This window comes from Schistocerca serialis, chromosome 3, assembly GCF_023864345.2.
Source record: "Schistocerca serialis cubense isolate TAMUIC-IGC-003099 chromosome 3, iqSchSeri2.2, whole genome shotgun sequence".
NCBI classification, from domain to species: Eukaryota; Metazoa; Arthropoda; class Insecta; order Orthoptera; family Acrididae; genus Schistocerca; species Schistocerca serialis.
Window position 1 is genome coordinate 2,542,227 of NC_064640.1, and position 144,179 is coordinate 2,686,405.

The window sequence follows — 144,179 nt, forward strand, 5'->3', positions numbered from 1 at the left end:
TGCAGAACGACCTGCAGAGAACTGATGAATGGTGCAGCCTCTGGCAGTTGACCCTGAACGTAAATAAATGTAACGTATTGCGTATGCATAGGAAAATAAATCCACTACCGTACAGCTACATTATCGATAACAAACAGCTGGAGACAGCATCTGCCGTAAAATATCTAGGTGTAACTATCCAGAGTGACCTTAAGTGGAATGACCATCTAAAAGATACTGGAAAAAGCAGACACAAGACTCAGCTTCATAGGAAGAATATTAAGGAAACGTAACTCATCCACGAAAGAAGTGTCTTATAAGGCGCTCTTTCGCCCGATTCTTGAGTATTGTTCATCTACGTGGTATCCCTATCAGGTAGGGCTGATGGAGGAGACAGAGAAGCTACAACGAAGAGCTGCGCGTTTCGTCACGGAATCGTTTAGCTGCTGAGAGAGCGTTACGGAGATGCTAATCAAACACCACTGGCAGACGTTACAAGAGACGCGTTGTGCATAACGGAGAGATTTACTATTGAAATTTCTGGACAGCACTTTTCAAGAGGAGTCACACAACATATTTATTCCCCCACATACATCTCGTGTACTGACCACTAGGAGAAAATTAGAGAAATTAGAGCCAATACAGAGGCTTACCGACAATCATTCTTCCCACGCACTATTCGCGAGTGGAACAGGGTTGGAGGTACCGAAAGTACCCTCCACCACACACCATTAGGTGGCCTGAGGAGTATTATGTAGATTAGGTGCTGCCGCCTCACCTTTCCATAGGCTTGACAGTGACTGAGGTAGTACCCATCCCTGTTGCCACACGTACTGCTGTCATGCTGCTAGTACTGCTACCAACACCCACAAGAAGAAGGTTGGCTGCTCTGACCACAGGCAGACTTGAAAGCCTACCACCAGCCCACAACCAGTTCAGTGTGTGACATTACATCAGTGGCCATTACCCCACCCTCCACCAGCCAGTAGCTGCCACTTTCCCACATCCTGCTCACCACACCTTGCTCCACTACATACAGACTGCCCTGAACTACAGGGTGCCTCAGCGTATAGTATGACTGTGCATGTGAGAGATTACTATCTAGACCTGTTGTATTCTGTTCATAGCTGAGTTGTGTTAGTACCTGAATGGATTGTTGTTCACAGCTAGAACAAAAGAAGTTTGTTTCCCCTTACTGGTTGCAACCTGCCTGTTAGACAAACATGTTTTTACCCTGTCAGTATAGGCTTGTGGTTTTCTCCATACCTGTGCTACATTTCAACACGAAAGTACACTTAGAATGGTTGCTATTTATAGATATAACAATGAATGTTCATTCTCATTGCCTGCTGCATTTTTCCAGGATATGTAAATATATTTTTGACCCTACCAGTCCACACACTCCGAGATATAAAGAACGATGCACCACGAAAGAATTATCCGAATGGGACGGAAATAGGCAGACATGATGTACATGTACAGACAAACAAATGATTACTATTTCAGAAAAAATGGATGATCTATTCAAGAAAAAGAGCCTTATAGTCTGAGCAAGTTAATAATGCACTGGTCCACCTCTGGCCCTTATGCAAGCACTCATTCGGCTTAGCACTGGCTGTTAGAGTTGTTGGGTGTCCACCTGAGGGATATCGTGCCAAATTCTGTCCAATTGAAGCGCTAGATCGCCAAATTCCGAGCTAGTTGGAGGACCCTGCCCATAATGTTCCAAACTTTCTCACCTAGAGGAGAGATCTGGCGACTTCGCTGGCCAAGGCAGGATTTGGCAAGCACGAAGACAAGCAGTGGAAACTTTTGCCATATGCACATGATGGGCATTATCTTGCTGGAATATAAGCCCCAGAAGGGTAACAAAATAGGGTGTAGAATATTGTCACTTACTGGAGTGCTATAACAGTGCAGCAGATGACAACAAAAGTGATTCTTCTATGAAAAGAAATGGCACCCAGTCCATCACTCCTGGTTTTTGGGCTATATGGCGAGCGACAGACGGGTTGATATCACATCGCTGTCCAAGATATCTCTAGACACGTCTTTGGTCTGGGATCTCATTGACCACAGTTGAATTGTCTTTAGAGCATCGTCCCTCTTCGAACCAAGCCCTGATGACTAGTGGAGACATGTCTGGAGACGCCCCAGACAGTAGTAGGATACCAACCTTACTGTCGCCCACCATATGGCTTGACAGCTAGTGGTGATGGTCTGGGATGCCATTTCTTTTCATAAGAAGACCCATTTGGTTGTCATCTGTGGCACCCTTACAGCACATCGGTACGTCGATGATATTCTACGCTCCTTTTGTTCCTGGGCTTACATTTCAGCGAGATAATGCCCACCTAAACACTGTGAGAATTTCTACTGCTTGTCTTCGTGTTTGTCAAACCCTACCTTGGCCAGCATGGTTGCCAGATTTCTCCCAAACTGACAATGATCGGAGAATTATAGGCAGGGCCCTCTAACCAGCTCGAGATTTTGACTATCTAACGGGCCAGTTGTGCAGAATTTGGCACGATATCCGTCAGGAGCACATCCAACAACTCTATTAGTCAATGCCAAGTCGAAAAACTGCTTGCATGAGGGCCGGAGGTGGACAGTGCGTTACTTCAAATGACTCTGAGCACTATGGGACTTAACATCTGAGGTCATCAGTCCCCTAGAACTTAGAACTACTTAAATCTAACTAACCTAAGGACATCACACACATCCATGCCCAAGGCAGGATTCGAACCTGCGACCGTAGCAATCGTGCGGTTCCTAGAACCGTCGGCCACCGCGGGCGGCAATGCGTTACTGACTTGCTAAATTTGTGAAGCTCTTTCTCCTGAATAGATCATCCATTTTTTCTAAATTTGTAATCATTTGTTTGTCAGTATATGTACATGACATCTACCAGTTTCCGTCCCATTTGCATAATTCTTTTGTGGCGTGTCGTTTTTCTGTTCTTAGAGTACATACTTTCACCGAACATGAAAAACCACTTAAATGTGTTTTTCTACTTCCTATTATTCATACACAAAGAAAACCACTTAGTCATGCAGGGTCCTCCAGGGCTACTTAAAGCAGACTCACGAAATTTCGCTTTTCATGACTAAGAAGAAATACGTCCAGGTTACCCCACACAATAGACAAATTTGGCATCATCAGAGAAAGACAATTTGTCAGATAATAAAAAATGAACCTTCCAACGCGATAGTAAAAAAATACAGTGATTCAAAGATGGTAGAGCTCAAACAGCTAACAAAGAAGATTGAAGATAGTAATCGTACATTAATAGCCTTTCTGATAGACCATCTTTCTCTGAAAGTGAATAAAGGTGTGTGGTCAGTGTAGCGCAGTTGGATTAGTCGCTGTTGCAGTAGGTTCCATTTAGAGTAGTGATAGCAGGTCCATACCATAGGTTTAACATGATCTTCTATCCCGGCAAAGATTCTAACATTAGGTTCTCCTTCACATACAATTACAACACATCGATTACAGACTTTTTCACGAAATTATTCACACTACATTGTGAAACTAATATGTATACCACCAACAAGTAGCAATTTCGCTTACCCCTGTCCGATCGGCGAGGTGACATCACCATCACGAAACGTCAGGCCCCATCTAATCAATCAACATCATGTAAGCATTCTCAGTGTTCTTTCGTATTTGAGTGAGAGTAGGGCACTGTGGGTGTAAGGTTTAACTCATTTTATTTTCTTATTTACAGTTGATACTGTGGAGCACCCCCTAACGAAGACGCCTCAAAAGGAGTTCATTTCCATTTTCAGTACATCTTTCACCTTAAATTCTACATCTACATCATATTCAAAGAGCCACCTAACGGTGTGTAACGAACGGTACTTGAGGTATCACTAAGTGACACCTGATACCCTGTTCCACTCGCGAATGGTAGGGGGGAAGAATAACTGTCGGGAAGTCTCTTTTTTTTTGTATCCCGCCTGGAAGGCGGCGCGTGGCTCTGCTCCTGTAAACGGAGTGGGTAGGCCGAATGTGGGAAGTGAGTAGGAGCAGGTGAGGTAAGATTCTCGGTACAGATTTTTACGTGAAAGTACATATAATTATTAGTCAATGAGATGCGTAACTTTACACTGAAGAGCCCATAGGTGCGAAACCGTATTCCCGTCGTAAGTAGGTACATAGTCTCAATAGCAAGCTGAGGTTGAAGCGATGTTTCCTGGATGTCTGCACTTGATGAAATGGGCAGAATCTGGAGCGGAGCTCGTAGAGCTCTCCCGCCCCGGCTAGAGTGCGCTGTCGTCGGTGTCTGCCGTAGTGCCAACTAGCAGAGCGCACCTACGTTGTGGCATCGTAGCTGTCGATACCACATCTTTATTGCCTCTAATTTCTCGAATTTTCTGGTTGTGGTAATTACGCGAAATGTATGTGACAGGACGTAATATGTTGTCCGAATCTTCCCGAAAGGTGCTCTCTCGAAATTTCTGTAGTAAACCTCTGCGTGATGCGCAAGGCTTGTCTTGTAAGGTCTGCCAATGGAGTTTGTTGGGCATCTCGGTAACACTCTCGCGTCGACTAAACGATCTCGTGACGAAACGTGCCACTCTTCATTGGATCAATCCTACCTGGTAAGAATCACATATTGATGAACAATACTCAACAATCGCTCGAAGAAGTACTTTATAACCCAATTTCTTCGGGGATGAGTTACATTTCCTTAAGATTGTTCCTGTGAATCTCAATCTGGCATCTGCTTTTCCTACTATTTGTTTTAAGTGTTCATTCCACTTAAGGTCGCTCTGCATAGTTACATCTAAATATTTTATAGTTGATAATAATTTCCAGCAGTTTATCGTCAATAGTGTAGTTGTACAGTAGTGGCATTCTTTTCCTACGCATGCGCAATATGCTACAATTACGTCCAGAGTCAACTGCCAGAGCTTGCATCACTCGTCAATGCTCTGCGGGTCATTCTGCAAATCGATACTGTCTTCTGGCCTTGCTGCTTTGTTATAGGTAACCACATCATCTGTGAACAGTCTTAAAAGAGCATCGGACGCTTTGTACCGGATCGTTTACATACATTGTAAACAGTAACGGTCCTGTCACAATTCCTCGATGTACTCCCGAGATTAACTTTACATCTGTCGTTCTATCCGCAACGAAGCCTCGAATGCAGTGGCAAATTTGGTCCGATACTGGACAAGCTCGTCCGGCAGTGCGGCACGGTGTCAAATGCCTTGCTGAGGGCAAGGAACACGGCGTTGACACGCGCGCTCTTGTCTACAGCACCTTATGGATCTATGGAGGAATCCATGAACATTTTTGTACAGGATATTTTCGTTCTCCAAAAAAGGCATAATTCTTGAGTATAAAACATGTTCCATAATTCTACAAAGGATTAACGTCAACGATATAGGTCTATAGTTGGTGCATCTGTCGCACGTCCCTTCTTGCAAACGGGAATAAGTTGTGCATTTTTCTGTCGCTGGGGTCCCTACTTTGCTCCAGCGATATACGATAAACTGCTGCTAGAATGTTAGCAAGTTATTTCACACAATCTTTGTAGAATCTTACAGGTATCTCATTTGATCCTGATGCCTTTCCAATACTGAGCGATAGTAGTCACTTTTCTATTCCACTATTGGCTATCTCAACGTCTGTCATTTCGACGTTCGCACGATGATTGAAAATAGGGACCGAGTTACGATCTTCTGTGGTGAAACGATTTCGGAAGACCGAATTCAATATTTCGGCCTTCTCTCCGTTATCTTCCGTTTTGGTGTCAGTAGGGTCTCCGAGTGAATGAATAGATGATTTCGAAATGCTTACTGATTTTGCATAAAACCAAAACCTCGTAGGGTTTTTACTCAGATCGACTGACAAATTTTTACTTTCAGAGTCACTGAAGGATGCAAATGGCAGTAAACATGTTTGTTTTGGACTGTTCTCTGACTGTGATTTCAACCTGGCAGTGAAGTTGAAAATCCACTTTACTGTGATACGAAAGTAATATAACGTCTGTGGAGTGGGATTAGCAGTGTATGATATTCAGACAGCACCTACAGTGATAGTGGATGTTCATAAGGACATTAGTGGTGAATTCCCAACATTTCTTAGGAAGTGGTCTCGACTGACATCCACAAACAGACTTACAAGAATATAATGTATGGCAGATTCGCCATACAACACGCGGTTGACAAGGGCTTGAGCTGGCCACCTTGTGTTTGTTTCTTCTATGGAACACTGTGGATCAATTTACAGAATCTTTCATACCAAACTCCGAATCGAGGGTAAAAATATGTAATTCAATATTTCGATGCGTGTTGCACATCAATAGCGGAACTATGTATGACTTTACAACACTTGATGTAGGTACAGAATTGCGATCTCATTTGAATATGTGTACACACACGGTTATCTGTAGAAATAAATGAAGCATGTTTGTGACATCTATGTTTTTCTTTTCCCTATAGAAACCCCTGTATACTAGTGTAGTCACATAGTATTCAACGTGAGTGGATGGACGGAACATTCTTTTCATAAGGACTTTGTTGTAATTGAGTGGTCTGAGAATACTTCGGATAAACAGAATGACAAGATTGGGTCACTGTTTCTGGACAGTTTCAGGTCGATTATCATAGGTCCATCTGACTGCAGGAAGACAAATTTCTCATTTCTCTGCTAATGCAACCAGTTGGTTTTCGCTTCGAGAATGTGTACGTATTTTCAAAAATACTTCCATAACTAGTGTGTGGTGACAAGGAAATCAGTCTTTTTGATGAGGCCTGGAGACATCACGACATCGCATACGCAGCAAATAAAGATCTCCCTAGACTTCACGCTGCAAACGGAATACTATCTAACTGAGGCAATGAATATGTTCAAGAAAGTATATCATTGTTGATCAGCGTATTACTGCACTGTAAGTAGATAAAGCAATGTATGCAAAACTTAAATTGTGTATGGGGTTAAATTTTAGTCGAGTTATGAATGCAGCTTCGTCCATGAAAGAATAAAATGGAGAAAGGCATATAGGGGTGTTTAAAAATATGCATTCAGTTATTATTGATGACAGCTAAAAGAGCCTCAAAAGGAAAACTGATTAAAATGCTGAGAGTCCTAGCACTGCCAAGCACATCAGGTGGAATCCTTTCGTTCTTAATTCAAACTTTGGTAGGGCTTTCAGCGGTTGGTTCTTCAGCTGACAATGTGGCACATTTGTTTCTGTGTATAGGCCTACACTGATAAGCCAAAACATTATGACCACCTGTTTAATAGCGTGTTGTTCCACTTTTCAGTCACAGTACAGCAGAGATGCTGCTTGGCATAGATTCTAGAAGTCCTTGACAGTATTCGAGAAGTATGTGGCATCAGATGGCTACGCACACGTCAAGCAATTCCCGCAAATTACGGGATGGTGGTTTACAGGCACGCAGCTGGCGTCCGATATTTATTCCAATAGATACGGTTCAGGCAGATTTTCAGGCCAAGACATCAATGTGAGTTTACTATAATGCCCCTTAAACTACTGTAGTACGATTCTGACCTCACAACACAGAGAGTTATCCTGCTGGAAGACGTCGTCGCTATAGGGGGATACTTCAAGCATGAAGCGGTACAGGTGGTCTGCAACGATATTCACGTAGTTCACTGTTGTCATGATCCCTTTGATTACCACCACACATCCAACGGAAGGCCAACTCAATTACCCCATACCATAATTCTGACCTCAGAGACCTGCAATGTATGTTCGCCTGGATGACGTGGTGTAAGGGCCCAACCATCGACCTGGTGTAATAAGAACAGGCGACACATTTATATTGATCCACGGTGAAAACTCAGTGACGCTGCGTCAGTTGCATTCATCATTGACAATGTCTTTGGGTCAACACAGGAACACGTATGCGTCGCGTGATGTGGAACTCCATGTTTAACTACGGCCTTTGAATGGTGTGCTCCGAAACATTTTTGCCCTCACCAGCATTGTACTCTCTCGTCAGATCTGCCACAAATCGCTGCCTATCCGGGATTGCACAATGAGGGATACTCCGACTTCTACGTTTTGCGATAAGAGGTGGTTATCTAATACCATACTGCCTACTCCTGGTTTCACCGTCCCCCAACCACCTCCCTTAGGTGCTCACGACAGTAATACGCTAACAGACGGCCAGTTTCGCCGTTTCAGAGATTCTCGTTTCCAACTGCAGCGCCACATCAATGCGCCCTTTGTCAAAAGCGCTTATATTAGTGGTTTCCAGATTCGCGGTCCGTATCTTCGCTATAATGACTGCCCATTCGCCTTACATTCTCTCCTTACTGCGTCACGTGCCTGCAACACCACCAGGAGGCATTCAACCTCGCGGTGGGTAGTGGTAATAATATCCTGGCTCATCAGTGTTTATGGCTTAACATGTATTCACTGTTAACCTGTTTAGGTTGTCACTAATTTCCTTCTAAAGAAGACGCTGTTACATATCAATAACGAGTTACTGTCGTTTCTGTAATTGTATATAGCTTAACATGTATTCACTGCTAAAGTCTTTAGGTTGTAATTAATTTCCTTCTGAAAAGGCGTTTTTATAAACATTGAAACCATGGTCAAGGGTTTAAATAAACGTTGCATTCTGCATCTGATTGGCTGATTATTATTTCTTGATGAAGCTTTCATCTTATGGTTGTTGTTCCAGCCAAGTACAAAGTTATAACATTCAAATATGTTGTTAACCTCCGAGGGTGAGAAACAACACTACCGCTGGATCAAAGACATGTCCCGTCTTTTCTTCTTCCAATATCTAAACATGTTGGTAAACGAAATTTTTGTCTTACATGCCAGAACTCATTTCAAACAAGTGAGCGAATAACACAGCACCTGGTGGATTTCTCTACCAAGGACATGGTACGTGTAGAGATGCCTACTGAGGACCATAAAATCTTGGCGTTTGAGATTCTCCGAAAGGAGCAAGTAGTGTGTGCTGTATATGCTCACTTTGAATGTTTCCTCGTTCCTATTGTGGGGCGTGAGTTCGATCCTATTGCCTCACGTACCACTCTCACAGAATGGCATGTGCCTTTTACAGCAGCATATCAAGGTATATGCACGAATGAGTCAAGTCATAATCATTTAGATTCATGCATTCTAAATAATCCTGCAGACTGGTTGCTCTCTGAGGTTCAAAACCTTCTAATGAATGTTGATGATATTTGTAACAATATCGTTCCTATGACTGAAACACAGGAGGATACATTACTGTACAAGAAAGCAGTTGAGTGTTATATTTGTGGGCAGTCATTAGATAAAGAAGCGGAAATATTGCACACGGATGATTGCCACCTAACCAGCAAATTCTATTTAAGCAGGTATGATGCTCACTTCCTAATAAAGCACTTGGCTGATTACGGTTTGAGCGAAGATTGGGTTAGTGTCCTGCCCAACAACAGTGAGAGACACATTTCGTTTTCGAATAGAATCACCAACGAAGTTACGCTGTGGTTCCTCGACTCACTGAGATCCAAACAAGCAGCACAACAGAAACTTGCTGAAACCATGCGTCAGGAGGATTTACATCTCACTCGAGCTTCGAGCTGCATTTCAGCTTGTAACGAAGAAGAGGGCTTTCCCACACGAACACATGGATTCGCTGGAGAAACTGCTCAACGTAACCATATTCTCAAGCAAACTTTCACACTCTGCCATATTGAATGTAGAGTGTGGGCATGTGATGAGTGTATGGTAGGAGTTTGACACGGCCAATTTAAGGGAATATGCAAATCTTTTGTACAAATACTGATGTGTGTTACTTGCAGACATTTTTGAACGATTCTGGAGTGTAAGCATGGAGATACACGATCTGGACCCTCCCTACTAAACCGTGCCAGGGCTTTCGTGGGAACCTGTACTGAAAAAGACATGTGTGAACATTGAACTCTTGACCGATATTGACATGCTGTTGTTTTTTGAACAAGGGGTTCGCAGGGGACTTTACAATGTGTTCATAGGTACGCCAAGGCAAATTAACCATCAAATGTGTGAACAGTTCATACCATGTGATTATTTAAGTTACATCACGAACCCAGCTCTAAACAAATTATACGGACATGACATGCGACAACGTCTACCTGTTGAATGGGTTCGATGGCTGTCTGATAAGGAAATCACCAGACAGGGTAAAAAGTCAAACCTGTGCCGGCAGATTTTGCAATGGGGTACGTCTTAGAGGTAGATTTAATTTTCGTGATGTGGACAGCAATTTACCGTTGCATTCAGAGTGCCGAGTTCCAGAAAACGGTTTGCACCCCAAGATGATGACAAAGCTGGGGGAAGAAAGATTTAAACATCGAAAGGAAGGCTCTCGCGATGTGTACATTTGAGAAAGATTTTACAAACTTATGAATAACGCAGTATTCCGGAATACTATGTAAAATGCCAGAAAAATCGCAAAAGTCACTTAGTTACCATTTGCAAGGGGCGTTATGGCTCTGCAGTTAATATCACCAGACCAAATTTTAAATAGGCCACAATCTTCAACAAATATTTCATCATTTTTGAGATGGCTAAGGTTCGATAGAGTTCATAAAACTTGTTTATGTGGGTATGTGTATATTAGATTTATCTTAACTCCATATGTGCCAGTTCCATTATGAGTTCGTGAAAAATCATTTTACAGATTCAAACATACTTTATTTTGGCATAGGCAACTTTATCTATTGAGTGATGCACTGAATTACATACGAATTAATAATGCGACACCCCGACGCTTTCGTCAAATCTGCAAATGTGGCCAAAAATCCTTATGGTATAAAGCCAGCAAACAGTAAGGTTATTGGCCTGATGAAAGACAATGTCACCGATTGCGGAGTTTGTAGGTCTCTGCTAGAAAATTTGCACATACAATACAGATACAGGTGGTACCCTTAGGTGTGCAGCATATAGCATCAGTGGCTCTATATACACCATATATATAGGGCATCCCATTTATCTTGACCACCCTAAATAAATGTTTGTCCAGATGCAAATTACAAAATGTTTCAAGCAAATGTTCTTTAGCCCTCAGGGGGACATCAACCAGCATGATTGCCTTATTTGTAGCTTTGTTTTTTAAAAGATGTGACCTTTTTAAATGGTACCCCGTATTTTTTATTCGGTAGACCTATTCAGAAATGTATCACAGTGCACCATTCACTGAATCACAACGTTATTAATTACATAACACAACACTGACGTAGACACTCCCAGCGCTTAGCGCAGATACTCGGGGTAATGGAACACATCCGTGTGCTGACGTTGACAGAGGACAAATGTAAAAATGGCTCTGAGCACTATGGGACTTAACTTCTGAGGTCATCAGTCCCCTAGAACTTAGAACTACTTAAACCTAACTAACCTAAGGACAACACACACATCCATGTCCGAGGCAGGATTCGAGCCTGCGACCGTAGCGGTTGAGCGGTTCCAGACCGTAGAACCTAGAACCGCTTGGCCACCCCGGCCGGCGACAAATGTAAAAATGTAAACATAAGTAGAATGCACACCCGTCATTCCATTACCATCGTCAGTTGAAGAGTTGTGTGAGTAGAATGTATACCAACGACGAGAAGGTAGAAATGTTACTCATCTATGGGGAATGTAAGTTAGCAGAACAGTAATTGCAACACTGTTTTATTACGTACGGGTACATTTAGGACAGTAGTTTAATCCTTTTAAATACTGTTGTGTGGAGTAGGCATATAGTAAAGGCTGTCCTTCCTGCAAACTACATCGACACAATGTTTCTTTTATTGTTGTTGTTGTTGTTGTTGTTGACAGTAGGCGAAATTCAACGCAGACACCGGAACTGCACAGAGAGCGATATCCTGACAAGAACCCACCTTCCCGACAAAAGTTTTACCGTCTTGTTGCGACGTTTCAGGAAACGAGAAGTTCTAACCCATGACAAGGCAATCGTGGTAGTACTCGCACAGACGAAGCTGCCAAAGTTACTGTTCTCGCTGCCGTTGCTATGAATCCACATGTGAGCACACGACAGCTTGAACACGAGATTGGCATTCCTAGAACCAGTGTACATCGTATTCTTACACGTCACCAGTTCCATCCTTACCATGTACACCTACACCAAGAATTGCATGGGAATGATTTTCAGAACCGTGTACAGTTCCGTCAGTGGGCACAGCAGCAAATCCTCGCCAACCCGAACTTCTTCTCCAATGTTATATTTACCGATGAATGTTCCTTCTGAAACAAAGGACAGGTTAATACAAGGAACATGCATTATTGGTCCTTCGACAACCCACGTTGGCTTAGACAGGTGGAATATCAGTGTCAATGGAGAGTTAACGTCTGGTGTGGGATGCTTGGTACTACGATTATTGGCCCTTATTTCATCAATGGTAGTCTAAGCGGCACAGCGTATGCCAACTTCCTCAGACGAATTCTTCCTCCTCTTCTGGATGAAGTGCCTCTAAGAATCAGAATGTTTATGTCGTATCAACACTATGGATGTCCAGCACATAATGCCTTCCGTACACGTCGTGTTCTGAACCGAAGGTATCCTGCCAGATGGATTGGTCGAGGAGGATCAGTCACTTGGCCTGCTAGATCTCCTGATTTAAATCCTCTGGACTTTTTCCTTTGGGGACAAATTAAAGACGTTGTCTATCGCGATATTCCAACAACTCCAGAGGACATGCAAGAACGTATCGTGCTTGCTTGTAATTCTCTTCAGCAGGAAACACTGGAAGCAGTAAATAATTCTTTCGTTCAGCGAGTGCACCAGTGTATCGGTGTCGAGGGTCACCATTTTGAGCACCTTTGAATACTCTACTCCTGGGCAATGGTACAGGAGAGTCAAAGTCAAGTTTTGGTTATGTTTTTACTTAGTTTTCATTTGTTTTCTGACAACTCCAGCAAGTGGACGAGTTTGTGATCCTGGGCTCAAAGTCATTTTTGTGTTATGTAATTAATAACGTTGTGTTTCAGTGAATGGTACGCAGTGTAACATTTTTGAATAGGTCTTTAGGAGAGGAAATGAATTACCGAAAAAAATACAGGGTGCCATTTAAAAAAGTCATATCAATGTTCATATCTTTGTAAAAAACAAAGGTACAACGAAGGCAGTCATGCTGATTGATGTCCCCCTGATGGCTAAAGAACATTTACTTGAAACGTTTTGTAATTTGCATCTGGACAAACAGTTATTTAGGGTGGTCAAGATAAATGGTACACACTGTATATATATGGTGTTTGTGAGCTGCATTGTTTTCCACACAGCATTTGTATGAGTGAATTATGATGGAGGTTCATAAATACTGAGAGTTTGTTTTGCACACTATGTGTGAGTTATGTTTTTTCATACCATGTGTATATGAGTTTTCTGTTTCACTACTGGTGGCTATTCCAAAAGAGATCACATTTAGTTTAGTGTCATATCTTACACGAGAACTGTAAATAAATATTCCATGTGAAGTGTAGTTAAAGTGCATAACTTGTATGTCTACATCAACTGTTTGTAAACTATGCTACGACTATTTTAACCTGTTAAAAATGTTTAAGTCCTTCAGCTATTTGAAAAATGTGCTACGACAATTCCAAGCTGTTGAAAGAATGAAAGTGCATCAGTTGTAGTGGAAAATATAATCAGCAAGACATAATTAGTATATAAATTTCTGTACATTGTTATTTATTTTTTGTAAGTACTGTACATATATCAAGTTTTCGTAGCTTCTTTTTCTGTTTTGAAAATAAATATATTATGAAAAATCCAAAATGTATGGGATTTTTATTCTGTGTTGAAACATGTATAATATGTGAAAATGAACTTGTTTGATATGTAGGACATATTTTTTGTAAGAAAACTTATTATTAAAATTCCATTTTGACAATCAAATAAATCCAGTTTGTTAAACTCTAGCCATTTGCTTTTTTTCTACTTCAGCCATGTCATATACACAGAGTGAAAAGTCCGCAGCTCGTGGTCGTGCTGTAGCGTTCTCGCTTCCCGCGCCCGGGTTCCCGGGTTCGATTCCCGGCGGGGTCAGGGATTTTCTATGCCTCGTGATGACTGGGTGTTGTGTGATGTCCTTATGTTAGTTAGGTTTAAGTAGTTCTAAGTTCTAGCTGTTAAGTCCAATAGTGCTCAGAGCCATTTGAACCATTTTTGAACAGAGTGAAAAAAAGGCACATTTGGAGGTCGGCATGCGATTTCTCATCCAGACTCGAGACAAAAGTTTATCTAGCAAAGTCAGATTGGGTTCATTTTGCAAACACATGTATGAAAACAAGGAGCTGGCAACTCTGTCACATCTTGCAGCACATCAGAATGTACAGAGCAACATGTATCAGCCCACACTACCACATCTTCCATCATAGCTCATTGAGTAGACTGTTGGGACGTCAAGCCCACGTCTACCACGGAGCTAAGGTTCGAATCCTCATCAGGTTCCCTATTTATTTATACATGTCTGTTCCCTAGTTTTCGTCGTTTATAAGCGGGACATCATTTTGTCACATGACAATAAGCTACCACATGGCAATGGGCTCCATTAACCTGTATGCATGTGTCTTCTAACTGTGCACAACCATAACTGGTCATGTCAAAATGTAATAGGGGACTTCCTGATGGAGTACACAAACGATGAATACATCAATATGCTTTTGGTGCTGGGTGCACCGGAAAATCGAGCTGCTGCTGCTGCTCCTGTCTGTGCTGCACAGTACCCTTAAAAGCGTCATCCTGATAAGAATGTTTTTCGTCACCTGGAGTAATGACATCGGGAAACTGGTAATCTTCATCCACAAGTAATGGATTGAGGTCGCCTGAGAACTACAGATACTCCACAGAAAGAGGATGCAGTTCTTGAAACTGTTCACCAATCACCACGATAAAGTACTGGTGATATTGCAAGGCACTTCCAGATCCTCAAAGACTGGTTTTTGAAGTGTTGCATGATGAAGAACTGCATTTATATAATTACACATTAACTCAGCACCAGCGTTCAGAAGAGCACATTTGACGACTGCAATTTTGCGAATGGCTTTTGCGCCAAGTGGAAGATAACGAACATTTTATAAACAACGTGATATGGACTTATGAATCTAACTTCACTAGTGAAGGTATTTTTAACCTCCACAACAGCCATTATTGGCTTTCAGGCACAATGTGGCGTAAAGCTAGGGTGACCATATCTCCTGTATTTTCCGGGATCTCCCGTATTATACCAGTATGTTCTTAATTTTTCTGACTCCCTTACTGTCTGTTTCTCCCATGTATTTCTTTAGTGATCACTGTTGTAAATATCAATGCCGCTAAGTGGTATCGATAGTTATAGTTCCCTGACCGACAGATCTGGAAAAGGTTTCCCATAATAATTGATACTGTTGTTGACATATAGTCTTGTTTCGGTTTTTGCTTCTACGGAAGGAAGACGGTTTGGCTCAAGGGAACGCATGGAGCAGAGAAAGTCTGACATAGCCTACGTGTCTCTCTAGACAGGATAGGACAGGAAGAATGTTTACTTGTTTCTCGGACATTAGCGGCAACTCAAGGGATGCGCTTGCTTCGTGCCGATAAGCAGCTGTGGTACAAATAACACACGGAAGTAACAAGGAGTCGCAAAAGATGATTGTAGAAACGTTCATTTTTAAATACGCTCCCTATATTATTTATTTCTCAATTGCCTCTCATAATATATTTCACGATGCTTTCAAAGAGTCCTTTCTCTTATGAACATTAAGTGGTCTGTTCACAGAAACAGCAGCGGACTGATTAAGTCAGAGCTCATGACTGAAATCAGTTTTGATCATTACTGCAAAGAGTATTTTAAATTTGCACAGGAAGGTAAAAGATTGCAGCTTCTGTAAATAAGTAATTCTAGGGGACACATATGTGCAAATTTGTTAAATTTTATTGTGATTATATCTGTGTATTATATGAGCTGAATAAATAAATTTTTTGTTTAGATTAAGCTAGATTAATTTTTGTTCCATGGAACCAAAACTGATGGGACACTTTTAGCTGTGGAACATGTCAGAAAACATAATATAACAGACATATTTAGAACAGTTGAGTGTTATACTCATTTCTGAATTTACATCACAGATGAGTCTTGTTACACGCTTTTGCATACTAAAAACTTTACTCGGTTTTGGGAGATATCCCAAAATATGATACCGTATGAATAACAGAGTAGTAGTAAGCAAAATACGCCAACTTTTTTTATATTTGTATCTCTATTGTAACCCGTTCTTAGAAAATTTGATGTAGTTTTTCAGTTGAAATTTATTGCAACTAAATCTCCCTTAACATGATGATCAGATGTTGCTCATCTCCCTTAAAACCATGATCAAATGTTGCTCGCCCTTATAAACCTACAGGCTTGAATCGTAGGAGGAATGCTTTTGGGCACTTACCAGTTGCCGGACAAGTTGAATGCGCCCCAGTATCTTTATTTCTTTGCAATACTTTCCCTAATGTAGTAGGAAAAGTTCCACTTGGTGTTTGGCGACAGTTATGGTTTCGGCATGATAGTGCACAGCCACACTCTAGAATGAATGTGCATAACTATTTAAATGAAACCTTTCCAGGGAAATGGATTGGTTGTGGAGGTCCAATGTTATGGCCTCCATGTTTCACAAACCTTAATCCACTTATTTGTGGGGACATTTAATGGAATAAGTTTATAGTACTTATAACGTCCCCCTGGTTTAATATTATGAAAATACAATTTTATGTTAGAAAATAAAATGTCACATGCTTTAGGAGAATATAACTTCTCATCAAAACATTTCAAAGATGTTCGCAAGGTGGTCGTCACATCGCTGAATAATACTGTTTCAAAGATAAAGTTTATGGCTCTTCACTTTTGTTGTCTAGGGTATTATATATTTATAAGAGGTCCGGATTTTTAAAAAAGGTAAGGCTGGAGACATCTAATAGTTTTTATAAAAGCCGTCAAACGTTTTTTTCCTCTTTAAAAAACGCACATAAAGTTTACATGGCGTCTCTGACAAAACAGTTACATCTTGTGCATCAACCTCTTTGGTTCTGCGATCCACACATGTTTACATACAATGGAATTAGCCAGCACTAAAAACACTGACTGACGTGACTTTCGCAACTACACTGAGCCAACTGCTTCTCAATCTTTGACAGTGCTCATATTTATAAGCTTCCAAAGACATCAACAAATTATCTCTTTTTTGAGTCAATTATATTGTTATTAAATGAATTATTTACATGAAATAGTTACAAATGATTCTGGTGCTCAGGTTTTTAGATTAAAAACATAAATGGTGCATTTTACAAATAATTACAAGTGTTAACCAAGTGAAATAGCTGGATTACAAAGTGTTGAACATAACCTTTCTCATTTGCATAATACTGGGGTTAAAATGTGCAAATCTGTAAATTACTTGAGTATACAGTACAAAAGTATTATTAAACTCATTTGTTTTTCATACTAAGTGTAGTGAATAATCAGGTTTTCCTGGCCAAATTTTATAACTAGTAATTTCGTAGTCACATATGTTGACACTTTGAATAAGCCTATGTGAGCAAAACATAACAGTTCCTAATGAAATATTCGTGTTAAAACAGTTTAAATAAATGTACCTTGCTTTTGCAATCTCTTTTGGATCGAAATATTATATATTAATGACACTGTAAAACATTGCATCATAATTGCACCCATACGAAATTTAACTAATTTGAGATTAATTTACTGAAAAATCGTAATTTATGCTCAGTATCGTATACTTCCATACTTCTTTTCCGTCCTATTTGAATCATTACAATACCCCCCTCGAGCAATATCATTCACTGAAGGTGTATGATATTGGTCGACTAATTCAAAGTTGGTAAGTAATTCTGAGAAATCATAAAGGATTTATTAACTTAGAAAATTTCGTGGTATCGTGTAGTACAATACACCTTATTTGCTCTGCAAGTAGTCAGCGTATGAATGCAACTGTGTTCAATCAATGCCCATATTATTATGATGAATGTGAGTAAGCACAAAAATGCTAGATGATCTTTCTTACATGTTTACTAAAAATATTCTCTGCATAAAGACACACAAAAAAGATGCACAGTAATACTGTCTCAAAATTATAACATAGTTAGCTGAAATGTAATTTTAAATCTAAGTCACGTGTAATTGCTCTCTTGATTTTGATAATATTTCTTTTATCGAGATTTGTTAAGAAGTACTATTATCAATAAGTGTCAATTTGCAATATAAAGGACAGATACATGTTACCACACAAAATTCAAAGTATTTAGAGATATTAAATAATCATGATAAAAATAATTTTTGTTTTCTGTGGAATCTTGTGTATATTATGTTTTTCCTAATGTTTGAATGGGATCTAACTGCATTGGTTGACATCTATGTTTAAAACTAGGAACAAGGTAACTTAAACATATATTAAATAAGTATTTGCTTTTTACAAGAAACACTTAGGTTCATTAAGTAAAATATTTTTCAAAACATATTTAAATTAAGGTATGGCCACTTTCCAGCCTTTTTACTTAACAGTCATGAACATAACGAAAATTATTTATAAAATAAAAAATGTATATTGTGTCTTAGTGTAGGTCTATTTCTAATATTTTGCCTTTTTGGCGTTTCACCTGCCCTTCATGGGTTACCAATGTTACATTATTCCAGCACAGAATCTCTGTGGAGAAAAAATTCCTTAGAGTTTTAAAGGTTAACTTGAACAAACGTTTGCTTTAGTCACTTTTGTAGGGTTTAAGCTCTGTAATGTTCTGAAGTCCATATGATTTTCTTGATCTAGGGAATATCAATCTATAAGCATTTGGATGTGGGTTTTCTAATACTTCAAAAGGACCAATGTGTATGTCAAAAAATTTTCTTAGATCTGCTGTCATTAATTTAGATTTTTCCTGTGTTTTTACTAAAACCAGATCCCCAATATCTCTTTTTTTATTAATTCCCCTTGTCTTTTCATTGTTTCCCTGACTCACTCATCTCTCTCTTGTCTGGACATTACTTTACAAACAGGATATTCAATGTAGTTGCTAAAGAAACTATCTGACAATTTTTCAAACATCACCTCGAAAGGTGAGAATCCTGTGGATGAATGTTGTAAACTATTCATAATGTTTTCAAAATCAGAAGTGTGTTGGATCCAGTTGATATTGTTTTGGCTACAATATGTCCTGCACAGTCTCCCTATTTCCCCCATATATCTTCAGCAGGATTACTGCTTGGGTGGTAAGCTGATATGAGTGTATGTCGGATGTTAGTGTCCTCAATAAATACTTTCCATGTTTTTGATGTAAATTGAGATCCGTTATCTGAGAGTATAGCTTTTGGTTTCCCAGCTGTATTGAAGTAGTTCCGAGTGATTTTGTTCATAATCTGTTTACTGGTTGCTTTCTTTAAAGGATATAATTTTATGAACTTTGACAATATATCAACCATGACAACAATATAAGCGTATCCCCCTCGAGACTTCTGTAATGGCCCAAAAACATCAGTCGCAACTAGATCGAGCTTATTGGCTGGTAGAATATTTTGCATAATACCCCGACTGGTCTGATTGGTTACTTTCACTCTCTGACACCTGTCACATGTAGACAACTTTTTTCTGACCCTCCTACCTATATTGTAGAAATAAACTTGTATCTTTTGGATACATTTAGTGGTACCACAGTGTCCAAACAGTGTGATAAGTTTATCTATTTGCTCTTCTGGCCAACATAACTTCCAATAATCTAAGTCAGGTCTAGGTCTTCTAAACAGTATACATTTATGCACTTTATAATATGCTTCTATTTTCTCTCCCCCTGTTTTTCTTATAAAACTTTTTACTAGTCTCCAGTTCTCATCACGGTTTTGGTATCTCTGGATGTCTTTGCAAATTTTTTCAATCTCCTTTTCTTCTTCTACCCCTTCATATACATAATTTTGAAAATTTTTTCATCATCTTCTTCATCATCTTCAATATTACCCCCCAGAGGTAATCGGGATAGACTATCAGCTACTACATTAGATTTGCCTGAGACATACTTAACTTCATAGTGAAACTGCTGTAAGAACATGGCCCATCTAGTTATTCTATGGTGGTACAGCCTTCACTCTTGTACATAACTTAAAGCCTTATGATCAGTAAAAACAATGATTTTATGTCCTAAGAGACAACTTCTAAATTTGGTAAATGCCCTATGTATGATTAATAATTCCTTTTCTGTGACGGTATAAACCCTTTCATGCTACTGTGAGATTCGGCTAGCAGTTGACTTCTTTCTCTTGAAATAAATATGCCCTTAGTCCACAGTTATTATGGTCTGTTGCAAGACAGAATGGTAGAGACATGTCTGGTCTATGTAATATCTGACTATTACTAAGTTGTGACTTTATATTATCAAAGGCTTGTTGACATTCTGGAGTCCAGTCCCACACAACACTTTTCTTGAGTAAATTACGTAAAGATATGGTACTGAGATCTTGATTGTTGACAAATTTTCTATAAAATCCTGTGAGTCCAAAGAATGACTTCAACTGTTTTCTGTTCTTGGGAGTTGGAAAGTTTTCCACTGCTTTAATTTTATCTTTATCAGGTGAAATTCCTTGTTCTGTTATTATACGTCCCAAAAATTTCAACTCTTCTACCCCAAACGTGCATTTTTCTAATTTTAAAGTCATTCCCCCTTTTCTTAGTTTTAAGCTTACGTCTCTTAGTAGATTTAAGTGTTCATCCCAAGTTTTTCCTGTTATTAAGTTGTCATCAACATAAAGAGAGTTAGTTTCATGACCTAGAACTGAGTCTAATGCTCCAATGAATTCTGCAACAGACACATTTAATCCAAAAGGTACTACACAATATTGGTAGCATTAGCCATTGTACAAAAAGGCTGTGTATTTCCTTGACCCCGAGCTTAATGCTATTTGATGGAATCCTGCTGTTAAATCTAGGCTAGTCATGTATTTTACACATTCAAACTTTTTTAATAACTCGTCAATGCTTTCTGGATGGTCATTTTCTTAATTAGATATTTATTTAGACGTCTAGAATCTAATACTAATCTAACACCATTATCTCGTTTGCCTACAGTGACAAGTGGGATGTTATATCCACTTCGACTTCTTTCTATGACTTCCCCATTCTCCATCTTTTGTATTTCCTTTTATACAGCCTCTCTTTTTGAAAAAGGAATCCTATGTGGTTTTATGAAAAAAGGTTCATGTGGCTTTAAATGTAACTTACACTGGTAATTTTTCACTCTCCCTGGTACATCGCTAAAAACATCCTGAAACTCCCATAGTAAACTTTTGAGGTCTTCTTTTTGAGAATTGCTTAAACTACTACCACTTTCCATTTTCTTAGTTACTAGTTCCTCAAAATCTTGGGCGTTTATTTCCTCATCTAAGTTTTCTTCCTGAAAATAATACTTTTCGTCTTCAACAGTGGTAGCCCTTGTATGGTTACACGACTTTGCACAATTTAATATAAATAACTTAACTAAATGATTTTGTTTCGTGATTGGCTCAGTTATGTGCATTTGTCTAGCATCCCAATTAAAAGTTCCATTCACTTTCAACATCCAATCCATACCCAACATAATGTTTTCATTGAGTTCCTCTATTACTAGGCATCCATGTTCAAATGTGCAATTATTAATTGTAAAAGTAAGTAAAACCTGATTTCTTATTATCTTACTACTTTTCCCTGTAGCTCCTTTTACTTTCAGCACAATTACTGGCATTTCTACAAAATATTTTCCAACTTTTAACTTATCTCTAAGCTTAGCAGTAGTTCCTGAAACTGGACTGCCTGTGTCCACCAATGCTTTCCCTTCCCATTTATCGATCTCAACTTCTATAAAAGGAACGCCTACAAAAAAATTTCCATTTTCATCCTGTAGATTTTCACACATTAAATCATTTTCTATTTCCTTAAAACTAGAGTCAGCAACATTCTTTTTCTTATTTACTATATCAGTTTCGGTACTTACAGCATTAAGCCCCACACATATTCATTTACCTTCGTCTGCTTCACATAGTTTCGTCTTTGTGCTGAAAAAGCTGTTCTTGTCACCCAATTTTTCCTTTAATCCACTTCTCATCTTTACCCATCAAGTTGGATATAAGGTTTCACTTAACTTGGCTAGTGATTCCCAAAAGTCTTTCTTATCTACAGTATTTTCATAGTTATTCCATAGTACCTTTGAAAGCTTTTCCCCTTTATCATCAAACTTAACATTAGCATGTAAAACACTTACATCTTTATCATCACTTTGTAAAACATCATTTATGAGTGCTTCATAATTCCCTACAGACAACAGCTTTTCATCAGATACACTTTCCCTAACATCATTATTACCACATATATCAATAATATCCCCTACTTCGTTACATATACCAACCTCTTTACCTTCTCACAGCTCAATAAACACATTAACTTCGTCAACATCATTATCAATAACGTTAGCTCCACATTCTTCAACTGTATCAACTTCTTCTGTTACCCCCTATGTATCTGACTAGCCGCACATTGGTCCTTAGTGTCACTTAGCACAACATAATTATTATGTTCTTCTCTAAATAAACTCCCCAAACCTGATTCTAGATCTTGTATCTCCATTATAGTATTAGGTACTACCTCCTTTTCTGCCCAACTATGAAATTCACTAATCACATTTTTCTCAGTCTCTAAATAATCATTGTCTTTTTGACTTTCACAGCTGTTCTCTACCTTGGAATCTCTAACTCTCATATTATCCCAAAATTTCTTAACAAATTCTACTGCATTTATTTTCACTTGTTCAACCTTTCTTTGCCATTTTCTATGAGTATCGTCATATTGTCTCTGGTCATTATTAGAATACTGGTTTGTCCTATAATTATGTCTTCTCACCCCAAAACTATGGACACCTACTGAGGTGACTTCCCGTTTTCTGGCTGTCTGTTCTCATTACCATTTCTGTGTTTGTCAGTCTGTCCCCTCTGGTCTCCCCAATAATGGTCATTCTGTCTCCTCTGGTTTCCCCAGTATTGATCAGTCTGTCTCTGCAAACACCTATCCCTAGAGTCTCTGCAATTATTTTCCCATCTTCTCCTATCTTCATATTGAGGATTGTTCCTGTATTGTCCATAATCCCTTCTACCCCATATATTGTCATTTCTATAGTCTCTTCCATCATAGTTGTCACTTTGATAGTTTTTATTCCACCCCCTGTCTGATTTTTGTCTTTACTGTCTCTTTCTAGAACCCTATCCATTTTTCCAACAAATTTTAGAAAATCTTCTGCTGAGTCATCAAAACCATGAACCAACTCCCACTGGATCCTTTCAGTTAACCTTCATTTAAAGCATCAATTTGGGTCATGGTGTCAAAAGTGTTTCTTAAATGGGAAAGTTTCTTTAATTGTTGTTTGCAGAACTTCTGCATACTCCCAAATTTACTTCTATAAATTGGCCCATTTAAAAATGCAGACTTTAATCTGCCCTGTTCGGACTGTGACCAGAATTTACTCATAAATCCCCTTTCAAAATCATCAAAAGTTCCTCATTTGCGACAATTTTCATTGGTCCATGACAGAGCTTCACCCTCCAAAAATCTCTTAACAAAGTTCACTTTCATTTCATCAGGCAACCCAGCTACAAAATAATCTTTGCACTGATGAATAAAATCAAGAGGGTGAAAGCTATTTCCAGGGAAGCTCTTCACTGGAACATTTCCTATTAAAGGACTAAACCCATTGTGTACATGTGTAGCTAAATAAGTTTCATTACTTTGACCTAATTTTTTTCCAAAGTTTTCACATTAGTATTACAAACATTAATATCACTTTCTATACCTGAAATTTCTGTTGTTGTTGTTTGTGATAGTGTGGTTAAATTATCATTAAGTGTTGTATATTTCTGACGTGTGTCTGTGACATCTTTGCTGAGATTACTTGTACGACTAGTGAATTCACTTTCTAATTAATCAATTTTATTTGTCATTGTGGTCAAGTGTTCTTGGTTGTGTTTGTTTTCATCATTAATTTTACTATTTGAATTCTATAATTTTAATTCGTTCTCTTTAATGTTGTCTTTAGCAAGTGTGAGCTGTTTCTGAAAAAGTCTTTTATTTCTACTAATTGTTTGTCCAAATTTTCATTTTGTGTTTCAAAACTTTCGTTTAGCTTGTTTATTTGTTCCCCAAAATTCCCACTTTGCATGTTAATAGTATATAAAATTTTTCTAACTAACTCTAAACATCTTTGCAAATCGAAGTAATGTTCTTCTGGATCTACAATTTATTTTTTCACTTCCACCTCATCAACTATTTCACCTCCTACAGCACCTTCCTCATTAAGTTTTTCCATGCTGCTGTTTAAAAAACATTGAAGTTCTTTGGTACCTCTAAAACTTCGATCTGGTGAGGTTGTGTGTTGCTGCTGTTGTCCTCTTCTCTTCCATGTGGTGAATTATCCATTTATTCCTGTCGTTGCTAGTCGTAGTTGCATCTTGTCCTCTTCATGCAGGTGTAGGCAGTTTGGCAACTGCGACCCACACATGTTTACATACAATGGAATTAGCCGGCACTAAAAACACTGACTGACATGACTTTCACAACTACACTGAGCCAACTGCTTCCCAATCTTTGACAGTGCTCATATTTATAAGCTTCCAAAGACATCAACAAATTATCTCTTTTTTGAGTCAATTATATTGTTATTAAATGAATTATTTACATGAAATAGTTACGAATGATTCTGGTGCTCAGGTGTTTAGATTAAAAACATAAATGGTGCATTTTACGAATAATTACAAGTGTTAACCAAGTGAAATAGCTGGATTACAAAATGTTGAATATGACCTTTCTCATTTGCATAATATTGGGGTTAAAAAGTGCAAATCTGTAAATTAATTCAGTATACAGTACAAAAGTATTATTAAACTTACTTGTTTTTCATACTAAGTGTGGTGAATAATCAGGTTTTCCTGGCCAAATTTTGTAACGAGCAATTTCGTAGTCACATATGTTGACACTTTGAATAAGCCTATGTGAGCAAAACATAACAGTTCCTAATGAAATATTCGTGTTAAAACAGTTTGAATAAATGTACCTTGCTTTTGCAATCTCTTTTGAATCAAAATATTATATATAATGACATTGAAAAACACTGCATCATAATTGCACCCATACGAAATTTAACTAATTTGAGTTTAATTTACTGAAAAATCGTAATTTATGCTCAGTATCGTGCACTTGCATACTTCTTTTCCCTCCTATCGGGATCATTACATACTCCACCCATGGATGTACACAACCTAACATTGTGCATGGATGCCGCTTTGGCAGTGGTTGGTGCAGGTGTGTTGTGTAGTGTACAGCAAAGTATGAACCACCAAGTGGTGAAATGTTTGCAAATGCAAGGTGGTCAGTTTGAAGATGTTCCCCAAAGTGAACATTGCTCGTATATGTATGCACTGGCACTGTGAAAATAAGCATGGACATCAAACATAAAGAATGGAACTATTGTTCGTAACATAATGTACAAATTGGTGTAGCCTACCTACTATGTTTCTTGTGCCTCACTGAATACAGACCATGTTATTGTACTCACTATTATTTTATGTTGGTTTTATTTGTGTCATGAACGAAACAAAGTGGTCATTTACATCTGTAAGAAGTTCATGTTATGTCTTACTGTTTAAATAAAGCTAGCAGTAACGGAAAGAAATGCACAAGATACCGTGTTGTGGAGGTGTAAATTGCTATAAGGAGGGATGCATTTACACTTCATTAAAAGTGTATTGAAATATTAACATCTGCACCTAAACGTCAGATGCACTTAGCACTAGGTCTGAACCCAATCCAGCAATGGAGTGGTGTGGCATGCTGGTGTGGCCTTGCATGCATAGCCGATAAGCTGTGGGGTCATTTTTATGGCGAAGTGCAATGGCAGGGGCATAAACACACTTGTCTGCTATTGCAGATGGTGGTGTGGGGTGCTGGGGTAGGGGACCCTTTCCCCTGGTGTGGTGTTTGTTTCAAAATAAAGAAATCAATATTGCTAGTCTTTCTTTACATATAACAAGTGCACAGATCCAGACTTAGGGAAACTCCAAACTTGATTTTAACCTAGAAGAAGCAGTATATATGTGTTAGGTCAGTGACAACCCTGAATTTTATGAGTGATCTGACTGCTATAAAATAAGATATACCCATTTGAATAATAGCTTGGGGAAAACATGTTAAGCAGGTTAGCAGGCAAGTTCAAACTAGGTACTATCTGTAGGGTGAAAAACATGTTTACCTATCAACGAGCTCAGACTAGCATCTTTTGTCTAACAGACAGGCTTGGACATGCCGCAGAGGAAACAAATACCTTCCGTGCTCCCTGTGAATAGCAGACAGGCTTGGATGTGTATGAGCTGAAAAACACTCTTTGTCTTAAGTTAGATAATGTCCTTTGTTCTAGGACTGGTACATGGGGAGGGAGGGCGACATTGGGAGAAAATATCCTTTGTCCTAGATCCACAGGCTCAGATTGGCATCTTTTGTCTAACAGGCTGGCCTGGACCTGCAGGGGAAACAAACATCCTTTTCCTCAGGTGAGTTACATCAGGTGAAAATCTAGGAATTCTGGCAACAATGCAAGTTGTCCTCATATCCCACGTCAACCACTTTGAATTCTAGCAGAATGATGCACCATCTTGTATTTCTGAATTCGCTAGCAATTTAAACTTAGGACAACAGCCTTACTTCCACTGTGCTGTTATTATTTTTGGATTCCACACCAAATTTTCTGTTTTCCATCACTTTTTGATTTTCCCCCAATTTTTTGAATTTCCTACGATTTTATACAGAGGGCAGTTGGTCTAATTTAGAATGGGAAGTGGGACAGGGAAATCTTATAATAGTGCATGATGTCATATGGGGAAGGCAGGGAGGAATCTGGCAACAATACACACTAGACCAGAACTGCTCTTGTGTACCTACCACTGAGAGATGTGTGTGGACTGCCCAGTTTAATTTTTTCACAAAACATGAAAAGTATCACTCCAGAAATACATGTAATCTAATTGAACCTGTTGCATAATTGGGCTAATTTTGAATTCCCAATCAAATTAGTTATTCCCATCAATTTTGGGATGTACCACCATTTTTTTAATTTTCTGCCATTTTATACATATCAATTGATCTGCATCCGATGATGAGGGGGAGGGGAAAGGGAGGAAGAGGGAGAAATTTGGTAACAGTGCATGACATCATAAGCGAAGTGTGAGGGGGAAATCTAGCAACAGTACGCTATGGTGCATAACAGTTTTTGTGTACATACTATCGAGAGACGAGTATGGACCTTCCAATTTAATTTTTTCACAAAAAATAATAATATATCATGCCAGAATATATGAAATATAATTGACATTACTAGTAAATGACTTAAGTTACAGGCTACTTTACATTAGTGACTGAGAAGCAGATCATTCTGGAGGATTGCGGTGTTGGAAACATCCTCTACTTGATACTACAGATGGTACATGATATTGTCACGTAGAAGAAGGTGTAATTCGATGAACGACGAACACTAACTTCACATAACGAAGGTTTATTCAGCACTTGCACATACAAGAGCGCGGAGCGAACTGCCTCCGGCCAGAACACATACAGTATATATATATAGCCACAGAACATTCCACTACAATGATCTTGACATTTGTGGATACTTCTATTAATGTACTCGAACCGAATATAGAAACTAAAATCGTACAGTTCCGGTGAGTTTTGAACTGACGAACCTGCATGTGATAGTTTAGTATGATAACAATTACACCACAGTGCTACGCACCTTCTTCTGCGACATTGCTCCCTCCTTAAGAGAAGAGCGTCTCGGTGTTAGGTCGTCCTAGTCCGGGAATGAGTCATCGGTCCTGCATACGCCGACTTCCGATGACTGATGCTCTCCCTGGCACCTGAGCAATTCCTCTCGGAATACGCGTTCACCTAGACACAGCTGTTGACACGACCAGACGGAGTGCAGACGCTCCAGGGGCGCACGTGCCGTCACAGTCGCGAGCCGCCGCCGGACGCAGGCTTGTTACCTGTCGCTGGAGCTTCGAATTTACCCTGGGTGGCAAGATCATTGTAGGGCTTCATTCAAAGGACGTGGACCGTATCTCTGGTCTTTCGTCGTCTTGCGTCGGGGTCGAAAACTTCAACTTCATAAGTAACGCCAGACAACTGTCTTACAACCTTATAAGGTCCAAAGTAGCGGCTGAGGAGCTTCTCAGAGAGACCAACCTTCCGAACAGGAGTGAAGATCCAGACGAGATCACCAGGCTGGTAGACAACAGGGCGGTGGCTCGCGTCATACCTTCGGCGATCGTTTTCTTGAGCCTGCAGCATGCGGAATCGAGCTAACTGCCGAGCTTCCTCAGCTCTGGTTAACACCCGGCCGATGTAGTCGCCGTCCACATCAGGATGTAACAGAAACACAGTGTCCATCGTCGTAGTCGCCTCACACCCATGCACCAGGAAAAATGGCGTAAATCCTGTGGTATCTTGTTTGGTGGTGTTGTAGGCAAACGTCACGAAAGGTAGCACCTCATCCCAGCTGCTCTGCTCAACACTGACGAACATTGATAGCATGTCGGCCAAGGTCTTATTAAGGCGTTCAGTAAGCCCGTTAGCTTGCGTATGGTGGGCAGTCATCATGTGATGAGTAATGTTGCACCGACGGTTTATCTCTGTCACAAGATACGATTGAAAAACTTTCCCTCGATACGTAATTAACGACCTTGGGGCACCGTGTTTTAATACAATGTCTTCCACAATGAATTTGGCTACCTCGGATGCTTCGGCTGTTTTCACGGCTTTTGTAATGACATATCGTGTCAGATAATCAGTGCAAACAATATATCATCTATTGATACCAGCAGACGTTGGAAATCGCCCGAGGAGGTCAATCCCAACACGTTGGAAAGGCGTTTCGGCTGGCGGCATTGGTATGAGTCGGCCAGATGGTTTCTGAGGAAATGCCTTTCTCCTCTGGCACTCTCTACAGAGCGACACATAGTGACGGACAGTCCTAAATAAAGCTGGCCAGAAAAATCTTTTGCGGATTCTATCGTAGGTCTTAATAAATCCTAGATGTCCGGCCTCAGGTATGTCATGGAATTTCTGTAGAACGTCTAAGCGCATGACTTTAGGAATCACTTTTAGCCACCTCTTTCCAAACGGATAAAACTTTTTCTTGCTAATTAATCCATTAACTACCTTAAATTGTCCTTTCACATCCTCTGACCGATTTAAGGCAAGCATAATTTGAGATATCTTGGCGTCTTTCTTCTGCTCAGCAGAGAGATCATGGAGGCAGCGAGGCGGTCACTATCTTCATTAAAGTCTTGACGGTCTTGCACAGGGTTTCTTCAGAGACAGTCGGCATCTTGGTGTTTTCTTCCACTTTTGTACACTATGGTAATGTCATACTCTTGAAGATGTAGTGCCCACCTGGCGAGTCGTCCTGTTGGATCCTTGAGACCTGTCAGCCCACAAAGTGAATGATAGTCTGCAACAACTGTGAATGGCCTTCCATAGAGATACTGTCGAAATTTACACATGGCCCAGATCACAGCAAGACATTCTCTTTCTGTAGTTGAGTAGTTTCTCTCGGCTTTTGTAAGTGTCCTAGAAAAATAGGCTATAACCATCCCTTTTCCATTTGAAATGTGCACCACAACAGCACCGATCCCATACACACTGGCATCTGTGTGTAGATCTGTAGGTGCTCTCTCATCATACAGACCAAGGACAGGGTCAGCCGTCAGAGCTTTTCGCAGTACATCAAAAGAATCTTGTTGAGCACCATCCCAGATAAATTTAGCATCAGCTTTTAACAACTCTTGGAGTGGCATAGCTTCGATACAAAAGTCTTTGATAAAACGACAGTAAGAAGAGCATAATCCGAGGAAGCTTCTCACATCTCTAATACTTTTAGGAATAGGAAATTCCGTTATAGATCTCACCTTTCCTGGGTCTGCCCGCACACCTTCGTTTGACACAAGGTGTCAAAGTATTTTGATTTATTTTGCTCCAAAGAGGCACTTTATTGGACTAAGTTTCAGTCCGCCTTGCTGGAGATACTTAAGAACGGCCCTCAGTCTTTTTATATGTTCATCAAATGTCTCTGAGAACACTATAATGTCATCTAAATAACAAAGACCCATCGTCCACTTCAGGTGCCTTAGAAGATTATCCCTCATCCGTTCAAAAGTTGCTGGTGCATTACACAAACCAAACGGCATTACCTTAAACTCGTACAGACCCTCAGGGGTGATGAATGCAGTTTTTTCACGATCAGCCTCCACTACTTCGATTTGCCAGTACCCCGAGTACATGTCCATGGTTGAGAAAAGCGTATCCCCCCTCAGACAATCTAGTGTATCGTCCATTGGGGGAAGAGGGGTAACATCCTTTTTAGTTACCTTATTAAGCTTCCTGTAATCAACACAAAAGCGCCAACTGCCATCCTTCTTCCTGACTAGGACCACTAGTGACGACCATGGGCTCTGCGAAGGCTGAATGATGTCATTCTTCATCATTTTCTTTACGTCGTCGCGAATTATTCGACGTTCCGTTGCTGACACACGGTATGCTCTCTGGCTTATTGGTTGATGGTCTCCAGTGCTAATCCGGTGCTTCACCGTCGGTTTGTCTAATTTGCTCTTCACCTGTGGATTGAAGCATTCAGAGAACTCTTGAAGAATGGCAAGTACCTTCTTCTGTTGTTCCTTAGTGAGATAGTCGAGCTAGAAGATCTTGTCTCGTAGTGGTAGCGCCAATTTCACCCACAGACTCGGCATGGGAGCTTTCTATGATGCTCAGCTGTTTGGCACTCAGCGTTTGCTACGCACATGCATCTTGGAAAGATTTACTGTTCTCAGCAACAGTTAACTAATCACAATTCACGGAATCCGTTAGAAAAGCAACTGGAATCACTCAATAGAGGAAAGTCCACTGGACCTGACGGGATACCAATTCGATTCTACACAGAGTACTCGAAAGAACTTGCCCCCCTTCTAACAGCCGTGTACCGCAAGTCTCTAGAGGAACGGAGGGTTCCAAATGATTGGAAAAGAGCACAGATAGTCCCAGTCTTCAAGAAGGGTCGTCGAGCAGATGCGCAAAACTATAGACCTATATCTCTTACGTCGATCTCTTGTAGAATTTTAGAACATGTTTTTTGCTCGCGTATCATGTCATTTCTGGAAACCCAGAATCTACTATGTAGGAATCAACATGGATTCCGGAAACAGCGATCGTGTGAGACCCAACTCGCCTTATTTGTTCATGACACCCAGAAAATATTAGATACAGGCTCCCAGGTAGATGCTATTTTTCTTGACTTCCGGAAGGCGTTCGATACAGTTCCGCACTGTCGCCTGATAAACAAAGTAAGAGCCTACGGAATATCAGACCAGCTGTGTGGCTGGATTGAAGAGTTTTTAGCAAACAGAACACAGCATGTTGTTATCAGCGGAGAGACGTCTACAGACGTTAAAGTAACCTCTGGCGTGCCACAGGGGAGTGTTATGGGACCATTGCTTTTCACAATATATATAAATGACTTAGTAGATAGTGTCGGAAGTTCCATGCGGCTTTTCGCGGATGATGCTGTAGTATACAGAGAAGTTGCTGCATTAGAAAATTGTAGCGAAATACAGGAAGATCTGCAGCGGATAGGCACTTGGTGCAGGGAGTGGCAACTGACCCTTAACATAGACAAATGTAATGTATTGCGAATACATAGAAAGAAGGATCCTTTATTGTATGATTATATGATAGCGGAACAAACACTGGTAGCAGTTACTTCTGTAAAATATCTGGGAGTATGCGTACGGAACGATTTGAAGTGGAATGATCATATAAAATTAATTGTTGGTAAGGCGGGTACCAGGTTGAGATTCATTGGGAGAGTGCTTAGAAAATGTAGTCCATCAACAAAGGAGGTGGCTTACAAAACACTCGTTCGACCTATACTTGAGTATTGCTCATCAGTGTGGGATCCGTACCAGGTCGGGTTGACGGAGGAGATAGAGAAGATCCAAAGAAGAGCGGCGCGTTTCGTCACCGGGTTATTTGGTAACCGTGATAGCGTTACGGAGATGTTTAATAAACTCAAGTGGCAGACTCTGCAAGAGAGGCGCTCTGCATCGCGGTGTAGCTTGCTCGCCAGGTTTCGAGAGGGTGCGTTTCTGGATGAGGTATCGAATATATTGCTTCCCCCTACTTATACTTCCCGAGGAGATCACGCATGTAAAATTAGAGAGATTAGAGCGCGCACGGAGGCTTTCAGGCAGTCGTTCTTCCCGCGAACCATATGCGACTGGAACAGGAAAGGGAGGTAATGACAGTGGCACGTAAAGTGCCCTCCGCCACACACCGTTGGGTGGCTTGCGGAGTATCAATGTAGATGTAGATGTAGATGTAGAAACGAGACGGCAGAGGCTGGAATGACCAAGTTATTCTTCAGTGGCATGCTTCTCTTACATTCCACTACAAGATCCATGGGTTGATGCATGGCATGACACGTGACAGTCACCCTTCTAGTGCCGCCTGCAGGAATCATCATTTCATCCAGCACACATAGTCTCCACAAACTCGGATGCGCATCTTCTTGTCCACCGTATCTCATCTTGTTTAGCATACTCTTCGAGCGGCCACAACCTATAATTGCCTGAGAAGCTATCAAGAAGTCCCATCCGCGATGACGTCATGACTACACTCTTTGTAAGACGATGAATTCTAAGAGCTGTGTATGGCCACTTATACCCACACGAATGGTACATCTTCCTGTAGGTTTTACATATTTCCCATTAGCCACCTTCAGCAGAGATGTTTTGTTGTCGACGAATATGGTTTTCTGCAAATGGCGACGGTACTTCTCCGATATGACTGAACATGATGCTCCAGAGTCCACAAGAGCTTCGGCTGGCTGGCCATCCATGAGGATATCGGCGTAGTTACCTATCATTTTTGTAGTGATCGACGGCGGAGGATTTTTCTCTTCGGCGGCCTCACCTCCAAGGAAGGTCTCACCCTTTAGTTTTCCAGGTTGCGGCGGCTAGGTGATCGGATGGAGCTTCGAAATGGCGATGGAGACCTTGATCGGCGTGTTGGGGAGCGTCCTCTCCAGCGGCTAGCTTGTAGCGATGGTGACCTACGTCGTCCTGCACCCACATCTTCTTGTTCATCTTCGTCGTCCCGGAGTTGGCGTCGGCTAAGATCGGGCTGCTGTCTTCTGGCGCGGGTGTCATCAAATATCCGCCGTCTTTCTCGACAATAGCGCACCACATGTCCCGGTCGTCCGCAGTGGAAACATACTGGTTGGTTATTCTGGGTCCTCCAGACGTCAGTCTTCCTTGGTGCCCAAACAGGTTCCTCATGCAGCATTGTAGGAACTTAAATCCGCCTGGGTCTCGACTTCTTCACCGTTTTAAAGGGAAATGAAGGACGAGAGACTGGGTTCAATGGCTGTTCCACTTCCTCCCTTATGACCTCGTGAAGCGTGTAGGTTTTCTGCTCGCCGTGCAATCCAAGTGCCTTCTGAACTTCCTCTCTCACTATCTGATGAAGCACACTTGTGACAGCAGTTGCTTCCTCCATAACAGACATCGATACGACGTTTGGAAGCCGTTCAAACTCCTTGTGTGTAATTATTTTTTGATTCATTGTCTCGATAACTGGAATCATTTTATGCAGTCGTCTGCTGTCGAAACCTCCTTCAGTAGTAGGGCTTGATACATGTCCGAAGCAACACCCTGCATGAGATGACTTTATCTTTCTCCTTCATTCTAGGATCCGCTATTTTACACAGCTCCAAGACGTCTTGAATGCAGGATGCTGTAGTTTCTCTGGGATGCTGTGCGCTGCACTTCAATTTATCTTCAGCCTTGCTCTTCTGTCGTTGTGTGTCGCCAAAATACTTGCTCAGTTCTGCCTGGAATACTTCCCAGCATGTGAGTTTCTACTCGTTGTTTTTATACCATTGCTTGGCAGTGCCCTCCAAGTAGAAAAATACGTTAGCCAAACACATGGTGTCATCCCATTTGTTAAATTTGACTATACACTCGTATACCTTCAGCCACTTGTTTGGATCTTGGCCATCGTCACCAGAGAACCCAGAAGGATGTCTCATGTGGTGGCACACAGTTGCTCTCATCGTAACGTCCTCTTCTTCTTCTGTTTCCGGTAGATTGCGATCTGTTGAACATGGCTCGATCTGAGATTTCTCGCCACGTTAACGGTGGCTCTGTCGTGGCCTAATGGGAGCCACTGTGTCGTCAATAATGTACACTATACCAATACCCAGCGCCTCCACCAGAATAATGTCACGTAGAAGAAGGTGTAAATCGATAAAATGACGAACACGAACTTCACTTAACGAAGGTTTATTCAGCACTTGCACATACAAGAGCGCGGAGCGAACTGCCTCCGGCCAGAACACATACAGTATATATACAGCTACAGAACATTCCAGTACAATGATTCTTGACATTTGTGGATACTTCTAGAATATACTCGAACCGAACATAGAAACTAAAATCGTACAGAATATTATCAACAATTATAAGTATTATATTTTGAGGTTTGTCCACAGGAGATTATTCGAGGTGCAATGTTAATGACATGATTTTCATACTGTGAGGAGCAGGATTCCCGTCAGTCCATCCTAATTTAGGTTTTCAATTGTTTCTCTATCAGTTGAGGCAAATACCGGAATGGTATCGGGGTGACGCAGTGGTTAACACGCTGGACTCGCATTTGGGAGGACGACATTTCAAACCCGCGTCCGGCCATCCTGATTTAGGTTTTCCGTAACTTCCCTGATGATGCTGAATTATCGGCTATCTATACACTGTTAGAATGTGCAGCAGACAAAAAGGACCATTGTGATTAAGATGTTCGTGCTGCAGTAGTTAACACTGGGAAGGCTTTCTCCCAAATCTAAGTACTCGCGATGGATCCTTGATACAGCAGCACGTGGATCCTCTACAGTTATGAATGTTTAGCGTCCCATGGATTGGGCATTCACTATCTGACCACCATGATATGCACTAATATCGAGCTTCTTGTACATCCTGCTCATAACTGATATTCAATGTCTGACGACATGGCTGTCATGTGAGTCCTTGAACTACTCCATTCGCCTTGGCTACAGGAGTGCTGTCTCTCAAACAAAACAGCTACAGCATCTTTCATTGAACTGCTCAGCAACTAATCCATTACTGTCCCTCAGTCTTAAGTACCAAAAATATATGAGCTTTGCTACACCACCTCGGTCTTCTGATGAGTAGTAGCCTATTAAACAGCATCCCACACCTGCAAACCAGTTGCGATTTTACTTGGCGTTGCTCACACCCTAGGCATTTGGGCTATGCACGGCTCTCTTAAAAAAGGAATGGTTCAGTGTAGTCATAGCGTCAAGCTGTGCATGTCTGCTTTCATGCACACCAGCTAACTCATTGCAAATAATAATCTGTAACTGTGAACCTGCAGTCACATTGTCTGAAAACTGGCTAGAATACAAATTAATAAAATCCATAGAAACATAAAATGAAAGATAAATGCATAATTTAATAAAAGGGTGCTATTGTAATGTCTGTAATTAATGTAGATGACAGAGTATTATGTCGAATAATGTTTTGACAGAGAATTATCTCGAATAATGTTTACTGAATAAAGGACATCTAAGATAAAATTAACACATGTGAGATGAGTTGAAACTCATACTCTGTATTTTCTGAGTTCTGTAATGCAAGCAGAGTCCTACACTGGACCACATTCAGACCTCTTGAAATATATAATCCCTTCAGAAGTTAAAGTATGGTAGTGGCTATTCATCACCCACAATCAATAATTTACATGGGCAAATAACACCAGTTACCATGGGAAGGTTTACTTTCTTCCAGAACTCGCGTAAAACTGTCTTCTCCAAGGTCTGAATGAAATGTGTCCAGAATCGCTCCCTTGAGCTCTTCACTCGAAACAGTGTTTCTCTCCATTTGACTGAAGTGGTATTCCACCACTGCCTACTTTTCCATTGGCTGAAGACCATCCCCACTAAAATTACATCATTCTTAAGTTCCACATACATGATTTGACTCAACTTCATCACTTTCTGGGCTAAAATATTACATTGTAACAATATTTAAATAAATAGAAGTTATAAATATTAGGTCACTCTCAGACCATGCATAATAAATATATATTAAGGTTTGTTCACAAATAAATATGCCAGCTTTCTCGTGCATGTGCATCCACATTAAATGACAACAGATTGTCATTAAATATTATTTAAACAATTATTTATACCTGACTGATAGAAGAGTCTTTATGTTCTCTTTTTCAATATTGGTTTAAGCTAACTCATGCGATTGATCACTTCTTGAATTAGCATGATTTTGTATTAGCAATTGTAATCAATAGTTAAATAAATATTGGCTAAATAGTAGCATAGTCATTAATTAAATACGCAAATATGGCAAAATATGGAGTATTCATACTACATTCAGTTGTTGTGCTATTGTGGAGAATATGATGCTCTGACAAGAATTTGCATAATGAAGAGAAATGAAAAAAGTGATAAGCCAAGAAATAAAACACACACAGAGATGTAGCTTTCAAGGACGATAGCTACAGTGCAATGCCATCATCTAAGATGTCGTTCATTAAAGTCGCATTATGCATTTAGAAGGTGCTAATTCTGTGGTCCAATGTGAAAGCTTTTAGTCACTGTAAATTATTAACTTTTATTGTTGTAAAGATATTGAAAATTTCGTTGTGGCATTGGATGTGCCTCATTTTTCTGAGATCGAAGATGTATTCAGGTTTGCTTTAATATTTGTCTGTCAATTATCGTCGAAATTCAAAGAACTGTAACAAGCCATCTTTCAGCTTGTCTGAGAGTTCACCATTAATGTTAATTACGCATTCTGCTAAGCAAGTGACCATTATCCAGCTCCTCCTCCTGGGAATTTCCAAATATCTGGCCACGCTGCTCGTCTTCGTAGCTAGCTGGCTGGTACCGGTAACCTAGCTGGGCTAGCTGCGGCGCCCCCTGAGCCTTGGAGCTGCTTGAGTAGTGGGAGAAAGTTTGTATGACCCCACATTGCATTATTGTCAAATTTATTCAATATGGCAGATCCAGGATGGCAATGTAGCAATGATGTCATGGCAGAAACATCAAATTTTGGCGGAAAATAGGTCACTTGGGCTACCTTCACTAGCCTAAGTCATCCAACTGTCTCATCTTCCTTGGAATTGGCAGGAAAAGGACAGCCTGTGCTGGGCTGTTAGATAGGATGGGCGTAAGTCTTTATTTTGCAGACAGTCTATTTGAGTTTCATACGCAGTAGCTCCATCCAGTGTGTTCACCACGAGGTGCGGAGCCCAACTGACCTAGTACACAGTATTGACACCAGAGGGCGCTGTCATCCCACGATTGTCTGGAGGGAAATGTCGGGAAAAGGACTGTCTCTATCCAGTTGCTGGTTAGAGGAAGAAGTGTACTTTGTTTATTTTGGCACAATTTATTTAGGGACGGATTTAACGTAGTTTGTTCATTACACTGATACAACATTCACCCTGGCGTGCTTGGGGTCACACTACATTGCCTACAGACCTGCAAACTACTTGTAAATCACCGAAATAATGCAGTGCACTGTTGTACAGGCATGCAAACAACTCGTAAATTACTGAAATAATGCATAGCACAGTCTACAGACCTGTTCAAAAAGTAATTCAACAGACAACTCCACGACACGTAAAATTGCCAAAATAATGCATATAACTCTCTGCCAACATGCTCACAGTGCTTAAACAGCCGAAAATAATGTAGTGCACAAACACCCACTGCACATAAAATCACTGTCGAACTATCGTTAAGAAATTTGACCGCGACATATCAGCAAACTGTTTCCTAGAAAGGCGCACGCCCCGACACCGCTGACTCTGGATGCGAGCCACTGGTGGAGAGACGAACGCAGGGGCTCAAGCCATAGTTCTCAGGCCACTGCCGCTTACAGCCAGCATGTGAAATTCACCACTATTTTCGGGTATACAGTTAGAATTCTTGGAGCTATACTGACATCACATGTATATGTAAATAACAGCCCTATGAACGCGCTATAGAAATCTATTGAAATGCTTCCTAGAATAATACAGAGTGCATTCTCCCTAGTGAAACACCCCAAATATGGAACTCAAAATGAAAGCCCTTTGGTAGTAAAAGAAATAGCAAAATTAGTTATCTGGACACTGACAGGAGCTACTGACAACAAGATTTACACTATTGCAAGTTTGACTAACAGGAATACTATGTAGCTAATAACGTTTATTGTAAAGAAAGGACTAAATGAAAGACTATCAGATGATACGAAGCCTGAAACTTTAAATAAATAATTCAAAATATATTCTATACGGAGGTTAAAGCCCAGTCCATAAATAGATCAAAGATAACATTTATCCAAGCAGAGAGTTGTAGCCGCATCGAGCTGTAAGTTCGCTGCTACTACAATGTAACACTGCAATGAAGATGTTAATTCAGTCTCTCTTGTAGACGTTGCAATAGTAGTAAGCCTATTGAACGCTACTAGATTGTTTCAAAACGGTCTGAAATTTTTAAAATTTTTCCAACATCGACTTGACGTACTAGTCAGAATTTCGAACTGAGGTAAAATAACATTTACGGTTTAGTCAGACAATGGAGCAGTTGTCATATGTGAAAGAAAAGTAAATCGTGTGATACCTGATTAACGCTGGGACTTAGCGTTCGTGATCTGTGATTGTCACGAACATCGAAGGACAGAGCAATATACCAACCGTCGACATAAACTCTATTATTAGCCTCGAGTAGGAAACAGTTACGCCGTGTTGTCAGAAGTTGTAGTCAATGTCAGAATCCCTGATGCAAATAGATTCAAGACCCTGAATGACAGATGGGTGTGTTTTCAGTGCAGGTTTAAATAATTACAAAGTTCAATAAACTCAAATATAACCATAATGCCTCGTGTTGGCTATGTCATTTAATGGAAATTTACTATTTAATTGCGCAATTAACTATTTATTGAGGGAATGCAGAAGTTAAAGGTGATTTAGTGATTTTATTAACAGTGAATAGCAAGTTTACACCGAAATACGACGTTTTCTGTACGTTGTCAGAAGAGTATTTTATCGCTGGAATTACTTCGTATTAGTTGTTGAATTAACACAGTAGCGACGCCTTGACGACACTATAATAATTAATAAATCAACATCCTTGCAAAACTATGATGTGGCATCGGCTTGAGTGATGATCTTCATAATTCAAGATGTCCTATTATCTGCATCTGAACAATTATTTGCAAACCGGGCATAAGAACTACAGTTATCAAGTTCGCGTAAGCTCATCAGCCTGTCGCCAACGCAAAGCATATTTGGTTTATTGTTTCAGATCAAGGGAGTTGTTGCGGTACCGAGTGGTGCTTTGGGTTCGAAGTAAAGAAAACCGACAGTCTTCGAACACCAGTGCTTCAATTTTAAGCAAGGGCTGCTTACACATTCCGCCGTGCTGCTACATCGATACGCTGATATCAGTCTAAGGGAGATAGTGTCTGAAACTAATCAATCAAGCGAGGAGTTTGTTTTTAACAGTTACAGATCGGAGACGTCGTGATCGACGGACACTGTTCCATGTCAACTAGACTGGGACAACCATCACCATCGAGCCGACACAAATAAAATGCTACACTAGCGAACCTAACGGGACATCCCGTCCCACATGAAAGATGCGTTGGCCGAGCGCAAGTGTTTTCCTTCCCGGTATGGCTGATGCATAGGCGCGAGATGTGGGCATACCGTGACTGGAATTTTCGGTGTCCTACAGCTACTAGTCTGGAGACGTCCTAATGCCACAATGTCAGATGAGGTACAGCATCACGCCAGAGATGGATCGTTCGCTTCAACTTGTCTTTGAACACCTGAACAAAGAACACATCACCTTATACTCAAAACTTTCTATCACCCCAACATGTTATCATCATGCAGCAGTAACAACATGATTTACACAGTGTGACGTCTAGTTTTCTGTGAGAAGCAGTGAAACAGAACGTGTTAATGTCAGTTTAGAACCTGACACAGACCTCGAAGTCGTGGCGGAGAAAAACAAAATGTATGGCAGTGTACAAAGCATGTTACAGCAGAATAAAACCAATGTTTCAAACAATGACACAGGCTCACAGGAAGCATCTCTGGTGACTTATAGTATAGTTTGTGGAATACGGTCATCCTGCTACAGTGTAGGTGATCCAACTTTACACTGGTCTGTGCAATGGATCAATAGCTGCATATTTAATAGGATCATAACATGTGCTCGCTGCCGGCATGCACACAGTGTTTGTTTTTGATATATGGGAGGAGAGAGATGTGGTAAAAATCTTACCGAGTTCTCAATAGGATGAAGTTAGTGGAGCTTTCATGGTTCGTAATTTTTCTCTGTTCGATGGTACACACCACTGACGATAGCATATTATTGTGATAGATGTGAATCTATCCTGCAGTACCTCTAAGTAGTTTGGGGACACACCACAATAGAGTAGCAAAATCCTAGTCCTTCTCTCAGTTCCCGTACTTTTATATTACCTCATAGTGCAGAAGCAGGCTTTGTTTGGCGCTGACCTTACACATCGTACACCGTCGGTGGAGGTACGACAATATGTTCGCATTTCCACTTAATCATCAAAACATGGTCCTCTCGCTCTAACTCAGGACACTGTTTCTACACGGGGCGCAGAAGGTGGTAGATATTGTTCTCTCTGACTTCTGCTCAGTTCCGACTTGAATTTGAACGATCACATGCGCAAAGCTGCAGTAATGGCAGCAGCTGCAGGAGACATAGGTACTGCCTAAAAAGCCACGATGGAATTTTACTATAACAGACTGGTTCGAAAATGGTGAGAGTGCCAGAAATATGATTCACTAGTGGCTACAAACATTAAAGGACTTCTCCATATGATACAACATAGGTGTGTGGTTGAATAGAAAGAATTGATTCCAAATCATAGACATTATTTCTACCGGAAAGTATGGCACTAGAGATCTTAAAAGCTAGTGTACATTTCTTACAGCCTCAATCAGCACACCATCCACTGTTTGTAATCCCTCTCAATCATCCATCGCCTATAAGCCAGTGGACACATCACCAAACTTCTGACGTGGCATCGAGACAGAATTCGTTACAAATACTTGAGAATTATCTAGCTGCGGCATGAGGGAGTTGCAAGTACCACTTTCATCCCACATTCCTTAGCGAAATCACTTTCTAAATTCCGTAATTTTATTACGAGGTTGCACTGTCGGCGAGGTGTAACAGCACTGTTGGTCTGATAATGTACACTCCAGTGATCTTCGTCTATATTCAGTGTGGCGGTATTTGTCTGGAGAAACCACTTCATTTGGAGGTAATGCCATACCTCGATTTATAAAGCCGGTATAGCTTTCAACATGGGTACTTGTGTGCACCTGTAGAACCAAGACCGCTTGTGACAGTAACACACAGAAGTTGTTGTGGTCGTGTTTTCTAACATCTGGCGGTTTGTAAGACGATTAAACCTCTCTTTCTAAGACACGGTGGTACCACTCACAAAAATAATTTATGAGACATCTCCACCTATCGCTGATTTTGTCTCAGCATTGTTTCGTATCGCCAGCAATCAGTTATTGGCGAAGTATTATACTTAGTAGTAGGGGATGCGTGATAGGTTCGCATTGAATAGCAGGCTTATAAAGTACGTGTGTGTGTTCCGACATGTACAAAGGAAATGACTATGTCCAGTCTTAAGGAAGATATGGATTTGAAGTAGAATACTGTACAGCTAAGAGAAAAATATGTCAAGTCATAAGAATGGTACAGATATTTCTATTTACAGAGCCACAGACGTCAGCAGGGTGTATTTCCGATAGTTTGCTCATTGTCGAATGTCGTCCAATAGAGACCACGATCTTAATATTTAATTGTAAGTATAGTGATCAAATGTGGCCGGTTTCTGAGGACGAATCTGTCTAGGGGTACGTAGCGCGCGGGGCTGGTGGCCTGTGGCGGGAATGATTCACATTTCCCGCTAACAGCAGCAGCCATCTGAATGGAAAGGCCTGTTGGGATGCAGGAATGTAGCTGACTTAACCATGTCGTCCTCTAGATGGCCGAATAGCGAACTAATACTCAGTATGTGTTGGATAGTCTTCTTGATCACGTGGAAATTTGAGAAGATTCAATATGGGCGTGTCTTTGCGCTGGACTGTTATTCCCTCCCAGGGAAATTGTCTGGTTAACTGCCTCTGCACATTCCCCATCTTTATTTGTTAAGAGAACATCGGCTGTGGCGTGCGCATCTAGCAGGTGAAACACAGGTGGAAAATACGTTTGCTGATTCTATAGACAAGATAAACACCTAGTTGACTTTGTAAAATATAGGGATGATTTGGAATCTGTTATATCACCGACATCGTTATTTGCTAGTGGAAATATCAGTTTCCTCTAATTTTTTCGACGTTTCACATAAAGGTCTTCGCAGACGAGATCAGTTTCTAGTTACTCAGTGGTTTACAATACGCTCCACCTCGCTGAAGTTTCGAGTTTCTAGAGAAATAATTTCTGTTCTATATCTTCGAAATTATAGCACGCAAGCGATACTGCTAAGCAATCGGTATTGCTGTATGCATGATATCGAGAAGTATCACAGAAAATGGTATGATATTCTGACAATCCATGTGAAATTACGTATGTTCTTGTAATCCAAGAGTCTGGAAATGGGTGTAGAAATCAGTTAAGTAAGCAAACAGGTCGAGGCGAGAAACAGTGACGCACTTGTGCCTACGGGAACCGACCCAGCCTTTGTACAACAGTCTTCGCAGTATATGTACGACTGTCTGGTGGTCGCTACTGTGTGTCCTATCCTGAGGGAGGAATAATTCAGCACATCGATAGCTGTAAGGGGAATGAAGGATGTTATTACGTGAAAAATTATGTATGCTATGGATACTGAAATTCGTTCCAGAATCACAGTCGTCAAGAGGAGACACTTCTAGTCCGTTGCTTGTAGTCATACTGTAGCAGCAATCCTAATATTTAATTGTAGTTACACTGATAACCATGTGCCAGTTTCCCAATTCTTCGAGCGGCCACGGTCTATAATTGCCTGAGAAGCTTTCAAGAAGTCCCATCCGCGATGTCATGACTACACTCTTTGTAAGACGATAAATTCTAAGAGCTGTGTATGGCCACTTATACCCACACGAATGGTACATCTTCCTGTAGGTTTTACATATTTCCCATTAGCCACCTTCAGCAGAGATGTTTTGTTGTCGACGAATATGGTTTTCTGCAAATGGCGACGGTACTTCTCCGATATGACTGAACATGATGCTCCAGAGTCCACAAGAGCTTCGGCTGGCTGGCCATCCATGAGGATATCGGCGTAGTTACCTATTTTTTTTGTAGTGATCGACGGCGGAGGATTTTTCTCTTCGGCGGCCTCACCTCCAAGGAAGGTCTCACCCTTTAGTTTTCCAGGTTGCGGCGGCTAGGTGATCGGATGGAGCTTCGAAATGGCGATGGAGACCTTGATCGGCGTGTTGGGGAGCGTCCTCTCCAGCGGCTAGCTTGTAGGATGGTGACCTACGTCGTCCTGCACCCACATCTTCTTGTTCATCTTCGTCGTCCCGGAGTTGGCGTCGGCTAAGATCGGGCTGCTGTCTTCTGGCGCGGGTGTCATCAAATATCCGCCGTCTTTCTCGACAATAGCGCACCACATGTCCCGGTCGTCCGCAGTGGAAACATACTGGTTGGTTATTCTGGGTCCTCCAGACGTCAGTCTTCCTTGGTGCCCAAACAGGTTCCTCATGCAGCATTGTAGGAACTTAAATCCGCCTGGGTCTCGACTTCTTCACCGTTTTAAAGGGAAATGAAGGACGAGAGACTGGGTTCAATGGCTGTTCCACTTCCTCCCTTATGACCTCGTGAAGCGTGTAGGTTTTCTGCTCGCCGTGCAATCCAAGTGCCTTCTGAACTTCCTCTCTCACTATCTGATGAAGCACACTTGTGACATAAGTTGCTTGCTCCATCACACTCCTTGTGTGTAGTTGGACTCTGCAACCTCAAAACAGATTGGGAACCTAAAGTGAGAATTCCAGAAAATAAGTTAAAAAACAAATTTGGTGATCTATTACCAAATTCTATTAGATGTGCAATAATTGGACCAAGTGGTTGCGGAAAAACAACATTAATGGTTGATAATTATATTTTAGCTCCAGGTTGGTTAAATTGGAGTAAAATTAAACATTTATATATTTATTCAAAAAGTTTACAACAATCAAAATATCAAGAATTTATAAAACAATGTAAAAAAATTGAAGATAAAATTAATGAAAATAATGTTAGTTTTATTGAAAATAATAAATAAATTATTCCATTACATGAATGCGAAAATAATTCAGTTATGGTATTCAACGATTTCATTTAGAGAATCAAGATATTGTAAGAGAATATTTTACTAGAGGAAGCACAAAGGTATAGATTGCTTTTATTTAGCTCAAACATATTCAAAAATACCAAAGCAGTTAGTTAGAGACAATTTAAATTTCTTAAATATATTTTGACAAGATGATACAAATTTAAATCATATTTATCATGAATTCGTTGGTGGAGATTTAAAGTTTGACAATTTTAGAGAAATGTGTAGTAAACGTTGGAATGATGAATTTGGATTTTTCACAATAGACATGACTAGAAAACCAAATGAAGGTAAATTAAAAATAAAATACAACATTTCTTAACAACATAAACATTAAATAAAAATATAAACATTAACATTAAACATATATGTTAAACATAAACTTTAAACAAATGTTAAACATAATTAATGTTTTTCTTCCTTAATAAATGTTTGCTAGTATGATGAAGAAGCTGTTAAACAAGTTAAACAAAATAGAAAGAAAGCTGAAGAGTTAAAAGAACGATTTAAGCTTTGGAAAAAGCAACCAAGAACAGAATATAAAAAATATAAAAAGGAAGATCAACCTGTTATTGATGCTATTGAAAAAGCAAAACAAGGTTTTGAAGGTTTAGGTGATAATGTTTTAAAAGCTGTTGAAGAGAATAGAGAAGTTGAGAAACAAATGAGTCCATATCGTCATCATATAGAAGATTCTAGAGATTTATCACCAATTAAACCATTAAAAGATTGGTCTGATGCTATTCCTGGAAAATATGATTATGCGTTAAGTGAATCAGAAATTCAAGGTGTATTAAATAAATATCAAGAAGAAAATGAAAATAAAAATATGAATGAAAGTAAAGAGATAAATGAAACTAAAAAGATAAATGTTAGTGAAAGAATGTTACAGTATATTAATCATAATGAAGATAAAGTATTTGGTTTAAAACCAGTTGGTATGTGTAAATATGTTGGTACATTATCTGTTGAATTGAAAGGTGATAAACTAAAGATTGGTGATAAAACGTATGAAGGTACAGATGGATTAATGAAACTCATAACTGAAAAACAAATTACTATGGAAGATTTAAATAAAAAGGTTGATGCTGTAGATTTATCAAATTATGCAGATCTACTATATAATTCAGGACATTATATTCTGATAATAACCCAAATAAAATAAGGTAAAGTAAAGGTAATAAATATAATTACTTAAGAAAAGAAATTGTTGATGTTTATTTTCCAAATTTAAGAAGACAAAATACAGATTCTTCAGAACCAAATTCTCATGAAAAAATAGGTGAAGGTTTAATTTAAAATATTCAGAAAAACCAATTGCATATGTTTGGTTAAATGATGTTAGACTATTAATTGATAGATTAGCGGTAATTCATGGTGAAGAACTAACTGGAAATAAGAATTATCATAATGTAAAAGTTAAAATAGTACAAATGTTAGCAAATAAATTTAGTGATTTTATAATTGATAATCCAAAAGGAATTCCATATTTAATTAGATTTTTGAATAATCTTTCACATACATTTTGGAAAAGTGATAAATATGGAAAAGGATTGGTAAATTGGGTTTTAATAATGTTCCAATGCCTGAGATCCATCTACCAGGATATATTTACTGTGGACTGTTCACTAAACTTGAAGTAAGATTAGCTAAAGGTGATACAGGTATAAATCCATTAGATGAAACTTGTAAAAAACATGATATTGCTTATAGAGAATCAAGATTTAGAAAAAGACATAGCTGGTAAAGAACTTCAATCAGCTGCAAAAGAAAGAATGTAGGCAAATGATGCTTCATTTGGTGAAAAAGTCGCAGCAACAGCAGTTAGAGGAATAATGTATGGAAAACTAAAATTAGGTATGGGAATTAATGTTGATTAAAATGGTTGGGGATTATAAATTTAAAAATCTTTATTAATTTGTTTACTATACAAATAAATAACTTTACAATTGATTATACATTGCTACCTAGTGGCAAAACTAAACAAAAAGCAATTAAATTAAAGTTAAATAATGAACAATTAAATGCAATTGAACCATTTTTAGCAGATGTTCAAAAAAGAAAGATAGAAAAGAAAGGTCGTGGAAATTTTCTTATTACAATAGGTATTCCTGTTGTTATAAAAATTATTAAATATTTAACAAAAGAGAAATATGGTAAAGGACTAACACAACATGAATGCGGATTTTTACCATTATTATTAGGCGCATTACTTTATTTAGATACAATTGGTTCTTTAGCTGGTGGATCTGTAGCAGTTGAAAATGTAGTTGTAAATAAGAAGACAGCTGATAAATTAGAAGAACAAAAAAGACATAATTTAGCAATGGAAATAAAATTGGTAATGGAATAAACAAAACAAAATTACCAAAAAGTAATTGATAAACACCCTAATGCATTAAGTAATTTTGGTATAGAAGAACTTGCTAAACAATTAAAAATTAAAAACTTTCGCGGTGTATATATGATTGATGAATTAGTAAATAAGCCATTAAAAATTGAATGTGGAATAGTAAATTTAGATACATCTGATAATCCTGTTACACACTGGAATTGTTACTATAAAAATCAAAAAGTTGTTTTTGATTCATTTTGTGGTAATACACCAAAGCAATTAGTTAATTATTTAGGAAAAGGTGAATTATATTACAATACAGACAGAATTCAAAATTTTGATGAAGTAATGTAAGTTTATTTATGTTTATTGCTTTTAAAATTGCTGTGTGAAAATTAGAATTTTAATGACATTTTAGATTTAATAAATAGACATTTTTGAAAATAAGATATATCTAATTAAACAAAATGAACAAATAGTTAATACATCTACATTAAATTTACAAAATATTGAAAATAGTTTTAAACAACTGGAATCATCAATAGCTCCCAAGATAACTACTGTAATTAAACATTTTCAAAAAGAAACTTCCTGGCAGATTAAAACTGTGTGCCCTACCGAGACTCGAACTCGGGACCTTTGCCTTTCATGGGCAAGTGCTCTACCATCTGAGCAACCGAAGCACAACTCACGCCCGGTACTCACAGCTTTACGTCTGCCAGTATCTCGTCTCCTACCATCCAAACTTTACAGAAGCTTTGAGTCTCAGTTGGGCACACAGTTTTAATCTGCCAGGAAGTTTCATATCAGTGCACACTACACTGAAGAGTGAAAATCTCATTCTGGAATTTCAAAAAGAATTTAATGCTATTTTTAAATTAAGTAAAGGTTACATTAGTTTTAAAAATAGAAGACTTGTTAATGTAAATGATCTAATTGATTTAAAAGATGTAGTTAACAAAATTGTTTTGTAAATGAGCTATTAAATTTTGTAACAAACTCAGAATACACAATTATTTAAAACTAATTTAATAACTATGTTAATAAAGAATATAACAAGTTTCTTTTACACTTAAAGGAAAGAAATGGTATCATGGCACATAATAATAACGAAATAAGGGATATGAAAAGAATTCTTATTAATGCATTAAAGAAAATTGATTCAGTTTAATATAGCTTAGTCAAAAAAGTAGGTAAAGATCTAGAAATATTGGAAAAATCAGATTTTAACTTTATTAAATTTTTGATCTATATAAATGGAAAATCATACTTCACATGATTCTCACATTTATTTTATAAAGTGTAAAAAGTTTACTGACACACATAATCCAAATAGAGTATTAACTAAAACTAAAAGACAAAGAATTAAAGGTCTTTGTACAATTTGTAAATCTAAAAATAGTAAATTAGTTAAATTTTGTAAGTGCTGTGTGAAGATTAGAATAATATTCATGTAGAAATAATTAATGAATTACATAAACCAATCAGAAAGAATTTTAAAAGAAGAAATGTGTTTCTTTTAGGACAGATGATTTATGGCAATCTGATCTAGTTGAAATGGTAATTTAAAAGGTATTTCTAAGATACATAAAGGATATAAATATTTATTGACTGTTATTGATGTCTCTTCGAAATTTGCTTGGGGTGTTCCTATTAAAGATAAAAAAGCTAAAAATATAGTTTATGCATTCGAAAAAATTTTTAAAGATAGAATGCCAAACAATTTACAAACAGATATTGGTAAAGAATTCTATAACAAATAATTTAAGAAATTACTGAAAAAATATAACATCAATCGTTATTCAACTTTTTCAGAATTAAAAGCGTCTGTTGTTGAACGTCTTAACAGAATACTTTAAGAAAAAATGTAGAAGAAATTTTCTTTAAAAGGAAATTATAGATGTATAAAGTTAGTTAAAGATGTAATTGATGAATATTATAATACAAAACATTCTACAATAAGAATGAAAGCAATAGAAGTAAATGAAAAAAATTTAAAAATAATTAAAATTATATCTAGTCGCAGACTAAAGTCTGCTTTAGCTGACGCTAATGAGAAAGCAAAAATTTAAAAAAGGTGGTAAAGCTAGAATTAGTAAACTTAAGGGTATTTTTGAAAAAGGATGTACAGCTAATTGGTCAACAGAAATATTTAAAATAGAAGATATTATTCATTCTAATTACAAATAAATTATAAGATATAAAAGGAAATTTTTATAAACGAGAACTACAAAAAACGAAATATCCAGATGTGTTCTTAGTTGAAAAATTTTAAAAAAAGAAAGATAATAAAGTTTATGTTAAATGGTTAGGTTTTGATAATTCACATAACAGTAGGGTAAATAAAGATAAAGTTATTTTATAGTAGTTCAGTTTGATAAAGCATTTTAATGTCATTAAGCAATTGTTCTTATGTATAATTATCCAAAATACTGAAATAGTTCATATCACAGACAATCTTTAAATTTCGTTTCATTAATGATGCAGATTTATTGAATTAGGATTAGAATTCAATCTTAACATTTCATCACAATTTTGATGTCAATCTTCGATTTTACATAGTTGATTCTGTAAATTTTTCGTTGCGTACTAATGACATAATATTCACATTGATTATCAATTAATTTCTAAAGATTGAATATTTGTCTTCAATTGTCATCATTTGTTTTAGGAACTGCATGTGGTAATAAACTATTTCGTTATTTTTTTACCATTTATTTCAGATGCAATATTAACCATTAAATTTTGAATATGATCATCTTTCATTTTAATTCTATCATCTTTTAATTGAATTATTTCTGTGTTTAATGTATTCAATTATTGTAGTAGTTGTATATAATTATCTTTGTGTTTTATTTGATATTTATAGGCATCAATCATCTGTTTTCTAATCTTATATTCTCCATGTTTTCTAACTGAAGGTAAAATTACTTCATAAACCCAATCTTGAAAATCTTCTGTAAAAGACATTTTGGATTTCGTAACTAGAGAATAGAGACCAGGTTTATTGACAAATTTTGTTGAATTTTGTATATATTTAGGTAGCACTGAAATAGTGCTACCAAACTTCTTGTATGTTTTACAGTATTTTTGTTTAACATTCTCCTTAATAGCATTCCTTGGTCTAACGTATTCTAACATATCGGCAACTTGATTTGCATAAAACCATGGTTTCTTTTCTTCATCAATAATCATGAAAACTTGCTGATTGTTGCAAGTAAGCTTATTGTTGATGATATCTACAATCGATTCCATTTAAGAAAAATATTTTTATGAATTTTGGAAAAATTAAATGAGTACCTCTATTTTATTTATACATCTTCACTCTTTCCAAAATGTTTGTATGTATTCTATTGATGACATCATAAATATTAAAGTTTTCTCCATCAGGGTTAAATCGAATAAACTTACACTTCAATTGATCTTCTACGAATTCCTGTGTTTCGATTTCTTCTGTTATATTTCGATCATTATGACAATTCTCATCACACTCAACAGCAATTTCGTATTCTGTAAAATATGAATCAATCCTGCACTTTCCAGTAGAGAATTGTGTTTCAAATCTTTCATTCTTGAAGCAATTGATGATACCAACAAATACTTGTTCCTTTGATCGTGTAACTAAATTTAGTTTAAAATCAAAACCATTTACAAATTTCTATATTCCATTTTTTGAAATAATTGTTCTATGTTTTTGTATTAATGAAGCTATTCTTTTTTTTACTGCATATCGTGCGATTTTGTATGTTTTTTATGTCTGAAAAGTCTTTCAATTTACTATACATTTGAACCTTCCTGGCAGATAAAAAACTGTGTGCCCGACGGAGACTAACTCAGGACCTTTTTGCCTTTTGCGGGCAAGTGCTCTACCATCTGAGCTACCGAAGCACAACTCACACCCGGTCCTCACAGCTTCACTTCTGCCAGTATCTCATCTCCTACCTTCCAAACTTTACAGAAACTCTCCTGCGAAACTTGCAGAACTAGCACTCCTGAGAGAAAGGATACTGCAGAGACATCTCTTAGCCACAGCCTGGGGGATGTTTCCAGGATGAGATTTTCACTCTGCAGTGGAGTGTGCTTGTCGAGCACACAGTTTTAAGCTGCCAGGAAGTTTCATATCAGCGCACACTCCGCTGCAGAGTGAAAATCTCATTCTGGAAACATCCCCCAGGCTGTGGCTAAGCCATGTCTCCGCAATATCCTTTCTTTCAGGAGTGCTAGTTCTGCAAGGTTCGCAGGAGAGCTTCTGTAAAGTTTGGAAGGTAGGAGACGAAATAGTGGCAGAAGTGAAGCTGTGAGTTGTGCTTCGATAGCTCAGATGGTAGAGCACTTGCCTGCGAAAGGCAAAAAGATCCTGAGTTCGAGTCTCGGTCGGACACACAGTTTTAATCTGCCAGGAAGTTTCATATCAGCGCACACACTGCTGCAGAGTGAAAATCTCACTATACATTTTTTTATCATCATTATCTACATGTTTTCTAATTGCATCGTCAGTATCTTTATACTCTAGTATCTGTGCAACATCTTTTGCTTTAAACCAAGGATTATTGTTATTATCAATAATCAGTAAAACTTGTTAAATGTTGTAAGTAAGCTTTTTGTTGATAAGATCTACAATCGATTCCATTTAAGAGAAATATAAATAGTAGAGATACGGTACAAAAATTAGACAATTTGACTTATTTATAAATTTATAAAAAATAATTTCTTGTAAATGGAGAACCAAAACGAAATGTGAACGAAACTAAAAGAAATTTATGTGCTAATTGAGGTATGGGAAAAAGATATTGATTGTTTTATTTGTTTTAGTGCTGAAAATAATAATTTGTCAAAACAAGTTGCAAGCATATTTTTCATAAAGAATGTATTGATGAATGTTTAAAGGAAAAAGAAAATTGTCCACTTTGTAGAATTATTATTAAAAATAAAATGCCAGAAAAATCTGAAATAACTGATATTAATCATATGTTTGATGCTCAAGATGAAGTAGCTTATTATGTTCATTATGATGATGATTATTTTTAAAATAATTTATATGAATACCTTAAAATAAAAAATTACTCTTACGATTCTAATAATTTTTTTCTATATAAATGCAGCAAGTACCACTTGAAGCAGGCTTAAGAATGCGACAAGTTCAACAAGATTGTTCTGTGAAAACAATTTTGCAAATATTGTAATACAGAGAAATCAATTGATAATTTTACTTTACAAAAATAAGCAAAAGATGGTTATAGAACTATATGTTCACCATGTTTAAATAAATATCATGTAGAAAATTACAATAAAAATCGAATTCCTTGTGTATGTGGAAAAAGAGTTGCTAAATATTATTTCAAGGAACATGTGAGACGAAATCCAAGTGAAGAACATACGAAAAATGGAAAATGAATATACAATGAATAATGAAGAAGTCATAAGTGAAGAAAAAAAAGAAATGTAAAATTTGTCAAGAAATTAAAGATTTGAATAGTTTTTATATAAATCCATCACATAAAGATAAAAATAATAAAAGTAACAAATGTACTTTAGAGTATGTTAGAATAACAAAACTTACACTTTAAATAATATCACTTTATGATTTATTATCTATTATATAATACTACTTAGCCATCTATTCCATAATTATCATTTTATTAATAAAAATAATTTTTACAAATCTAATGAATTTTTTGTAATGAATAGAAGAACAAACTAATTGATTGTTGAACTAATTATTTTAAAAACTAATTGATAGTTAAGGTGATTCTCTTGTTGATTAATTATTTATTAAATAATAATCCTCATTAATCTATTAAATAATTATGATTTTTATTATTAAAAACATTTTTCTAAGATTTAATAATTTTTTGTAATAAATAGAACAATCTAATTATGGAGAAAAAAATTGAATTATGTTATCAAGATATAGATAGTTATATTTACATTATTAAAACTCAAGATTTCTATGAAGATAAATAAATCAATGATTGATTATTTTGATATAAGTGACTATCCAACAGATAATATATGTAATACTCCATAAGTAAACAAAAAAGGTGTTGGTAAAATGAAAGATGAATGTAATGGAAAATTAATGGAAGAATTTTGTGGTTTTAGACAAAGATGTATGCTTATAAAGTTGGTAACAAAATAGAAATCGAAAGGAATTAAAAAATGTGTTGTTAGAATCTAAATAAGTTTAGAAGATTATGAAGATTGTTTAACAATCTAGAACAATATAGAAAATTTAATATAATTAAAAGTGAAAAACATGAGATATATACTAAGTCCTCATGATAATAAAAGATATGTTTTAGAAAATAGAATAGATACATTACCAGATTGTCATTACTCATTATTTAAAATCTAATAAATAATTATTATATATAAATCTAATAAAATTTTTTCTATATAAATGGAGACTAGAATCAAACTCAACGATGATAGTGTCTTGAAAGAGATTAGAAAAATAACTCAACTAGTGATTAACGTTTTATATAATGATACTGACTGAATAATTAAATGCTAGATATGGTGTAAAAATTTGTATGGAACTTAATAATGATTTTAAAGTTATTTTACCAAACAGATATTACAAGTTAATTGATCATTGGGAACTTGAAGTAATGAAAAAGGGACAAATCAAACTGAAATATAAAGGAATGAAGAAACTTTAAAATAGAAATAATGAATTTCATGATATAGAGTTCATGAAGTGAAATTTTTAAAAATAATTATAATGAATTTTATTTTATTTAAATGGGCAACACTAAGCTACAGCTAAAGCAGTCTTTAGGCTGCACCAAGCCACAATTAAGACAGTGTAGTGAATGTATAATTAAAAGAAGTATTGACAAATTTTATAAAGAAATATCGAACAGGTGGACATTGTTATGTATGTAAAGAATGCTGGAGAGAATGTAGTAAAATTAAAGTTACTTGTGAATGTGGTAGAACTGTAAATAAGTGTTGTCTCAAAAAACATTTACAAACAACTCATAATAATCTTTTGGCTGCTAAAGCAGAAAGTAACTAACTTTATATACTTATTCATTAGTATAATTTTAAAATACGTTTTTTCATAGGAGTCAAAAATAGAACAGTTTTTGGGGCTAAGAAAAGGTCAAAAATGCTTTTTTTAAAAGAAAATTTTAAAAATAATTTTAAAAAACACGTTTTTCACAGAAGTAAAAAATAAGATAATTTTTGGGGCTAAGATAATGATGTAAAAATGTCTAAAAACCTTTTTTAAAATAATAATAGAGGGTACTGTGATTTAATTACATTACATTCACCTATGGGAAATGTATATAAGTAAATGATTATTATATCTATTATTATATTATTATTATTATTATGTAAAAGGGATAGTAGATTGATTTTGTATGTTCTGGATCATTAGATCAATCTTATGGAAAATAAAAAATTGCGAGTGTTAGCGAGTAATTTTTTAGTTTTTATAAGATTGGTCTAGTGGTCCAGAACATACAAAAACAATCTACTAGCGTGCTTAATTGGTGTAAAAATACTTCAAACTCCATCCGTCAGGAGCTTCAAGATGCACAAAACCAGCTGTTTCTTGTTCTTCTGAACTGTTTGCTATTACATCACAACACTTTCAAATCTGTTACTATATACCGATCAGGGGTGCTAACCTCCTCGACATGGGCGCATCTGGAGATATCTTGTGTACTTGGATGGGCGACGATGCGGCTAGCTACATTCATTCACAAGATTTGGAATGTAGCAGTCTACTTCTGGCCAGCTGCAGATTAAATCGGTAACAGTGCTGCAGGGCGTGTTGATCAAGGGAAATGCGAGGGTGTCTTTCAGTCTCTAATTTTTTCCTAAGACTGCGAGAATGCTCTGTGACTCCCACGAACATAGAGCACTATACTTGATGTGCTAGAAATATGTAGAGTGCTACCTATTATACTTTGATGATGTATGTTCAAGAATTAACAGTGAATGCATGTACTGCACAGTCATTTATCTACATTCGCAATGATACTCTTAAAGTAGAGAAGGGGCGGTTTAGCTATGATACTGAAATTGGGAAACATGCTGTCTCATCATTGGTCGGTGTTGATATTACTGTGAAATTGCTAAAATTGTTTGCAAGATTATCTGTGGTGCTTATTATTACAGTACATCGACAGTGCCTTTTCCATCACATTCGTCCACTGGTACACTGTTGGTTGCATGTTAATGATTGATTGACTTCGCTTGTTTGAGATTGAGAAAGAGTTTTGGTGGAGGAGCAACACCTTCTGGGATGGCTAACACCGAAACAGTGATTGCGTACATGACTGCAATATGAGGAATCAGTCTAAACAGAACGCACAGCCATCAGCTATTCCGTCACTGTGACAGATGAGTTTGAATGTCGAGGACGACCATCACCTTCAGACAGCAGTTTGAAAACTCTCCATAACGCCGCCAAACTCTTCCAGTTTCCTTGTGTTGTAACCAACTTTTATTCAAAATCATCCAGTGTGTGTGGTATGTTATGTTAGCAGCTGTAATAACATGACTTACACGGTGCGACACCTAGTTTTCTGCGAGAGGCAATGGATCAGAACGTGTTAATGTCAGTTTTGAGCCTGACACAGATGTCGAAGTCGTGGTGGAAAAAGAAAATTTATGGCAGTGTACGAAGTATGTCACAGCAGAAAAAAAAAACAATGTTTCAAACAATGACACAGGGTGACAGGGAGGGTCTCTGACTTATAGCACAGTTTGTTTGATATGGTCATCCTCCTACAGCAGAGGTGAAGCAACTTTACGCTGGTCTGTGCAATGGATCAATAGCTGTATATTCAATAGGATCGTCACATGTGCTTGATGCCGGCACACAGACGCTATTTTTTTTCGATATATGGGAGGAGAGAGATGTAAAAATCTCATCGAGTTCTCTATCGGATGAAGTTAGTGGAGCTTTTATAATTCGTAATTTTCCTCTTTTGCCTGGCACAGAATAACGATGATAGAATGTTGGAGTGATTGGACCCCACGTGACACGGAACTGCTTCGGACAGCAGTACTTGTATGTAGTTTAGGGGTGCACCACAATGCTGTAGCAAAATCCTGGTCCTCACCCAGTTCCCGTACTGTCTTTTATACTACCTTGTGTTTCAGTAGTAGGCTTAGTTTGGCGCTGACCTTACACATTGTACACTGTTGGCACAGCTGCGACATGTTCTCATTTCCACCGAATGGTCAAAACATCGTCCTGTCGTATTAACTCAGGTCACTGTTTCTGCATGGGTTGCAGAAGGTGGTAGATACAACTCTCTCGAACTTCTGCTGAGTTCCTACTCAAATTGGAACGATCACGTGCGCAAAGCTGCGGAAATGGCAGCAGTTGCAGGAGGCATAGAGACTATGTAAAATTTTACTGTAACTAATAGGCTTGAAAAAGGTGGCTCGTTTCAGAATATGAGAGTACGAGAAATATGATTCACTAGTGGCGGTAATCATTAAAGGACTTCTCCATAGGATCCAACGCAGGTATGTTGTTGAATGGAAAGACTTTACTTTCTACCAGAAACCGTAGCATTGGAGATCTGGAAAGCTACTGAACATTTCTTACGACCTCAATCAGCACACCATCTACTGTTTGTGATCCTTCTCAATCATCCATCGTCTATAGCGCAGTCGATATATCCGAACTTCTGATGTGGCATCGAGGCAGAATGCGTTACAAGTGCTGGAGAAATATCTAGCGGCGGCGTGACGGAGTTGCAAATAGTGGTTTCATACCACATTCCTTAGCCGAATCATTTTCTAAAATCGGTAATTTTATTACGAAGTTAGACCATCACGTCTATATTCAGTGTCGCGGTATTTGTCTGGAGGAACCACTTCATTCGGGGGTGATGCCTTAACGTGATTTATAAAGCCAGTTTAGCTTTTAACATGGATACTTGTATGAACTTGTAGAAGCGAGATCGCTTGTGGCAGTAACAGACAGTAGTTGCTGCGATCGTGTTTTTTTATTTTTAACATTTGGCGGTTTGTAAGACGATTACGCCTCTCTAAGACAGTGGTACTTCTTCCAAGAAAAACTTACGAGACATGTCAAACATCGCTGATTTTCGGTCAGTATTATTCCGTATTGTCAGCAATCAGTTATTGGCGAAGTATTGTACTTAGAAACAAGGGATGCGTGACAGGTTCGCCTTGAGCATCAGGCTTATAAAGTGTTTGTGCTCCGACATGTGCAAAAGGAATGGCTATGTCCAGTCGTAGTGAAGGTATGGATTTGACGTTGAATACTGTGAGAGCAAAGGGAAGATCATGACAGGTCTTAAGAATGGTACATGTAATTCTATTTCCAGAGCCGTGACCATCGTCAGTGTGTATTTCCGGGACTTCACTTATTGTCGAATGTAGTTCAAGTGAGACCGTGATCGTAGTACTTAATTGTAAGTATATATATATATATATATATATATATATGTGTGTGTGTGTGTGTGTGTGTGTGTGTGTGTGTGTGTGTGTGTGTCTGACTTCGTATTACGATTCTGTCTCTGCTCAGCGCGGCGGCGGCGGCAATGATTCACCTTTCCCGCTAATGGCAGGAGCCGTCCGAAGGAAGAAGCCTGTTGGCATGCAGGAATGTGTGTCACTTGGCCAATTCGTCCTCTAGACGGCTGACTAGCGGACTAATGCTTAGTATGTGTTTGACAGCTTTCGCGATCGCGTGGAAATTTGAGAAGATTCAATATGGACATTTGTTTGCGCTAGACCATTATTCCCCCCCATGTAAATTGTCCGATTGACTGCTTCACATTTCCCGTCTTTATTTGATTGAGAAAAGATCGGTTGTGGCGTGTGTTGAGTGCATCTAGCAGGTGAAAGGCCGGTGGAGGACACGTTTGCTGGTTCTCTAGGCAAGAGAAACACCTTAGTTGACTTTGTAAATTATAAGGATGATTTGGAATCTGTTTTATCATCGACATCGGTATTCGTGAGTGGAAGTATCAGTTTCCTATATTTTTTCGAGTTTTCACGTAAAGGTCATCACACACGGGATAAGTTTCTTGTTACTCAATGGCTTACCATGATTTCTTAACAAGGGGGAGAATTGTGTGATCTGGGTGGTGGAAGCCATGCATGGAATGCACTCTAACAAACCCCGACTTGGGGCTCTGAAATATATATATATACCCCTCTGTGTGTTGGCTGCATTTACAAGTATCAAAAATACCAAAAGGTTTCGTGGAAGTAGTGAAATCGATAAACTGAAATTGTAATTACATCCTATACTCATCGGCAAATACATATTGGTGGGAGGCTTTTTTGCAGGGCGAAAACGAAACCCAGCTGGTGCAAGTATGGTATTATTATAATTTTTAATACATCTGTAATTGATAGGAATGTTATGCTGCTGCTCAAACGTAAAGGTACTGGGGCTTATGTTTGGACATACGTTTGTGGGAAGTAATGAAACAACGTATGTCTAGTCGTAATGGAAGGATAGATTGGATATGGTGAATTGTGGTTTCAATACACTGAGGAGTATATCTGAACGTAAGTGGTAATAGAGTCATTTCGTAAACAGCTGCACAATATAGCAATGCAAGTTTTCAGCTGGACCTGCTGTAGTTAGGCAATACGGCTGTAACAATACGTCCCCTCATTGGCACCCCTAAGTGTACTGTCGCATATTTCTTGTTCTATCGATAGTGATGTTGATTTCAGTACACCAACTCTCGTTGGTGATGTCTTTCCAAGCATTACATCCGAAGGTGCAGTATTCATTATCACATAGCGCTGGACGCCTATCATTCATAAGACTTGTTTGAGAGAATCTTGGCAGGATGCAGCATCTTCCAGGAGCACCAATTCGAAGACTGTCAGATAATTTCCTAGGACTGAGGAGGATCGAGACATGGCCGGTGTGAGTATAGGCATACCATAATTTTTTTGGGCGCTGTACAGTTGTAAAAGATAACTGCACAGTTTGTGTAAAATGTGTACATATTGCAGTATAATGTTACTGTGGCTTAAGTTGTGGCATGGCCAGATAAAGTGAGTGTGTGTCCTATCATGAGGGATGTATAGATTCAGTACATTGATAACCACAAGGGTATGAGAGAGTTTTATGTGGAAAATTATGTGCGCTATAGATACTGAGGTTCGTTCTAGAACCACAGCCGTCAAGAGGATACATTACCTGTACACTGATCGGGTTCACACTCCAGCAGCAATCTTAATATTTAGCTGTAGTTACACTGGTAAATATGTTCCTGGTACCCAATATTCTTGTGAGTCTTGTATGTATTTGATGAGCTGTAGACAAACTTTGTGGGGTTTAACTTTCAGTGCAATGTGGCGATCTGCACAAAATAGTTTTGCCGCTGAAGGTATTGTCTGCAGAAAATGGCGGACGGTGCTCCCACACCGGCAGCAGCAGCAGCAGCAGCAGCAGTTTGATGGGTAAACTCGGCGACGAACGAGCTGTCCTGTTAGGATCGCTAGGAAGTATGGAACCTGTGTTATTTGGGTAGCATTGTAACAGATCTCTATAGCACTTCCAGAGGGGGGACTTTGCAATTATTTACATGGACATGTGACATCGGTTTACCACTGAACCTTTTAGTTGCTATGCAAACATATCTCAGCACTGGGCCCGTGCTGCAGTTATGTGTCAGCGCGCCATCAACGGTTCCTAGATGAATACGTATTTTGACAGGAATTTCTCAGGTGTCAAGTATAAGAGGGATGCCGCCGCCTCATGTTTGCGGGACCCACCTGTGCATGGCTCGGCAGCTGACGGCTGTATCGTGCACCCGATGCCTGGGGGTGCGTGCGGAGCTGGCGGCGTTGACGTCGTTTGTCAGGTGGCGGAATGTGTTTCTTTTTAGCGATCTTTTTTTTAAACTATATTCAATCGATTTCACTGACGAGTAGGATGCTGCGAATAAAAGAAACTACCCCATACATGTGAAGAATATCGATTTAATTAATTTGCATAATTTTTTTATATAAGCATGGTGTTAGCAGTACAATAGTTAATAGTTAAGGGGGTGCGGGTGTGCTTGAGTGACATGGAGCAGAACAGCAGGTTAAGTGCAGAACACCTGGTTAATTTGCGTAAGTCTTATGGGAAAACGCAATACAGTAATTTAAGGGGGTGGGTGACGAAGAAGAATGCGTCAGAATTGGTGTTAAAAAGCGTGTGAAACTCGAAAAGTGTACAAGAAAATGGATACAGACATCACTAATTACTTAATTTCGTATCAAAGGCGGTACAATAGTTTAAGGAAATGGGGGGTGACATGGAAAACCACTTAACAGAACGGTGGGTGAAGTGCCAACAAAGGGCCGAACATTAGGTTAAGACACACAGAGTATAGTGCCGAACATGAGGATATGGAACATGTTTGCTCCATTTAATTACTTCTTACAAGACCTACATGTTTCCCAACAGCAGAGAATGATAAGCAAGAGAAATCCAAACGACACAAACTGAATTTTTTATAAATAAACAATATACCCTTGAATTTCCGTTATGAGATCCTTCCTCTCCACAAAAGAGCCACCAATTTCCAAATATGCCATACACTGCTTGAATCCCCTAAATTGTTTAAATATTCCACATGTTGTCTAAATTGTTTAAACAATATTCCATACACTACAATCTATTTCCCTCGAAATGACCGATCAACTGAGCCTTTATCCCGCCAATTTCTGGGAGGGAGGGTGGGAGGAGGGGGGTTTACCAGAGGGGGAGAGGTTAATTAATTGATCAATTTCATTAAGTAGTCAATCAAATTGATAAGAGTGAGAGGGGCTATTCCAATAACTCAGACCCGAAAGTGTACCTGTAGCAGCGAGGGGGGGGGGGGGGGGAGGTTTCCTGAGGTGGGACAGGAGTGGGACAGGAGTGGGACAGGAGTGGGAGAGCAACAGGTTAAGGACTTGTCAATCAAAAGGAAGGATCCTTTTAGCAGAACAATAAGTTAAGATAGGTTAAGTACCTGTCAATCAAATTAGAACAATAGGCTTGCCTCTGAGTGCATACCTGCCCCTGATGTAGGTAACCTGCACTAACAAAATATGCTAGAATGTAGTTTGTTCCACTAATGCCGGCCTTCACATGGCATCACGACCTTGTTGTAATGTTGACAGATGCCTCACCTGAGAACTCACCACGCTTTTGTTCACTGCCAGGTCTCCGTAGACATTCCTTAACCGCATATGAATATCTGTGATGCTATGGTTTCCCGCCAAAACAGACTCAATGAAAGCGCTCTGCTTGGAGCGCACTTCGGTAACAGACGCCAATTTGAAGGATACATTATGAAACTACAGCAGAGTCCTACTAATCCGAACCCTGATAATCCGAACGTTCGGTTAATCCAAACATTAAAAATGTTTGTCGAAGTATGGAAAACGATGCGGTAAACTGATGTAAATAACAAACTATTTTAATTTAAACAATACAGTAAACATGTATTAGAAAAACTGGCAAGAAAACATTAGATTTAACCAATGCATAACAATGAAAGAAAAGCTGTCAAACTTACTAAAACACAGCAGACGTTTTATCCCTACTTTTTAGATGACAAAAACTCAGTCATTGTTTTCTGGCATAATGAAGACAGTCTGTTATATGACGCATAGTTGCGCCATCGTCTCAAACAACAAATCAACAGGTGTAGCAGTGGGCTGTTGCTCCAAATAACACAGCGTGAGGTGAAAGGCTTCTGGTGTGTCACTGCGTGGCACCAGCTCTCCTTTGTCGCTTTCAGGCTCATTGTCACTTCCATCACAGCAGTCCACTTCTTCCTGGTCTTGAGTCACAGCAGCAACTAAATCAGCGTCAGTAAGGTTCTCCGCACATGCCCCATCCGCTGCCATCCACTCATATACATCTCCTTCACTAGCTTCGTCACATCCGAGGATTGTATGTATCGTTTGTAGTAGATTTTCCTCTTCATTTTCAACTAGGTTGTCCTGAAATTCAAGAGATGTCCACAGTTTTCTCCACGATTTTCTCAGAGTATCTTCTGGATTATTCTGCCATACCTCAGCGGCCGGCCGATGTGGCTGAGTGGTTCTAGGCGCTTTTTGAACGACCCTCGTACAGTGTGTAGAGGAACGATATGCATCTACCACATAGGCTCAGTCGTCGTAAAGCAAATGGAAGGCTACTCTTCTTTGGTATTGCAAATGTGCTCAAGTGCATGAGACTCATATTAGGCCCAACAGAGGAGACAGAGAATATTTAAAGGAGGAGGAGCGGTTGGTCACATACTTGTTTGACTGGCGAGATAACGCAAAAGAAATGTTGGAAAATCTTAATCGAAGGATACCCGAGGAAATACACACTTCACCGTGTAAGGAATTGGTTAGAAAATGTCAAGAGTCGTCTTTCAGAGTAGGAAATGCGAGAATCCTTCAGTCCTTAACGTATCTCTCTGGTAAAGATCGTGCGGTAAAATCAGGTAAATTTGTTTCTCATGCAGAAACGTTGAAGCACTCACTCACAAGCTCCATATGTGAATGGAGGTGGAATAAGCCTTAATACACGGTACGACACAAAGTACCTCACTGGCGCGGTCAGAGGCGCCATGTCACCGATTGCGCGCGCTGCCCATCCCACGGGAGCTTCGAGTCGTCCCTCGGGCATGGGTGTGTGTGTGTGTGTGTGTGTGTGTTTGCGTAAGTTCGCTTAAGTTAGTTTAAATAGTGTGTAAGTCTAGAGACCGATGCCCTCAGCAGTTTGGTCCCTCAGGAATTCACACAAATTTTGAACATGTCCCGCACTTTTCAGGATTGGAAAAGTATAATTGCAGATGAAGAAGAGAACCGAAAGGGGAATGAGTGTGGTGTTTCACAGGTCAATCCGCTGGAGAGACTTGAAATAAATTGTATGTAATAACTATATTGTCGCTCAACGGAAATACCATCGAAGCATGTAACCCAATAGCTGCTTTAGTAAGCCTAGGAAATTAACTTACAAGGTTAGAGGTAGGAACATCCGATAGAGGCACTCAAAGTACCCTCCGCCACACACCGTCAGGTGGCTTGTGGAGTATGGATGTGGATGTAGATGTAGCTGAATCCTGCAGTGAACAGTTCGAATCAATCGTCACATATCCGTGTTATCCAAGTAGCTGCCTTCTGACGCCTCGCAGATACAGAAGTTAATGTCAGTGAGCAGACCTACCCGAATTATTCCTCTCAAAAATCCACCTGTCACAAGAATGAAAGAAGGAAAGGAAGGTTGTGGATCAACGGCCCGTCGACGACGATGTCGTCAGACATGAAGCTCAGGCTCGGAGAAGTGATGAATAGGGAAGGAAGCGGTCATGCCACTCCAGAGGAACAACTCTGGCATTCGCCTCAAGGAATTTAAGGAAGTCACGGAAAACCTATATCTGTATGGCTGGGCAGAGATTTGAACCGCCGTCCACCCGAAACTAGTACAATGACGTGGTACCGCGCTACATGAACGAAACAATGCCATCGTATGTGGAGCTGTGGGCGAAGGTTTTGTAAGACTGCGGCGTGATCGCCCGTTAATAGATGTCTGGTAAGGCCTTAATACTGCCTCACTGAAAATCTGCAAGAGCTGCAATGATAGCTTTAATAGTTGTCGACGCCTCTCCCAGACTACTTCTCTTGACTCGCAGAACCCGGTAGAAGATCGTAATAGCGCTCGCATCTCCGAATACTTGAAGTAAGCGAATGGGGCTATTAAAAAAGGAAATATCGTAGAAGTCAGTATATTATGTAAACACTAAGTTATGTGACACGACAAATTTTGCCTAAAAATGAAGTTCCTGCTGCCTCCTTGTTTGTCCTATGAATGGCAAGCCACCGGAGAGAAATAGGTTCTCAGTTATCAGTACAAACGATTTTATAAGAGTGCTCTCGTCACGAAGGTACTAAAAGAGAGAGTTCTTACTCCTTCATCGACATATTCTCTCACTGAATTGCTGCCACGCGGATTTAGATGAAGTGCAACCAGTTATACACGCAATTCAGGATCCTCTGTCCTCGGCTCTCGGCTATCAGTGTTACAGGAATCATGATTTGCAACGAAGACGACGGCAAAAGCAGTTTCTCTTCCGGTAACAGCGAAGTCAGCAGACTCCAGCTATGTTCTGCTCTCGTCCCATCTGAAGATACAGACACTGGAGCAGGAAGATGTGACACGGGCGTCTTCATTCACTCTTCCTGGTCGAATATCGTTTACTTCCCTTCGGTATTGAAATTTATATGGTTTAGTAATTTGGGATTAATTAGAATAGAACCTGCTATACACAATACTTTTGGATCAAGAGAAATAACCGGCGAAAAACTCACTTCTACAGCGTAATACCGAACAGCCTGTCAGGGACAGTAAGCGGTGGCCAAACACGGATGCGTGACTCACTAACAGTACCGACCTACCTTCTGATGCTGAGTGCCTGCAGTCCAGCCGCACATCCTCCACCTGTTAACCTACTTGCAGTTGTTCTTGCATTGCGTTCTCATATTTAAACATGAGTGAACTTTGCGTGAATACAACAATACTCCAGAATGGATTGGTACACCACTAAAGAAAAAGCAAACTAATCTGCTAAAATGAAATATATTATTGAGGCCCTTTATCTTCCAGTTCAGTTGCTGCGCATACGTTACAACATTTAAGCAAAGTTGACAACAGCACTCATCAGAATTCGAGGAGCTTGCGAGACAAACTAATTCCAGATGACAAGACGACTCCGCCTACCGAATTAGCTACTTACTCAGACATTACAATCACTTTCTGCCCTGCTACGCGCGACTTAAACACGATCCGCCAGGATAATTTTGGGATCTGCCGGCAGCAAGTCCCACGATTTCTCCACATAAGAACTACGCTAACTCCACAATCGTGGCCATACGGCGATCAGTGAGAATCTATCACAATACTGTGAGTATGAGGCGTAGCGCCTTCGCAACGCTCCTGTCACTTGTTAGGACGATGTCGTTATAGGCATGAGTCATCGACAGATGTCACCAGCTGACATTGACCTGAGTTGCAGAGCTGTACGTAGTTGTACTAGTAGGCGGCAGAGGTCAGCAGTTGACGGACAGTGCTAGCAATCTTAGTCAAAACAATGTTGTAAAGTTATGTTTGATTAATATTTTATGTATTTGCATAATCATAATTGTTTTATATGTGTAGTAATTAGCAGTGTGAGTGTTGTATGAGAGAAGAACAGAAGTAAATGAAAATTGTTTTGTTTATTCACGAAGTACCGGTTAAACTATACAGGGGATTTACTATAAGTGTGCAGTCAGTTTATGGTACCAATAAATCGTGAATAGAACACAAATTAGTCGGTAATTTTCAGAAGGAGTAATTTTATATATGATACTTTTCTAAATTTATTTATTTAGCAATTGCCATAGAAAGAAATGTTTTGCTATGCTTGGTCGAAGTAAAGCGCGGGTTAGCGCGGGATAATACTGCAACATGATTTGCTGTTTGTGATATCAGTCAATCAGAAAAATGCGGGCTCGCGCCAATCTATGCTGGGAACAAAGCCTTTGGTGTGATCTAGGGGGGTCGGAGCTGAGGGTTCGAACTAGTAACGTCTCATTGAAAGCAGCTCCGACGAAAGTACTGTAAAATCGCGGAAAAATGCTAATTACGAGTTCGTGAAGTAGTACAAAGTGTATTTAAGTGAACGGTATAGTGGAAGTGGCGTGGAATTTCGGATGGAATATCTAAATTATTGCTTTTGACTGCTAGTTAAAAGCGCGTGGCGTGTTGTGCGATCTCAGACTGGAACATGTATTACATGTAGAGCAGAGTGCACAACATTTGAACGAGTATTTTCATAACTAAACGATCCGGTGAACTCTACTAACTTCGGTAACGGGTGTAAATACCATAAACTGGCTACGTGTGCGATTGTGGTGTGCCTGTGAACTTTACATTGTGTTGCCACTTTGTACAGACTTGGCAGTATTAACTGTGATCTTTGTCGTAAAAATACACCTGAAAATTTACATTACCAAGTTAAAACTTATTTCAGTAGCTAGCCACATCCCGTTTACCGGACAATTCTATGTATGTTGCGACCTGCAATAGAAAGTAGTGGTCTAGTATTTTCTACTACAGCTTTTAGCTAGATAAATTAACATTGCTGGACACTGACAGGGCGGTAAAAAAGTAACGTGCCGCGCCGCAAGTACACAACTAGTTAATCAGAATCGTCCACCTTACCAACGTTTGGTTGAGTGATTACTTACTACGTACCATATGCTTTGTCCAGTTAATCTATCTTCATCTAAGCATGTAGAATATTTTCATCATCAAAAATATACTTGGAAACACCAATTAAAAGCACTGTCTGCACGACTGTACATATTCAGACTTAGTCAACGTCTGCCATCTGACATCGGAACAACCTCAGTCAAGCCCCGACACGTTCTCCTCCACACAATAGTCTTTCACTCCTACATACAACCTTTTGGGCTTGTGTGTTTTCAGATAAGCCACGTTACTAAAACTTTCCCTATCTAAATTATACTGTCCTCCATCAGTTGCTCAAGTGCTCTTCTGGCACACTACAAATAATTTTCCCTTTAGTCTTATTCCTATGACTTGCGTTTTTCGGATGGGCTATTTTTCTTTCCATAGTCATTCATTCATTGGACTCAACCACCTGCTTTACGCCAAAAGTTGTCTGCCATCGAAAATGACTTACAATTTTTAGTTTTTGTCCTTAGTATTTTTACGCCGGCCTCCCGAAAATTTCCCGTCGCCATACCATAAATCAGCCCATGATGACTTGGTGTCCTTCGACCCACTGTCGCCTCAAATCGTGGCACTCGCTGCCTCCAGCCTCTGCGCACTACCACGAATTCTGATTTCAGTACTGAATTAAAACTGAAATATCTCGTGATTAGTAACTCTAATCACAATGTGGTTTTCTTGAAAGCTCTTAAACAAACGACCAGGTCCATGCAACTTCTCTTAAAACTTCTTTCTCCTGTTGCTTAGTTCTTGTAATGCCAGAAACAGATACATTGCAATGAGTGAGGTCAGTGGTTGTACCTATCATTGCCAAGACTCACTGGTGCAAGGACGTAAAACTGTTGTGTACAAAATTGCAGGGTGTTTAGAGGAGATAAAAAGAAAGACTTTATGTGACAAAAATGTCGCAAGTGCACCGTTTCTGTGCTGGTGGCCCATGAGGATTTTAATGCTAGTGATTTTCAGATGGTGTCAACATTGCTGTGTGATGAATACTGTTTTTGAGATGTTGCTGAAAATGTCTATTTACATTAATGCACAACTGGTTCAAATGGCTCTGAGCACTATGGGACTCAACTGCTGAGGTCATTAGTCCCCTAGAACTTAGAAATAGTTAAACCTAACTAACCTAAGGACATCACAAACATCCATGCCCGGGGCAGGATTCGAACCTGCGACCATAGTGGTCTTGCGGTTCCAGACTGCAGCGCCTTTAACCGCACGGCCACTTCGGCCGGCTGCACAACTGGCAGCTGTGTGCTAATGACTGTTTAATACACTCAAAACAACCAGCTATTTCACTAACAATGGCTGCAGCTTCAGCCAAATTGGCAACTAGCTCTTCAGGAGTGTGTTGATGTCCCATACACAATACGCTTCATCTCACCCCACAAAAAGAAATCCATAAGACTAAGGTCGAGAGGATATTGTAACAACGGTACTGGCCCACCTTTCCCTACCCAAAAATTGGGGAAAACAATGTTTAATTGTGGTGGACATCTCGTCATGCTGAACCATTATCGTTGCCTGACTGCTAGCGGGAAGTTCTCAAACATTTACGGTAGTACTTCACGGAGAAAGATATGGTAATTTCCTCCATCGAGCGCGTTAGGCAAAAGATACGACGCAGTACGATGGTCATGAACGATACCGGCCCATACACACATGGTAGATTACTGCTCATGTTGAAAAACGCGAGTTGTCTTAGGACTTTCCATCTCCCAAGCATGGCTATTGTCGCCATCGAATATTCCATCCCTTATGGAAGCGGGATCATCAGTGAACAAAATACACGTTTGGAAGACAGGGGTGTTAATTTGGTGCACGTGTCATTGGCAGAATTCCAAGCTGTTAATGCATGCTCGTTTTGTGCACACATTGGCCTTGGAGGAATTTAGTTCCTTGGTTATGGACCGTATCCTGGTGCTGGGCTCATCCTCAGGTCCTTTTAACAGTTTCTCAAACTGAACAATTCGCACACTGCGAGGTCTACCACGTATCGATTCATGAGTCAAAAGATGGGGACGTTTGCAAGACAACAACCATCTGCACGAACAGTTCGACGACATTTGCAGCAGCATGGACTATCAGCTTTGAGACCATGGCTGCAGTTACCCTTGACACGCTGCATCACAGACAGGAGCGCCTGCGATGGTGTACTCCACGACGAACCTGGGTGCACGAATGTCAAAATGTTATTTTTTCGGATGAATCCAGGTTCATTTTACAGCATCATGATGGTCGCATCCGTGTTTGGCGACATCACAGTGAATGCACATTAGAAGCGTGTATTCGTCATCACCATACTGGCGTATTACCTGGCGTGATGGTATGGGGTGCCATTGGTTACACGTCTCGGTCACCTCTTGTTCGCATTGACGGCACTTTGAACAGTGGACGTTACATTTCAGATGTGTTACGACACGTGACTACCCTTCATTCGATCCCTGGGAAACCCTACATTTAAGCAGGATAACGCACGACCGCTTGTTGCAGGTCCTGTACGGGTCTTTCTGGATACAGAAAATGTTCGACTGCTGCCCTGGCCAGCACATTCTCCAGATCTCTCACCAATTGAAAACGTCTGGTCAATGGTGGCCGAGCAACTGGCTCGTCACCATACGTCCGTCACTACTCTTGATGAACTGTGATATCATGTTGAAGCTGCATGGGCAGCTGTACCTGCACACTCCATCCAAGCTCTGACTCAATGCCAAGGCGTATCAAGGCCATTATTACGGCCAGAGATGGTTGTTCTGGGTACTGATTTCACAGGATCTATGCACCCAAATTGCGCGAAAATGTAATCATATGTCACTTCTAGTATAATATATTTGTCCAATGAATACCTGTTTATCATCCCTCCTGTGATGAAATCTAAGATGACGGTCTTGAGGGGGAAAAATGGCGGGAAAAAAGACAGCCTTTTCTGGGCTGCTGTAGAGAGGAAGGAGTGTACTTTATTTTGCAGGCAGTCTTTATTTAAACAGTTAGAGACAATAACTCCATCCAGTTACTCCACCATGAAGTCTGGAGTCCAACTAACCGATTACACAGCACTGCCACCAGAGGGTGCTGTCGTCTCTTTCGCGATGTTATCGAAGTTCTGCATTTCTTCTTTGCGTAGCAATTTTAATGGCCAGTAGTGTATGTTTTTATCCAAATTCCAATCTAGTCTGTTAATGTCTGGGTGTTAGAGCAGGTTTCTGCAGTCTTTTATGAAAAAATGTTTGTCAAGTGACAAAATGTGTCGTAGATGTATGGCAATTTTAAATCACCAAGAATTTGAGAAGATTAATGGCTTGCGGCCTTTTCTTTGCGCAAAAGTAGCTATTTTGATGCTTCAGAAAATATTCTGCTTCGCCCTTTTTTACCGTTCTGTCCATATCGTGCACCCATTCTAATTAAACTGTCAGTCACTGTACTTTAACGTTTCAACTTCTTGGTGATTTGACGATTAGACAGTCCCTTTTGCCTATACGTACTGATTTTTGTTTTTTCATCATGTAACTGCTTTCGGCATGACATTGTCAAAATCGTGGTTTATATACAAAAAACGCACTGTCGCTAATGGTATCTGTTTCCTATCTGCAATAAAGGCACGTACGCACGCAAGAGCACCGCATGGAGCCGACTGCCCTTATACCGATTACCACGCTCCACCACCAGATAGTTGCTTTCTTGCTATGTATATTGTACTACTGACATCAGATACGATACCATTTGACTGCATTTGACAGCATACTGGGTCTCATACTACTGCATATACGCTGTGAACAACTATTCCGACTGAATCTTAATTTTTCTACAATTATCCGTATCTTTATACTGATTTCAACTATTTTACTTCTTCAGAGCGCGATTCACAATCTGTATAAACTTTGTCCATAATTCTTCTACATTCATTATATTGGGACTTAATGATGTCCATTCAATGTCTAAGTAGGATACTAACAACTTCTCATCTGCTATATCTAGCATGAATAATCTTTTAGCCTGCTTGATGGATTTATCAGCTTCAGTAACCACCGTTGCTGTGATGACATCATGGTCTCTGATCCCTCTCTCTAAACTGACTGCCGATAAGGTCAGGTGTGTTTATGGCTTCCAAGTCTAACATGTTTCCATTGCGTGTGGGTTGTTTAACTAGCTGCTCAAACCACTTTTTAAGAAACATGTTCAGAATTACTTCACACGACCTGTCTGTACCACATGCGATGAGTTCATAGACATTCCAGTGCATCCTTAGTAGTTTCAAGTCACCTCAAACTAATATTGAACTTTTGAGGTATTTCCGCTCTACTCAACACAGACTTTCTTTGAATGATTTTACAACTTATGGTGAGATAGAATGGGCAGTAAAAACATGTAATGATTAGCTTGAGTTCACCCAGGCCGCTTACGTCTTCAGAGTGCAATTCACAATCTGTATAAACTTTACCTGCCCACTCTGTCTTCTCTATACACATTCCACACCTCAAATATTTTGGAGCTTACTCCTTTGGGTTTCATCCACCTCTTGGTTCCTAGAATAATTTGAGTGCGACAACTTTCCTGGAGGGCAGTACATTCAGGAAGTTAGTTGTGAATGTTTCGGAAATTTACTGTTAAATTTTTTTTTTTTGTTTTTTTTTTGTTTGTGGTTTTAGGGCGCAAACCGTCTATGGTCATTAGCGCCCAGCCCGTGACGTAGGAAACAGGAAAAAACGAAATTTAAAACCAGCAGCAATGGGAACAAAGTCATAAAATTTGAGAAACTAAAGGCAGAAGGAATGCTTAAAAATCCACTATAGAAAGGGGTTGGTTGTCCCCAAAAAAGCTTCAAATGACTGACGTCATTTCACTGTCACTAATAAACTGGAGAACGCGGTCGGCTGAGCGCGTGTCATCTGCTAAAATCGACGATAGATCAGGTGATAGCTGTAGACGGGAGCGTAACGGATTAAAATAGGGGCATTCAATTAAAAGGTGTCTGACCGTCCACAGCTGAGAGCAGTGGGGACAGAGTGGGGGAGGATCACCGCTTAAAAGATGTCGATGGCTAAAAAGACAGTGCCCTATCCGGAGTCTAGCTAAAATTACCTGCTCCCGACGACGCGTTCGGGAGGAAGAGGTCCAAGCGCAAGGAAGGGCTTTCACTTCCCGCAATTTATTATGGGGAAGTGTTGACCAATGCGCATGCCATAAATGAGCAACTTGGTGACATAAACCGCTCCGTAGATCGGTAATGGGAAGCGACTGAATAGCTGGCCGAGGAAGAGAGACTGCAGCCTTGGCCGCTATATCGGCCGCCTCATTCCCACAGATACCAGCGTGTCCCGGGAGCCAGAGGAACGCCACCGAGACGCCCCCCAGGTGGAGCAAGCGCAGACAGTCCTGAATCCGGTGGACCAGAGGGTGCACAGGGTAAAGAGCTTGGAGACTTAGGAGAGAGCTGAGAGAATCTGAGCAGATTACGTACTGTATCCGCTGATGGCGGCGGATGTAGTGGACAGCCTGGAGAACAGCGTAAAGCTCCGCAGTATAAACAGAACACTGGTCGGGAAGCCGAAAGTGATTTGGGGTGGCGCCAACAATATAGGCACTCCCTACACCTAACGATGTTTTCGAGCCGTCGGTGTAAATAAATGTGGCGTCCGTCATTTGTGCACATAGAGCAGCAAATGCCCGACGGTAAACAAGTGTAGGGGTACCATCCTTGGGAAATTGACATAGGTCTCGGAGCAAGTCGATCCGGGGACGGAGCCAAGGCAGTGCTGTACCCCAAGTTGTCAAGAAGGTTTTAGGAAAGCGGAAGGAAAGAGAATGGAGCAGTTGACGGAAGCGGACTCCCGGGGGTAGTAGGGAGGAGGAGCGGCCTGCATACCCTACATCAAAGGAGGCGTCGAAAAAAAGGTCATGGGCTGGATTAGCAGGCATGGAAGACAGATGGCTAGCATAACAACTCAGAACGACTGCCCGCCGATTGGACAGCGGAGGTTCAGCAGTCTCAGCATAAAGGCTTTCCACAGGGCTGGTGTAAAAAGCTCCAGACACTAAACGTAATCCACGGTGGTGGATAGAGTCGAGACGCCGAAGAATAGACGGCCGAGCAGAGGAGTAGACTATGCTTCCATAATCCAATTTCGAGCGCACTAAGGCGCGATAGAGGCGGAGAAGGACCACTCGGTCCGCTCCCCAGGAGGTACCATTCAGGACACGGAGGGTGTTAAGGGAACGCAGACAGCGAGCCGAAAGATAGGAAACGTGGGAGGACCAGCACAGTTTTCTGTCAAACATAAGACCCAAGAATTTAGCGACGTCGGAAAACGGAAGGTTGACAGGACCTAGATGTAAGGAGGGCGGAAGAAACTCCTTACATCGCCAAAAATTAACACAAACGGTCTTACTGGGTGAGAAACAGAAGCCGGTTTCGATGCTCCACGAGTGGAGGCGATCGAGACATCCTTGAAGACGTCTTTCAAGAAGGCTGGTCCGTTGAGAGCTGTAGTAGATCGCAAAATCGTCCACAAAGAGGGAGCCCGAGACATCAGGAAGGAGACAATCCATAATTGGATTAATGGCGATGGCAAACAGTACAACACTCAGCACGGAGCCCTGGGGTACCCCGTTTTCTTGGGAGAAAGTACGGGAGAGAGTAGTGTTCACCCGCACCCTAAATGTGCGCTCTGCCATAAATTCGCGAAGAAAAAGGGGCAGCCGGCCCCGAAAGCCCCAAGAGAACAGTGTGCGGAGGATGCCTGTCCTCCAACAGGTATCGTATGCTCTCTCCAGATCAAAAAATATTGCTACCGTTTGGCGTTTCCGGAGAAAATTGTTCATGATATAAGTGGAGAGAGCAACAAGATGGTCAACTGCAGAACGATGCTTTCGGAATCCGCATTGGGCTGGTGTTAAAAGACTGCGGGATTCCAGCCACCAAGCTAAACGGTAATTCACCATACGCTCCAAAACCTTACAGACACTACTCGTGAGAGAAATGGGGCGATAACTAGAGGGGAGATGTTTGTCCTTTCCAGGTTTCGGAACGGGAACGACAATGGCTTCCCGCCATCGCCTGGGAAAGGTACTGTTGGTCCAAATTCGATTATAAAGGCGAAGGAGGTAACGCAGACTATGGGTTGATAAATGCAGCAACATTTGGACATGGATACCATCCGGTCCTGGGGCGGAGGAGCGAGAAGAAGAGAGGGCATGTTGGAGTTCCCGCATGGAGAAAACAGTATTGTAGCTCTCGTGATTTTGAGAGGAGAAAGCAAGATGTCGCACTTCCGCTGCACGTTTCTTCGGGAGAAACGCTGGCGGGTAATTTGAAGAGCTCGAAATCTCAGCAAAGTGCTGACCCAATGAGTTAGAAATTGCGACGGGGTCCACTAAGGTATCATGCGCGACAGTGAGCCCAGAGACTGGGGAGAAACTAGGCGCGCCTGAGAACCGTCGAAGCCGACTCCAAACTTCCGAGGAGGGAGTGAAGGTGTTAAATGAGCTAATAAAGAATTTCCAGCTTGCCTTCTTGCTATCGCGGATGACGCGACGGCATCGCGCACGGAGCTGCTTATATCGGATACAGTTGGCCAAAGTTGGATGGTGACGGAAAATGCGAAGAGCACGTCGCCGCTCACGTATTGCGTCACGGCATGCCTCGTTCCACCAAGGAACTGGGGGGCGCCGGGGAATTCGGAGGTGCGTGGTATTGAACGTTCCGCAGCTGTGAGAATAACGTCGGTAACATGTGTGACCTCATCGTCGACGCTGGGAAAGCGACGGTCATCGAATGTCGCTAGAGACGAAAAAAGTGTCCAATCGGCTTGGGCAAACTTCCAGCGTCGCGAGCGCATATATGGCAGTTGAGGCTGCAGTCTAAGAACACATGGAAAGTGGTCACTCGAGTGTGTATCATCAAGGGCGAACCATTCGAAGCGCCGAGCTAGCGGAACAGTACCGACCGCAAGGTCCAAATGAGATAAATTTGTCGTGGAGGCAGACAAAAATGTGGGGACCCCAGTGTTGAGGCAGACTAGATCCGCTTGGTGGAAGACGTCTAGCAATAGGGAGCCACGTGGACAAGGATGTGGAGATCCCCAAAGCGGGTGGTGGGCATTGAAGTCCCCAACCAGCAAATAGGGGGGTGGAAGCTGACCAAGAAGATGAAGGAGATCAGCTCGTGCCATTGGTGTGGACGATGGAATGTATACCGTACATAGAGAGAACGTGTATCCAGAAAGGGAAAGACGGACGGCGACAGCTTGGAAGGAAGTGTTTAAGGGGATTGGGTGATAATGGAGAGTATCATGGAGCAGAATCATGAGTCCTCCATGGGCTGGAGTGCCTTCAACAGAGGGGAGGTCATATCGGACGGACTGAAAATGAGGGAGAACAAAGCGGTCATGGGGACGCAGCTTTGTTTCCTGAAGACAGAAGATGACCGGCGAGTAGGATCGTAAGAGGATCGACAATTCATCCCGATTGGCTGGAATGCCGCGGATATTCCAGTGGATAATGGACATAGGGTGAACAGAAAATGGAGGAACGTGACCAAGGGTGCTGTCAACTCAACGACTGCTCAGAGCTTGCGACCGACGGCATGGAATGGCATTCAGTCGAAGGCAGAAGATCCTGATCCATAGGTTGGTCAGGAGCAGCTCCTGCCACCAGCGATCGGCCGGTTGACCGGCCACCAGCAGTGCGCCTCGGCGACACAGAAGACGGCCGAGGGCGATTTCCGCCAGGTGGTGCTGTAGATGGGACACGCCTTGGCGGAGAAGGAGAGGAACTGTGTTTCTTCGTAGCGTTCTTGGAAGTATGATGTTTAGATGAAGGAGGAACCGATGGTTGTGAAGTTGCGGTACGTAAAAACTCTTCACGAGAATCCTCTTTTTCCGAAGACTTGGCGTCTGACTTTTGGGCTCGAGATTTAGCAGAACCCGACGAAGGGTGAGCCATTGAGTGGGCAGGCGAATGTGGTGAGGTTGAACGGGTGATCTTTGCGCTGGCCGATCTGACGACTGTGGTACTAAAGGTGAGGTCGCAAGTCTGCGTGGCCGCCTCCTTTGTTGGCCGAGGAGAAGCAAGGACAGTGCTGTATTTTCCTGTCTGAGGCACGGTGGGCTGTCGACTGGCGAATAACTTTCGAGCAGCAAAGGTCGACACCTTTTCCTTCACCCTAATTTCCTGGATGAGCTTTTCATCCTTAAAAACGGGGCAATCTCGAGAGGAAGCAGCGTGGTCACCCATACAGTTGATGCAGCGAGGGGATGGAGGTGGACAAGCACCCTCATGGGCATCCTTGCCACACGTAACACATTTGGCCGGATTAGAACAGGACTGGCTGGTGTGATTGAACCGCTGACATCGATAGCAACGCATAGGGTTTGGGACATAAGGGCGAACGGAAATTATCTCACAGCCTGCTTTGATTTTTGATGGGAGTTGAACTTTGTCAAATGTCAAGAAGACAGTGCGGGTTGGAATGATGTTCGAGTCAACCCTTTTCATAACCCGATGAACAGCCGTGACGCCCTGGTCATACAGGTAGTGCTGAATTTCTTCGTCAGACAATCCATCGAGGGAGCGTGTATAAACGACTCCACGCGAGGAATTTAAGGTACGGTGCGGTTCCACCCGGACAGGGAAGGTGTGGAGCAGAGAAGTACGCAGCAATTTTTGAGCCTGGAGGGCACTGTGTTTCCAACAACAGGGTGCCATTCCGTAATCTGGAACAAGACTTTACAGGACCCGCAATTGCGTCGACACCTTTCTGAATAATGAAAGGGTTGACCGTGGAAAAGTCGTGACCTTCGTCAGACCGAGAAACAACAAGGAACTGTGGCAACGATAGAAGAACCGTCTGTGGCTGAGACTCAGTGAACTTACGTTTGTGAGCAGACATAGTGGAAGGTGAGGAAACCATTGCGGAAGAATCCCCCATGATTACCGGCGGCCGGCCGCGGTGGTCTCGCGGTTCTAGGCGCGCAGTCCGGAACCGCGCGATTGCTACGGTCGCAGGTTCGAATCCTGCCTCGGGCATGGATGTGTGATGTCCTTAGGTTAGTTAGGTTTAAGTAGTTCTAAGTTCTAGGGGACTGATGACCACAGATGTTAAGTCCCATAGTGCTCAGAGCCATTTGAACCATTTGATTACCGGCGTCTCCGATGGCGCGCTCCTCCCTTGTGGGGCCCCTCACCGAGGGCACACCCGCCTTAGGTGATTGTTCACACCTCAGGTCACACCTCCCGACAAAGGGAGGGGGAGAAAGGGAAGGAAAGAGCCAGAGGTGAGGGGGGGGTGCGAAGATGGGGGACGGGGAGGGATGCGGAAAGGGAAGGGAAGGTATGCAGCCCGGAAAGGAAGGAGGGCCACATTAGCTCGGGGTCCCGTGCTTGCTATGCACGTGTCCACAAAAGAGTTGTGGACCCCTGGGGGGACTGTTAAAATTTTGAGGGATGTATGTTTGGTTTGTACCCAATCTGATTTCACACTCTGCGTATTGGCTGAAAAGTGTTCATCAGAAGATCTCAAACTATTGCCAAGCCTAAAAAATTCCCAAGTGCACTTTTAAAGTACTGTGCTGCATGAGCATCTGCCTGCTGCATGTGGTCCACTCCAGATCTAACACATGGAGTCCTACAATTCTCCATCCCATAAAGCAAATACAGTAATTTGCAACCAAGACCGCCACAGAATCGAATGACCTCTGATTGAAATCTTTGACTCAGCTCACAACAAAAGGATCCCGATCAGTAATGGCTACAATACTGCAAATAGTGAGCTTTACTTGCACCCCATGAACGAGGCCAACAGCCTTCGTCACTTCCGACAGTAGCTCGTAAAAACTGAGGTTGACCTCAGAACTCTACCAACATGAATCACACGTGACAATGCTAACCACAACTTGCAGATGACTGCACACTGAACCATCGATAGCCACAGGTGAGGCCACTTCCGCATGTAGGATGAGGTCCACTGGCAGACACGCTAAATGTGTATTGCCTTTCCAGCCCAGGACACTATTTCCTTAAGGGGCTCCGTGGCATGTCTAACACTGGAGCTCCTGTAGTAGTGGACCAAAGCCACCACAGGTGCATTTTGTTACTGCGAGTTGTTACATCAGGGGCAGGTATGCATTCAGGGGCCAACCTATTGTTCTCCTTTGACAGGTACTTAACACTATATTCTTCTAAAAGGATACTTCCTTTTGACTGACAGGAACTTAACCTATTATTCCCCCTCCCCCACCCCCACGCCTCCAAATGTCAGGAAACCTCACCACTCGCTGCTAGAGGTGCACTTTCAGGTCTGAGTTATTGGAATAGCCCCTGTATCTCTTATCAATTTGATTGAGTACTTCATTAAATTTATCAATTACTTAACCACTCCCCCTCCCCACACGAAGAAAATAGCGAGAGATTCAAATTCCATCAGGACAATGCACACACCATGCCTACCTCCACTAACATAAGAAAATGGTGGGAAAAAAGGGCACTTGGACTACCTCCACTAACCTAAATCATCTGACCACTACCTCATCCTAGGAATTGGTTGGGGAAAGGACTCAGTCTGTGCTGGATAGGATGGACGTAACTGTTTATTTAAACAGTCTTTATTTGAACAATTAGAGGCAGTACCTCATTCCAGTAAGTTCACCATGAGCTCCAGAGTCCAATTTACATAGCACGCAGTTCTACCACCAGAGGGAACTGTAGTCCCTCCTGTGACATAATCCAAGATGGCGGTCTGGAGGGGGAAAAATGGAGGGAAAAAGACTCAGTCTATTCTAGGCTGCCGGTGAGAGGAAAGTGTACTTTACTGGTTTTTGGAACAATTTATTTAGGGACAGATTTGACATCGTCTATTTATTACACTGATACAAAACACTCGCTCTGATGTGCTTGGCGTCACAATACACAGTTTACAGACCTGCAAACTACTCGTAAATAATGCAGTGCACCGATGTGCAGACACGAAGACGACTCAAATTAACGAAATAAAACAGTACAAAGCATACAGATACGTAAATACCTCCTAAATTGTCAAAATAATGCATATATAATGCTCTGCAAACTCGCTTGCTAATTGTAGACTGTCGAAATAATGCATTGCACGCAAACTACTCGTAAATCACCTAAATAATGCAGTACACTGATGTTCATACACACAAACTACTCATAAACTCTCTAAAGAACCTTTTGTACATCATACAGACCTGGAAACTAATGCATTGCACAGCCTACAGACATGCTCACAATGCTTAAACAGCCGACGTGGACGTAAAAAAAGGCGGCCGGAGTGGCCTAGCGGTTGTAGGCGCTACAGTCTAGAATCGCGCGACCGCTGTGGTCGCAGGTTCGAATCGTGCCTCGGGCATGGATGTGTGTGATGTCCTTAGGTTACTTAGGTTCAAGTAGTTCTAAGTTCTAGGGGGCTGATGACCTCAGAAGTTAAGTCCCATAGTGCTCAGAGCCATTTGAACCATTTTTTTGGATGTAAGAAACACAACCAATCAATGAACTGTTGCAACACACACACACTAGCCAACACCACCGACCCCACACACGGCTCCCAGGAGTTGGGCTGCACCAGCAGCCCCCACAAAGTGATGAGCCATGCACAGGTGTCCGCCTGGGTCCCGCAAGCATGAGGGGGCAGCATCCCTTTCATACTTGACACCTGAGAAATTCCTGTGGAAATATGTGTTCACCTAGGCACCATTGCTGATGTGATAATTCATAGGTGCGGTGCCGGTCCAGTGCCGAGAGAGATGTTTGCATAACAGCTAAAAGGTTCCCAATGTTATACTGATACCACATGTATGTCTAAATGAGCGCCATCTCACCCTCTGGGCTGCTGGCGCGAGACCTCTACCGATGGATACTGATGTCCCAGGTCACACTATAGAAATCTGTTCCAATACTCCCCAGAATAACATCGACTGTTTTCTCCCCAGTGATCCTAGTGCAACTGGCGAGCTGCGTCTAACCATGCAGGCATGCCCAGCGTGGCTGACGCAACGCCACAAAATGTTCCTCCTGCTGTCAGCATATGTCTCAGATACGTTAAATGTTCTCACCATGAAAAATCTTCATGTCTGTGCACGTTCGCGAAAACACCATCAATTATAAAAGCATTATTGATGTTTGCAAAGAGAGCACTGTCTAAGCACAGACAGGGGGAATCAGAACAATTATGCAAACAAATCTAAGAACTGGCCTACAGAAGTGAAAAATGGCGGGAATTTTCGGTATCCTACAGGAACTGGTCTGGATATGTCCAAATCTCACAGTGGTGGATGAGTGATGGAATCCACGCCAGAGCAGATGGTCTGCTTCGACTTGTTTTTGAACACTTGCTTCCTCAGAACTTTCTGTAGATACCTTGCCTCCATTTTGTTTGAATGAGTTGGAAAATGCTCCTACATCCTGGCACAAAGGATGTCTTGTGAATGAATGGAGCATTCTGATTGGCTCTTATCAAATTTACCCACCGAATTACTGACACTGCTTGTGTGGAAGTGCTGTCTGCCTTTTTTTCTTTCTACAGATGAGACTTTCAGTGGCCAAAAAACTATTCTGTACAGATCGCCATATTGCACTGATAATTAAACCCTGCAAACTGGCCTACAGATCGTCAAATATGAAAAGACTCTTACTCAATTACATTGCTCTTCCACTGAGGACGTGGAACTTTAACATTAGAGCGTGAAACCGATCTCCAACCCAGCAACATATCACCGCATACAGTAACACACAATTCGTATCCTACGCCATACAAAATCGCACCTTTTACATCATTCGTACAACTATCGAGCGCCACACGCTCGTAAATGTACTGCAAAGACAGATAGCACAGATAGCACATGCACCATAGGTATACTCCTTGTTGCACTAGATACTTCCCGCGAGATCGGGCAGTCATCCACTCACGACGCATGACCAGAGTGCCCTCAGTGGGCCAAAGTCACTCTCAGAACTGTTGTAGAAAGGCTCAGTCTGTTCCCCCCCTCAGCACAAAGACGTTACTGTTTCTGGGCCCGACCTGCTTGCTTGCCTGCTTTTATACACCCATCTCCAGACTCTGGGATTACAAGAACAGGTGTAATTTCACATGGTTTGTCAGAATATCATACCATTGCCGTAATACTTAGACATCAAGCTCGTACAAATATCGCTTGCATAGCAGTAACCGATCATGCAACATAATTCCGCAGATATAGACTGGAAATTATTTCTCTAGAAACCCGAAACTTTAGCAAGGTGGTGCATGCTGTAAACCATTGAGTAACTAGAAACTTATCCCGTCTGCAAACACCTTCACGTGAAAACTCCAAAAAAGAGGAAACTGATATTTCCACTCTCGAATACCTATGTCGGTGATATAACAGATTCCAAGTCATCCCTATAATTTACAAAGTCAACAAAGGTGTTTCTCATGTCTAGAGAACCAGCAAATGGGTCGTCCACCTGTCTTTCACCTGCTAGATGCACACACACCACAATCTACGTTCTCTCAACTAAATAAAGGCCCCAGATGTCCAGAAGCAGTCAACTGGACAATTTACATGGGGGGAATAATGGTCCAGCGCAAACACGTCCATATTGAATCTCCTCAAATTTCCACGTGATCACGAAAGCTGTCCAGCACATACTAAGTATTAGTTCACCATTCGGCCGTCTAGAGGACGACACGGTTAAGTCAGCTACATTCCTACACCCCAACAGGACTATCCATTTGGACAGCTCCTACTGTTAGCCAGAAACGTGGTTCTGTGACATATCCAATGGGTTATAGGCGAAGGTTGGTTGAAAATGTACACAATCCATAGATGGTGTGCTGATCGAGGTCGTAAGAAATGTACACTAGCTTTTCAGATATCTAATGTTACACTCTCCGCTAGAAATGCTGTCTGGGATTAGGAATCAAGTATTTCCATTCAAGCACATACTTGCTTTGGATCCTATGTAGAAGTCCTTTAATGATTACTGTCACTAGTGAATCCTTTTTCTGCGATAATATTTTTACCGCATCTGTCTCCTCTCATATATTGAAAACAATTACTTCATGCGTGCCATCATCGATAACATGTGACGATCTTATTAAATATGAAGGTGTTGACCAACTGCACACGCCGACCGGAGTGGACGTGCGGTTCTAGGCGCTACAGTCTGGAACCGGGCGACCGCTACGGTCGCAGGTTCGAATCCTGCCTCGGGCATGGATGTGTTGATGTCCTTAGGTTAGTTAGGTTTAATTAGTTCTAAGTTCTAGGCGACTGATGACCTCAGATGTTAAGTCCCATAGTGCTCAGAACCATTTGAACCATTTTTTAACCAACTGCACAGACTGGTTTAAAGTTTCATCACCTGTACTGTAGGAGGATGATCGTATACCACAGACAATACTGTAAGTCGCAAGAGACGCTCCCTGTGACTGTTCTTGTTTGAAACATTGTTATATTTCTGCTGTAATACGCTTTGTACACTGCCATACATTTTGTTTTTGCGCCACTAATTGGAGGTCTGTGTCTGGTTCAAAACTGACATTAACACGTTCTGATCCATTGCCTCTCGCAGAAAACTAGGCGTGACGGTGTAAGTCATGTTGTTACTGCTGCTAACATAACATACCACACACACTGGATGATTTTAAATAAAAGTTGGTTACAACATAAGGAAACTTGAAGAGTTTGGCGGCGTTGTGGAGAGTTTCCAAACTGCAGTCCAAAGGTTATTGACGATCTCTACATTTAAACTCATCTGTCGCACTGACGGAAGAGGTGATAGCTCTGCATTCCGTTTCGACTGATTCTTCATAATGCAGTCACGTACACGATCACTGTTTCGGTGTTAGCTATCCCCAGAAGGTGTTGGCCCTCCACCAATACTCTTTCTCCATCTCAAACAACTGATGTCAGGCAATCATTATGTGGTAACCAGGAGCATGCCAGTTGACAGATGAGATGGAAAAGACACCGTCGATGTCCTGTAATAATAAACATCACAGCTGATAGTGCGAACAATTTTAGCAATTTTACATTAATTTCGACACTGACCAATGATGTGACAGCATGTCTCCCAATTTCAGTATCTTAGTTAAGCCGCCCATTCTCTACTTTGCGAGTATCCTTGTGAATGTAGATAGACGACAGTGCACTACGTCCATTCATTGTTAATTCTCGAAAACATACATCATCAAAGTATACCAGACACCACTACATATTTCTAGCACCTCGAGCATAGTGCTAAATTTACGATCTATCTCTATGCGGATGGGGGTCACAGAGCAATCTCGCAGTCGTAGGATGAAATTAGGGACTGAAGGACCCCCTTTCACTGTCTTTGACCAGCCCGGCCTGCACCATTACCGATTTAATCTGCAGCCGACCAGAAGTAGACCGATACATTCCGCGTCTCGTGAATGAATGGAATTAGCTGAGCCGTCACCCGTCCAAGTACACAAGGTATCTCCAGATGCACCCATGTTGAGGTAGTTAACACCCCTTATCAGCGTATAGTAACAGATTTGAAAGTGTTGTGATGTAGTGGCAGACGGTTAAGAAGAACAAGAAATGAATGATTTTTATGTGTGATGGAGCTCCAGACGGATGGGGTTCGAAGCATTTTATGTAAATTTACTATGCTATCAATTTTAAAGAATTGTTCTAGTGTCTCCGATCAGTACCAGGAGGGTACTGGTAAGAGAGAACATAAAGACACATACTCCTAAGGCTACACAGTTCTGCACTTATAACAGGTTATAATGTTAGATAGCTTGAGCTTCTGACCTATCATTCATGTTGAATGCAGCACTGTTAATATTCCAGTGTAAGAAATATCTCCAGCGCATGACATGCATCCTCCTTGCAGGTTTCTCTACGATAAACTATGGTAACAAACTGTAAAACGAAAAAACTACTTAAAACATTGGCTCAGTGTGACACACACACTGTAGCTCTCCGGAGATGTATAGCATCCACTGTTCACGTCCGATCATGGTTCAGGAATTATACTAAGTGTGGTGTCACCGCCAGACACCACACTTGCTAGGTGGTAGCCTTTAAATCGGCCGCGGTCCGTTAGTATACATCGGACCCGCGTGTCGCCACTGTCAGTGATTGCAGACCGAGCGCCGCCACACGGCAGGTCTAGAGAGACTTCCTAGCACTCGCCCCAGTTGTACAGCCGACTTTGCTAGCGATGGTTCACTGACAAATTACACTCTCATTTGCCGAGACGATAGTTAGCATAGCCTTCAGCTACGTCATTTGCTACGACCTAGCAAGGCGCCATTATCAATTGCTATTTATCTTGTGATGCATGTACCGTCAGACCGATGTTCACCAATTATGGATTAAAGTTAAGTATTCCAGAAGCTACGTACTTTTACTAGACTCAACTCCCTTAACTGTTCCAATCCCCACGCCAGCCTGCGTGAGCTTAAACGCGTGCCTTTCGGCTATCTCATAGTGGCTTGGCTGTCTTGCCAAGCCACAACACTAAGCTCGCATGAAGTCCTATATAAAATGATCGTTAGTAATGGAGAATATCTCTAACAAGGAAGTCCTCTGATGACAGAGAGGTTTGCTGTTAAGAAAGCAGTGTTCAATGAAGCAATCCATCTCTGGCGGGGATGCCATCACTCATCCAGCACTGTGGGATTAGGACATCTCCAGACCAGTTGCTGTAGGATACCGAAAATTCCCGCCATTTTTCACTTCTGTAGGACAGTGCTTCGAATTCTGTTTGCATAATTGTTCTGATCTCCCCCTGTCTGTGCTTAGACAGTGATGTCTTTCCAAATAACAAGAATGCTTTTATGATTAATGGTGTTTTCGTGAGCTGTTGAGAGCAAGACAAACTTTTGTGGCGTTGCGTCAGCCACGCTGGGCATGCCTGCATGGTTAGACGCAGCTCGCCTGTTGCGCTAGGATCACTGGAGAGAAAACAGTCGATGTTATTCTGGGGAGGATTGGAACAGATTTCTATAGTATGACCTGGGACACCAGTATCCATAGGTAGAGAGGTTTCGCGCCAGCGGCCCAGAGGGTGAGTTGGCGCTCATTTAGATAGACATGTGACATTATGCCACTGGGAACCTTTTAGCTGCTATGCAAACATGTCTCTCGGCACTGGGCCCGCTCCACACCTATCTACGCGTTATTGCGTCAGCAACAGTGCCTACATAAACACGTATTTCGACAGGAACTTCTCAGGTCTCCAGTATGAAAGGGATGCCAACCTCATACTTGTGGGACACGAACAGACACCTGTGTGTGGCTCTGCAGCTGACGGCCACGTCCTCACCTTGTGGGGCATGACTAGGCTATTTACTGAGCCCCAAGCATGCTAGGGTGAGTGTTTTGTATCAGTGTAATAAATATATGATGTCAAATCTGTGCCTAAATAAATTGTTCCAAAAATAAGTAAAGTACACTCCTTCCTCTCTCCAGCATCCCAGAACAGGCTGAGTCCTTTTCCCTCCATTTTCTCCCTGTGGACCGCCATCTTGGATTACATCACAGGAGGGACAACAGCGCCCTCTGGTGGTAGTACTGTGTATTAGGTCAATTGGACTCTAGACCTTGTGATGAACACACTGGATGGAGGTACTGCCTCTAATTGTTTAAATGAAGACTGTTTAAATAAGGAGTTACATCCATCCCATCCAGCACAGGCTGAGTCCTTTTCCTGCCAATTCCTAGGATGAGGTGGTGGTCAAATAACTTAGGTTGGTAGAGTAGCCCAGGTGCCCTTTTTCTCACAATTTTCTTAGGTTAGTGGAGGTAGCTGTGATGTGTTGTATTTTCCAGATGGAATTTGAACTTCCCACCATTTCCTAGGGGAGGGGTAGGGAGGGGGAGGGGAGGGGAAGTGGTTAATTGATCAATTTAATGAGGTACTCAATCAAATTGATGAGAGTGAGAGGGGCTATTCCAATAACTCAGACCTAAAAATGTACCTGTAGCAGCGACGTGTGAGGTTTCCTGAGCGGTGGGGAGGGGGGGGGGGGCGGGGGAGGAGAGCGGGAGGGGGAACAATGGGTTAAGTGCCTGTCAGTCAAAAGGAAGGATACTTTTAGGAGAACAATATGTTAAGCACCTGTCAATCAAAGGAGAATAGGTTTGCCCTTGAGTGCATACTTGCCTCTGATGTAGGCAACCTGCACTCACAAATGCACCTGTGGTGCTTTTGTTCACTACTACCAATAACTAGTAAACTCCTCTCCCCGTGTGCCTTGTCGGACCCTGCTGAAGCAGCGACCACTTGTACAATCGAGAGCGAAACAAGTGCCACCTTGCCACATTGTCCACATCCGTCACGCGGCAGCAGCCTGTAGACAGTTGACTGTGGCCAGCAGCGTCTGCAGCTGTTTGCGAATTGCAGCCAGCTCCTCCTGCGTCCGCACACAACATGCACACACCCTATCCATCTTACTACTACTAATTTAAGGATTAAAAACGTAAATACTTAACATGATACTCTTCAGATGTGTCCCAAAGGGAACAACGCCTAACCACTGTATCCATCGGTCCTTGGCTGATGATGGTGAAGTCCCATACTCTTTGACAGAGCGTAGTGTTTAAAAATAAATGACAACTGTGCTACAGACTGCGTAAACTTACACTATAAAGTTATTAAAACGCGAGACCACATCTCATGAATACACGAACACGCAAAGAATTTAAGAATTAAACTACAAAAGCAGACATAAAAAGTTAAATATGTAACTTGTGTGTCCTGGTGTGTGGCAAACGGAGGGTAGCGCCTGAAGTCTCTGAAATGTGGCACTATATGGTAAACTCCTCCCAAATCGTTTTGCAAACAAGCGCCTTGCTACTCGACTGTTACATCGTGCCACCATATACAAGAGATGCATGTCAGCTAACTTGGTTCGAGTGTAATTAGCCATCATGAATCTGCAACCAACAGTAGAAACTTTCATGAACACGCAACTAAACATAATAATAATGTAATACTTTATCCAGGAACGTGGACACTGCTAGCAGTAATGAGAACCTATCGTTGCCAGCAGTAAGAAGTAACTGTGTGCTGCAAATCAGATTTCAGTCTTAACATGTTGCATAAAAAGCAATCAAACTACTGTGGACGTTGGCCTAAGCGATGTCCGGGGTCAAAACCTTCAAGCACTATTAGTGGTAACATTTGAGTCATATGAAGACAAAGTTTTTCTTTATGTTTTCTAATAACGAATGTTCAAATGTGTGTGACTATTTAACCTAAATTATCCGAAGGACAAACACACACACACACACACACACACACACACACACACACACACACACACACACACACACACACACACACCCATGCCCGAGGCAGGACTCTAGCCTCCGCCGGGACCAGCCGCACAGTCCGTGACTGCAGCGCCTTAGACCGCTCGGCTAATCCCACGCGGCTTCTAATAACGTTAGAAATTTGTATACGTAGTTCATTAAACACAACAGATAGCCTCATTTTAGCCTTTAACGAATTTTCATTTCTTTTACATTCTGTTAGCCTACATTTAAAATCTGCTCCTAGTGGAGACCACCTTTTACAAGAAAATTCTTTCCAAAACGATAATGCGGCCATAAGAAAGAACGAGTAGCAATATTTTTTGACACTGGATTATCTAGTCATTCCAATATGGCGCCCTGGTAGAAAAAACTGTGCTATTTTTTTCCCTCCAACTAATGTCACTCCGCCTGGGCATTCCAGAGGAAACTTCAGGACACTAAATTTAGTTTCAAATCGCCATCTTGCTCCTCTGTGCACTCGGCCTGCCCTGACAAATTGGCCAGTGAATGTTGTTGCTAAAATGGTTCTTTTCCTGAAAATACGAAGCAAGTTTCAAGTTGTTGTTGTTGTTGTTGTTGTTTTCAGTCCAGAGACTGGTTTGATGCAGCTCTCCATGCTACTCTATCCTGTGCAAGCTGCTTCATCTCCCAGTACCTACTGTAACCTACAACCTACAACCTTCTGAATCTGCTTAGTGTATTCCATCTCTTGGTGTCCCTCTACAATTTTTACTCTCCACGCTGCCCTCCAATACTAAACTGGTGATCCCTTGATGCCTCAGAATATGCCCTACCAACCGATCCCTTCTAGTCAAGTTGTGCCACAAATTTCTCTTCTCCCCAATCCTATTCAATACCTCCTCATTAGTTATGTGATCTACCCATCTAATCTTCAGCATTCTTCTGTAGCACCACATTTCGAAAGCTCCTATTCTCTTCTTGTCTAAACTATTTATCGTCCACATTTCACTTCCATACATGGCTACGCTCCACACAAATACTTTCAGAAACGACTTCCTGACACTATACTCGATGTTAAAGTTCTCTTCTTCAGAAATGCTTTCCTTGCCATTACCAGTCTACATTTTATATCCTCTACTTCGACCATCATCAGTTATTTTTCTCCCCAAATAGCAAAACTCCTTTACTACTTTAAGCATCTCATTTCCTAATCTAATTCCCGCAGCATCACCCGATTATCCTCGTTTTACTTTTGTTGATGTTCATCTTATATCCTCCTTTCAAGACACTGTCCATTCCGTTCAGCTGCTCTTCCAGGTCCTTTGTTGTCTCCGACAGAATTAGAATGTCATCGGTGAAACTCAAAGTTTTTATTTCTTCTCCATGGCTTTTAATTCCTACTCCGAATTTTTCTTTTGTTTCCTTTACTGCTTGCTTAATATACAGATTGAATAACATCGGGGATAGGCTACAACCCTGTCTCACTCTCTTCCCAACCACTGCTTCCCTTTGATGTCCCTCGACTCGTAACTACCATCTGGTTTCTGTAAAAATTTAAAAGAGCCTTTCCCTCCCTGTATTTTACCACTGCCACCTTCAAAATTTGAAAGTGTGTTGCAGTCAATATTGTCAAAAGCTTTCTCGAAGTCTACAAACGCTAGAAACGCAGGTTTGCCTTCCCTTAACCTATTTTCTAAGTTAAGTCGTAGGGTCAGTATTGCCTCACGTGTTCCAACATTTCTACGGAATCCAAACTGATCTTCCCCGAGGTCGGCTTCTACCAGTTTTTCCATTCGTCTATAAAGAATTCGTGTTAGTATTTTGCAGCCGTGGCTTACTAAACTGATAGTTCGATAATTTTCACATCTGTCAACACCTGCTTTCTTTGGGATTGGAATTATATTCTTCTTGATGTCTGAGGGTATTTCGCCTGTCTCATTCATCTTGCTCACTAGATGGTAGAGTTTTGTCAGGACTGGCTCTCCCAAGGCTGTAAGTAGCTCTAATGGAATGTTGTCTACTTACGGGGCCTTGTTTCAACTCAGGTCTTTCAGTGCTCTGTCGAACTCTTCACGCAGTATCGTATCTCCCATTTCATCTTCATCTACATTCTCTTCCATTTGCATAATATTGTCCTCAAGAACATCGCCATTGTACAGACCCTCTATATACACCTTTCTGCTTTCCCTTCTTTGCTTAGAACTGGGTTTACATCTGAGCTCTTGATATTCATAAAAGTGTTTCCCTTTTCTCCAAAGGTCTCTAATTTTCCTGTAGGCAGTATCTATCTTACCCCTGGTGATATGAGCTTCTACATCCTTACATTTGTCCTCTAGCCATCCCTGCTTAGCCATTTTGCACTTCCTGTTGATCTCAAGACGTTGGTTCAAGTAGATCTCATATTTTAATAACCTATTCACAATTTGCTTAGAAATGGTAATACATGTAGACTGTCTTTTGCGTGCTGTTCTGCAGACTTAACAAATTGTATGATATGCATAATGTTGTAACGATAATCCGCTAGAACTGCTTTTATTTTATATTTCATTTACCGCTACCGGTTTCGAGCGTCGCTCATTCTCAAACAGTACTTATACGACCTTGAATATTACTTTTCACTTATGATCTTTTGTTTTCCCGTATTTGTTCATTTTTCTTACCCAGAGTACTCTTTCTTTACCTTTCATTCTGGAAATTTTAGTTTTACTTCGTTTCCACACAAAAGGATTTGTTTTACTGTACGTAGTACCCTCTTAATTACGTTCATTCATGGGTTCTAGCTCCACAGCAGTGTTCTGAATGTTTACTTGTTCGGCTAAGCTTTTCCTTTGATTCCCTTTCTACAGCTGGAACTGAATAATTCTTTCCGTTTTCTGGATTTTTTAGTGTTACTCGTTTCTCAGACCAGCTTTCTTTCTCCACTTTCTTACCAGCTTTCTTTCTCCACTTTCTTACTGGTTTCAAATCATCTACTTTTGAGCATTCACACCCCTCTTCTGTACCACGATCATTATTTGTATCCAAATCCATAAAAAGCACTGCCTCCCGTATTACAGTTAATAGACACTCAAAGTTCGTTTGCGGGTGACAATGATCCTCGCGGTACACTTGGAAGTTTTGAGCATCAAGTGTTAGGATAGTCTACTGTACTTCCTCTTTATGTGTAATTATTTACTTACATTTGAGTTTCCTGCAATGTAAAGGGAAGCCTTCAGAAAATTTATGTAAATGTTCTTCTCCGACATTCTTTATAATTATTATAGGCCTATAGCATCATATTATTATCTAAATACTCAGACGTATCTACAAAATGAAAATTAAACTTTAGCTGCATGACATACAATAAGATGGTGAAACAATCTATGTATTTGCTGGTGAATTTTGTTTTGTAATAGGCCTCCACTTGATTGTTTCTTATTGAAAACAGTGTAACCATTATTTGTTTACTTACCATTTTAGGATAATCTATCTTTCGTACACATTAACTAATCACATTACTACTTAATAACTTATTGTGTACTGATCAATTAAGCGCTAACACTGATAAATTACGCTAAGAACGTTATAAATGTCACCAATGAACTCCAAATAATTATTATATTCGCACGTCAATGAAACAAGAGCGATAAATTCCCAAGAATAAAAATTCTTCTAAGATACAAGATTCTCTACTCTAAGATTTTAATGTTGCAATATACGAGGTTCTGATACTTTGCCATAGAAGAGCTAAGCATACTTGCATTGAGATACGGAGATTTAATCTTATATGGGACACATTTCGTAGTGTAGAAACATGTAACTCAAAACTGACAATTTTTGAGTTACGAGGTTTTACTGTATTAATGACAATATGTTCACTCTTGTCAGTCAGCTTCGTAAGCCAAGCTGCCTGAGCGCCAATCGCATTCATTACCATGAATTAATACAGACTTTTGCCATAAACCACATGAGATAAAACTTTGTAAAATCTTATTTAATGAGAATAATTAACGACAGTGTGAATTACGACGTTTCAGCTGAAGTAACTTTTGATATACAAAACATTATCTAAATCACTGAATTTATAACTCCCTTGATAAATAACTTTTTGAGATTAACGTGCTTTGTGTAAAAGTCATTGAAGAACGGTAACCAAATATCCGATCCTTAAATAACGAAGTAAACATTTTTGAAAAACATTAACAAATTACATAATTTCGCTTTGCACTGGTATGTCTATTTCTGACGAGTAACGTTATTTTCGTTTTGTTGAATGGGTGAATAAAGGAATAAATGGCAAATGAATGTTAAGAATGAATCATTGTAACTGTGACTAACAAAATGTGACAGTGTAAAGCAGCCAGTTTTCGATACCTGGGATACATAAAACTTACATAAATTCTTTAGACGATTAAAGATTAGGCTAATTTGTGTTTATTTGCTTTTTGAGATGTATTATTTACTAATTTCGTCTTCATTGATTTCGGACTGGGGTCTGGTAAGTGGTGGGGAAGTACCAGGTTGTATGAATCAAAATAGCAAGCTAATTGGCTTCTGGGGTATTCGTCCAATCAGAGAAGAGATCTTCAGCGTGCTTTACAGCTGGAAGAGATATTTCACGGTTAAATCGGAAGAGGTTGGTGGTCTGCTCTCATAACGAGAGCTCATGTTCCAAGGAACTGTGTTACATTTTGTTAAATCTGAGTAACATTGAATTTTTTGTGTTTGTAATATGTCAGGAAATGTTTAAATCAAACGTAGGTAATGTCACAGAAATTTTCGTATTTTTCTTGTGTGAACTGAAACACTCCCGGAAAACAAAATTTCCACGTGGTGCGCTGTCCAATCATACCTGAGAACTTTCTAAGTTCTGTGAGATGATTTGCATGGTATTTGAACAAGCATTCAAAATTAATAAAAACCATGTGTCTTTTCCGTGTAAGATCTGCGTGATAACCTTAAACTGGCGACTAGACAGAAAGTGTGCTGCATGTGTGAAAAGCTTATTACAATCTGTGTTAATTTTTCTTCTTTCATTTTTGAAACTTTATGGTGGGACGGGCTTAGCGGAAAACAAGTGTTCTGAAAGTAACAGTATATAACAGAATTTTCGTACAAGAACTTCTTATGGTTTAGTAGTTATTGCCAGACCTGGTAAATTCAAAATAATTATGCACACCGCCGACATGTGCAGCGCAATTAAATTTTTACAGCTTTTTTTATTTGATGAACACCCCACGTCGCTTCATAGCAGGCTGTGCTTAATAGTTCACCTAGGTTGAGTGCCTTTAACTTCAGTAGGAAGATCGGAACAATAAACCGTGCTCCCGCTTCCTTTGTATTTAGCCAGCATCAGTTATTTTGCTGCCCCAGGGGACTGATCACCTCAGATGTGAAGTCCCACAGTGCTCAGAGCCATTTGAACCGAGGCAAGGGTTCGTTGCCATATGCAAGCTACTTGCCGCGACTGTGACTCGGCAATATGCCACAACACCCACCTAGAAGCCACAGCACGACTGTCCGGTCAATGACCGACAAAGCTACCGTCATTTTGCTGAGGACATTCTGTCACAACGTATTTTTGTAGAATGGGTTTCAAATCCCACAATGCTTGACGTCGACTAAGTGTCGAAACTGTAATAGCAATAAGTAAACTTTTTAGCAGCTAAATGCAGAATGACTTCAGTCAAGAGGTGACAGTAACCATGGAAGGTTCGGCGGTGCTATGGCGAGTGGATTACGAAACATCTGTGGTGACCACCCGACAACAAATTTTACCTAGCACATGCAAAAACGGGCCATCCGGCCAGACTACGTATCGAATCGGCGTCCACTGTAGTAAAGACCTATCGTGAGGCAGCCATCGTACATCCTGAGAGTACCGCTCGCTGTGGGTCCTGCCGCAGTACCGATGGTTCGAGGGTCGAACTGAGCACTCGTACCTGGCAAGGCCGCGGTTTGCACCTCGGATGTCTACACTTCCTTCACTCGCCAGCTGGGGAGGCTGCCAGCACGCCCAGAGCCTCGGCATGGCCGTAGTTTGCTGGGGATGTTAACGTCGACCTGGGCATAGCAACCACTGGCTACACGTCGTGCAATGAGGACCGTTGTTTCGACGCCCGCCGCACGTGGGCGTCAGTGTACTTTTATAAACCGTTCAGAAATTAAAAAGTTTTCTTATGTCAAGCTGCCAGCAACTTATTCTTCTCACCTGCCTCCGCCAGAGTACACCCCCATCCCCACAGAAGGAAATTTTGGGTATTCGTAACTTCTTCCAGTTGCTATTACACTATTATGCGGCGAGATGACTGTTCTCATATTAGTGTCTGTCCTTTTATCCATCGGAGAAACTAGCGAAAAGATCTTCGAATAAGTTTCATCATCTATTCGTAAGTAATCGTAATAATGTTCGAGAGCAACTTTTAATTCTTGTAGCGAATTGAGATGCGAATACTTTCATCTTCTCTTCACTTATTCGTTACACCGTGTAGGACGTCTTTGCTGTATTTAAAACGATTTTAACATGTTGTTCTTAGATCGCTTTCTTGTCTATCTGTTCGGTACTTTTTTTGCAATTGATTCTATCCTAACTTCCCGATGAGCTATAGACCTGAAACTCAACAGCTCGGATCTGGTTGACAATGTAATTTTAACTCTTTCTCGTCTAGTCTGTGGCGGAGGGCACTTTGTTTGTCATTTCATTTCCGATTGAGTTAGAGACTTGAAACTTTCAGCATAGCTCAGGACTCAGAGTGCAATATTAACTAGCTTTCGAATCTGGTGTGTGGCTGAGGGTTCTTTGTGTACCACTGCTAAACCCCCTTCTCTGTTCCACTTTAGAAATTTTCGTGGTAAGTGCGGTTGCTGGTAAGTCCCCATGTGAGCTCAATTCTCTCTAATTTTTATCTTAGAGGTCTTTTCATGAGGTAATCACAGGAGGAAACAATGCATTGGTTGACTCAGGTGAAGAGAAACTGAAGTAATGCTAAAATTTACCACACGGTTCTGGTGTAATCTCATCAAAACGTTGGAAATCGATTGAAAGATTTGATGCACAAGACTGAGAAGCAGAAAAATAATCATTTACATAAAATATTTTTAATATAACACGTTTTCAAAACGGACTACAAAGTATAAAATAATGTCTCCTAGCCCCATACAGATAGTCCTTAATAGTTGAGCTTGTAAATTTTTGATAGCTATGAAAATACTTGTAGAATTAAAACGAAAAATGTGGGGCGCAAGCAATACATAGCTAAACCAAGAACAGTTCACCTATTCGGTATTTGATTACTATTATCGACTGCATGCACCCCACGTTTTTCGTTTTAAATTCTGTAAGTATTTTCATAGGTATCAAAAATTCACAAGAACAAATTGTCAGAACTATCTATATGGGTTTATGAAATTCTTTTATACTTCATTCCGTTTTAAAAATGTATTATATTAAAAAGTTTTTATTCAAATAATTACACTCCTGGAAATTGAAATAAGAACACCGTGAATTCATTGTCCCAGGAAGGGGAAACATTATAGACATTCCTGGGGTCGGATACATCACATGATCACACTGACAGAACCACAGGCACATAGACACAGGCAACAGAGCATGCACAATGTCGGCACTAGTACAGTGTATATCCACCTTTCGCAGCAATGCAGGCTGCTATTCTCCCATGGAGACGATCGTAGAGATGCTGGATGTAGTCCTGTGGAACGGCTTGCCATGCCATTTCCACCTGGCGCCTCAGTTGGACCAGCGTTCGTGCTGGACGTGCAGACCGCGTGAGACGACGCTTCATCCAGTCCCAAACATGCTCAATGGGAGACAGATCCGGAGATCTTGCTGGCTAGGGTAGTTGACTTACACCTTCTAGAGCACGTTGGGTGGCACGGGATACATGCGGACGTGCATTGTCCTGTTGGAACAGCAAGTTCCCTTGCCGGTCTAGGAATGGTAGAACGATGGGTTCGATGACGGTTTGGATGTACCGTGCACTATTCAGTGTCCCCTCGACGATCACCAGTGGTGTACGGCCAGTGTAGGAGATCGCTCCCCACACCATGATGCCGGGTGTTGGCCCTGTGTGCCTCGGTCGTATGCAGTCCTGATTGTGGCGCTCACCTGCACGGCGCCAAACACGCATACGACCATCATTGGCACCAAGGCAGAAGCGACTCATCGCTGAAGACGACACGTCTCCATTCGTCCCTCCATTCACGCCTGTCGCGACACCACTGGAGGCGGGCTGCACGATGTTGGGGCGTGAGCGGAAGACGGCCTAACGGTGTGCGGGACCGCAGCCCAGCTTCATGGAGACGGTTGCGAATGGTCCTCGCCGATACCCCAGGAGCAACAGTGTCCCTAATTTGCTGGGAAGTGGCGGTGCGGTCCCCTACGGCACTGCGTCGGATCCTACGGTCTTGGCGTGCATCCGTGCGTCGCTGCGGTCCGGTCCCAGGTCGACCGGCACGTGCACCTTCCGCCGACCACTGGCGACAACATCGATGTACTGTGGAGACCTCACGCCCCACGTGTTGAGCAATTCGGCGGTACGTCCACCCGGCCTCCCGCATGCCCACTATACGCCCTCGCTCAAAGTCCGTCAACTGCACATACGGTTCACGTCCACGCTGTCGCGGCATGCTACCAGTGTTAAAGACTGCGATGGAGCTCCGTATGCCACGGCAAACTGGCTGACACTGACGGCGGCGGTGCACAAATGCTGCGCAGCTAGCGCCATTCGACGGCCAACACCGCGGTTCCTGGTGTGTCCGCTGTGCCGTGCGTGTGATCATTGCTTGTACAGCCCTCTCGCAGTGTCCGGAGCAAGTATGGTGGGTCTGACACACCGGTGTCAATGTGTTCTTTTTTCCATTTCCAGGAGTGTATTATCTTCTCAGAACTGAGCTGTTAAGGTCACGATAAACTAATAGACTAATAACGTGAACTGGGTGTGTCAACGATAGACGTCAGGTAAACATGTACAGTCGCACCTATACAGTTCTGACTGCAATGGGTGATTGGCTTTAGCCCTTTAGCAATCAGGAGGAATTTTGGAACAACGGTAATGATGATTACCAACGAATTGTCTGAATATATGAAATAACGTCTTCGTTATTTTCAATGACATATAAATAGGAGAACCTAACTTTTTATATGATAACACAACTTACTGATACCATTCTCTAGAAATCAAAACAGATTTTAGTAAACAGAGCTGATTTGGATACAGTATCACCGAATACGGATTGTTTACAACAGATATCTTTGAGAACCGATGTTAACCAACGGGTGTTGAACGCTGTGGATTTAATTTAGGCTGGTGTATCTACTAGTAAAGTTATTCCCCGTTCTGGCCAATCGGGTCCGACCGACCGCCAGTCATCCTGTGCCAATGGTGTCATCGGATGCAGTATGGAGGGGCATGTGGTCAATACACCGCTCTCCCGGCCGTTCTGTTTTCTTGACCTCGGAACCGCAACTAATTGCTCGAACGGCTCCTTGCTTGGCTTCAGGAGACTGAGTGCATCCCGTACAAGCCCTCCCACCGAGGAGAAAACCCTGGCACTACCGGGAATGGAATCCAGGTCCCTCGCACGGCAATCAGTCGCAGTACCTATGAGTAGTGCGTTTCAAATTGTTATATTCGGCTGCAGTAGAATGAGTGGTGATGTTCCTTAGTCAGTAGTTGACTGCTACACAGACAGGTATTCATTCACGTACAGGATGTACATAAAAACCGGAAACACTTTCAGTTACTTACTGCACAAGAACCAAATATTCTACATCTACATCCATACTCCGCAAGCCACCTGACGGTGTGTGGCGGAGAATACCTTGAGTACCTCTATCGGTTCTCCCTTCTATTCCAGTCTCGTATTGTTCGTGGAAAGGATTGTCAGTATGCCTCTGTGTGGGCTCTAATCTGATTTTATCCTCATGGCCACTTCGCGAGATAGACGTAGGAGGCAGCAATATACTGCTTAACTCCTCGGTGGAAGTTTGTTCTCGAAACTTCAACAAAAGCCCGCACCGAGCTACTGAGCGTCTCTCCTGCAGAGTCTTCCACTGGAGTTTATCATCTCCGTAACGCTTTCGCGATTACTAAATGATCCTGTAACGAAGCGCGTTGCTCTCCGTTAGATCTTCTCTATCTCTTCCATCAACCCTATCTGGTACGGATTCAGTAGGTGTCGGCCGCGGTGGTCTAGCGGTTCTACGCGCTTCAGTCCGGAACCGCGCGACTGCTACGGTCGCAGGTTCGAATCGTGCCTCGGGCATGGATGTGTGTGATGTTCTTAGGTTGGTTAGGTTTACGTAGTTCTAAGTTCTAGGGGACTGATGACCTCAGATGTTGAGTCACTGTGGGACTTAACATCTGAGGTCATCAGTCCCCTAGAACTTAGAACATTTCAACCATTTTTTGTAATCTACTTAGTTTTCGGATTGAATTTGCTTAGGATTCTTCCAATGAATCCAGTCTGGCATCTGCTTTACCGACGACAAACTTTATATGATCATTCCATTTTAAATCACTCCTAATGCCTACTCCTAGATAATTTATGGAATTAACTGCTTCCAGTTGCTGATCTGCTATTTTGTAGCTAAATGACAAGGGAACCATCTTTCTATATATTCGCAGCACATTACACTTGTCTGCATTGAGATTCAATTCCCATTCCCTGCACCATGCGTCAATTCGCTGCAGATTCTCCTGCATTTCAGTACAATATTCCATTGAAACTTCCTGGCAGATTAAAACTGTGTGCCCGACCGAGACTCAAACTCGGGACTTTTGCCTTTCGCGGGCAAGTGCTCTACCATCTGAGCTACCGAAGCACGACTCACGCCCGGTACTCACAGCTTTACTTCTGCCAGTATCTCGTCTCCTACCTTCCAAACTTTACAGAAGCTCTGGCAGAAGTAAAGCTGTGAGCACCGGGCGTGAGTCGTGCTTCGGTAGCTCAGATGGTAGAGCACTTACCCGCGAAAGGCAAAGGTCCCGAGTTCGAGTCTCGGTCGGTCACACAGTTTTAATCTGCCAGGAAGTTTCATATCAGCGCACACTCCGCTGCAGAGTGAAAAATCTCATTCTGGAATTTTCCATTGTTACAACCTCTAGATACGCCACAGCATCATCTGCAAAAAGCCTCAGTGAACTTCCGATGTCATCCACAAGGTCATTTATGTATATTGTGAATAGCAACGGTCCTATGACACTCCCCTGTGGCACGCCTGAAATCACTCTTACTTCGGAAGACTTCTCTCCATTGAGAATGACATGCTGCGTTCTGTTATCTAGGAACTCATCAATCCAGTCACACAATTGGTCTGATAGTCCATATGCTCTTACTCTGTTCATTAAAAGACTGTGGGGAACTGTATCGAACGCCTTGCGGAAGTCAAGAAACACGGCATCTACCTGTGAACCCGTGTCTATGGCCCACTGAGTCTCGTGGACGAATAGCGCGAGCTGGGTTTCACGCGAGCGTCTTTTTTGAAACCCATGCTGATTCCTACAGAGTAGATTTCTTGTCTCCAGAAAAGTATACTCTAACATAATACGTGTTCCAAAATTCTACAACTGATCGACGTTAGAGATATAGGTCTATAGTTTTGCACATCTGTTCGACGTCCCTTCTGGAAAACGGGAGTGACCTGTGCGCTTTTCCAATCCTTTGGAACGCTACGCTCTTCTAGAGACCTACGGTACACCGCTGCAAGAAGTGGGGGGGGGGGGGGGGGGGGGCGCAAGTTCCTTCGCGTATTGTACAGATAACATGCAGATGTCATTTTGAAGAGAAACCCTGAAAGTTTTTTTTCATGTATACCGCCACAGCGTAGTTTGGTAATTTGCCGATAGTCAGCGCTAGTCGCAAACATGGCGAGTTCAGGTGTGGAGCGAGCTTTCTGTGTGTTGTATCCCGTAAACGACATCATGAAAGAACCCATTATACAGAGTGTTTGCTTTAACTCGAGACAACTAAATATCTCGAAAACGATGCATCGTGTGAAAAAACTTTCTAGGTGAAAAGCTGATAATAGTAAAGCGGAATATCTGTCTGTGGTACAACTGGCCACCTAGCTAACCAACCCTCCTGCGTGGAGGGGTCATCTTTATATTTTCAAATGGGAACCCCTATATTTATTGCATATTCAGTTTCTACGCCAAAAAATGCTTGTGGTTTACTCAAACCATTGTTTCCCATTCACGGCAGACGGCACTGTAATAGATATCAAGTGTGCCTGTTTTTGCAATTAAGAGCCGAAGCATTTGATTCTACATTTGATTTACGAAGTAAATGTAAACTTTTGTGTTCTAACGGTTGATATTTACGTTCGACATGTACTTTAACGTTATAGGTTTGAATGAACAGTAAAGCACGGTTAGTCATTTCATTCAGTTTGACTTGTTACCTGAAATAGGGGAACAGCCTAAACCAGTGTGAGTTTAATAGGATGCAGCATACTCTCAGGATCGACTTTAAGCTAGGTCCGTAGAAAAGTCACGTAGAAAGAAAAGAATCTTGCTACTAGGTAGCAGTCGCTGGAGAGATGTGGGCAAATTGCTACAGGAAACGCTAGGCGCAGAATACCAGGTCACAAGAATCGTGAAACCTAGCATCAAGCTTAGCTGGGTGACAGAACATAGGGACCGTGTGTAGAGATTTTGATGGTGAGGATAAGATATTTATTGTAGGAGGAGCAGGAAACAGCCCGGCTAACAACTTAGAATATATAATTAAAGGTTATCTGGAGAAAACAGGAGCAGCAACAGGATACACTCGTGTATGATTCGTCGAACTATTGCAGCAACATGACCACCCTGGGTTAACATGACTGTTAGCCGTGTGAACAAAGAACTGAGCGAGTTGCTTTCGAATGAAGCAAAGTCCATTTCTACGCTGCTGCGGTTAGGAGATGGGTATACACTAATCGTGGCCTGCACAAAATTAGAAGGGGGAAGGAAATATTTTTTGAGCACCTTTTAGAAAATGTAAGGGGGCCACAAGCAAAACGACCAAATCTCTGATTACTGGAATCAAAGCGCCCATTTTTTAGGTTAGAGTCAGGTTACAGACAGAGTACTGTAAAAGATTAGAACGATACCACATAATATGTGTAACAGATCCCTGAAAAATAAAATAATTTGTTTCTTTAGAACATTAGAGGGGTAGAAAAGAAGATAGTTGACCTTAGTAGGGCAAAGTATATTCCTACACATTTTGTTTGTGCAAGTTGCATACATCCAGGGACAAACTTGATTCATGACCCCCGCCCTAAACTATTGGTCTGTTAATTGATTTATGATCCCTTGGCGATAACTCTGCCTCCTGAACACCCCCCCCCCCTCTTCCTCTCCCCTGTGGGAAAACCCCCTCGCTAATACAAGCACAACATTGACATCAAATTAATTGACTAATTAATTAAATAGAAAAATCAATTAACCCCTGCCCCTCTGGTAAATCCCCCAGCCCCCTTCCATCCTCCACCTGGAAATTGGCGGGAAAAGGACTGTTGGAGAGGAATCATCTCATGACAAGAAATTCAAATCAGTGTATTACAGAGCAAAGGGAACACTGTTTATAAAATTCAGTTTGCAGCAGTTGGATCTCTCTTATTTGGTGGGAAAAGCTCATCGTTCGCTGCTGTTTTGGAAGATGGTTTTACAAAACACATTAAAAAGTAATTAAATAGACTGCTTTTTTCCGATTGCACAAGGAATGCCGTTACGAATCGATGTCAACATAACTCACCACATGTAAATACACTGTTGAAAATCTCAATTATAAAATGGTTCAAATGGCTCTGAGCACTATGGGACTTAACATCTGTGGTCATCATTCCCTTGAACTTAGAACTACTTAAACCTAACTAACCTAAGGACATCACACACATCCATGCCCGAGGCAGGATTCGAACCTGCGACCGTAGCAGTCGCGCGGTTCCAGACTGAGCACCTTAACCGCGAGACCACCGCGGCCGGCCTTTCAATTATATCTTCACACCAACCGCTGGGCAGACATGACAGGCGCTTTGTGTATTCCCACGTGCGCCACACAGTACCACATGCTCTGAACCACTGGCAAACCTCTGCTGTCCGAGCACTGGACTGGGACGTGCCAGTTGCCTGCACAAGAATGCGTGATACCCGACGTCAGCTTGCTTTGAAATGTGATACCAGGCTCACTTCCAATTTTGTTTCCAGGCACATATCTTGTACACACATCAGTGGAAGCAGCTGCTCTACGTGCTCGCCCTGCATTGCAAATACTAACTGAGCCATTTTGCCACACCCTCAAGCAGAGGGTGGTGGGAGAAGCGACCTCCCCTCCTTCCCTCTACCTCATCCCTCTGGTTTCTTCCTGTTGATGGCGACAACTGTTTGATATTGACACTTGGAAAGTCCGTCGGAAAACTTTCTGTCTCTCTCTCTGGCTGGCCGGAGTGGCCGAGCGGTTCTAGGCGCTACAGTCTGGAACCGCGCGACCGCTACTGTCGCAGGTTCGAATCCTGCCTCGGACATGGATGTGTGTGATGTCCTTAGGTTTAAGTAGTTCTGAGTTCTAGGGGACTGATGACCTGAGAAGTCAAGTCCCATTGTGCTCAGGGCCATTTGAACCATTCTCTCTCTCTCTAATGGTTACTTCCTGTTTGTGTGAACCAATGCACATGCACGCGCACACACACGCGCAGATGTTATCTGCACCTCTTCTCTTTCACCCCCTCCCATGTCCCCTTGCCACTCATGCAGACCTGGCACTGTTGGCAGTGTATTCCTTTGTTCACACACTTCCACTGCTATGGAAATGTGTAACAGATGGAACAAAGACATTCGAGAAGAAGTAGGTAGCGTGTGTTATGTGCCACACTAACCCCTCATTTGCCCTGAACAAAGCAGTATATACTGGGAAAATCCCCAGTTGTGGATGTCATGGACATTGACAAACTAATTAAACCAATACCCTCTGTGCGGGACAGCTTTTCCTTGCATCCTAGGTGGCCGGAGTGGCCGAGCGGTTCTAGGTGCTATAGTCTGGAACCGCGCGATTGCTATGGTCGCAGGTTCGAATCTTGCCTCGGTCATGGATGTGTGTAGTGTCCTTAGGTTAGTTAGGTTTAAGTAGTTCTAAGTTCCAAGGGACTGATGACCTCAGAAGTCCCATAGTGCTCAGAGCCATTTGAACCTTGCATCCTATTGGTGGATGCTAGGACTGGTATATTTGAGGGGATGCAATCCCACAACTGCCTGGCTTCCAAACCCTTCAGGATTCCCTCCCTCCCCTCCCCCCCCCCCCCTCCGGCCTACTATTGGTGGATACTGGTTACTTGGTAGGAATTCCATTACGTGGGAGGTAGCTGAGAATTTCAGATTTCAGCTCATTTGCATGCTGCGTCCTTAATCTGCGGAGGGGCTGAATTGATGTGTGTCCTTGTGGTATCGCTATGAGAAATAATAAATTGATCAATCTGGAATTTGACATCTCAATTGGAAGTGGTGCTGCAGAAAATGATTTTTGGAATTTCTAATTTCGGCATGAATTTATACCGCCATAGTTGTGGAATTCTCGAACACTGCAGGTCTGCTAAGTGTATTTTATAAACCACTATAGGATTCCTAAGTTGATTCTCCCAGCTACACCAGGGCGAAGAAAAAGGGGTAAAGGGTCTACCATGTGATAGGATAGTAACAATAACAAATACCACTGCAAGACATAGTGCACTGCAAGATATTGAGAAGAACTAAACCACGATCTTAGCAGTTGTCATCGCTAGATGTTTGAGAGCACTGAAAATGCTCATACATACAGCCCACTCACCTCCCAGATGTCCACATGCAGCACAGCAGTCCCCTTGTACACCAGCAGCGATAAGGCTCAGAGGCTGGAGGAAAGTGCCGCTGTGACCGCAGCTGTAGTACGAGTGTCAGCACTGCTTTTCTGTATGTGTACAGGGGGCCGAGGCCGACGTGCAGTGAAAGGCCTGACAGAGTTCCAATGAGGGAAGGTCAGTAACCAAGACAGCCAACTTACTGAATGCTTCAAGAGCAACTGTTTCACCTGTCATGACAGCCTACTCAAAACAGGGAAAGGCATCATCGTGTAAACACAATAGTGGGTGCAAATCAAAACTAAATGACAGAAATCATCGTACTATACCACGAATTGTGTCAAAACAACACAAAACTACACAGGCTAAAGTGACTGCCGAGCTCAATAGTAATCTTTGAGACCCTATATCTATCAACACTGTCCGCAGAGAACTCCATAAAGCGAATATTCATGGACGAGCTGCTATACCAAACTATTAGTGACGAGAATGTTGTGTGAGGAGGGCTATGCCAGAGGCGTTCAATGAATTAGAAAGTAAAGTTCTATGTACTGACTTGGCAGAAAATCCTAAGAAATTTTGGTCTTATGGCAAAGCGGTAGGTGGATCAAAACAAAATGTACAGACACTCTGTGACCAAAATGGTACTGAAACAGAGGATGACAGACTAAAGGACGAAATACTAAATGTCTTTTACCAAACCTGATTTACAAAGGAAGACTGCACTGTAGTTCCTTCTCTAGATTGTCACACAGATGACAAAATGGTAGATATCGAAATAGACGACAGAGGGAAAGAGAAACAATTAAAATCGCTCGAAAGAGGAAAGGCCGCTGGACCTCATGGGATACCAGTTCGATTTTACACAGAGTACGCGAAGGAACTTGCCCCCCTTCTTGCAGCGGTGTACCATAGGTATCTAGAAGAGCGTGGTGTTCCAAAGGACTGGAAAAGGGCACAGGTCATCCCCGTTTTCCAGAAGGGACGTCGAACAGATGTGCAAAACTATAGACCTATATCTCTAACGTCTATCAGTTGTAGAATTTTGGAACACGTATTATGTTAGAGTATAATTACTTTTCTGGAGATTAGAAATCTACTCTGTAGTAATCAGCATGGCTTTCGAAAAAGACGCTCGTGTGAAACCCAGCTCGCGCTATTCGTCCACGAGACTCAGTGGGCCATAGACACGGGTTCACAGGTAGATGCCGTGTTTCTTGACTTCCGCAAGGCGTTCGATACAGTTCCCCACAGTCTTTTAATGAACAAAGTAAGAGCATATAGACTATCAGACCAATTGTGTGACTGGATTGATGAGTTCCTAGATAACAGAACGCAGCATGTCATTCTCAATGGAGAGAAGTCTTCCGAAGTAAGAGTGATTTCAGGTGTGCCACAGGGGAGTGTCATAGGACCGTTGCTATTCACAATATACATAAATGACCTTGTGGATGACATCGGAAGTTCACTGAGGCTTTTTGCAGATGATGCTGTGGTATATCGAGAGGTTGTAACAATGGAAAATTGTACTGAAATGCAGGAGGATGTGCAGCGAATTGACGCATGGTGCAGGGAATGGCAATTGAATCTCAATGTAGATAAGTGTAATATGCTGCGAATACATAGAAAGAAAGATCCCTTATTTAGCTACACTACTGGCCATTAAAATTGCTACACCACGAAGATGACGTACTACAGACGCGAAATTTAACCAACAGGAAGAAGATGCTGTGATATGCAAATGATTAGATTTTCAGAGCATTCACACCTACAACGTGCTGAAATGAGGAAAGTTTCCAACCGATTTCTCATACACAAACAGCAGTTGACCGGCGTTGCCTGGTGAAACGTCGTTGTGATGCCTCGTGTAAGGAGGAGAAATGCGTACCATCACGTTTCCGACTTTGATAAAGATCGGATTGTAGCCTATCGCGGTTGCAGCTTATCGTATCGCGACATTGCTGCTCGCGTTGGTCGTGATCCAATGACTGTTAGCAGAATATGGAATCGGTGGGTTCAGGAGGTTAATACGGAACACCGTGCTGGATCTCAACGGCCTCTTATCACTAGCAGTCAAGATGACAGGCATCTTATCCGCATGGCTGTAACGGATCGTGCAGCCACATCTCGATCCCTGAGTCAACAGATGGGTACGTTTGCAGGACAACAACCATCTGCACAAACAGTTCGACGATGTTTGCAGTAGCATGGACTATCACCTCTGAGACCGTGGCTGCGGTTACCCTTGACGCTGCATCAGACAGGAGCGCCTGCGATGGTGTGCTCAACGACGAACCTGGGTGCACGAATGGCAAAACGTCGTTTTTTCGGATGAATCCAGGTTATTTTTACAGCATCATGATGGTCGCATCCGTGTTTGGCGACATCGCGGTGAACACACATTGGAAGCGTGTATTCATCATCGGCATACTGGCATATCACGAGGCGTGATGGTATGGGGTGCCATTGGTTACACGTCTCTGCCACCTCTTGTTCGCATTGACGGCACTTTGAACAGTGAACAGTGGACGTTACATTTCAGATGTGTTACGACCCGTGGCTCTACCCTTCATTCGATCCCTGCAAAACCCTACATTTCAGCAGGATAATGCACGACCGCAGGCTGGAGGTCCCGTACAGGCCTTTCTGGATACAGAAAATGTTCGACTGTTGCCCTGACGAGCACATTCTCCAGATCTCTCACCAATTGAAAACGTCTAGTCAATGGTGGCCGAGCAACTGGCTCGTCACAATACGCCAGTCACTACTCTTGATGAACTGTGGTAGCGTGTTGAAGCTGCATGGGCAGCTGTAGCTGTACACCCCATCCAAGCTCTGTTTGACTGAATGCCCAGGCATATCAAGGCCGTTATTACGGCCAGAGGTGGTTGTTCTAGGTACTGATTTTTCAGAATCTATGCAACCAGATTGCGTGAAAATGTAATCACATGTCAGTTCTAGTATAATATATTTGTCCAATGAATACCCGTTTATAATCTGCATTTCCTCTTGGCGTAGCAATTTCAATGGCCATTAGTGTACAATATAGCATGTCAGCAACTGGGAGCAGTTAATTCCATAAATTATCTGGGAGTACGCATTAGGAGTGATTTAAAATGGAATGATCATATAAAGTTGATCGTCGGTAAAGCAGATGCCAGACTGGATTCATTGGAAGAATCCTAAGGAAATGCAATCCGGAAACGAAGTAGGTTACAGTACGCTTGTTCGCCTACTGCTTTAATACTGCATAGCAGTGTGGGATCCGTACCAGATAGGGTTGATGGGAGGGAGAGAGAGAGAGAGAGAGAGAGAGAGAGAGAGAGAGAGAGAGAGAGAGAGAGAGAGAGATCTAACGGAGAGCAGCGCGCTTCGTTACAGGATCATTTAGTAATCGCGAAAGGGTTACGGAGATGATAGATAAAATCCAGTGGAAGACTGCAGGAGAGACGCTCAGTAGCTCGCTACGGGCTTTTGTTGCAGTTTCGAGAACATAACTTCACCGAGGAGTCAAGCAATATATTGCTCCCTCCTACGTATATCTCGCGAAGAGACCATGAGGATAAAATCAGAGAAATTAGAGTCCACACAGAGGCATACCGACAATCCTTTCACGAATACTAGACTGGAATAGAAGGGAGAACCGATAGAGGTACTCAAGGTACCCTCTGACACACACCGTCAGGTGGCTTACGGAGTATGAATGTAGATGTAGAACCAACGCAAAGAAACGTAAAACATTGTGTCAGGAGTGTAAATCCTGTACGGCTGATCAGTGGAACACGTCATATGATCCGACGAGTCAACATTTTCGTAATTTTCAACATTGGGCCGAGTGTACGTCTGGAGAACGCCAAAAGAAGCCTACAATCCTGATTGCTTGATTCCAGTGGCTAAGTATGGAGGCGGAAGCATGATGGTGTGGGCAGCCATATCATGGTATTCTGCAGGTCTATCATTAGTCTCAAAGGTCGTGTTACAGCCAACGATTATGTGAACATTTTAGGTAATCAGGTGGACCCCATGATTAAAAAGTTGTTCCCTAACAATAATGCCATATTTCAGGACGACAAAGCACCCATTCACAGATCCAGGACAGTACAATCGTGATTTCAGGAGCATGCAACTGAGCTGCAGTGTCTTTCCTGGCAGCTGAGTCCCCAGACATGAACTTTATCGAACCCTTGTCGGTGGTATTGGAATGCAGACTCCAGAGTAGATTTCCGCCTACGCGTCACTATAGGAGTTAGAAGAGGTAATGATCTAAGAGTGGTATAATATTCCACTGCAGACTATAATTATATGCCAGTATTCCAAGAAGAATCGCAGCTGTACTACGTCGAAATGGTGGAGCAACCCCTTATTAATAAACCATTACCAAGTAAGTACAGGTGTTCACATTATTTTGCCAATCCCCTGTATTGGTTTCATAATGGGCACAGGGTTGGATCAGGATAGAGCTCGTAGGTGAGTCCACCATGCATTACTACAGCGATTACGGCCGAGAGTGGATCCATCATGCATTATGGGCGGGAATGTGGATCCACTGCATGTTACTGCTAGAATAGTGTTCTAAAGGGGGCCCACCACACGTTACGGTAGGGATACGGTTTCGTCGTGGATCCACCACGCATTATGGCTGTGGATCCACTGCTTGTTACAGCCAGGATAGGGTTCGAAGGTGAATACAGTCACTAAGTCCTTGGCGTTGTCTGAAGGAGGATTCACTACCAGTAAGTTCAAAGTATGGTCTGCGGGCTTGTAACACTAATTCATCCGAATTTACAAAAAAATTTCGAATTTAAAATTTGTCATAACTGTGATATCAAAAACTATTTGAAAAGTATGATATATGTGATGTTAGAGTGCTATGTTAATGTATATTTAAAACTTATGTGAAAGAATTCTGTGAAATTTATAATTTACTAAATAATATTTAGTCATGGTTTAATGAAATGAGAATGTTTGTGTTATTTTATATATTTATGCAAGTTGCCATTTGTGTAAAATGGTACGCACTTAGGAACAATGCGCAGGATGTGTTATGTAAATGATGGGGTGCTTTGGTAATGTACAGAAGTTACTGTAGGAAGCATAGAGCGAGAGGGAACGAGAAGAGAGAGTCGGTAGGCAGCAGTGAAAGAGGCAACACACTGACGGAGTGGGCGATGCCTTCCCTGGAAATTGTTGCACAATAGCGTTGGATGAAGACTGCTGAATTGTCACGGCTTTGGTACAAGTTCCTGGGCTAGGTAATGGACATTAAACGACGCCAGGAAGAAACTTGTATGCCATACCATGGGCAGTGTAGCTGCCATTACTATGCGCCGCACGCAACGTCTACATCCAACAGGTTATGAACAGCGTAATTATAATTGTAGAAGCGTGAACGATTAATTAAGCATTAACTTATTTGAATAATTATTATGTTGAAACAAAATTTGGTTCTCCCTGTTATTTATTCCTAATCATTCACCTATATTGGGTCCTTTCCTGGTATTTGATTATCCTGAGTAAACCTGTTATAAAAATATTTCAAGTGCTTTACTGACTATGTACAAGCACTAACTTTCATCTTTCAATAAATGTCTGAAAATCATTTTTGTGAACTAATTTTCACAGTGAAAGGGAGTAAATAAGTTTTGAGTAAAGCACTGACAAATGTTTTTCAGTTATAAATGTAATTCAGCAAAGTACAAAGAGTTATGAAGTAGCTTATGTGGCTGACGTCGGGTTGCATATAAATACTGAACGACAACACAGTGTCTACACCTTCTCTACCTTTGTTTTTTGAGAGATCATTTGTTAGAGAAAGATATAAACAAAGTGTCTTAATAAATTTAAATGTGTTTACTATGCTATTAGATTATTTAAGTATTTAATTTGTTGGTTACACAAAATGCAAGCATAGAAGTCCCCCTTGCCCGAATTTTTTTGCCCTTGGTAATGATTAAAAATTCGTAGTCTTTCTAGGTCAAGACTATATGTATGTGAGAAGTAGCTAAAACACTTTTTTCTCGGAAGTGTATCCTTAGAGTTATATTTATTTGTGAAGTTTTATTAGGGAACAGCGGGAAGGTAGGCCAGATATCCTTCAGCTTTTCTGAAACGTGACCATTTCTTTGCTTAGAGAGGCTAGCGACCGTAAATCCATTAGACAAATCATTTAATGAACCTGCTACAGAAATGTCCTAGATTCAGTATTATTCCATTTTTACTGTGATTCTTTCTAATACCTACAAAACTCTTAGGAAAAGGAACTAATAGTCTGATTTCCATATCCATTAGTCAAATCCTGTAAAAGAGAACATACTATAGGCGTAATTCCTCGTATAATAGTGTTACACATGGCTTTTCCATTAACAGGACTATATAATCTTAAAGGATCCCCACGTGAAAGATACAGGCACATATACATACAGAAAAATAGATGCATTTGTGCTAGGTGCTGACAACTGTACCAAATTTACAGACAATTTTGGAATTCGTGGCTAGAAGTGGTGTCATGACTGCGTGGGCAGAAGTCACATAAAATCTATAAAATTACGAAAATTGATGGAAAACACGTATGAATTGTTGGAAAAATACGCCTAAATGCTGGGAAATTGCGGGGAAATGAAGGAGTACTTGCACTACTTCTTGGTGCTGGAAATTTCGTGTACATGGCAACGAATAAGTGTTAGCAAGAGGCATACGAAAAGAAGTTTACATGGAAGCGCATTGTATGGTACTTTAATTAACCATTACGGCAGCTCACCTGAACCTCTCGATACCAGCAATATTCTACTGTGTTTCTGTAAAATAGTTAACATGTTTCTGAGACAACATTCAGATTTGATTTCATTAATGTAGAGGTACTCTGATACATCGATATGTTTATATTGCAATGATATTCTTATGTGTATTCTTTCTTTTGTCACTATGATCTTTGACGTACTTTTAACTGATTTTTGGGCACGTAAGCGATTATTAGTTAGAGAGTCGGACCTTGAGAAAGTCGTCTTGGACGTCATGTTGGAAAGACGCATAACGTAGTCAGCTAATAAAATGTGAACTTTAACAGTGAGGAAGATGTTTTCAAGTATGTTTTGTATTGTGAAGTGATGTTTTGTGTGTTACGCGATATTGCAACAAAAGCAATAAAAAAGAAGTGTAACTTAAATTCGGAGTGCTGATTACTTTTTTTACATCACCATTGTGCTAACTTTCAAAGGTTTAATCTCCAAGAATGGTTTGTGAAACATCTATAAAACTTTTGAATATAGCAGAATAAAACCTAGGCCTCTTTGAATCGGAGCTTGGGATCACCACTACCTAGATTTTCGACGATTGAGCCATGATTTTACAACGAGACCAGCGTGGGAAACACGAAATGATTAGTGCCTAGTTTATTCATTACACGAAATGACTTAACTGTGCTCTAATGACACCTGCCACATAACTTTGTTGTTGCCCGAAAATTCAGTATTTAGCAGCGTGAGCAACACCACAATCATTATTAAATTTTGACCTTTGTTGTGGTAGGGTCGTTAGAACATGGAAATAGGACAACACTTTTCGTGAACAGCGATAACACAGCTGCTAGAATAGATTCTTTAACGTGGAGGACCAAATGTCGCACCACAAGCCCAGGTGTTCTCGGCAACCACCTTATAGACTTTTATAAAGTGTTCTCAGCTAAAGAGCGCTGTATTAGCAGCTGGGGGACCGTAATATACAACTACAGAATGGACTGTGTGTGACATGTGCAAGACTTTAGGAGATTTTAAACCCTAACAAACAGTATTTACAATATACTTCCCTGAACACTATTCACTGCCATGCGATGTCGGCTAACATATCTTAAAGAACAGTTGCTGCATGATTTTTAACAACATTCTGCTGTATGTCTATTGACGTAATAGGGGTAAATGCAAGTTGGCTACTGTTTTTGATGCTTTCCTGCAAAAAGAGATCTATCTGCCTATAAATTGACATGGATCTGTGTTGAAGGATGATAGAAAGCAGATGGAGTAATCGGTTGAGAGGGACTGTCACGAGGTGTGATTTAATGGTAGACTGATGATGCATTCTAGAGAGGGAGATGGTGCTGCAAGTCATTTATGACGCGTTCAACCATTTTCTTCCCTTGTTCCTCAGGATGTGTGCTTTAACTTGCATACGACTTGTATACGATTGCCTATTCTGTGTGTGACAGAGCGGTATCTAACCTGTAATCGTTAATAGCAAATCTCTCCATACCAAAGTCAGCAGAAGACTTCCAATGCATGTGTGATGAATCATGTCGATCGATGTTTCAACACCCTCCTCTAGATGAACAAAGACGTATGCGACGTACTCAATTTTTCTGTCACATCTTGGACATAAAGTGAGTCTTCAGTTTGATAACTTCTTTTATTCTAAGTTAATGACAGGTGTTTGTGAGATACTGCAATCCCTGTGTATACATTTGCATGACAACTTGTGTTTTTGGAAGAGTGTGTTCTGTTCATGTAGTGCAGCATGCTGTTAATTTCATATACCAAATACCACTGCTTTGCGTTTGTGTTTATGTTATATGATCATTTCTCTCCTCCAAGCACCTTTTTGGTATGGAACCCAGATATTACAACAATTTTACAGAATTGACAGCACAAGTGATTTACGTAAAATGTTTCAAACTCCTGTCTGGAGCTCCATGCATAACTCAAACGTTTCTTCTTATTCTTCTTAATCATCTGTTGTGTAAGTAGGCTGTTTATGTTTTCTTTATGTAAGTAGGTTGTTTAGGTTCTTATGTAAGTAGGCTGTTTAGGTTCTTATATTGGTAACGCCGCCGCCACGTAGCGCTCTCTGTATGAAAATGAAATCACTGGCTGTGCTGTGTGCAGTCTGTGGCTAGTTTGCATTGTTGTCTGCCATTGTAGAGGGGCAGCTGGATGTTAACAGCGCGTAGCGTTGCGCAGTTGGAGGTGAGCCGCCAGCAGTGGTGGATGTGGGGAGAGAGATGGCGGAGTTTTGAAATTTGTCATGAACTGCTGTATTTATATATGATGATATCAAGGTAAATACATTGTTTGTTCTCTATTAATATCTTTCATTTGCTAACTATCCCTATCAATAGTTAGTGCCTTCCATAGTTTGAATCTTTTATTTAGCTGGCAGTAGTGGCGCTCGCTGTATTGCAGTAGCTTGAGCAGCGAAGATTTTTGTGAGGTAAGTGATTTGTGAAAGGTATAGTTTAATGTTAGTCAGGGCCATTCTTTTGTAGGGAATTTTGAAAGTCAGATTGCGTTGCGCTAACTAAATATTGTGTGTCAGTTTAAGCACAGTCATGTATAAATTGTTCAAAGGGGAAGTTTCATATGTCGACCCTTAGCCGAGGATACCTCACTGGAATCTTCTGATTTTTTTTTTCTTGTAGTTTGTGTAATTAGTGTATATTTTGTTTATTGCTAGCGCGTAATTGTAGTGAAAATCTCCTTTGTAGTTGTAGTCTTTCATTGTTGTACAGTAAAACAGTTGTGGCATGCATGTAGATTTGCACCAAGTATTTCGCAGCTGCAATTAACTAGATATTATTTTCAGTGCTATGTTAATGTGTTCCCCTATTTTTGCTCTTCAAATTGTGTTGTTCTGTGTTGTCGTGTGAAATACTGTGACAATAGTGGCGTGTGAAAAACGTAACACTAGGCTCCAAAGTAAACTGAGAAATAATAGTGACGACGAGCGTGGCTTATCAGCACCACTGTGTAGTGAATTAACAGACGTTCCAAGTAGTAATTTGGTAACTGTGCATAGGGAAATGGAGCGGGCGGTAAATAATGGTGTAGACAGTGAAACAGGTAGTGAACAGGGAAGCATTATCGATCGATCGGTCGGCAACAGCTCGCCTCAGGAATCCGAAATGACAGGACACAATTTTACAAATACTGTAGATTCAGGTTTTGCGTCCTCACCGTTTTCTCAAATAAGTCAAGACGCATTTTCTGTTTGTCAAAATGTGAATGTTGCCGGTGCAAATGCACTGCCGAAAAGCGTAGAGAAACAGATTCCAGACACTAATACATTATTATTGCAATTAATGCAACAAATGGAACAAAATCAGAGACAAACACAGCAAAAGCTGCAGAAGTTAGACACAATGGAACAAAATCTTCAAAAGTTAGACACAATGGAACAAAATCTTCAAAAGTTAGACACAATGGAACAAAATCTTCAAAAGTTAGACACAATGGAACAAAATCTTCAAAAGTTAGACACAATGGAACAAAATCTTCAAAAGTTAGACACAATGGAACAAAATCTTCAAAAGTTAGACACAATGGAACAAAATCTTCAAAAGTTAGACACAATGGAACAAAATCTTCAAAAGTTAGACACAATGGAACAAAATCTTCAAAAGTTAGACACAATGGAACAAAATCTTCAAAAGTTAGACACAATGGAACAAAATCTTCAAAAGTTAGAAACAATGGAGCAAAATCTTCAAAAGTTAGAAACAATGGAGCAAAATCTTCAAAAGTTAGAAACAATGGATCAAAATCTTCAAAAGTTAGAAACAATGGAACAAAATCTTCAAAAGTTAGAAACAATGGAACAAAATCTTCAAAAGTTAGAAACAATGGAACAAAATCTTCAAAAGTTAGACTCATTGGAGCAAACTATTGAACAAACACGTGAGGATTTAACTACTGAGTTACATAACATTGAATCGAATTGTCAAAAAGTCTGTAATGACGTAAAAACACAAATTTGTGAGCATTTTCAACCTATTTTTTCGCGGCATGAAAATGCATTACAGAATCACGAAGCAGCCATAAAAGAACTGCAAGCCATTGTTCATGAAAATCATGAGACCTTGTGGGCTAAAATTGACTCAGTTGCATCTACCGATTCGGTTACGCAACTTGCAATAACTCAGGAAAACTTAAAGGACACAGTAGATTCGATTTCAACACAAATGGACACTCTGAAACTTGGTTCAGAAAAACACACTGAGGAAATGTGTTCACTATCGGAGAAAGTAGCCGAACTTTCGGATCAGGTCACTAACTTATCTACAAAGGTAGATGATGATCTGAATGACACAAGACCTGTAGCCTTCACTGACACAGAAGAGTATGAACAAATTAGAAAATTCAAACAGAATCAAAATCAAATCAATACACAGTACAAAAGAGAAATCTGGGAAGTACAAGATCAGCTGACACAGGTAATTCAAGAATTACGTATTTCAGAGGATACTCGTGCCCCAATACGGGAAGAGGGACATAGAAATACGGAACAGCCACAAAATAATAACACAGGGCATTTCGGTAATTATGAAAGGAATTGGCAAGGTGGACCGAATTTTGAGATGGAACCGCCGACGCGACGTAACAATGACCGATATGCTACTCGCCAACACGATGACTGACTATAAGCTGTTCATTACTACACGTAAATTCAAAACATTTAAGAATTCTGGCAACGACATTCATCCACAAGCATGGCTCCATCAATTCTCTCATTGTTTTCCTCCCAACTGGTCGTTAGAACACAGATTAGAATTTATCTGTGGCTACTTGGAGAATGAACCAGCTGTAAGAATGCGATCGGTAATTCACGATTGCCACAGTGAAGGAGAGTTTTACCATGCCTTCCTCTCAGCATATTGGTCTCAAGCCACACAAGACCGAGTAAAACATAGCATCATAATGATGAAACGTTTCGAACAATCTGAATTTTCCAGTCTTATGAAATATTTTGAAGACATGTTGCATAAGAATCAATATCTTTCAAACCCATACAGCCCCTCAGAACTCATCCGCATTTGCTTAATCAAACTGCCTGAACATTTACGACATATTATTTTGGCAGGACGTTGCAAAGACGACATTGAAGCATTTCAGGGACTGTTACAAGAACTAGAAATTGACACTGACAATCGCGGAACGCGAAACCAGGAACACAACAATTACAGGTCACATCCGTCGCAATTCCGCGATGAAAGAAGTAATAACTTGACACGACAAGGCTATTCTCACAACACAAATCGTGACCAAAACAGACACCACCCGTATGACAACCGTTGGCAGAGTAGTAATAATTACAGGGAAAGATCACCCCTCCGCGTTAGTGACTATCACAGAGACAATCAGAGAAACAGACAATATGGGAACCAAAATAATTATTATTACGGCAGACAGAATAACTTTAGACGCAACGGTCCAGCGCGCAGTTACGATTCAGGGAGAAATTCTCCACCACTTAACCGACAAGAAAGAAACTACAGGAACTACCAACATGACGACAGACGATGTGATCGTAACGACAGACCTGAATTGAGTCAGAACTGGCGGGATTTAAACAGGGCAGGGCCCTCTCGTCACGGTGAATTTGTAGAAGTTAGGTCTCCAAATCCCAATAACGACGCGCGCCAACAAAGAGACAATAGGCAATGACTCATACCGCAGGCAGCCACAAAACGCACGTATGAAACTAACGACGCAGCTGCCGTAGCTAGTAATTACGTAAAAATGGAAGACATTAGGGACATCTTACTCCAAGAACACGACGTAAAACATAACAACATTGCATATCCTGTGATTCACATTACAGTAAATGACGTAAAATTTACGGCAGTACTTGACTCTGGCAGTCCCATTTCAGTAATCAGTGAAACAGCCTTTAGCAAATGCAACAAATCGAACGATTGCCCCACACTTCCGTTACGTAAGATTAAATTACAAGGTGCAATCTTTGGAAAAAGTGTAGATGTACGCCAACAAACCAACTTAGAATTCTTTTGTCAAAGCCACAGCTTCTCTATGAACTTTCTTATTGTTCCATTATTGTCGACGGAAATTATACTGGGAGTAGACACTTTGAATGAATACAAAGCAATCTTAAACTTTCACGATGCTGAAATAACTTTAGAAAAAGAAGGTAAGTCAGTAGCTTTGAAATTTGAAGATTGGCTCTCAAACCATGACGAAGAAATTAATCGGCTTTACCTCCTGTTAGACAACAGTTCGGAATTTTCGACGGAACTTGACACTAACAATCACTCTGCAAGTACTGACAGGGGTGATATCGACGGCGCATTTGATACTAATGAGTTAATTCAGAATAAAATTCAAACAATTGAGAATTGTAATGACAATGATAGGCAAGACCTTTTTGAAATTTTACAAGCACATTCCACAGTTTTTACTCACAAAACAGGAACAATCAAGGGATTTCAATACCAATTTCGTGTTCGTGAGCATACTAAATTTTGTGTTAGACCATACGTAATTCCGGCGCATTATAGGGACCGTGTTAGAACAGAAATACAATCTATGCTTGACGAGGGCATTATTGAGCCTGCAGTAAGCTCATACAACAATCCGTTACATCATGTTGAGAAGAAAAATGGATCGATCAAGCTTGTCTTAGATTCGAGACAAATCAATACTATCATTATTCCTGAAACAGACAGGCCGCAGACGATGGAAGAACTTCTTCAAAATTTTAATGGTGTAAGAGTGTTGTCTTCCATTGATCTCAGATCCAGCTTTTATCAGATCGAACTTCACCCAGAATGTAGAAAATACACAGCTTTCCTTTGTTTCGGCGTTTGTTATCAGTTTCGGAAACTTCCTTTTGGTTTGAACATTTCTTCAGCAGCATTCATTCGCGGGCTAAATTCCATATTACCTGAATTCTTAAAACGTCACATCACCTTATATGTAGACGATATTCTGATAGCAGAAGCCTCATGGGAACAACACAATCGCATCCTCAACAGCGTGTTACATATTTTTGCAGAATCTGGAATTACAGTTAACTTGGAAAAGTCTGAATTCGGTAGGTCAAAGGTGAGGTTTTTGGGACATATTATTTCTTCTGAAGGCATTCAGCCGGATCCTGAAAAGTTAGAAGCAATCAGAGCCTTTCCAGTTCCATCTACAAAAAGACAAGTCCGCAGTTTTCTAGGTCTCGTAAATTTTTACCGTCGTTTTCTGAATATGCAAATTCTTGTTACACCAAAACTTTGTTCTCTCACTGGAAAAAATACAATTTGGAACTGGGACGAACAAGCACAGTTGGAATTCAATTCTTTGAAAGAATCGCTACTTAACGCGCCAATACTAGCTCATCCAGATCTGTCACAAGATTTCTGCCTTAGCACGGATTTTTCTAAAGTCGGTCTTCGTGCCCATTTATTTCAAGAAGCCATAGAAAATGACACTACCGTTCAGAAAACCATTGCTTTTGCTAGCCGAGTGCTAACAAAATCTGAAAAAAATTATTCCGTTACTGAATTAGAAGCTTTAGCTATCGTTTGGGCATTTAACAAATTCCGTTTCTTTCTTTCTGGTAAGCACGTAAAAGTATACAGTGATCATCGTGCATTACAATTTCTTATGTCTTCAAAATTAAATCATGACAGGTTAAAACGTTGGGCATTGTTTCTGCAAGAATTCCGCTTCACAATAGTCTACATTCCCGGCAAGGAGAACATTGTTGCGGACGCACTGTCACGCGCACCGGCTGGGCTTGAGAAAAGTAACAAAGAAGGCAACCTCGAGAAAAATTTCAGTATTCTTTACATTCAGAAAGTCGCCTTTGAAAACTTCATCACCACATCTTTAAAAGACATTGCTCATGAACAAGATAAAGATCCGATTTGGAAAGACATCAAAAGTAAATGGCATGAAAAGAGACACACTCAGATTCGGCATTATTACCTGGTTAGAAACAACATACTCTTCAAACGCTGCACTGTTGATGACAAGCTATGGGTACTTTGCATTCCAGACGATTTTGTTAATAAGCTCATTTGGTACATTCATTTCAGCTACGCACATTTTGGCCCACGAAAATGTTATCATATTCTTCGAACGACTTGTTATTTTAACAATATGGAAAAGAGAATTCGAAGAGTCTTGTCTATTTGTAAACTTTGTCAAAAGGCGAAACCATCTACTATCTCCCATAGTGCTCCGCTGTTTCCTATCATTCCTTCTAAATTAAAAGAATTTGCTGCTGTTGATCTCTTGGGACCGCTTGTCAGAACATCTAATGGATTTTCGTACGTTCTAGTCGCTGTTGAACTTACTTCAAAATTTGTTTCTTTCACACCGTTACGTAAAGCCACTGGACGGTCTGTATCCAACGCCTTTGTTAAAAATTTCTTACGTGAAGTTGGACACGTTAGTAAAGTCATTTCAGATAACGGACCGCAATTGAGATCTGCTGTTTGGTCACGCATGCTTCGCAACCATAAAATCAAACCTGTTTTTATTTCATTGTACTCACCACATTGTAACCCGTCTGAACGGATTATGAAAGAAATCAATAAGCTTTGCAGACTTTATTGTCACAGAAAGCATCAGCATTGGGACAGATATTTACACTTATTTCAAAATGTGCTGAATGAAATGCCTCATGATTCCACTGCTTTACCACCTACTCTTGTACTAAAGAATGAAGAACCACCGAACAGAATCAGAGAGCTTGTACCTTTCCCAAATACACGTAAACTTCGACACAAAGACCTAATTGATTTGGCTCTTAAAAATATAAAATCTGCAGCAGACAAAAGGAGAAAACTACACAGTACAGCAAATGCAAAGAAATTGTATATTGGTCAGAAAGTTCTCATTAAAGCTCATTCATTGTCACATAAGAAGAAACACTTGAGTCACAAATTCTTTCTAGTTTACAATGGACCTTACAGAATCCGACGTATACCACATGATAATTGCGTTGAAGTTGAAACTCTGCGTACTAGGAAGAGTAAAGGTTTACACCACATTTCACATGTAAAACCGTTTATTGAAAGATAATCTGCTTTTTAACTTTGTCTTTGCCATAAAACTTTTCACTTCACATTTCTAGTATGCTTTGTCAGATTTAGAATCTGTTAACATGTGACAATGTTTGAAGTGAAATATCCAGTCAAGAACCAAGAGAACTTATTTAAACAGAAATTACGAATGCATTGTTATAATGAACAGATGACACAGTGTTGTTAATTGTACATTCTTGCTTGTTAGTTGCACGATTACGTAACAACTATCAGGCTTACATACTTAGGACACATACTGGTACTGCTAATGAGATTTTAATGCAACATTTTGGTTTACTTGAAAATACATTCTCGGTTTAAAGTACTTTCTGTGAGATACCAGAGGACACAGTGGTTAGTTTATGTGACAGCTACACGATGTTATCACGACGCTACTAATGAGTGACAATTTACAATGTTGCTTTTGCGGTGTATCGGTTTTATATCTGCACAGTTTTCTGAATTCTTCTAGGAAGAAAAACATGTTTTAGTAGTAACTTTTGTGGTATAGCAACAATGAGACAGCCTTTTTCGTGGCATAACAATACGTTACTGTACAGTACTTTCTTCATCACGCCAATAAGCATAATAACTACGATATCTATACGCAAAACATTTCACTTTTGTTTATCATGTGGTAAGTACATTGACTTCTGCAGAACTTAGCTTTCGGAGGACGATAACTACGACACTTCCACAGAGATTATGTTGAGACAAGATGCACAGTTTAGCGCTACAGTACACGCATTTGAGTGATTAATCTTATACTTAAAAGACTTATTTTTAAAGATTTTTTTTAATTACAAAGAAAGTTTTCCGTGATACATTTCATTCCATTGCTGTAATTTGTAACACCTGGGAGTATAATTACATTTATCCTCAGGGGGGTACACACTTACTTTGTGTACCATGTGTGTGGCAACCACAAGGAACCCTAGCTAATATGGTATTTGCTTATACAACTTTACACATCGGTACCATATTTCTCTAACACACAAATTACACAGCTATCTGATCATGTAACTGAGAGATAAACTTTTTTTATTACATCAGTGACATATGTTTACGCAATTACAGAGTTGGATTACTTCACACTTACGAAATTGTATTTTGTCTGTACTGTGTGATCTGTTCATATTTTTTCGGAACCACTGTGATACTATGAGAGCTTTGAATGATATATTTGGTAAGGGAGCATGATTTTAAAGTACGTTTGAGGTAGTTGACACTATTGAAATGAGCAGAGAATTTTTTTTAGGTTTTGAAATTATTGCAGAAAGCTACGACGTTTTTGAGATTTGACTGAGGTGTTATGATATTATTACGACGACGATGTGTACTATGCTGTTGAGATATGTTTATGATCAATAAGATGTTGCTACCGTATATGAGGAATAAGAAGTATGTTGGAAACCAAGAATCGTACTTTAAGAGTTATGAAATGTGCGTAAATGCGTGACTGTATCACAATGCTGACGAATATTTTATTTGGACACTTATATTTATAGGATTTTCTTTCTACAGATTTGCAATGCTACTTCTTGACCTGTGAAATATTTTTATGTGAGACTGTCACTGTAGCGGAAACTGGTGTCGTAAATATTTCCGTAAGAAAGTTAAGTGACCACCTGCACGTAATGCGTTGTGGGCACGCAGCTGTGTCAAACACCTGGAAAACAAGCCATTAGGGTGTGCCTTTCCGGAAGCACAGGTAGGAAAAAAAAAAAAGAAAAAGGCAGGCCTTTATCCTCGCCATTGACATTCCTTTAGAGAAAATATTGCAAATGCGACACCCTCATTACTTCCATTAACCTTGCTATTGACATTCCTTTGTAGAAAGCATCGCAAATATTACACGCTCATTACCTGAAAACATATGATTACTCGTACTTTGTGCTAATTACTGCAATGCTTATGAACTGATGGGAAATATTCGTACATCTGCACACCTGATTATGACAAGTGTCTTTCTATGAGAGTTGAGAGCTACTGACTTACGAAATGCCACATGACTATTGAATGATGTTTTTATGCTTTGGTTTGCGTAATTGCTTATTTCATTTGACATCTGTTTTTCAGCTGTGTTGCAGCATTGGTTTCATAAAATAAAATTAAATGCATTTACTAATGTGAACACTTTCTGTCAACAGATCTATTAAATAATAATTTTGTGATCCACATTCTTCAAAAAAGGTGCACTTGGAAAGGAAAGAACAAGAAGAAGGGACTAGTAACAGTAACTGCATACATAATATTCTTTTCAAGTACATGGTAATATTTCTTTTACAATAAGTTGTTGTGGTGCACCACTTTAATTACTTAGACATTAAGATGTGATTATACATTTCCCTTATCTGCATTGTTATCTTTAGTGTACTATTTTTTTGCTTGAGCTATGTCATGTTTAGATATAAGCTGCTGTTTGCCAGGCATAGTGCTACTGAACTTTAATTTGTGTTACTCTGCTAAGCCAGATTTATTTTTTTGTTTGCTGCGCATTGCCTCATATTAGTTGTAATGTTGAATTGCTTGGTAATTTAGATTTACTGTAGCTTGCTTTGCGATTTTCCATTTTTTCATTGCTGTTTATATTAATTGTTTTATGTGCTGCTGCATTGCCTCGTCCCTTAGTTTAGCATCTGAGCTCAGTAGATTTAAGTTAGCTTAAGAGGGGGTAGACTATATAAGAAACTGACTATGGAGAATAGGTAAAGAATGCATTGAGAAGTTATACACAAAAAAGTACAGAAAACAGGTTTAGGTAGGATTTTCTTGGAAATAAATGTTGAGGTGAGAAATGTGTGAACATATAAATACAGAAAGCATGCTTAGATAGAATTTTTTTGGTGGAAACAAAGGATGAAATAAGAGGAAAGATATATGAAGTTTTGGGTTGGACTGCAGTACCAAATGTTACACTGAAAACGAACCCTATCCTTTCCTATTGGTGTTATCCCACTATGTGTTTGTGTACCCTTGTGTAGTTGTTTTCTTCCTGTCTCTGTGTAGTTTCATAGAATTTTTTCCTCTTTTAATATTAAGCTACATTCACTATGATGAGGAGTACTGTTATCTTCAAATATAATTGGCATTAATAATATGTTATTTACTTTGTAAAGATGTTAGACATTATTCATTCTGTTTAAATGCTCATGTGTGAAGTTGATGTTTCGCAAGTTATTCTGATCTATGTATGTACTCATGTCATAATTCCTGTAACACTGACGTATATGTCTGTTTCTATTCTTTTGTAAAGCCTGTACTACAAATGTTATCTATATTGTTATGTTTTTAATGATGTATTTTGTACCTTTATTGTATTCTTATGTTATAAAATTGTAATTGTCACCAGTTCATGATATTATTAACTTGTTAGTTACATTTCACTGCACACGTTTCTGTTGGTCATAGTATATGGACAATATGTGAGAAGTTGGGACTGTTAGTGTTTGCACGGGTGTTAATAATTCAGCAAGGGACTGGATAACAGCATTGCTGGTTCTAAGGACAATTCCAGAAACTTTGTGAGTACACAAGTGGTGGTTTATGGACTTGCTATATTGTCCGCAAGACTCTTCGATGGTGATTGTGCACCTGCACATTTGCAACAGATGGCTGCTGGCCGTCTCTACAAGGACTACAGTGGGTCTGCGTCTTTGCTGACTCACCAGTACCATTATTTCTACAAGGACTGCAGTGGGTCTGCGCCTGTGGTGGCCCACCAATACCGTAATCTCTACCAGGACTACAGTGGGTCTACTCTGTGATGACCTACCTACCAATATTCTTCAAAACTTCGACTGACTCTGCTGTGGGTTAGCTCCGTTGTGGCGCATTATCTGTCTGCATGTCGAGAGTCAGCCATGTCTTTCCGTTGGAAGCACAACACTACTTCTTCAAGACTGCATGGAAATCCACTACTTCTGTGTGCAATTTCTTTTACTAATGAGACTTTGTGAAAAAAAACTGTAATTACTATTATGATGAATGAGCAGGACTATCTTTATGGACTGTGAGAAAATTTGAGCTTTTGACCAACATAGTATTCATAAGTGTGTGCATTTTATATCTTTGTTACTGTAATTGTGAAAAATTTTTGTCAAATCTGTATTGGCCAGTGCCCAACACCATTTGTAAAAATTTTTTGTGGGGAGCATGGGGGCTATGTAAGTAGGCTGTCTAGGTCCTTATGTAAGTAGGCTGTCTAGGTCCTTACGTAAGTAGGCTGTCTAGGTCCTTACGTAAGTAGGCTGTCTAGGTCCTTACGTAAGTAGGCTGTCTAGGTCCTTACGTAAGTAGGCTGTCTAGGTCCTTACGTAAGTAGGCTGTCTAGGTCCTTACGTAAGTAGGCTGTCTAGGTCCTTACTTAAGTAGGCTGTCTAGGTCCTTACGTAAGTAGGCTGTCTAGGTCCTTACGTAAGTAGGCTGTCTAGGTCCTTACGTAAGTAGGCTGTCTAGGTCCTTACGTAAGTAGGCTGTCTAGGTCCTTACGTAAGTAGGCTGTCTAGGTCCTTACGTAAGTAGGCTGTCTAGGTCCTTACGTAAGTAGGCTGTCTAGGTCCTTACGTAAGTAGGCTGTCTAGGTCCTTACGTAAGTAGGCTGTCTAGGTCCTTACGTAAGTAGGCTGTCTAGGTCCTTACGTAAGTAGGCTGTCTAGGTCCTTACGTAAGTAGGCTGTCTAGGTCCTTACGTAAGTAGGCTGTCTAGGTCCTTACGTAAGTAGGCTGTCTAGGTCCTTACGTAAGTAGGCTGTCTAGGTCCTTACGTAAGTAGGCTGTCTAGGTCCTTACGTAAGTAGGCTGTCTAGGTCCTTACGTAAGTAGGCTGTCTAGGTCCTTACGTAAGTAGGCTGTCTAGGTCCTTACGTAAGTAGGCTGTCTAGGTCCTTACGTAAGTAGGCTGTCTAGGTCCTTACGTAAGTAGGCTGTCTAGGTCCTTACGTAAGTAGGCTGTCTAGGTCCTTACGTAAGTAGGCTGTCTAGGTCCTTACGTAAGTAGGCTGTCTAGGTCCTTACGTAAGTAGGCTGTCTAGGTCCTTACGTAAGTAGGCTGTCTAGGTCCTTACGTAAGTAGGCTGTCTAGGTCCTTACGTAAGTAGGCTGTCTAGGTCCTTACGTAAGTAGGCTGTCTAGGTCCTTACGTAAGTAGGCTGTCTAGGTCCTTACGTAAGTAGGCTGTTTAGGTCCTTACGTAAGTAGGCTGTTTAGGTCCTTACGTAAGTAGGCTGTTTAGGTCCTTACGTAAGTAGGCTGTTTAGGTCCTTACGTAAGTAGGCTGTTTAGGTCCTTACGTAAGTAGGCTGTTTAGGTCCTTACGTAAGTAGGCTGTTTAGGTCCTTACGTAAGTAGGCTGTTTAGGTCCTTACGTAAGTAGGCTGTTTAGGTCCTTACGTAAGTAGGCTGTTTAGGTCCTTACGTAAGTAGGCTGTTTAGGTCCTTACGTAAGTAGGCTGTTTAGGTCCTTACGTAAGTAGGCTGTTTAGGTCCTTACGTAAGTAGGCTGTTTAGGTCCTTACGTAAGTAGGCTGTTTAGGTCCTTACGTAAGTAGGCTGTTTAGGTCCTTACGTAAGTAGGCTGTTTAGGTCCTTACGTAAGTAGGCTGTTTAGGTCCTTACGTAAGTAGGCTGTTTAGGTCCTTACGTAAGTAGGCTGTTTAGGTCCTTACGTAAGTAGGCTGTTTAGGTCCTTACGTAAGTAGGCTGTTTAGGTCCTTACGTAAGTAGGCTGTTTAGGTCCTTACGTAAGTAGGCTGTTTAGGTCCTTACGTAAGTAGGCTGTTTAGGTCCTTACGTAAGTAGGCTGTTTAGGTCCTTACGTAAGTAGGCTGTTTAGGTCCTTACGTAAGTAGGCTGTTTAGGTCCTTACGTAAGTAGGCTGTTTAGGTCCTTACGTAAGTAGGCTGTTTAGGTCCTTACGTAAGTAGGCTGTTTAGGTCCTTACGTAAGTAGGCTGTTTAGGTCCTTACGTAAGTAGGCTGTTTAGGTCCTTACGTAAGTAGGCTGTTTAGGTCCTTACGTAAGTAGGCTGTTTAGGTCCTTACGTAAGTAGGCTGTTTAGGTCCTTACGTAAGTAGGCTGTTTAGGTCCTTACGTAAGTAGGCTGTTTAGGTCCTTACGTAAGTAGGCTGTTTAGGTCCTTACGTAAGTAGGCTGTTTAGGTCCTTACGTAAGTAGGCTGTTTAGGTCCTTACGTAAGTAGGCTGTTTAGGTCCTTACGTAAGTAGGCTGTTTAGGTCCTTACGTAAGTAGGCTGTTTAGGTCCTTACGTAAGTAGGCTGTTTAGGTCCTTACGTAAGTAGGCTGTTTAGGTCCTTACGTAAGTAGGCTGTTTAGGTCCTTACGTAAGTAGGCTGTTTAGGTCCTTACGTAAGTAGGCTGTTTAGGTCCTTACGTAAGTAGGCTGTTTAGGTCCTTACGTAAGTAGGCTGTTTAGGTCCTTACGTAAGTAGGCTGTTTAGGTCCTTACGTAAGTAGGCTGTTTAGGTCCTTACGTAAGTAGGCTGTTTAGGTCCTTACGTAAGTAGGCTGTTTAGGTCCTTACGTAAGTAGGCTGTTTAGGTCCTTACGTAAGTAGGCTGTTTAGGTCCTTACGTAAGTAGGCTGTTTAGGTCCTTACGTAAGTAGGCTGTTTAGGTCCTTACGTAAGTAGGCTGTTTAGGTCCTTACGTAAGTAGGCTGTTTAGGTCCTTACGTAAGTAGGCTGTTTAGGTCCTTACGTAAGTAGGCTGTTTAGGTCCTTACGTAAGTAGGCTGTTTAGGTCCTTACGTAAGTAGGCTGTTTAGGTCCTTACGTAAGTAGGCTGTTTAGGTCCTTACGTAAGTAGGCTGTTTAGGTCCTTACGTAAGTAGGCTGTTTAGGTCCTTACGTAAGTAGGCTGTTTAGGTCCTTACGTAAGTAGGCTGTTTAGGTCCTTACGTAAGTAGGCTGTTTAGGTCCTTACGTAAGTAGGCTGTTTAGGTCCTTACGTAAGTAGGCTGTTTAGGTCCTTACGTAAGTAGGCTGTTTAGGTCCTTACGTAAGTAGGCTGTTTAGGTCCTTACGTAAGTAGGCTGTTTAGGTCCTTACGTAAGTAGGCTGTTTAGGTCCTTACGTAAGTAGGCTGTTTAGGTCCTTACGTAAGTAGGCTGTTTAGGTCCTTACGTAAGTAGGCTGTTTAGGTCCTTACGTAAGTAGGCTGTTTAGGTCCTTACGTAAGTAGGCTGTTTAGGTCCTTACGTAAGTAGGCTGTTTAGGTCCTTACGTAAGTAGGCTGTTTAGGTCCTTACGTAAGTAGGCTGTTTAGGTCCTTACGTAAGTAGGCTGTTTAGGTCCTTACGTAAGTAGGCTGTTTAGGTCCTTACGTAAGTAGGCTGTTTAGGTCCTTACGTAAGTAGGCTGTTTAGGTCCTTACGTAAGTAGGCTGTTTAGGTCCTTACGTAAGTAGGCTGTTTAGGTCCTTACGTAAGTAGGCTGTTTAGGTCCTTACGTAAGTAGGCTGTTTAGGTCCTTACGTAAGTAGGCTGTTTAGGTCCTTACGTAAGTAGGCTGTTTAGGTCCTTACGTAAGTAGGCTGTTTAGGTCCTTACGTAAGTAGGCTGTTTAGGTTCTTACGTAAGTAGGCTGTTTACGTTCTTATGTTTAGGTTCTTATGTAAGTAGGCTGTTTAGGTTCTTATATTGGTAACGCCGCCGCCACGTAGCGCTCTCTGTATGAAAATGAAATCACTGGCTGTGCTGTGTGCAGTCTGTGGCTAGTTTGCATTGTTGTCTGCCATTGTAGAGGGGCAGCTGGATGTTAACAGCGCGTAGCGTTGCGCAGTTGGAGGTGAGCCGCCAGCAGTGGTGGATGTGGGGAGAGAGATGGCGGAGTTTTGAAATTTGTCATGAACTGCTGTATTTATATATGATGATATCAAGGTAAATACATTGTTTGTTCTCTATTAATATCTTTCATTTGCTAACTATCCTTATCAATAGTTAGTGCCTTCCATAGTTTGAATCTCTTATTTAGCTGGCAGTAGTGGCGCTCGCTGTATTGCAGTAGCTTGAGCAGCGAAGATTTTTGTGAGGTAAGTGATTTGTGAAAGGTATAGTTTAATGTTAGTCAGGGCCATTCTTTTGTAGGGAATTTTGAAAGTCAGATTGCGTTGCGCTAACTAAATATTGTGTGTCAGTTTAAGCACAGTCATGTATAAATTGTTCAAAGGGGAAGTTTCAGTTGTATCAGCACAATTCTCTCAAATTTATCAGCCTCATAACTATTATTCACCAATAAGGAGTGCTAAATTCCTCAGCATCGAAGCGTCTAGAGAGATCGTGGGTATTTGAACGTGGGACGTGAGTAAGATTGATACCGAACTGTATACGCAGAACGTCAGTTGCAGTGTTGGTATGAGAAAATTGGTCTGTACCATCAGCGCCGGTCAGTGCAAGTTTGGAACAGGTGTTATATACTTTGCAAAAGCAAAATATTGAAGTGTACTCATATGGAACTCAGCTCATCCTGCGCTTTCATGAGACATCAGATGTAGCGGGTATAGTACACTCCTACTTCTGATCAGTTTCAAATTATGTCAGAGACAGTGTTGCAGGGATGGTTGCTTGAAGACAGGAAGAATTACGAGATGCATACAGAGAGGTCATATAGAGTTTTGACCAGGGTCTTTAGCCTATAGGTTCAACGAAGAGGTAGCTAGTTTCGAAATAGAGGGCAGAGTGCCAGAGCTTTGAATCTCCGACGTTGTCCCACGAATGTGAGAACACGTTGAGACTCCATCCAGAAGGGGTCGGGTATAGCAAATCGTTATAAAATGTTACCGAATTTATGAAGTGTTTCGGCTAAGGTAGGTAACTTTTGCACCACCTCTCTGCTGATGGCTATTTCGTACACTAAGAAACAGTTTTTGTGTCATGTGATGTAGACTGTAACAGGGTTCGTGATATGTCCACATCTATATGACCCTCACAGAGTGATGGAGCGTGTAGTTTAGCAATGATACAGACATTGAGAACCATGCTGCAAGGTCACTGGCTGATAGCATCGCAAGATCAACACGAAGAAATGTTTTGCTGACGTGGCAGCTCGTCGAGAGCACTGGTTTCAACCTCAAGTAACAGTACAATGCGTTGAAATTACGGTAAACCTAGTAAAAATACGAAAATTGATGGAAAATACGCAAAACTGATGAGAAATATGGAGGGATGAGGTACTTACATGCTCACCTGGGTGTATGGAAATCATTCCGTTCCTCCACCGGTGGGATTGACAACTGATGGTCCATACTATCTGTGCTCTACGGGTTTAAACTTCGGAGGATGCCCCCTTGTACGACATGTGGTTATGCACTGTAAGGCATAAAAATTAAAGACACAGTGCCCAAAGATTTGGAGATCAGGATGACTACCACCTAGGACACCAAAGCAGCGATCATATACCTGGGTGAAATATGCACCACCAATATGAGGAATCAATGCTCAGGGTCTCTCTGAAAAATGCAAAACCGAGACATGTACTGTGAAAGATGAGATTAAATGTGGAGACCATGACCTTTGGACAGCTGTTTGGAAACTCTCCACAATGTGAAAAACTCTTCCGGTTTCCATATGTTGTGATATCCTTCACAGTTTTGTCAATAAGAAACACCACCTGTCTTCTTTCGAGCACCCTGTGTGTTGTGGGGGAAGCATAGTTAACACCGTGCAATGTTCAGCCTTCTGTGAGAGCCAACGGATCGACACATGTTAATGTCAGTTTTGCACCTGACACAGATCTCGAAGTCACGGTTTTGTATCCCTCGTGGAAGGCTGCGCGTGGGTAGGAGCAGGAGAAGGAAAAAGTAACACGTCGGTACTGCAAGAAAGTAAAAGTGGTTTACTGGTGCAAGGAAAGTAATACATAACTTTGCAAGGAGGTGCGAAGGGTCCCGGCCGTCTGCTCTCGATCAAATGGGCAGAATCTGTAGCGATGCTCGTAGAGCTCTCCAGCGCCGGATAGAGGGCGCTGTCGGTGTCTGTCGTAGTGTCAACTTAATTGGCACTTAAGCCAGTCGATACCACATCCCTCCGCCCTGAAATGACGCACCGTCGTCGAGTACGGTTTCCGACGGCGGGTGGAGGGACCCTAGGGCGGCACAGCTGAACTGCCGGGGCACGCTGTCCACCCGCGACCCCAAATTGCTCGTGAGGGGGCGAGGAAAACGCCCCACGGAAAACCTGCCCAGGCCGCGCACCGCTACTGGGTATGCTCAGATGAGGAGGCGGAGCAACGATCTCCATGGGCGGCGGCGGCGGCGTGACGCCAGCCTGAGGGTCTATCGGTTCTGCCACCGCGGAGGAGCACGGCGGCGGCGGCGGCGGCGAGAGGAGTGCGGCCCGTGTAGGGGACCGGACCGGCAGCGGCGACGACAGCAGCACCAGCAGCAGTAGGGCTTCACCGGCGGAGGCGCGAGCGGCGGAGGCGCCGGCGGTGGAGCCGGGGGCGGAAGCCGCGAAGCCTCCAATTCTGCCGGAAAACCGGCGGCACAAACGAATCTGGTTCCGGTGTCGCTCGACAGTGCCGGAGGGACCGGAATGAGAAATAAGGCGCGGCCGAGCTGGCGAAGAATGCGGCCCTGCTCCCAGCGCTGCCTGCCAGAGGAAACGCGATCGAACACCAAATCGTGCGGCGCCGAGCCAGAACGAGGCGAAGCAGTGGGAGTGTGAAACAGCTGCAGGAGCGAGCGACGGGCGCGGCCGTGTAACAATTCCGCTGCGGAGCGGCTGCCGCGCGGCTGAGAGCGATACGAAGCGAGGGAAGTCCGGAGCGTGGCGCACAACTCGCTCGTCGACTCCGACGCACGCACAAAACGTTCGGCCTCACTGTTCGACTGGGGGTGGAATGGGGCTGAGGTCAGATGGCGACTGCCATTAGCAGCACAGAACGCTTCGAACACTGAGGACACGAACTGGGGGCCACTGTCGGAGACAGTAACTTCCGGAAGGCCCTCGATGCAAAAAATATACGTCAAAGCCCAAATAGTACTGGCAGATGTAGCAGAAGACATAGATACAACAAAAGGAAAGTTGCTGTACGCATCGATAACTATCAACCGGCGGGTATCCCAGAAAGGACCTGCAAAATCAATACGAACGTGCTGCCGAGGCGCAGGAGGAGTCGGCCACGCGAAGAAGCACTGGCGGGGCGCAGACGGATGCTCCGCGCAAGAGCGACAGTTAGCGAGCAAATTCTCTATTTGTTTATCAATGCCGACCCGTGTGCAGAGACGACGCGCTAATTGCTTCGTCCGCACTATACCCGAATGGCCGGCACGTGGGAATTGGAGGATTTCAGACTGCGACGAACGAGGTACAACCGCACGAGACTGATCATTCCCAGTTCGTAACAAGATAACACTGGTGTACAGACAAGTTGTGACGTTGCGCAAAGTAACGTCGAACTAGTGGATCTCGAATCTGCGTAGCAGACAGAGGCCATCGAGTACGAATATACTGCAAGAGAATCTGCAAAGAAGCGTCGGCGGCTGTCGCGGAAGCAATGCGACGAAAATCCGACGGAAAACCATCAGCTAATTCCTTATCTTGCGAATCAAACGTGCAGGACAATTCGGAAGAATGTAACACTGCGTCAGGACCGATAGGTAAACGAGGCAAACCATCAGCATTGGCATTCTGGGCCGTAGGCCAAAACGAAATTTCGTAATTGTAGTTAGACAAGAACAAAGACCAACGTTGCAACTTTTGTGCCGTACGGGCCGGAACTGGCTTTGACAGATGGAACAACGACGTCAAAGGCTTATGGTCGGTGACCAAATAGAACTTGCGACGGTACAAAAAATCATGAAACTGTCACTCCATATACAACAGCTAAACCTTCTTCGTTAATTTGAGAATAGTTTTGCTGGGCAGAATTGAGCAACTTAGCCGCAAAAGCGATCGGGCGAGCGACAGAATTAATGCGCTGCGAGAGAACCACTCCGATGCCGTGAGAAGATGCATCGACAGCCAAAACAACTGGTTTGGAGGGATCGAAAGGACTCAAACAGCGATCACTCAACAGATGAGAGCTTGTGGAAAGCAGCGTCACGTTCCGAAGACCAAACAAAAGGAATGTTCTTACACCGAAGGCGATGCAAAGGCGCTGGAATCTGCGCTGCATGTGGTATAAACCGAAGATAATATGAAATTTTGCCCAACAGACTGAAGTTCTTTCCAGTTGCTGGGTGCTGGCAAGTCTCTGATCACACTGAGATTTGACGACGAGGGGTTGATACGCTGCCCATTAATCCTATGTCCTAAATATTGAATCTCAGTTTGAAAAGATTTGCATTTGTCTGTTACACTTTAGTCCTGCTTGCAAAAGTACAGTAAATAAGGCACGCAAATTCTGCAAATTTTCGTCAGGGGTGCGACCTGATACGACTATATCGTCCAGATAGTTGGAACAACCAGGGACAGTGGCACAACTGCTGCAAATAAGACAAAAATAGCAGGAGCCGAAGCACAACCGAACAGAATGCGGCGAAACTTGAACAGGCCAAGGTGGGTGTCGATCACAAAATAGCGCTGCGACTGTTCGTCGAGCGGAATCAAAGTATGCGTCAAGCAAGTCAATCGTCGAAAAGAATTTTCCCGCACCAAGCTTATCAAAAATGTCTTCAGGACGCGGTAAGGGAAATGTAGCTACCACTGTCTGGGGATTTACTGTAGACAGTCAGCACAAATACGGAGACGACCGTTTGGTTTGTTCACACACTGTAAGTAGGCTGTTTATGTTTTCTCTATGTAAGTAGGCTGTTTATGTTTTCTTATTGGCAACGTTACGTAGCGCTCAATATGAAAATCACTGGCTGTGCTGTGTGCAGTCTGTGGCTAGTTTGCATTGTTGTCTGCCATTGTAGTGTTGGGCAGCGGCAGCTGGATGTGAACAGCGCGTAGCGTTGCGCAGTTGGAGGTGAGACGCCAGCAGTGGTGGATGTGGGGAGAGAGATGGCGGAGTTTTGAAATTTGTCATGAACTGCTATATTTATATATGATGATATCAAGGTAAATATATTGTTTGTTCTCTATTAATATCTTTCATTTGCTAACTATCCCTATCAGTAGTTAGTGCCTTCCATAGTTTGAATCTTTTATTTAGCTGGCAGTAGTGGCTCTCGCTGTATTGCAGTAGCTTGAGCAGCGAAGATTTTTGTGAGGTAAGCGATTTGTGAAAGGTATAGTTTAATGTTAGTCAGGGCCATTCTTTCGTAGGGATTTTTTGAAAGTCAGATTGCGTTGCGCTAACAAAATATTGTGTGTCAGTTTAAGCACAGTCTTTTGTATAATTGATCAATAGGGGAAGTTTCATATGTCGACCCTTAGCCGAGGATACCTCACTGGAATCTTCTGATCTTTTGTTGTAGTTTGTGTAATTAGTGTAGATTTTGTTTATTTCTAGCGCGTAATTGTAGAGAAAATCTCCTTTGTAGTTGTAGTCTTTCATTGTTGTACAGTAAAACAGTTGTGGCATGCATGTAGATTTGCACCAAGTATTTCGCAGCTGCAATTAACTAGATATTATTTTCAGTGTTATGTTAATGTGTTCTCTTATTTTTGCTCTTCAAATTGTGCTTTTCTGTGTTGTCGTGTGAAATATTGTGACAATAATGGCGTGTGAAAAACGTAATACTAGGCTCCAAAGTAAACTGAGAAATGACAGTGAAAATGAAAGCAGTGTGTTAGCGCCACCGAGTAATGAATTAACTGATGTTCAAAGTAGTAATTTGGTAATTGTGCATAGGGAAATGGAGCGGGCTGCAAACAATGGTGTAGACAGTGAAACAGGTAGTGAACAGGGAAGCATTATCGATCGATCGGTCGGCAACATCTCGCCTCAGGAATCCGAAATGACAGGACACAATTTCGCAAATACTGTAGATTCAGGTTTTGGGTTATCACCGTTTTCTCAAATAAGTCAAGACGCATTTTCTGTTTGTCAAAATGTGAATGTTGCCGGTGCAAATGCACTGCCGAAAAGCGTAGAGAAACAGATTCCAGACACTAATACATTATTATTGCAATTAATGCAACAAATGGAACAAAATCAGAGACAAATGGGACAAAATCTTAAAAAGTTAGACACTACACTTGAACAAACACGTGAAGATTTAACCACTGAGTTACATAACATCGAATCGAAATGTCAAAAGGTCTGTAATGACGTAAAAACACAAATTTGTGAGCATTTCCAACCTATTTTTTCGCGTCATGAAAATATATTACAGAATCACGAAGCAGCCATAAAAGAACTGCAAACTATTGTTCATGAAAATCATGAGACCTTGCAAGCTAAAATTGACTCAGTTGCATCTACCGATTCGGTTACGCAACTTGCAAGAACTCAGGAAAACAAAGGACACAGTAGATACCCTGAAAATTGGTTCAGAAAGACACATGGAGGAAATAAGTACACTATCGGAGAAAGTAGCCGAACTTTCGGATCAGGTCACTAACTTATCTACGAAGGTAGATGATAATCTGAATGACACAAAACCGGTAGTCTTTAATGACACAGAAGAGTGCGAACAAATTAGGAAATTCAAACAAAATCAGAATCAAATTAATACGCAACACCAAAGAGAAATCCGCGAAGTACAAGATCAGCTGACACAGGTAGTACAAGAATTACGTATTTCAGAGGACACTCGCGCCCCAATACGGGAAGAGGGACATAGAAATACGGAACAGCCACAAAATAATAACACAGCGCATTTCGGAAATTATGAAAGAAATTGGCAAGGTGCACCGAATTTTGAAATGGAACCGCCGAAACGACGTAACAATGACCGATATGCGACTCGCCGACATGATGACTTTGACTATAAGCTGTTCATTACTACACGTAAATTCAACACATTTAAGAATTCTGGCAACGACATTCATCCACAAGCATGGCTCCATCAATTCTCTCATTGTTTTCCTCCCAACTGGTCGTTAGAACACAGATTAGAATTTATCTGTGGCTACTTGGAGAATGAACCAGCTGTAAGAATGCGATCGGTAATTCACGATTGCCACAGTGAAGGAGAGTTTTACCATGCCTTCCTCTCAGCATATTGGTCTCAACCCACACTAGACCGTGTAAAACATAGCATCATGATGATGAAACACTTTGAACAATCTGAATTTTCCAGTCTTGTCAAATATTTTGAAGACATGTTGCATAAGAATCAATATCTTTCAAACCCATACAGCCCCTCAGAACTCATCCGCATTTGCTTAATCAAACCGCCTGAACATTTACGACATATTATTTTGGCAGGACGTTGCAAAGACGACATTGAAGCATTTCAGGGACTGTTACAAGAACTAGAAATTGACACTGATAATCGCGGAACGCGAAAACAAGGACACAACAATTACAGGTCACATCCGTCACAATTCCGTGACGACAGAAACAATAACCGGACACGACTGGTCTATTCTTACAACGCAAATCGTGACCAAAATAGACACCACCCGTACGACAACCGCTGGCAGAGTAATAATAGTTACAGACAAAGATCGCATTTCCGTAGTAATGACTATCACAGAGACAATCAGAGAAACAGACAATATGGGAACCAAAACAAGTATTATCAAGGGAGGCAGAATAACTTCAGACGCAACAGTTCGGCGCAGAGTTACGATTCAGGGAGAAATTCTCCACCACATGACCGACAAACAAGAAACTATGTAAACTACCGACAAAACGACAGACGTGAATTTCATCAGAACTGGCGGGATTCTAACAGAGCTGGGCCCTCTCGGCAAGGCGAATTTGTAGAAGTTAGGTCTCCTAATCCCAATAACGACGCACGCCAACAAAGGAACAGACAATGACTCGCACCGCAGGCATCCGCGTGCGCCGGCTGGCTCAGAGAAAAATAACATAGACGCTAACCTTGAGAAAAATTCCAGTATTCTTTACCGACGTATATCACATGATAATTGCGTTGAAGTTTAAACTCTGCGTACTAGGAAGAGTAAAGGTTTACACCACATTTCACATGTAAAACCGTTTATTGAAAGATAATCTGCTTTTTAACTTTGTCTTTGCCATATAACATTTCACTTTACATTACTAGTATGCTGTGTCAGACTTAAGAAACTGTTAACATACAACTATGTTTGAAGTTAAATATCCAGTCTAGAACCTAGGGAACATTTTTAAACAGAAATTACGAATGCATTGTTATAGTGAACAGACGACACAGTGTTGTATTTGTACATTCTTGCTTGTTAGTTGCACGATTACGTAACGACTATAAGGCTCACATACTTAGAACATTTACCAGTACTGCTAATGAGATTTTAATGCAACATTTTGGTTTACTTGAAAATACATTCTGGGTTTAAAGTACTTTCTGTGAGATACCAGACGACACAGTGGTTAGTTTATGTGACAACTACACGGTTTTATCACGACGCTACTAATGAGTGAAAATTTACAATGTTGGTTTTGCAGTGTTTCTGTTTTATATCTGCACAGTTTTCTGTTTTATTCTGGAAAGTAAAACAGGTTTTAGTAGTAACTTTTGTAGTATAGCTACAATGAGACTGCCTTTTCCGTAGCACAACAATACGTTACTGTACAGTACTTTCTTCATCACGGCAATAAGCGTAATAACTAAGACATTTATACGCAAAGCATTTCACTTTTGTGTATTATGAGGTAAGTACATTGACTTCTGCAGAACTTAGCTTTCGGAGGACGATAACTACGACACTTCCACAGAGATTATGTTGCAACAAGACGCACATTTGGCGCTACAGTACACGTATTTGAGTGATTAATTTTGTACTTAAAACATTTATTTTTAAAGATTTTTTTAATTACAAAGAAAGTTTTCCGTGATACATTTCATTCCATTGCTGTAATTTGTAACACCTGGGAGTATAATTACATTTATCCTCAGGGGGGTACACACTTACTTTGTGTACCATGTGTGTGGCAACCACAAGGAACCCTAGCTAATATGGTATTTGCTTATACAACTTTACACATCGGTACCATATTTCTCTAACACACAAATTACACAGCTATCTGATCATTTAACTGTGAGAAACATTTTTTTTACTACATCAGTGACATGTTTACGCAATACACAGTTGGGTAACTTCACACTTATGAAACTGTATTTTGTCTGTACTTTGTAAACTGTTCATATTTTTTCGGAATCATTGTGATACTATGAGAGCTTTGAATGATGTATTTGGTAAGGGAGCATGATTTTAAAGTACGTTTGAGGTAGATGACACTATTGAAATGAGCAGAGAATTTTTTTAGGTTTTGAAATTATTGGAGGAAGCTACGACGATTTTGAGATTTGACTGAGGTGTTATGATATTATTACGACGACGATGTGTACTATGCTGTTGAGATATGTTTATGATCAATAAGATGTTGCTACCGTATATGAGGAATAAGAAGTATGTTGGAAACCAAGAATCGTACTTTAAGAGTTATGAAATGTGCGTAAATGCGTGAATGTATCACAATGCTGACGAATATTTTATTTGGACACTTATATTTATAGGATTTTCTTTCTACAGATTTGCAACGCAAATCTTGACCTGTGAAATATTTTTATGTGAAACTGTCACTGTAGCAGAAACTGCTGTCGTAAATATTTCCGTAAGAAAGTTAAGTGACCACCTGCACGTAATGCGTCGTGGGCACCCAGCTGTGTCGGACGCCTGGAGAGAGGGCCATTGGCGCGTGCCTTTCAGAGCACAGGAAGGAAAAAAAAGGGAGGCCATTATCCTGGCCATTGTCATTCCTTTAGAGAAAGCATCGCAAATCCGACACGCTAATTACTTGGAAACATATCGTACTTTCTGATATTTACTGAAATGCCTAATGAAATGACAAGAAATAGTTTGTCTACACACCTGACTATGACTACTGTCTTTCTAGATGAGAGATTTTTTTACTACTTATGAAATGCCACATGACTATTGAACGATGTTCTTACGCTTTGCTTTGTACATAGTTGCTTATTTCATTTGATATCTAGTTTCTAGCTGCACTGCAGCATTGGTTAAAATAAAATTTTATAGATGTACTAATATAAATATTTTCTGTCTACAGATCGAGTATATAATAATTTTTTTCAAAAAAATGAGGGAGCACAAAGCGACATTTACCTTCACAGGAACTACATTCATAATTTTCTTTTCAAGTACTTGGTAATTTCTTTTGTAGAATAAATTGTGATGCATCACTGTAGTGTTAAGATGTGACATAGGTATTAGACATGGCCATTTTTAGTGTAATATTTTTTTCTGCTTGAGCTATGTCATGTTTTGATATAAGTTATTACATTTGCTGCTGCTAGCTTTGCCAATCTGTATTTTTTGTCATTGCTGCTTGTGTTAATTGTTTTGTGCTGCTGCATTGCCTCGTCCCTTAGTTTAGCATCTGAGCTCAGTAGATTTAAGTTAGCTTAAGATGGGGTAGGCTATATGAGAGAACGAGATGCGATGAATTGGAAGAAATGCATTGAGAAGCTATAAGAAAATGGTTTGGCCAAAAAAAAAGTATTTTGAAAGAGGATATGAGCAAAAAAGTAGGGTTTAGGGACAACAGGTTTACGTAGGATTTTCTTGGAAATAAATAATGAGGTAAGAAATATGTGAACATATAAATACAGAAAGCATGCTTTGATAGGATTTTTTTGGTGGAAACAAATTTTGAAATAAGACGAAAGATCTATGGAATGAAGTTTTAGGTTGGACTGCAGTACCAAATGTTACACTGAAAACAAACCCTGCTCTTTCCTCTTGTGTTATTCTGCTATGTGTTTGTGTACTCTTGTATATTTATGTTTTTCCTGTCTTTATGTGTTTAGCGGATATGAGTTACATTGTAGAATTTTTCTGATACTATGTTATTTACTTTGTAAAGATGTTAGACATTATTAATTCTATTCTGTTTAAATGCTCATGTGTGAAGTTGATGTTTCAAAAGTTATTGTGATCCTTTATGTATGTACTCATGTCATAATTCCACTGATGTATATGTTTATTTCTATTCTTTTGTAAAGCCTGTGTTACTACAAATGTTATCTGTATTGTTATGTTCTTTAATGATGTATTTTGTACCTTTGTAATTGTATTTTCATGTTGTAAATTTATAATTGTACAGACACCAGTTCTTCAAATTAAGTTACATTTCACTGCACACGTTTCTGTTGGTCATAGTATATGGACAATATGTGAGAAGTAGGGACTGATAGTGTTTGCACGTGTGTTAATGATTCAGCAAGGGACTGGATAACAGCATTGCTGGTTCTAAGGACAATTTCAAAAACTTTGTGAGTGCACAAGTGGTGGTTTATGGACTTGCTATATTATCCGCAAGACTCTTCAACGGTGATTGTGCACCTGCACAGTCACAACAGATGGCTGCTGGCTATCTCTCCAAGGACTACAGTGGGTCTGCATCTTTGATGACCCACCAGTACCATTATCTCTACAAGGACTACAGTGGGTCTGCATCTATGATGACCCAACATGCCATTATTTCTACAAGGACTGCAGTGGGTCTGCACCTCTGGTGGCCCATCAATACCGTAATCTCTACCAGGACTACAGTGGGTCTGCTCTGTGATGACCTACCTACCAATACTCTTCAAAATTTCGACTGACTCTGCTGTGGGTTTGCTCTGTTGTGGCCCATTACCTGTCTGCATGTCGAGAGTCAGCACTGTCTTTCCATTGGAAGGACAACACTACTTCTTCAAGACTGCATGGAAATCCACTACTTCCGTGTGCATTTTCTTTTACTGCTCAGACTTTGAGAAAAACACTGCTATTCTCCTGTTATGTACGATTAGGACTGTCTTTATGGACTGAGACAATTTTAGCTTTTGACCAACATTGTATCAATAAGTGTGTGCATTTGATTTCTTTGTTATTGTAACTATGAAAAATTTTTTCAAATCTGTATTGGCCACTGCCCAATCCAATTTGTAAAATTTTTTGTGGGGAGCATGGGGGCTTGTAAGTAGGCTGTTTATGTTTTCTCTATGTAAGTAGGCTGTTTATTTTTTCTTATTGGCAACGTTACGTAGCGCTCAATATGAAAATCACTGGCTGTGCTGTGTGCAGTCTGTGGCTAGTTTGCATTGTTGTCTGCCATTGTAGTGTTGGGCAGCGGCAGCTGGATGTGAACAGCGCGTAGCGTTGCGCAGTTGGAGGTGAGACGCCAGCAGTGGTGGATGTGGGGAGAGAGATGGCGGAGTTTTGAAATTTGTCATGAACTGCTATATTTATATATGATGATATCAAGGTAAATATATTGTTTGTTCTCTATTAATATCTTTCATTTGCTAACTATCCCTATCAGTAGTTAGTGCCTTCCATAGTTTGAATCTTTTATTTAGCTGGCAGTAGTGGCTCTCGCTGTATTGCAGTAGCTTGAGCAGCGAAGATTTTTGTGAGGTAAGCGATTTGTGAAAGGTATAGTTTAATGTTAGTCAGGGCCATTCTTTCGTAGGGATTTTTTGAAAGTCAGATTGCGTTGCGCTAACAAAATATTGTGTGTCAGTTTAAGCACAGTCTTTTGTAATTGTTCAAAGGGGACGTTTCAACACTATAAGCGAAGCCCATGCCGAAGCAGAAAAGGTTCAATGACACCACTGCCTAGCATATGCATAAGTTCAGCAGCTACGGCGTCGCGAAGTGCGTGCGGTACAGGGCGTGCGAGCCGGAAAATAGGCATGGCATTGTCTAACTACAACATGCGCTGCAAAGTCTGTGGCGCAACCAAGTCCATCAGGAAAGAGTTCAGCAAAATCACCGCATAGTGCGGCAACACTGCACGGTCACTAGTGGTGATGCAAAGTACACTGTCCTGAATTGCGAGGCCAAGAAGTTGAAATGCGCGCATGCCAAAAATGTTCGTAACATGACTAGAGCGGAGCACACGGAAAGACACCGTACGCCTCGTTGCACCATACGTGGCTTGCAAACGACACACGCCGAGCACAGATTTCCTGTCCAGTAAATGCAGTCAGTGTGGAATGTGAACGACGAAGCGGGAGCGAACCGAGAAAGTCATACGTAGATTTTTTCAGTAAGGAAACTGACACCAGTGTCCAGCTGCATGCTAACAGAACGTCCACAAATGTCCAAAGTCACAAAGATTTCTCGCATCGCGCTGAATGCGAGAGGAAGTGTCTGGCAAAACTTTATTCACCCGACGAGCTGTCGGAGCACGTGAAGCAGAAGGCTTTGAATAAATGGCATTAACGTACATAGGCTGATGTGAATCACGATCGTGGCGGTTTCCGTTGCAGTGGCGCCCACGCGAGTCACGCGAACGGGAGACAAGTTCGGAATTACAGTTTCTCTTACTACACACAGCTTGCACATGTCCCTTCTTATTACAAAATAAGACTGTGCTTGCCGGGATGGGCAACTGTCCCGCAGTTCGGACTTTATTTCAGTTTGTTAGAGGATGACTGGATTGAACAATGTTTACGTGCGTGCGAGCGGCGCGGCGTAGCTGGCGGGAAAGGCACGTGTTGAGCCCCGCTAGCAGTACACACACCCGGGGTCACGAACGCGGAAGTAGCCATGTCTGAAGTATGTCTTTCTAGCAAGTCCACTGCTTCCTACAAAGACGGGTTTTTAAATTTGTCGATTTGCTCGCGGATGCAGTGATCCGCCACATTCTGCACAATAGCGTCTCTAATCATTATATCCGCATATGAGCGTCCACATGAGCAATCAAAGTGACAACCAGAAGTTAGACCTGGAAGGTCCGCTAACCAAGATTTATTCGACTGAGTAGGGCCACGCAGGAGGCGACAGAATTTAGCGTTCAGCTCCCACATTTACACTGCCACGGAAGTGAGAGTTCAAAGCTTCAATCACTCCGTCGTAAGTTTTAGTTTCTGGGCGGGTGGTGGGAAACAATTTCACGAGCACACCCTACAACACAACACCCGCGTTGGCAATGAAAAAGGCAAGCCGCTCTGTACCTGGTACGTTGTATGCTGCGAAGTGTGCCTCGAGCTGGGCGATGTATTCTGGCCAGCGTTCAATGTCTTGATTGAAGGCACGAAAAGGCAGCGCCGTCGGCGAGAGCGTCAGAGGCGCCGAAGTAGCTGCAGTTTGTAGCGTGACCAGTCCATTTATGGCAGCAACAGCTGCGTCACTTGCTGAGCCTGAAAACGTACAAGGTCGGACAGCGAAGCCTGTTCCTGTGGCGAAGACACAGTTTACACAAATGAAAGTCTATATAGCTAAAGGTGGGAGCACGCAGATAGTCACTGAATCACACGGGGGTATCACAAGAAAAGCTAAAGCAGTACCGAGCAAAAAATGAATTGATAGGAAGGGAAAGGGGAGTCCTCGTCGCCAACTTTTGTATCCCGCCTGGAAGGCGGCGCGTGGGTAGGAGCAGGAGCAGGAAAAAGTAATACACGTCGGTACTGCAAGAAAGAAAGTGGTTTACTGGTGCAAGAAGAGTAATACATAACTTTGCAAGGCGGTGCGAAGCTGAAGCGAAAGGTCCCGGCCGGCTGCTCTCGATCAAATGGGCAGAATCTGTGGCGATGCTCGTAGAGCTCTCCAGCGCCGGCTAGAGGGCGCTGTCGCCGGTGTCTGTCGTAGTGTCAACTTAACTGGCACCTAAGCCGTGGCATCGTTGCTATCGATACCACACATGGTAGAAAAACAAAATGTATGGTGGTGTACTTATGAAAGGACAACACGGGAACCCTTTCTTGTAATTGATAGTTTGGGAGAAATGGTCCTCCTACAGTATGGGTCACAAAACTTCACACTGGTCTGTGCAAGCAACTTCAGTCACGGGGTACCTGCTCCAATGGACCAATATCTGAATATTTAATAGGATCACCACACATGCCCGATGACAGCAAGCAGACAGTATTTTTTCCGATATATCAGAAGACAGGGTCATAATAATATCTTACCGAGTTCTCTACCGGGTGATGTTAGCAAAGTTTTTTTTAGTTTGTAGTTGTTCTCTGTTGGGTGGTACAAAATAGCGAGGAGAGTGAGAGTGTTTGGGTGATGGACATAAATGCGCCCTGAGAGCTGCAGATCTCCTTCGGACTGCAGTATATTTATGTAGTTTGGAAATGCACTGCAATGCAGTAGCAAAGTCCTTGTCCTTCTTCCAGTTCCTGTGTGATGCGAAGTATTCGTAATCTTCCTAGTAAGAAACATCCCTGTAATTGGTCATACTGTCTTTTCTACTAGCTTGTGTTACAGGAGAAACCGCCCTTTGGCATTGACCTTATAAACTGCACACGGTTGGGGGTGCCGTGAAAACATGTTCCCAGTTTCACCGATTGGCAGAAACACAGACCTGTTGCATTAACTTAGCTCAGCCTGTTTCTCTACAAGATGGAGTAGGTGGTAGATATAGCACTCAGCGCCTTCCACTCAGTTCGGCTTAAACTGGAACAATCACGTGTACAAAACTGCACAGAGGGTGGGACAGAGACTGAGCAACAGTTACAAGGTGCAGAAAGAATGTCTAAAACCATGTTGGAGTTTTACTGTATGGGATCCTTAGCACATAGGTTCAAAAAAAGGTGACTCGTTTCGAAATATGAGAGTGCGACGAATATGACTAACCAGTGGCTGTAATCATTAAAAGACGCCTCCATACAATCCAACAAAAGCGTATGGTTGAATGGAGAGACTTGATTCCAAATCGAAGACAGTGTTCCTACTAGAAAGCATAACACTATAGATCTGAAATGCCAGTGAATTTGTCAAAGATTTTGTACATTTCTTACGACTTCAATCAAGCTCTGCATTTTTAAGTGATTCCTCACATAGCACGCCACCTAATATATGTGATCGTTCTCAATCAGTCATCATCCTCCCTCGCCTATAGCTCCGTGGATATATCGCAGAACGTCTGTTACACTGTCTACGTGACATAGAGATAGAATTCCTTACAAATACTGTTTGTTAGCGTGAGAATTGCAAATATCGGCTTCATACCACGATCCTTAGCAAAATCACTTTATAATTCGATGAGAAAGGTGATTTTAATACGAGCTTACACCGCTGGCGGCGTGCACCCAAGCTTTCGGTCTGTTAATACAGACTCCACGATTATCGACAATATTCAATGTCGCGGATTTTGCGAGGGAGATCACTTCATTCGTAAGCAATACCATACCTCGATTTATAACGCATGTATAGTTTTTAACATCGATATTGTTAGCTATACTTGTGTGTACATGTAGAACCAAGGCCCCTTTTTGTATTGGTGACAATAACATAGTCGTTGCTATCGTGCTTTTAATAGTTGGACGCTTATAAGACAATTACATCTCACTTCCTAAGACACACTTGTAGCACTGGCAAGAAAAACAAGTGGAGCATGTCAGTTCATCTGGGAATTATCACTCAATATTGCTTGGTACCACCAGTATTCAGTTACTAGCGAAGTATTATACTTAGTAGGGGATATGTCATAGATTCGTTATGATCAGAAGGCTTATGAAGTATGTGGTGGGGTGTAAAGTTACTGTGGCCAGTGTTCCGACATAACAAAGAAAAAGAATATGTCCGGTCTTAAGGGAGGTGTGGATTTGAAATAGAAAATTGCGATTTCAGCCCATCGACAGCCGTAAGAAGGATGACAGATTTCAAGTGGAATATTATGTCCAGTCATAAGAAGGATATAGATATTGATATTTCCAGAGACAGTGCCATCAGCAGGAGGTACTTGCGATGCTTTGCTCATTGTCGAATGTCACCACATTGGGGGTGCAATCGTAATATTTAATTGTAATTACAGTGATAAATATGTAGCTGGTTTCCTGGGACGACTCTGTCTGGTGTCCAGAAGCGTGGCGGAGGTAGCTGGTGACTGGGACGAATGGTCATTTCTGGCTTAGGACGCGAGCCACCGCTAAGCCTCATGAACTGGTCAGCCGGGGTACAACTGTGTCGCTCTCTAGGCAGGTAAATAGCGAACTAATACTCAGTATGCGTTGGGCAGCCTTTGTGACCATGTGTGTTGTGAGTATTCTCTGATTTTTACTTGGATATTTGAGAAGTTCCAACATCGATCAGTGACAAGTGTTGGCGCTGGAGGTATTGATAACATCCGAATTCGTATCACTCCAATAATCCCTGGCTGGGGTGAACAGGCATGCTGCTTGTGGACATCTGGCAGGTGACTGGGCTGTATGTAGAAGTATTGTCAGCGACTTCCGGTAACTAGCGATGACAACTACTAGGATCGTGGTTTAGTGCTTCTCAACATATTGCAGTGGACTCTGCCTTGCAGTGGTATTTATTGTTTTCCTCCTCCTTCTTCATTCTATTGTAGCTAAGAAAAGCAACTTAGGAATACTATAGTGCTTTAGAAAATACCCTTAACAGAGCTGTAGTGGTCGGGGAATTCCACAACCGTGATGGTACAAATTCACGCCGAAATTTGAAATGCTATCTATTTTTTGTACATCACCACTTCCAATCGAGATGACATATTCCAGATTGATTAATTTATTGTTCCTGATATCGGCACTGCGAGGACACACATCAATCCAACCCCTCTGCAGATTGTTTAAGGCCATAACACTTAGCTGAGCTGAAATCTGAAATTCTCAGCTACCTCCAATGTAATGAACGTTCTACCAAATGACCTAACTGTGCCAGTATCCACCAATAAGAGGCAGGAGGAAAATCCTGAAGGGTTTGGAAACCTGCCAGTTATGGGATTGATCCCACCAAATATACCAGTCCTAGTATCCACCAATAGGATGCAAGGAAAAACTGTCCCACACAGAGGGTATCGATTTAATTAATTAGTCAGTCAATGTGACAGAGTATTTCCATGGCATTCACAGCTGGGGATTTACCAGGTATCTGCTGCTTTGTTCAGGGGAAACGAGGTGTTAGTGTGGCACATGACAGACACTACCTATTTGCCTTTGTTCCATCTGCTATGGGCATCCATAGGACTGGAAGTGTGAGAACAAAGGGATCTACTAACTACCAGTGCATATCTGCTGCATGAGTGACAAAGGGGCAGGGAAGGGGGATGGAAGGCAGGAGAGGTGAGCCACTTGAGAAAGAGAGAGAGACAGAGAGAGAGAGAGAGAGAGAAAGTTTTTCGACAGGAACTTCTCAGGCATAACAGCAAACAGTTGTCATCCCCTGATCCCGATACTTTGTCCAACAGGAAGTCACCAGAGGGGCGAGAGGGGAGGGTAAGACGTGATTGGAGGAAGGGAGGAGGGGTGGGGACATTGCTTCTCTGAGTGCTCTCTGCTAGT